Source organism: Peromyscus leucopus, chromosome 6, assembly GCF_004664715.2.
Source record: "Peromyscus leucopus breed LL Stock chromosome 6, UCI_PerLeu_2.1, whole genome shotgun sequence".
Lineage (NCBI taxonomy): Eukaryota > Metazoa > Chordata > Mammalia > Rodentia > Cricetidae > Peromyscus > Peromyscus leucopus.
In genome coordinates, this window is record NC_051068.1 from 30,763,654 (window position 1) to 30,896,633 (window position 132,980).

Genomic DNA, 132,980 nt, shown 5'->3' on the forward strand with positions numbered 1-132,980 from the left:
TGGTGAGCTGAAGTTCCCAGGAGAAAAAAAGAAAGGTATCCCTGCATTACGAAGTCAACATAACCATTCATTGCTCCTCTGTGCCTGACCCAACATCCATCCTTCAGGGTTTCTCTGTGTAGCAGCCCTGGATATCCTGGAACTCACTTTGTAAACCAAGTCTGGAACTCACAGAGATCTGCTTGCCTCTGCCTCCCGATTAGAGGCATGCGCCACCGCTGCCCGGCTAGCATCCATCCTTTTGACTATTAGGTAATCTTTCTGGAATGTACAAACAATAGCTCCCAATTTCCACCAACCTGAAGACTAAGAATATCATCTGATAACATCTGAGACCTGTAGCAGAGATTCCCACATTACACAACCCACCTTCCTGCCGTGTCCACCAGTGTGTTCGATTACTTACTTTTTAAATGTTTATATGTCAATGGATTTTTTGCCTACGTGTATGACTGTGTATCACATGTATGCCTGGTGCCTGAGGAGGCCAGAAGAAGGAACTGGAAATGAAAATTTCAAAACAGGGTCTCCTGTAGCCAGGCCACCCTTGAACTCACTTTGTAGAGGATGACCTTGAAGTTCATCCAGCTGGCCCAGCTGGCCCAGCTGCCCTGTGATAAGAGTGTACGCTCCACAAAGACCAGTTTTATGTGGTGCTGGGGATGGATCCCAGAGTTGGACTATGCTAGATAGGCACTACTAACTCAACTACATCCTAACAGTGTCTTAAATCCCAGCACTCGAGCAGAGGCAGGTGGATCTCTGAGTTGGAGGCCAGCCTGGTGTACAGAGAACTTTCCAAGACAGCCAGGGCCACACAGAGAAACCCTGTCTTTGGGGTGGGAGGTACCTTGATTCATGATTTTTCTTTTCTTTTGTTCTGTTTTTATTATAAAAGCTTTCATACCAAATTGGAACATGGTATTTGGGGCAACCTGAACTTATGTGCCCTGGCCATGGTCACTAACACATGGCTACAGAATGAACCTTTGTGATAAGAAACTATGTGTTTTGTATTTTTTTTTCCAACATTTTCCCCTTCCTTTCTTTTTCTTCTTTCAGTACTGATGGAAGCCATGGCCTTGGAATATGTGGTATGTAATAGCCAGTCTACCACTGAGCAACTTTTCTACCCATTGTTCTTTCTTTTCTTTATTCATATATACATTTTCGTTGCTCCTAGCATCTAACTTTTGATTCATGTGAATCACTCAAAGCAGGCATCCCAGGGGCATGGCACGAGAGGGTGGGAGGTGGCAGGGCAGAGGAGGAGGAAGGAGGCCTATTAGTAATTAAGCCCCAGGCTCATCCCATCATGGCTTTCATAGACTCCCAGAGTCATAGTCTCCCAGAGACTCATGGGCCTTCAAAATTGTATACCACTTCTTCAGAACACGTTTGTCCCAGTGGGTCCCAGTTTCTTCCTGTCCTCAATGATGTCACCCATGCTGCATTTTATGAGAACTTTCTTCCCCCACACTGTCACTGCAAACAACCTCCGGCATTCTGCCCGGGGCCAAGCCAACATAAAGTGCCAAATTCTCCAACGCAAAGTCCCCGCTGGAGAAAAGGCTGTAAACTGGAAGAGGAAGTTCACAACCGGTAGCATAGATGGATGCTGCTTAGGTCCGGGCAGCCTTCAGCCCATTTTTATTGTGTGGCTTTTGGAGACAAGGTTTTATGTAGCCTAGGCTGGCCTTAAACTTCATGTACAGTCAAGTATGGCCTTGAACTTTGGGCCTCTTGTCTCCGCCTCCTAAGTGCAGGGATTACAGTCAAGTATCACCACACCTGGTTTAAGAGGTGCCGGGGATAGAACCCAACACTCTGCGCATGTTAGGCAAGCATTCCAAATTTTAAATAACACATTCTTTCCAGATCTAATAGAGAGATGCATGAGATGGGTTTAAAAGGGAAGTATCTGTTAGCAGTGCAGGCTACTTAGAGTGGTGGAAGCTGGGCTAGGAGACCCAATAACAACCCACAGAACATGGGAGATTCCTTACTTCTAGAGACTTGAATGGGAAGGGGCATTTGAGTTTAGAAGGGAGGGGTGTCTGAGTGTAGCTGATTAGTGAAGGTACTAAAACTAGACAGGGTATAAAGCCACAGTTCAGAAGCGAATCCTGCTGCCCGCCCTACTCTGTGGCTGCTGCGGGCTTCAGCAGTTTAGGGAAGTTACTGCACAGGATGTTAGGTGTGTCCCTCGAAGGGCCAACACCAGCTGAGCCACATCTGAGCCTCTTTTCTGTTGTTTAATTTTAAGTTAGAGTCTTACAGGCTAGCCTCAAACTCAGATCATTCTGTCTGTGCCAGCACTTCAGGCTAAAGTTCACGGACACGGTGTTTTATAGCCCTGGATGACCTTGAACTGTTGGTGAAGAATCTCCTTGCACTTTTTTTTTTTTTCCCCCGAGACAGGGTTTCTTTGCGTAGCTTTGCGCCTTTCCAGGAGCTCACTTTGTAGACCAGGCTGGCCTCGAACCCATAGAGATCCGCCTGCCTCTGCCTCCCGAGTGCTGGGATTAAAGGTGTGCACCACCACCGCCGGCTCTCCTTGAGCTCTTAATTTTCCTGCCTCTGCTTCCTGAGTGAGGACCTCCCTAGGCCTGGGGGGCCTTTTTACCCAGAGGCCATCTCCTCTTCTGGGAACCCATCTGAACCTGGGGCAGCATCTCCTTCTTTCTAGATAAACTCTTTCATGTGGACAGGACGGGGCGGGGGCTTTACTGAGAACATCAGTGAAAAGCACAGATCACTAAAGGACTAGGCAACAGGTATGGTAGCATCTGCCTTTAACTGAGACATTTCAGAGGCAGAGACGGGGGATCCCTCTGCCTCCAAGGTCAACTTGGTCTACATAATAGTTCCAGGCCAGCCAAAACTACAGAGCAAGACCCTATCTCCACCCCACCCCACCCCCCAAAAACACACAGCAAACAAAAAATGTTAGACTAAGGGATGAAAGAAGGCAAAATAAATAAAAGATTAGAGAAAGATATGGAGGAGAGAGAAAAAAAAAAGCCTTCCTCATTTCACCTCCCAATTTTCCTCCAAAAGAGCCAACTGAGTAGGTTGCTCTGGACATTATTTCTGTACCCCCTGCCCCTATACACAGGGTCTCACTATGTAACTCCTGCTTATGTAGGAACTTATGTAGGTCATCGAAGCTCAAACACACGGCTGGTTAAAGGCACAGCAATTGTACCTTCCCATACCTGTGCCGGGTGGAACTCAGCCACACACTTGCTGCTGAGCTACACATCCAGCCTCCTACAGCTTGAGGTGTCTTCTACTAGTTACAAAGTTTCAGATCTCACTAGATGACGTTTCAAAAAAGGCAACCGTGACGTCTGGTGGCACTCGGGAAGCAGAGGCTGGCAGAGCTCTATGACTTGGAGGCTAGCCTGACATACATAGAGAGTTCCGGTCCAGCCACCCAGCAGCTCTGAACTCTGGAATTACAGCCTCTCTGTACTCCCCTCAAAGCCTTCATCTTCAGTCAATTTCACTTCTCAGGCTCTCCCACGCTCCTGCTGAAGGAGCCAAGGCTTTGTCCACACTAAACCTAGGCTCTACCGCCCAGCTACGGCTCCAACCCGCACACTTCTTACGCAGTTTTCACCTTCTGACCCTCCCCATGGACACTCTCTCCTCAAGTCTTATCAGTGTCAGGTACTCAGTCCTGAAACACCACGCCTGCCTTCCTCTGTTCTCTTTCTAGGAATACCCTCCCTGGTCCCTTCCACTTCAAATGCACACGAGACGCCTCTGTTGGCGTCTCCAGTCAATTAAGTACTTCCTCTTTTGCTCCTGAGATACTTTCTCCATAACGTGTGATTCCACATTTATCAGATAAATAAAACTATTTGTGATAAACTACAACAAAAATAAATACTGTATTTATATGTTTTTTCTTTTCTACTAAGCCATTAACAGATTTGTTCAATTCATTTTTCACATGCAGTAACATGGTATGTGGTGCATATTTATGGCCTGAGCAAATGATTTGTGTGTGAATGTGTGTGTGTGTTTTTATGGGTCAAACTTAGTCTTACAACATGTTAGAGAAGCAAGGAATCCATCATTCCTCTACTTCCCTGTCCCCAAATAAATTTTTGAAGTGTATAAGTTTTAATTTCTAGCTTTCTGATAACTTAAAGCACTCAGTGTTTAGGACTACTTTCAGGAGACCATCCTCTTTGAATTCCTTTGTTTGTGGGAGAGGGTGCTGGGGCATCAAACCTAGCGCCTTGTGCATGCTAAACATATGTTTTACATTTATGTATTTGTTTGTTTATTGAGACAGGGTCTCACTAGGTAGCCTTGGATGCTCTGGAACTTGCTTAGTAGGCCAGACTGCCTTGAACTCAAAGGACTCTACCTACCTCTGCCTCTCCAAGTACTGGCATTAAATTACTGGAAGTCAAGGCATGCACCACCACAGCACATCTAAATTCATTAAATTGTGACTCTTGTCAACCTAAAAACACAACTCTCATCTCAGAGGGGATAAGAGAGAGTTTATTCTGGAGCCAAATATAAGTGAACATATTTGGGACACAGATTTAGGTTACCCCACATTTTCCGTGTTCTAATGTGGTAACAGTCCCATGAAGTTTTATAGGAACGAATCAAGCAAAAGGAATTATAAATCAAGACATTTTTCAATGCAATGGTGGGAACATCAAGTAAATGGGTCACAGGAAGACCAGGAAGTCTCAGCCATTGGCCTCAGATGCTATCTGAACAGCATTCTTAGCCTTTTGGCTGGTGGAAGCTAGGAATGTGCCTGTACATGCCAAAGGACTTACTTAATGGTCCCAAAGATGTCAGGTCACAGAAGAGGGTACTAAATGACTACCAAAAAGGCTGAAAATGACCCAGGGTAATTTGGCCCTGGACTTGCATCATTCCACCTTGTCCACATCAGAGATGTTAATCAGGCTTGCAGAGGTTTACTGTAAATTCAGGTCCTCTCCAGGAACCTCTGTTCTCACTATGCATATTTTGGTGTGTGATGCCCAGGGTCTTGTTTATGTTTCAACAATACTCCTTTTTCAGAGCATTCCTCCCCCGATATTTAATTATGAACAATTATAAACACGTGGGAAAGGAAAGTCTAGGCAGCTGCCACTCAGCTCAGTCTCTCTTCGCTCCGGAGGCTGCATTTGCCATACAAGTTTTCCTTCCTTTTAAAAACCGCTTTTCTTACCATATATTACTAATATCATATATCATCTATATGCATGTATATGTTTGTTTGAGACAGGGTTTCTTTGTGTAGCCTTAGCTGATCTGTGTAGACAAGGCTGACCTCAAACTCATAGAGATCCACCTGCCTCTGCCTCCTGAGTGCTGGGATTAAAAGTGTGCGCCACCACCACCCGGCTATGATATTTTAATATCTGTGCACAATGTATTCCACCATGTCCACACACTCTTCTGTGACCCTCTGTTGTCTGCCTGCTTCCTAAGAGTCCGTCCCTCAGCCCTGCTACTTTCACGTCCCTGTGACTGTGCGTTCCGTTCCACCGAGTTTCAGTAGGGTGTTTATGGAGTGAGAGTTTGTTACCAGGAGCTACGCCTCTGCAGAAAATGTCTCCCCCTCCCCCATTAACAACTAACTGCCTATCAGTCCTCAAGGAGGAGTGGGGGGCCCCAAAGCCCCTGCTCCCTCCATGACAGTGCTGACTGGCCCTGTCTTCTGCAAATGTCAGTTCCCAAATGCAACAACAGCCCCTCCTCTTTCCTGTTGCTTTTTCTTTTTCTTTCTTCCTTTTCTTTCTTCCTTTCTTCCTTCCTTCCTTTCTTTCTTTTTTTCTTCCTTCCTTCCTTCCTTCCTTTCTTTTTTCTGTTTTGTTTTGTTTTGTTTTGATGTTGTTGTTTTGAGACAGAGTTTCTCTGTCTAAAGCCCTGGCTGTCCTGGAACTTGATTTGTAGACCTGGCAGGCCTCCGCGTGGGGATTAAAGGCATTCCCCATCGTGTCCTGCTCCTCTGGCTTTCTAGCCATCTTCTACAATGGTCCCTGAACCTTGGAGGGGATGGATGGCACAGATGTCGTCCTATTTATGACTGGGCAAGTCCTCTCTGTACTTTGACTAGCTGTGAGTCTCTGCACTCACCGCTGACTTCTGCCAAAAGAACCTTCTCGACCAAAGCTGACGGCAGCCGTAACGGGCAGGAACAGTCATTTAGAAGGCATTTTGAAAGGCATATAGTGTCCACTTATCAAAACCTCAGAAGTAGCTTTCCTACTAGGGTCTATGGCCTCTCCTACCTCAGGCTTTTGACCAGGTTTACGATACCAGAAGTAAATTTCCTCCCGTAGAGCAGGCCTCAACTAATGAGAACGTGGTTGGTTACCCCATAATAGAGCGGGCAGGACTGCACCAAGAGGCTGTTCCCTGGTGTTGTTGTACACAGGTTCCATGGCTGAGTCAGGCTGTTGATGACAATCCTCTCCCAGCAGCATAAGGCCTTGTGAGGGCTGAGAGGAAGCTTCCAGGCCAGTTCCAATTGGATTTCTCCATGTTCTGCAACCACAACACATGTGATGACTTGAGGGTCTTACTATAAACAGACATTTCCTGTCCCCACTGCCTGTTCCCAAACACCGGGCAGCCACTTCCCAAATTACCACACAGAGGCTTATATTAATTATAAAGGCTTGGCCAATTGCTTGGGCTTGTTACTAACTGGCTCTTACATTTTAAGTCAACTCATATTCCTTATTTATGTTCTGCCACATGGTGGTGGCAGTACCTTTATAGCATGGCACGTTCATCTGCTCCCTCTGCATCTGGCTGGTGACGCTCTGACTCCACCCACCTTTCTCTTTCCCATCATGCTTAGTTTGGTCACCTCCTATACTTCCTGCCTGGCTACTGGCCAATCAGCATTTTATTAAACCAATTTGAGTGACAAGTCTTTACAGGGTACAAGAGGATTATTCCACAAGAGGATTGTTTCTGGTAGGCAACCAATATCAGTGGCAATAGCTTGTACTGTTTTAGTGGCTTCAGGAGCCTCCCTAGCCAGCAATGTGTACAGTAGTTCACGGCTGGCACTGGAAGTTCTGATAACCTATGGCTTTGGGGGCAGCTTTATCTACCCACACAGGATAATTCCCCTCACTTTTCTTTTCAAACGTTGTATCTAATTTCCTTTGGCTCTTCATTCATTACTGGTTTTGGCTGGTTGACCCTCTCTGTTCCCTCCACATGCTTTCATTTTCTTGCCTATTAAAAAAAAATAATAATAAACTTTGCTTGTGGGAGTAAGGGAGGGAGGGAGAGAGGGTTGGGGGGAGGGAAGGGAGTCAACACTTAAATATCCATCACCTAAACTGTAAGCCAAGAGTTTTGTTGTATTTTGTTATATCTGCAAAACATCTGCTACCTTCTACATTGCCCTTTGCCTCGCCTAATGACTCAGGTGTGATCGCTGTATAGATAAGAACACCGAGACTCGGATTCCATGACCAGCCAAGGTGTTCCTCTCCTGGCTGCCGTCATCAGCTCGTCAGCTGATTCATCCACAGTCTGTGGGTGTTAGATTTATAATCCAGGTCTGAAAAACATTTTGAATCCTTGGTGATGATACTCCTCCAAAGTTTCCTTCCCATCCCTGGTTAGTCAATCCTTACACAATCTACCTGAGACGTTTCTTCAACTCATTCTTTTGAAGCTAACAGTCCCCTCTGTTCTCTCTCTTGCTCCCCTCCTTCTCCTCTCCCTTCCCCTCTCTTCCCACTCTCTCTTAGGTACTGGAGAGTGTACCCAGGGTCCCTCACGTGCTCTGTAAGTGCCCTGTCCCTGAGGAACACCCCCAGTCCTTCCCTTCCCTGCCTTTTCCTGAAACACAGGCTACCCAATTAAAACACAGCTCTGAATGTATCCTTGCACCCTTTCAACAGACCTGGCAGAAATACGGGTATTCTAGAGAGGTGTGTGTGTGTGAATCTGACTCTTAGATTATTGAAACAATAGGTGCCCTCCCCGCAAAGAAATGGGAATTTCCTGCAGGAAACTCCTGATGGGAAAAGGAGAAAGGCCTCAACTTGAGGAGGAATTTGTCTCCCAGATAGAGATTTCATACAGTTCTATCTAGTCAGGTCACCTTACAGAATTGAAGTCCAATCTGGGTGAATGGTGGGCAGGACCACACCTTAACCTGGACTGCTTAGATGTGCGTGCCCCTCTATTTAAACTTGAATCTCACTTCAGGACCCCAGAGAGCCTCATCTGATGAGCTTAACTGTGGTGGATTACCAGCACACGGTGTGTGTCACTGTGATTGGCTTAATAAAGAACCCAATGGCCAACAGCTAGGCACGAAAAGGCTAGGTGGGATTTCTGGGGACAGAGAGGATTCTGGGAAAAAGAAAGGTAGGGTTGCCAGCCAGACATGGAAACAGGCGGTACAAAATGGGAGAGAGATAAAAGCCACATGGTAGAACGTAGATTAATTTAAAAAAAAAAAAAAAGAGTTCATTTAAGTTATAGGCACTATTGGGACAAGCCTAAGCTAAGGCAAAGTTTTCAGAATTAATAAGTCTCTGTGTTGTTATGAGACAGAAGAAGACTCGCTAGAGTTAATTGTCTCTTTGTTCCTCTTCCCAATGTGGCCACATTAAGTAAATCTCCTTTTTCTCCTTTTCACCATGTTTTGTTTGTTTTTATTTTTTGAGACAGAGCTTCACTGAGGGATTTAGCTAGCAGACCTGGAACTCTCCATGTAGACAATGATGGAAATCCTCCTGCCTCTGCCTCCAGAGTGCTGCGATTAAAGGCGTGCGCCACTCCACCACCACCACACACTGCTTTCCACTTTTTTTTCAGTGGTTTACTGGATGGGTGAGCTGCCCTGGCTTGGGACACGAGTTGTGACCCCTCTGAATTCGGTTAACACTCATCTGGTCTAACCTGCCTTCGGAATGCGCCGGCCCAAGCAGTTTCTTCCTAATTCCCGAGCTTTCATTTCCTCTAACTAAGGAGCTGTTTCCCTAGGTGTGAATTCCAGCCCTCCAATCAGGGCTCATCTCCAATACCCAATTCTAGCAGACTTCCTGGCAGCCTCGTGGACTGACGCCCGCTGCCAGCGTCTGCATCTCGCGCCTTAGGATGCTCTCGCAGCCGCCACCGAAGTCAGGATGCAAGCGCTTTACCACGGTGACTCGGTGACTAATTTACACCCCTGCTTTGGGGAGCGTGCAGCAGACCGCCTTCGCCGGACGTTCTCACCAAAAAAACGCGCTCGCACACCCTCAGCCCGGGAACCAACCCGGGATTCCCTCCCTGCCTGTGGACGCTCCCATTGCAGCCAGCGGGAGGGGCGCGCCGGCTCCGCCTCTCGAACGAATTCCCGTGACCTCAGCCGTCCCGCCGGCCGTCTCCACCTTGGGACCGATCCGCTGTCTGTTTTTCTCTCTCTCTCTCCCTCGGTCCCGCGGCTCCATCCCCGGCACGAGCCGTCCCCACCCGGCTGCGCCCGGCTCGTGCGCCACGATCCCCCGCAGCCCGCCGCGTGGTAGCGCCCGCCCCGCCGCCGCTCGCCGGTTTGCCCGGCGGCTCTCGGCCCGCGCGCCCCAGTGAAGCCGCCGCCGCCGCTGCGTCCGCCGCGTCCGCCTCCCGGCTCCGCTCGCCGGCTCCGCGCACCGAGGGACGTGGAGGCAGGAGCGCCGCAGCGACCCCCGGCTCCCGCGCGCCCTCCGCACCCCACCCACCGCTCGTTCCCGCTCCGCTCGGCCCGGCTCGTCAGCAGCAGCAGCGGCGGCGGAGGCGGCGGCGGCGGCGCCCGGCATGTATCAGAGCCCGCGGCGGCTCTGCTCGGCCCTGCTGCTCAGGGACGCCCCCGGCCTGCGCCGCACGCTCGCGCCCGGCCCGCGCCGCACGCTCGCCCCGCCGCCGGCGCTCCGGCCCCGGCCCGCGTCCCCGCGACTGCAGGCGGCGGCGGCCTCGGGCGCCGCGAGGTCGCGTCCCCGAACAGGTGAGTGCGAGCGCGGAATGAATGGGCGGCCCGCGGCGGCGGGGGGAGGAAGCGGATCGCCGCTCGGGGTGCCGGCTTCGGTTTTCGCATCTGATCATCCTGAAGCCCCGGAGGCCACAGTGACCACCCCCCAGTGGTCACACGTTTTGCTTCGTGGTACCCACCCCGGATGCTGGGCGCTTACGCTTAGGTTGCCCGGACTGCTTTGTGGGTATCTTTATGAAAGGGGAAGGAAAAAAAATCTAAAAATGACGCTTGATCGTGGGTTTGCAGGTCCTAGGGGCTCTGAATCTTCCTCAAGCCGCGTTAGTACATGTTGACTCTCTTTACGTTTGGGTTTTTTTTTTTTTTTTTTTTTGGCAGGGGGTTGGGGGTGCTTCCACTTCGACTCTTAAATTCCTGGGTGAAGACATTGTAAATCAGCCTTTCACCAAGAGTCACCCCTCTACATCAGCCTTGTATTTTGAGTGTCCTCTTTCTGCCTAAGGACAGATTGCGACGGCCACAAACTACATACAAATTAAGTATGGTTTTGAAATTAATAGTTTCTCCGTCATATCAAAGCAGTTATTTCATGTAGTCCGTCCTTCAAAACTAGCAATTATTTTGTAATACTTTTCTAGAAAGTGTCATTTGGTTGTTACCTCAAACTAGGTTATTGCTGTCCAACACATTTGTATAACCATCCTTATTTTACTAGGGTACATTTTGGTAGAGTTTTGGATTAAAGGACAGATTGCACACTAGAAAATACAGGTTCATTGAGGCTTTCTTGTTTTTTCAAGACAGGTTCTCGACATGTGGCTCTGGCTGTCCTTGAACTGAATTATTGTAGACCAGGCTGGGCTCCAACTTGCAGCGATGTGCCTGCCTCTGCCTCCCTCGCAGTGGGATCAAAGGAGGGTGCCACCACCGCCCTGTTGATTGAAGTCAAAACTTTAAACCATAATCACATTATTGGCAGACATTTAGACTGCGCTGCTTTTTTAAATTGAGGTGTTAAAATGGGTGTGGTGGCATACACTTGTAATCCCAGCACTCAGCAGGAGGATCAGGATTTGGAGTGCCCTCCCACTCCAGTACAAAAGTAAAAATTAGAGTGTGAAACTGGTCACTAGAGAGTCTGTGTTGCTTTAGAAATGGTGAACTTTTGAAAATCCAGAGCCATGCTCCCACTTCTGGGTCTTTAGAGATTTGGCACGTCATGAACTAACTGTTGGGATGGATAGCACCTATAACTAACTGGTTTTCGTTGTTTTCCTGAGGATCATCGCTGAGTTTGAGGGTAGGAAGGTCTGGTACCAGCTCAAATTTTAAATACCCTCCAGCTCCTTCAGAAACCATTATTTGCCCTTCAGCACATCTTGTGAATACAGGTAGCTTGTGTACAGATCAAGTACAGCTGGGATAATGGAGGCAGTAGTTAAAGAGCATTTGCAGTGTGCGGCTTCTGACAGATGTCTAATGCACACTTTTAATCAGGAGGTAAAGGCAGGGGAGGCCAGCCTGGTCTACAGAGTGAGTTTTAGGACAGCCAGGGATACACAGAGAAACCGTGTGTGTCTGTGTCTGTGTGTTGGGGGGGGTGGGGGGGGGGTGGAAATCCCTCGGTTTTACGTGTCTTTACCCTTAGGTAAAAGGGGACATGGGTTAGGGGTAGGGCAGTGGTGGAGTGTGGGCTTTAACATGCACCAGGCCCTAAGTTCAATCTCTGGCAACAGAGAACGAACTTGTAGGGTTTTGTGGTACTTAACCTATTTTAGACAGTGCAGGGTGTAGGCAGCTTTCCTGTGTCTTACAGCTCTCCTCTCTAGGGGAGGATACAGTGGCTGATTCACTGCTCATTCAAGATCTTACACAATGTCACTCACCACAGGTGACATCACCACAGGTGACATTCTGTAATATGTAATACTGAAGAGTCTAAGCTTTAGGCTATTCAGAAGAGCTCTCTTTCCATGATGAGGTGAGAGTTGGGGCCAAGGAGATGGCCCAGATGGTAAAGGTGCTTGCCACCCACCAAGTCCAAAGACCCAAGTTCAATTCCAGGGATCCACATGATGGAAGAAGAGGGCTAACTCCTTCAAGGTGTCCTCTGACACCCACACATGCCTACACACATACCCACAGAGTCATTTTCAAACAGGTGAGATTGAAGTAGACGTGGGACTCAGGCAGGAGCATTTTTTTTGTTTTGTTTTTGTTTTTGAGACAGGGTCTCAATGTAGCCTTTACTGTCCTGGAACTCTGCATCCATGTGTTGGGACTAAAGGTGCTGCTTGGCCTGGAGCAGTTCTTGAATTCAAGGCCAGCCTGGGCTGCCAGTAATAAGCTCCAGTACTGTGTGTACTGTAAGTGATAACCCTTAAGGGAGCCGGTTTTCCGCAAAGGTTTGTTTAATTAAGTGAAACACCTTTTATTCTCACGGTTAAATTTGTAGTCAGAAGAGTAGGGACAAGTTCCTGGCACAGTAATGACAAGTCCTTGGTACTGTGAGGACTCAGAAGGTGGCAGGCGCTTGAGCAGGACTTTGAAAATGTGGCTAGGATTGAAAGGGTTGGATATGAAACATTTTGTGAGGAAAAGCAGAAAAAAAGAAAGGAAATTAAAGAAGGGTGAGAGGAGAAACACTTTGCAGAGTGTTTTCCAGTGTCTTAGAAACAACATTTGATTTTTAAGAACTCAGATTATTGAATTAGTCAACTGAATGGTGGTAACCAGGGTCCATGGTATTGAAGAGAAATAACAAGACCCAAAGTTCCTTTATTCCTTCCTCCTCACTTTTTAAATATTCTTTTTTAAATCTTTGTGTGGGTTTTTTTTTAATGCCACGTGTGTGGGAGTACCTGAGGAGACCAGAAGAGGGCATCAGATCCTGGGGCTGAGCTAGGGATGGTTGTGGTGTTCACCCGCCTGGCCCTGGTGGAAGATCCTGGAATAGCGTCTGTACTCGGGACTACTGAGCCGTCTCTAGCCCCTCCCTCAACCTCCCTTTTCTCTTAGGATTAAACCTAGACCCTTGCTTGTATTAAGCAGATTTTGTTTTTCTTTTTGAGAAGGGGTCTCATGTCTGGCTGATCTTAAACTTTCTTAATGTGGGTACAGATAACCTCAGATTCCTGATTATTCTTACTTTACCTACAAAATGCAAGGCATGGGCCGAGCAAGCAGATTGTCCCTAAACGCCCCAGGCTTGTTCCAAAGGCCTTGAAGGAGCTGAAAGCTACTCCCCCTCTTGTGAGGAGCCGTAGTTAAGGCCCCCAACACATTGAGAATCTAACTTGCATCCCGCAATTGGATGTACTCAGGGGCTGGGCACAGACCCTCCCAGTTATCACATACTGTATCGGGTGGGCTTAAAGGGGAGCCTTGGGGGTGATCTTAGCAGCTGTTCGGCTTTCCTCTCTAAAGCCAAGACAGCATCCCGCAATGAGGCAGCGGTTGCCACAGTTACTGTGCCGCAGACTCGTCTGTGGGCTTGGAAATGCTGTTCTCCAGATCCTTCCTCCCCAGTTCGCGAAGAGTTGGCTGTACCAGTGTTCCACCACTGGAACACGGTGCTTTTTTTCTTGGTTCATTTTAAAGGCAAATAGCAGCTCAGTTGAGAAGGCATCTTTATTTAGTAGGCCCCTTAGCTATGTGAGTAAGCTGTTTATGAGAAAGAAGAAATGGGAGAGCTTGTAATTATCAAGCTTCTACAGACAGAGTAAATGCTTTTCCTTATGGAGAACTGAGGTATCATTTTCCTGTAGTATTCAATGGTAAGTTTAAATACAGGCTGGGACTCTTAATAACCACGGCTCCAGAATCAAAAATCAAAATCAGTGCATGGACATTTGCAAATCCTTTTTGGTTTTTCGAGACAGGGTTTCTCTGTGTAGCTTTGGAGCCTGTCCTGGAACTCACTCTGTAGCCTAGGCTGGCCTCAAACTCACAGAGATCCGCCTGGCTCTGCCTCCTGAGTGCTGGGATTAAAGGAGTACACCACCACCGCCTGGCAGCTTGCTGTGTCTTAATGCCAGGTGCCATCTAGAAGAGATGAACACATCAGCTTATAGCACTATGTCCACAGTATACCTTCTGTTGCACATGCTAATCACAGCAGGAATCGAGAACAGTCGATGTGGCCGGATTTGTTAGGGAGAACTTGGAAGAGGAAGAAAAGCGTGTACACGGGGTAGTGGTGGTCCAGAGAGACCAGCTTCATGGAAATGCACAGTTACAGATTGATTTCTCAAAAGAGAAACCAACAGTTCTGTTCAGCGAGTGCCTCGGCCGCTTCTGCGGGGTTGGAAATAGTTTCTAAGCTTGACCCTGCCTTTCCAAAGGGGCTCCTTTTTTCCTCCCTAATTTCGTTTTATGTTTGTGGGTATCTTGCTCGAATATGTCTGTGCACCATATATGTGCCTGGGGCCTGAGGAGGTCAGAAGAAGATACTGGACTCTCTGGAATTGGAGTTACTGGGTGGCTTTAAGCCACTCTAGGCCCTGGGAGAGCAGCAAGTCCTCTTAACTGCTCGGCTTTATCTTCAGTCCCAGCTGCTCCTTAGAAGTTTGAGGTGTCATGGAGAAGGAAGGGTGCAGGAGAAGGCAGGCCGTTGTCCTGGTGCCTTGGAAAGAGGAGGAAGAAGGGGGACGGACAGCCACCTGTTGGGGTTACCTCTGCCTCAGAACTTCAGGGCTTCCGTAGCCTCTTAAATAGTGGTTATCATACTTCAGGAAACACTTAGAACTTGAGGCCGGCCTGGGAGGCGTAAGATCCTGTCTCCCAAAGTGTATAACACATTAAAGTCAGAGAATGGAGCCCGTTGGTACAGCTCTTCGTTCAGTCTTCAGAACCAGCCAGAAGTGCTGCAGTGACGTGTCTGGGAGCAGTGTTTCTCAGTCTCCCTGGGTCTCCCTTCTTACCTGCCCTTCCTACAACTCTGTTTAAACCCAGTGCTGGGCATTGAATGCTGTGCCCCTTGCATGTTAGGTGGGCCCTGCCACTCAGCGACATTCCCATTTTGCTTGGCTCTAAGTGGGAAGTGGCAGTTAGGCCTCCGTGTATAGAACGAGGGAGCTAGTAGAGCACTCCCTACACCAAAGGCAGGGAGGCTGTCTTCTGTGTCTTCTCCATCATAAGCCTTCATTTCCCTGCTCAGAAATACCCTTGAAAAGTGAGCTGGATGGTACAGTCTTGTGGTGCCAGCCCTCAAGAGGCTGAGGCCAGAGGATGTCAAGTTTGAAGCCTGTCTGGTCTGCATAATGAGGTCCTGTCTCCAAAACAACAGCAGCAACAAAAACGGGGTGGGGGGCGGATCTAAATAAACATGCCGGGGATGTTTGTTCATAGGCTGCTCCTGATGTGGTCTGCTTCACTTTGAGGACAGGCATGCTTGCAAGACCTAAGATGTGTCAGCCGCTTTTCTTTAGAGCTTTATCTGGTTCTGTCCTGCAAGCAAAGAGCTCACATCTGTGAGGAGGGCAGGTTGAACCTAGTGCAGCTGGTTACAATTTCTTTTTAAATGTATTGTTTTTTTCCTTATGTGTATGCGTCTGTAGACGTGTGTGCGTTCCTGAGGAGGTCATAAGAGGGTGTTGGGTCGCATGGAGCTGGAGTCACAGGAGGTTTGAGCAGCCCAATGTGGTGCCAAGAATGTGGCTTATTGATGGCATAACTTCTGGCTTTCTGATACTGATCCGTTCTTTTAATTTTGTAGATTTACTTATATGTGAATGGTTTGCCTGAATATATGTATGTGTAACACGTGTGCCTGCTACCCTGGGAAGTCAAAAGAGGGTGTCATCTGCTGGAGCTAGAGTTACAGATGCTTGTGAGTCATAATTGCTGTGAGCCAGGAGCCAAACCCAGGGCCTCTGCAAGAGCAGGAAGCACTCTTCACACAGAGACAGCTCTGCAGCCCTGAGTTGTTTGGAATGGAGGTGCTTCCTTTATTCTTGGAAGATCTTAGGAAGGAAAGAAAGTAATTATAAATAATATGTGTGTTTATAGGCCCAGTGACTTATCTGTGGTGTACCAGATAATGAGTTTCCATTAAAAAAAAAAAACAACAACTTACAATTTTACTTTAGCTGTGCTTTATTGTTTGTGACAGGTCTCATTGAATAGCCCAGTGGAACTCACTTGTGTGCCTAGGCTGGCTTCCCACTCACTATGTACTAAAGATTGGGTGTGAACCTCTTGTCATCGAGTTTAACCTCCCAAGTGATTACAGCCATCTGCTGCCACTCCCAGAAGGCTCTGGAAATTCTTGTATGAAAATGGTTTTTCCTTTTTCTTTAAGGGACAGAAAACTTAGCTGGTTTTATCCTATGTCTATAAACTCTGGGAATGGGGGAGTGAAGCAGGGGAAGAGACAGACAGACAGACAAGAGCTTGCTATGTATAATTCTGTCTGGCCTGTAACTTAGTAGCTAGAGCAGCCCAGCCTTGAACTCACAGAGCTCTATCTGCTCCACCAGGTTAAAGGTATGAGCATCCATTCCCAGCGACAGTTTCATTTTAATAAGAGTTCAAACATGAGCTGGCAAACTTTGTGTGAAGAGCCACCTGGTAAATGTGTCAGGCTTCTCTAAACCTTGCAGCTGCAATAGGTGAGAGTCCACAGATGGTCTGTAATATATACACCTAACCTGTGGACAGTGAAAGTTGAATTCCATGCCCTTTTCACATGTCCTGGTATATTACTGTTAGTTCTTTCTCAACTACTTACCACTATAGAAGAACGTAAAGGTGGTTCATAGATTATTAGCAGCCGCACGATGCCAGGGGAGCAGCAGATTCGGAGCAGAGTTTGTGGACCCCGCTGTAGAGAGCTCTGCTCTCAGCAGAACGTCCCTTCGAGTCATTCTTCAAAGCATCTCGGGTATTAATGTTAGGGGTGGGATGCTACCAGAGAATGTGTGCAACTGTATTTAAAAGGATTTCTTTAGAGATCTTTTCTAATAAGTCTGTCACGACTGAAAATATGGCTCAACCTTTTCTGGAACATGCTTTGGCTTTCTCATCTCCTCTCTGACTTGCTGCCTGCTGTTCTTGGATTGTGACACCATGTCTAGGTCGGGTATTTTTAGACACGTTGGATTGAGAGTTATGACCTTCACTGGATGTCTCTGGAAATGGCACTCAGGTCATGACACTGCTTTGTACACTTTGTGCTGTACCAGCGTGTGTGCCTTAATGGCAGTGACGTCTGCAGGTGGAGGGGGTGAAACCTGACCTCTGCTGACTCCTGGCACAGAACCTGGGCTCTGCGTGTGCCCGGCCCTCCCCGAAGGAGCCAGCACTGTTGGAAATGCTGAGGTTCACAGTCCAAGGTGCAGGTAACTTGCTCAAGGGCCCAGACTACAACCTGACGTGTCTCCACGTCTGGGGCGGTGGTTTCCAGGAGTGCCAGGAAGAGTCGTGGGGACACAGAAGGAAGCTGCACTTCTGACAGCCTGCTCTTTAAGTCCCAAAGTGTGTTTGCTTCCTTAAACATTAGAGAGTTGCTAACGGTAAGCCAGCCATTCAGATGAGCTGCACACCTCTGTTCACAGTCTTACAGAGCTGTAGTTGACCTATGGAAGCACACACAGTGCTAGAGATCGAACTCTGGGTCTTGCTCATCCTATACCCGACTTCGCCACTTTCCCCCCACACCACTCTTTTTATAATTAAAACTTAATTTTTTATTTTGCCATGCTGGGTAAATGCTCTGCCGCCCTATTAACATTTCCTAAAGCACCGTACTGTGTACTGCCCCTGCCTCATGATAGCTGTTCCCTGATGGTGTATACACTGCCTGCCTTAGCCCTTGGATTGTGAGAGGAAGAATGGTTCAGATATCCAAGGACAACTAAAGTTTAAAAAATCTGGTAGGAGCCGGTCAGTGGTGGCACACACCTTTAATCCCAGCATTCGGGAGGCAGAGGCAGGTGATCTCTGTGAGTTCAAGGCCAGCCTAGCCTATAGAGCAAGTTCCAGGGCAGCCAGGCTGTTATATAGAGAAACCTTGTCTCAGAAAATCAAAACCAAACAGAAAAGCCAATAATGTGTGGGCATAGACCTAGACATGGGTGCTTGAATATTGGAGTCCTTAAAAATACATTAAATATGCAGTATAGTCAACACCCCTGGAGGATAGTTTGTGTGAACTTTCACCTACTTGTCCTGAATGGTGGCCACATTTATTCTGGAACCTACTCTAATAAGCCTAATGAGAAAATTCCCTACCGAATTAGCTGTCTTAGCTTTTTGAGGTAGTTCGGCGCATGGCCAGCAGATGGCAGCATTGGGCTACTGGTATTTGTCGTTTATAATTACAGTGTTGTATTGTGTACTTCGCTGTTCCAGGTTTCCTTGGGCCCAATCTTGATCAGCTCCCAAATCCCCCTAGGTGTGTGCCTAAGACAATCCTGGATTTTGCTCATTCTTTACCTTTTTTAGTCTTTTTTTTTTTAGTTGGGTCACCCTGGAGATACTAAGCTCAAACTGAGAAACATTATCCACTGACTGGTCAGTTGGGCATGAAGAGTAGTTTCTGGATAACTAGAGTCTGGTGAGGAGGTATCTTCTGTTGATTTGCTCTTAGGACTGCTTGGGAACTAGGTAGGACCAGTCAGTTTGGGTCTCAACTATTGAGATGGCCTCCAAAGAGCTAGTTAGAAATGAAAAGCTTCTTATTTAAGTCACCATCATTTTAAACACAGCAGTGGCTGTTACAGCTTCGTCAGATACTTGCCTAGCAGATACAAAGTCCTGGAACAATCTATCTCTGAAGAGAAAGGACTAGATAAAGCTCGATACAGTCTTCTCTTGTAGCCAGGGCGGGTAACCCTGGCTGACCTGGGACAGTATGGCCAGGTTGACCTTAGACTTGAAGCGATCTTCTTACCCCTGGCTCAGGTGCTTAGGACCAAAGTCTGTACTAACATGCCCAGTGACGCAAACTTTATTAAATTCCCTTAGCAGGACAGAGTGGTGCATGCCTTTAATCCCAGAACTTGGAGGAGGTGGAGGCAGGAGTATTAGGAATTTGAGGCCAGACTCTGTTCAAAAACAAGCTTGAAACCAGTGTGGGCTACTAGAGACCCCAGGACTCCGTTTCAAACAACAAAGTTCACCTTTTATTCTCTGAGTATCTTTGAGACAGCCCAAGTTGTCTTTGAACTCATATCCAGGAATACAAAATGGGGTTGAACTTAAATGTCCACTGCTGGGAGTGCCACATCTTCTGAGGACTAATTAGATGGAGCACCAAGGCAACCTTGAATTCCATCCACCCTGCGCCCCCCACCCCAATAAAATATAAAGAAAATTTTAGGCAATGTTTTTGCAAAAATGGTTTCGATCTGTATCATTTTTTTTATCTTCCTAATCATCCTGAACTTATAAAGATGTCACGTGGAAAATGCAGTTAGATGGTAGTGTAAACTAAATTATCTGTTGACAGACAGCCGTTAGAAAAAGTCTATAAAATTGGTTGCCCTTGCCAGGTGGTAGCCCCACACCTTTAATCCCAGCACTCGAGAGGCAGAGGCAGGAGGATCTCTGTGAGTTCGAGGCCAGCCTGGTCTACAGAGCGAGTTCTAGAACAGGCTCCAAAGCTACACAGAGAAACCCTGACTCAAAAACAAAACAAAACAAAAATTGGTTGCCCTTAGCGAGTTGAGAAATCTCATCTTCAGTAGGAGAAAGGGCAGGATTTCTTCAGGTTCTTATGCATCGGTAGTTCTCAGCCTTTCCTGTACAGTGAAGAGTTCTAGATGCTCCCTGAGCGAGTCCACACTCGGGGTTGTAGCAGAAGTACAAGGACTAACAGCAGGGGATACTTTTGAAGCTCCCAGTGCTAGTGAGCCAGGCCGGGGAGTCATTCATTACCTCTGATCCTGGGTGCTTTGCTCGGGTGTGTTAGTGTGGGGTCTGGGGTGTGCTGCTTTAAGGTGTAAGGTGCTTAGATGCTTATTCATTGCAAGGAATGGTGCTGTTGGGTCGGTCACTCGTGTGCCGTTGGGCTCCTTCAAGTTAGGCTGGTTCTCCATTGTGCGAGTTCATGACTAAAAACCTAGCATTTTCCTTTCATGGTAAGCCAACCTTAGAGCTGAGCTGAAACTGTAAGATTTCCCTGTTGTTCACTTTTGACTGTCATAATTCCTGCAGTAGATGGCACATGGCTGCTAAAAGTGTTTATTTTTAATCCAAAGGAGAAATTGGCAGAGTGTGCTTCTCAGTTAAAATAAAAGCAATACCATCTACCTGCAGGCGGCCCTTCGCGTTCCTTGGGGTGGAGCTCAGTGGTAGAGCAGTGGTCTAGGGGTTCCACCCCGACCTATAAACAGAACAGTCTGCATTACATAACCCCGTGACATACTTACCCTGTATTCAGATGCTGAATCTGAGATACTGCTTTAATCCTGGAGTGTAGGTGAGTTTTCATTTCCCCTGAATACATGCTTGAAAGTAAAATTATCGTGCTAACCTAACTTTTTAAAATAACAACAGACTATTTTCAAAATAGCATTTTACATTTGCATCAAACAATATAAACATACTGTCCATAGGTATTGGCCCCAACTAGTCTCTCTTATGGCTCATGCTTCTGAGTGCTGTGCGTAAGAACTCGGTCTAACTTACAAGGTTTTCTCTGCACTCTTAGAAGTACGGTTTTTAGCTGAGCAGATGGCTCACACCTCTAACAGCGGCGGCGTTGGGAGACTACTTCTAGGCCGTGTGGGCTACAGTGGATACAGTGTACGCCTCTCCGTTGAGATGTTTGTGTTGTTGTACTGGGGGATTGAACCCGGGGCGTTGGACATGCATGCTAGATAAGTAGTCTACCACTGAGCTATGTTCCCAGCTTTGATTGAGTGATTGGTTTTATTGAGATAGATCTCACTAGATTGCCTAGGCTGGCCTTGAACTTACTTTATAGGCTACGCAAATATAGAACTCACTCTCCTCCTGCCTCAGCTTCTAGAGCGACTGGGATCATAGCGCCGGCAGGCCTGACTCCGGCCTTTGTTTTACTTGTTTATTTTTAATTTTTCATTAATGTGTGTGTGTGTATGAGTGTATACCACTTGTGTGCGGTGCCCAAGGAGGCCAGAAGATGGTGTCAGATCACTTGGACTGAGTTAGAGGCAGTAGTGAGCTGCCTGGTGTGGGCACTAGTACTGAACCTCTCTTCCAGCCCCAGTTACTTACTGTATTTTTTTTTAAGATGATTTATTTTATTCTGTGTGTATGGGTGCTTTGCCTGTATGTTGTATGTGCACCACATGCGTGCCTGGTGCCCATGGAGGTCAGAAGGGTGTCCGATCCCCTAGAACTGGAATCACCATATGGATGCTTGGGAACTGAACCCAGGTCCTTTCCAAGGGCAACAGCCAATCTTAACTGAAGAGCCATCTCTCCAACACTGCATACTCCACACCCCAGGTTGGTTGGATTTGGGGACTAACATTAGACACCAAGATATGGGTGCCAGAGTGCTATATGCCGATGCGTCTTAGCACTCAGGAGTGCATGTTTGCGTGTGTGTGTGTGCGCGCACACACACACACACACACACACACACACACACAGAGTTACATCCATGTCTGGACACGTACATCATAGGAAGGTAAGCATGAATTCCCACCCCCTCCTCCCTCCTCTCTCTCTCTCTCTCTCTCTCTCTCTCTCTCTCTCTCTCTCTCTCTTTCACACACACACACACACACACACACACACACACACACACACACTCACAGCATCCCTTTCCCTCTCTTCCTTTACCTAGAGTGCCCTCTAACCAGGGACACCTGCTTTCACCCACCTACCCATTTCTGGATTAGTAGGTTCTGCCCCAGGAGAAAGGACTTCACCAAGTGTAGCAGGTAACTAGTTCTTCTTAATTAATCCCTGTACTTTGCAGTTGAAACACATTGTTTTCCAAAGATACGAAGATCACAGCTTCTTTTTTTCTGGACTGCTTGTAGTCAGGTTCCTCTACTGAGGTGCTTTTGAAGTCTCCAACCTCCAGTTAATACTTAAATTTGCATGTATCAAATTCATTCTTTATGGCTATTCCTGTGGACTTTGACATGCATAACTCTTCCCTCCCTCCCTCCCAGTGATTCTTCGTGCAGTCCTTCCTGGGTCCTCTTCTGTTGCTGTGATACAACATCAGGACCAAAGCATCTTATAAAGGAGTGTTCATCTGGGTTTACAGTCTCAAAGGACTGGAATTCGTGGTCGAGGAGCAGAGGCATGGAGGCAGAACAGCTGAGAATTCAAAACCTCAAGCAAGAGACAGACACGGCACACTGGGATTTATTTTTTATTTTTTCCCAAGACAGGGTTTCTCTGTGTAGCTTTGTGCCTTTCCTGGATCTCGCTCTGTAGACCGGGCTGGCCTCAAACTCACAGAGATCCGCCTGCCTCTGCCTCCTGAGTGCTGGATTAAAGGCGTGCTCCACCTCTTCAGATTGTATAAATCTCTCGCCTTTTTTTTTTAACTTCAACCCCCCCCCCCCATGACACACCTCTTCCAGCAAGGCCATACTTCCCAATTCCACCCACTGGGAACCTAGTGTTCAAACATGGGAGGCTTTGCATGCCACTCTCCTTCAAAGCACAGCCATGTGCCCACCGCACGGAACTGTTCTAGGAGTTCCCTGTCCTGCCCCAGCAGCCACCACTCCTGCAAACTCTCGTCTCCTCTCCTCTCCTTTCCGGTGGTCCCTGAGGGGAATCCACAGTCTAACTTGTGGGAGCTGGCTTCTTTCACTTAGAGAGCGCATGAACGAGTCATTCCTCTCAGGAGTCAGCTCATGATCCTTTCCACCTAATGTTTTACTTTATTCAACGTGTTTAACTGTTCACATACTGTATTTTGTATGAAAGCAGTATTTTCAAATGAATTTAGTTTTAATTAAGTAAATACCTAGAGGTGTCGACTCCTGGCTCTATAGTGAGCCTGTATTTTATATATATGTATTTTTTTTTTTTTTATATATTATTATATATATACCCCACCAAGCTGCTTTGCAGAATAGCCAGCTCCACATAGAAATCATACAGTTCCCAGTGAAGCCTTCAGGACTGTTACGTGTGGGGACTTTATTAATTAGCTTTGCTGCCCTGTGAAGAATGCCCACCACTTTCCTCACCTGAACTTGAGTACCTCTCACGAATAAAAGCTCAGTTTATGATATGCTCTTCGTTGAGCATCACAATAACTGTTTCTCATGTTTGTTGAAGTTTTGGGGGTCTTGGAGAGAGAAGAGTGGAGCTCTGTAAGCTTCCTCGGCTGTCCTACCGGAAGCCAGAAAGAATACATTTCTTCGGTATATACTCTGGCTTCCCACCCTCAAACAGTCTACCTCAAAAACAAAATGCTCATACTACTTGTACATTTCTCTCCTTTTTAGGGAAAATTTTCTCAAAATAACTTCTCCGGTCTTATTCTCTCCCGCCTCCCGTCACACTGCCACCAGAAATAAGACCTGTCTGTTGTCCCCAGAGTTTCCTGTGTTGCTGAGTCCAGCTCTGCCCTCTTCGTTTTGTCTCAGCTGTCAGCGCACCGCCGAGTGCCATCCTGACCATCACAGACAAACAAGCCGTTCCCCTGCCACCCACAATCCCCAGCTCACCTTTCCCCCGCTTTGCTCCATAACACTTCTCGCCAAATACAAACCATGTGGTCTTCCCACTGCAGAATCCGCTGCTGCCTGAGAAAGGGTTTGGTCTGTTTGATCACTGGTGTCTGCGGGCAGCTAGAGTTGGTCTGGTCCACAGTGGGCATTGAGACGCTGGGTGAGAGGTGTTCGCGTGCAGACGTGGGTGTGCTCGAACGAGTCAGGCAGAGGTTGATGGTGGTTACTGTGGTGGGCTCACGGGGGGTGTATATATATTCACAAGGGAGTTTGTATCCGAGTCCTTCCTTGAAGTTGTTTTTGTTGTTGCGGTTTTGGGGGGAGGGTGGGTTTTGTTTTTTCAAGACAAGGTTTCTCTGTGTAACTGTCCTGGAACTCACTCTGTAGACCAGGCTGGCCTCAAACTCACAGAAGTCTGCCTGCCTCTGTCTCCTGAGTGCTGGCATTAAAGGCACGCGCCACCATCTTCCAGCTGTTTATTTTTGAGGTAGGGTCTCACTGTGTAGCTCTGGCTGGTCTGGAACTCACTGTGTAAATCAGGCTAGCCTGGAACTCACAGAACTCTGCCTCTGCCCTCTAACCCCGAGATTAAAGGCATGCTCAACCATGCTAGTCTCTTAAAGACCTTTTCTGGTTATTCTTGGCTTTCTGAGGTAGGGTCTCAGGTAACGCAGGCTGGCCTCAAACTCATCCTGTAACTAAGACTGCCCTTGACCTCCTGAGTTTCCTGCCTCCACCTCTTACTTGCTCTCATTCCGGGAGCTGCCATCATGCCTGGCTTTTTTCTGGCTCTTATCAACCCTCCCAGTGGTTTTAGTCTGTGCTGTACCTGGCTCCTCCTCAGTAGTTAGCATTTACCTTGTCTCTTTCAGGAAAGACTTGCTAACTTTTTGAAGGAAGAGATCATTACCTACTTTGTAATGTGCCTATCCCAAACCTCAAGGGAGAGGGGAATGGGATGTAAAAAAGTTAACCTACTACAAAAGACTGTCCTCCAGGACTTGGGGTCAGGTTAGAGGTACTTGACCTGTCCCGACAGGAAGCCGAGGCTAGACTCCGTCCTTCACGGTGGGTGCTCACAGCTGCCCGGTCTGCTCCTTCCCCGCAGGGAGTTCCATGGGCAACGGCACGGGTAGACTCTACAGTGCTCTCACCAAGACCCTCAACAGCAGCGCAGCCGCCCAGCACCCCGAGTATCTGGTGTCCGCTGACCCCGATCATCTGGAGCCCATCGATCCTAAGGAACTTCTGGAGGAGTGCAGGGCTGTTCTGCACACTCGGCCACCCCGCCACCAGAGGGACTTCGTGGACCTGAGGACAGACTGTCCTAGTAGCCACCCTCCCATCAGAGTTATGCAGTGGAACATCCTTGCCCAAGGTATGCCTGGGGAGGCCTGCTGTGTGGAGGAGGGGCAGAACTGGGGAGGGTGGGATAGCCTTAGACCTCCTGTGGCCAACAACTGCAGTCCTGAGCACTGTGACCACATTTACAGGGAACAAACTGAATGGGTAGTGTGGACGTGTGGAGCAGGAGTTGAGACTGGTCTCGGCTGGTCTTGGTGGCCCACAAGGACTTGCGGTCTCAGCACTCAAAAGGCTGAGGCCTGGGACTGCCCGAGTTGGTGCCAGCTTGAGCTGTGGAGTGAGGCCTTGTCTCAAAACAGTAAAACCAAACCCAGAGGTGCTGCTTGGCCAACTCGTAGCGTTTAAATAAAGTTACTTAAAGACAGTTGTGGCAGAAGAGGACCCCTTTACTATACTTGCTGGATTAAAAACTAGAGTTATCCATCATTCTTACGTGGTAATACCTTTTATGTGGTAGTTAAAGTTGTAAGGAAAGGCATCTTTGGGGAAGAAGAGATAGCTCAGTGGTTAAGAGCAGGTACTGCTCTTCCAGAGGACCCGAGTTTGATTCCCAGCACCCACACCACGTGGTTCCAGGGGACCCAGCACCTCCAGCCTCTGCAGGCACTGGCACTTACGTGCACACTCCCCTTACCCTGTAAACATAATTAAATATGGTAAAAATGTTAGGGCCGGGCAGTGGTGGTGCCACGCGGGAGGCAGAGGCAGGCGGATCTCTATAAGTTCGAGGCCAGCCTGGGCTACAGAGTGAGTTCCAGGAAAGGGGCAAAGCTACACAGAGAAACCCTGTCTCAAAAAAAAAAACAAAAACTATTTTTAACAAGAAAGGGCATTTTCATGTGTTTATTTTCATGTGTTTATGTATCTCTGACTTACCAATCTTAAAGGTATTTTTATTCGTTCTCGAACAGTTGCCTACATAGTTACCATGTATGTTGTTTATTTCCACCCACTTCCACCCTACCAACCCCGGCGCCTGTACAAACATATGGCCATCTTTGAGTCTGTTTCCAGTGTTCATTCATAAGGAGAAAAAGCTATTCATTTGTCCCATTCATTCTGAATAGTATCTATTTATCAGTTTACATGGCTATCTTATAGTGAGTGTTATAACTATTGTTTATTTAAATTGACACACTTTTATATCCCCAGGCCTACAACGTTTCTCTAAGCCTAAAGGCAAACATCTTAATTCTGGAATGCAGTTCGATGAAATAGCTTTAGTATGTATCTTGCTTTAGCAGATAGTATGAGGTTATTTTGTCTGGGTGGGTTAACACAGCTGAGAACCGCCCCAGCATGTGAGGCAGACGTGGACCTCCAGGCCCGCAGCCCTGAGCTTTGTGTATTCACGTATGAGACAGGGCTCACTGTGCAGCGTTAGCTGGGCTGGTGCTCAGTTATGTAGCCCACGATGACTCGAACTCACGGAGGTCTGCCTTCCCAGTACCGCATCACCGCATCACCGCACCAGGCTTCCCATTTTCTTTGAGGTCGTGGTTCTGTGGTGGCTGACAGATGCTTTTCTTTTCTTTTCAGCTCTTGGAGAAGGCAAAGACAACTTTGTACAGTGCCCTGTCGAAGCACTCAAGTGGGAAGAAAGGAAATGCCTTATCCTGGAGGAAATCTTGGCTTACCAACCAGACATCTTGTGCCTCCAAGAAGTGGACCACTATTTTGACACCTTCCAACCACTCCTCAGCAGACTGGGCTACCAAGGCACATTTTTCCCCAAGCCCTGGTCACCATGTCTCGATGTGGAACACAACAATGGACCAGACGGCTGTGCTTTATTTTTCCTCCAAAACCGTTTCAAGCTCATCAACAGCACCAACATCAGGCTGACAGCCATGACCCTGAAGACCAACCAGGTGGCCATTGCGCAGACGCTGGAGTGTAAGGAGTCCGGCAGGCAGTTCTGCATTGCGGTCACCCACTTAAAAGCACGCACTGGCTGGGAGCGCTTCCGGTCAGCTCAGGGCTGCGACCTTCTCCAGAACCTGCAGAACATCACCCAGGGAGCCAAGATCCCCCTGATTGTCTGTGGGGACTTCAACGCAGAGCCCACGGAGGAGGTCTACAAACACTTCGCCTCCTCCAGCCTCAATCTGAACAGCGCCTACAAGCTGCTGAGTCCTGATGGACAGTCGGAGCCTCCGTACACGACCTGGAAGATCCGGACCTCGGGGGGAGTGTCGCCACACCCTGGACTACATCTGGTACTCCAGACATGCTCTGAATGTCACTTCTGCTCTGGATCTACTCACTGAAGAACAGATTGGACCCAACCGGCTCCCATCCTTTCATTATCCTTCAGACCACCTGTCACTAGTGTGTGACTTCAGCTTCAGTGAGGGGCCTGATGAGCTTTTGTGAGCACTGGATCATTTCAATCATAAGAGTCTAAACCAGGGATGTTTGGGAAACTGAAATAGGACAAGAAGTTGCCTGAAAAAGGACACTAGTTTCTGCCACTGGACTCTCCATGTTTCCAGCATGCCCTTGGAAAAGAATTTGTTCACAAACCTTTCCAATTCAGACCTGCAACAAAAAGGTGTTTGCACTCCAGTTTGGGCTTGTAATGTTAATTTTCCATATCGTTCTCCACCATTTAAGGGCATTAAATCAGACTGTTTGTGTAAGCTGAGGGTGTTACAAAACTCAGTTTCGAAGCACCTCAGAACTAAAGTAAGATGTAGGAAGTTTTCTAGACAGCATTTCAAGTTATTTATTTGTGGGATTTTTAAATGTCAGCAAGAAATGCATGGCAATATTTATTTTTTTATATCTTCATGTAAAACTAAGTAGATTATATAGCATTGTAGATATTTTAGAACCTTGCAGGAATAGACATAATTTCCTTAAAACTTCCAATTGTTTTTATTTGGTGATTTACAGACTGCACACTAAGGAACTGTATTTAGCCCCGAGGGAGCTGGGACTTTGTAAGTGCATTCTTCACAGATAATCCCTGGTTTGCTTTGCCTTCAGCTTATCATTGTGTTTCTTGAAGGAATTCCAGTCTGTTTTCAGTGATGAATGTTCACTATTTAGTCATTGTTAAGTATTTGTACTTTTTTGTTGTGATGACATTGGTATACATGTGATGATTACTTCATCACTTCTAGAATGTGCTTTTTACAAGTAGCTTTAGGAATAGTCCCGGGACAGTGGCTGAGAATAGTAAGAATTCCTTTTGAGATGAGGACTCCAGAAATCCTATTGAGTGGTCAGGTGTGATCAAAATCTGTGTATTGGAGGACAGCTTGGGCTATATATCAAGACCCTTTCTCAAAAAAAAAAATCCCAAAGACAGCCAGATGACTGGGTTCAAAATTTCTCAAAGAATGTAAGAGTAGAAACGATAACCTGGAGTTCTCTTCCAATTGTTGAAGCCTCTTCCAAACAAAATAACCTACTGGTGGTAAATGGTAAATGTTTTAATATATGAGTTCTAAATATTATTTAAGATTAATAAATGGACTTCTAAAAATCTTGGTTTGTTTGTTTTGTGTGTGTGGTTTTTGTTCTCGTTTTTTTTTTTAATCCAAAAGGTATCTGGGAGTCAGTTTGTATCTTTTAGTATTATGTGGCTAACTATTCATTTCCACACTGAATTTTCCTGTTGACACTTAACAGACGTAATTCAAGCCTCTGGGTATATTGGTGCAAAGAGGGAGTCCTCCAAAATGGCTTCCCCGGCATTCCACCTCCAGATCCACAGTAAGTGATAGAGTAGCCAGGTTAGTCTCTCCATCGTACTAGAATGCTTCAGATGTTGGGAGGCTTGATGGAGACGCCAAGGGCCCACAGTACTTCACTACAAGGCCTGACTTCACTGTCTCTGAAGTTCTTATAGAATAGGCATTGGTTATGGGGGACACAGCCAAGTCACAACCATAGGGGACCTGGAGTACCTGAATAGTTCAAGGCAGTTGAGCTGGGGGTACCTCAGTGGTGGAGCACTGGTCTAGCATACAGAAGGCTCCAGGTTTATCGCCCGCACCAGGACAGAAACAACCACCAGCAGGACATGGTAGTGCCCTGGGGAAGTAGAGGTAGGAGGATCAGGAGTTCATAGTCATTTTCAGCTACAAAGCAAGTTCAAGGCCAGCCTAGGAAACTTGAAACTGTTTTAAAAGCCAAGGTAAATAGTTGTTGAACAGAGGTTCGTCCACTGGTGTTGTCCTTGTCCTGTGTGCTTTGTTCTCCTTCCCTTACCTCCATCTTTTCCTGAGACACTTGCTCAAGGCAGCCTCGTTTACAGCAGTGTTCTGCCTCGCTGTCCAGTGGAGTTCTTTCATCTCTCCTGAGTCTCTAAGGACACTGGTTCTTTCTAGCTCCCCTTCGCAGCATGCCTCAGTACTGTCCAGGCCTCAGCCTGTCAGAGGAGACCTTTCACCACCTGAATAAGGCTTCCAAGAGCCCACTTCAGGAATTTCTGTTTTGGTGTTTCTTAATTCCAGCCCAATAAGTAAGGAAACTAAAAACTAGGTGGAGGAGGCGGTGATGCTATGGATAGAATGGCTTAATGAGAAAATGTGTGCCTGGGGTAGTTCCAGCAAAGAACCGGGCGTGGGTAGGTGGCGTTTCAAGAAGATGCCATTGACTTTAATGACAATGGTGTAATGAAATGCACATTTTACCAACTTTGGCCCACATTAGCCTAGGCTGACCTCAACTCTAGCTTCCTGAAATCTCAGCATTCCAGAAGCAAGAAGATGATTAGTTTTCTGACAACCTGGACGCCATAGCTAGGCCTTATCAGAGGCAAGGCATACAGAAGACACCATCAATAGGACTTGGAGTACATCTAGATGTGAATGACAAGGTATCTGAGACAGCTACAGACCCCTGGGAGAAGCTATGGCCTATTCATACTAAAGGGGAGAGAAAAATACAGCACTCAGAAGAACTACGATGTGGCAATTCGAGTGATCTAAGATTTAGGGTGAAAATCTAGTCTAGACCGAGATTTGGTAGAAAAAAAACATGACAACTGAAGAACAGCTGTTACAATGAAATCACTTAATAAGCATTTGGTAGTGTCTGCTTGTACATCAGACTTAAACTTTTATTCCTCCAACTCTTAAAAGCCCTACAGAGAAAGCCTTTGTTGGAAGTCAAAACCAGATCAAGAGAGGAGCCGTTTAGGCATGTCATGGAAAACCAAATTACTTTGGGAAGCCAACTAAGGCACAGGATGAGATGGGGAAGAGGGCGCTGAAGTAAGGGGCTGAACAGAAGGCTCACAGGCTAAGAGCATTTGCTGCTCTTACGGGGGACCCAGGTTTGATCCCCAGAACCTACATGGCAGCTCACAACTGTAACTCGTTCCGGTCTCCACAGCCACTGCATACTGTGGCACACGTACATAGCTGTTGAGACGGCTTGATAAACAGGTAAAGGTGCTTAGGACTAAACCTCATGACTTGAGATCTATCCCAAGGACCCACATGGTGGAAGGAGTAACTGACTTCTGAAAGGTGTCCTCAGATCTTTCAAATAAATTGTTTGATTGGAAGCTGGGCTATTGGTGAACTTCAGTGAGCAACTGCAGGATCTCCACTGAAAAATAAATGGTCTGATGGCGAAATGGAACGATCAACTGTTAACTATTAGACCATTAGACCAAGGGTGTGTGAAGGGGAAGTGATGCTTATGAACAGGAGGCATCTCCTTCTTGGAACAGACAAGGATGTTTGCTGAAGTGAGATCCTGTAGCAAAGGGTCCAGCCCAGGTGTCTCTGGAGAGGTCTCTTGGTTATCTGGAGAAGGGTGGTGACTGAAGTCTGGAACTGCTCCTGGGAAGTGATCTAAGGAAAAACACAGGCTGTTCACCACAGTGCGAAGGCTGGAGTTTGGAGGATACAGTGGCATCAAGCTATGGTTTTGTGGCTTTTCTCCCAAGAGTGCCGGAGACCAGAGTGTGACCTCATTATATTGACTCATAGTCCAAAGACAGAGCTCAGAAGCTCTAGTTACATTTGCAAGTTTAGGTTTTAGATGTTTGAAACTTTTTCTGTTGCTTTATTCTAGAATAGAGTTCAAATCACAGAAGAAGTATCTGTTACAATTTAGCTGTTAAGATCTTCTTAGCACAGGTAACCAAAATCTGTATATGCTTTGTGTGGCTCAGGACTTGGGTCCAGTCACGTAAAGCCTTTTGAAAAATGAGTTTTATAGAAGATTTGACCAAAAGTTAACTGCATGGTATTGATTTTGAAAGATGAATATTTAGGAAATGTTTTAAGAAGTAGAGTTTGAGGTTAACTCTCAATGGGATAAGAAATTGACCTAGACTCCTTATTTTTAAAAGTACCATTAGGTAAGTGTGTGGATTCGAAAAGGGGGGATGTGGCCAGGCGAGACGGCTTAGCAGAAAGAGTGCTGGCTGCTCTTCCAGAGGACCAGGTTCAAAACCCAGAGGGCGGCTCACAAGCATCTGGAACTCCAGCTGCAGGGGGGTTGACACCTCCTCTGGCCTCCTGGGGCATCAGCACAGTGGAAAGTGTACACAGCCACACACATCAGACAAAACACTCATACACATAATTTTTTTAAATCAATTTAGTTTTTTTAAAAAAAGGTTAGAAAGGGAACTTTTATAAAAATCTTTGCTGATATAAGTAGCATCGTGTTAAATATACAATGGCCAAAAAATATTGAACAGTTCATCTAAATTTCTAAAAAGATAGACGACAACTTTCTATTTGTGGAAGAAAAACTAAGATGTCGAGGAGGTCCTAAGTATGTGTGACACTAAGTCATTTGTGTGAGCCTCAGCCTTTACCTGGAGAGGCTGGACCTCAGTTTCTACCCATAAAACGGTCTGATGGAAACAAACGGTATGACTGGAGGTGACTCAGTGTGTAGGTGAGGGGCCGGCACACGCCAGGCAAGCATTCTGCCACTCTGCTGAAAGGGCTTCACGCATAGAAACCCCTCAGCATGGCCAACTAAAACACTGCATTTGTTAAGGAGCCGATCATAGCCATAAAGGAAATGGGGATGTGCGGAGAGCCACCAACCCTTAGTACAGTGGGTCAAACCAGAGCAGCATTTCTTCATGTAGTGAATCAGAAAACACCCACTGCTTAGCTAAACCTTAGTACAATGGGACAGACCAGGACAGCATTTCTTCATGTAGTACTTCAGAAAACACCCACTGCTTAACTGAAACGACACCCTGTACCGGCCTGAGAGCACTGTGAGAAATATCACCAGAGACCGAAACCACCAGATAAATTTCACTTCTATATTTCAGAAAACCTACTTGAATACACTTTGAAACAAGAGTACAACAAAATAGAATATACTTCAAATGTTGAATATACAAACTATTATAGTTCAAATCTGAACACTGGTACTTTCCCTCTTACACGCCAACTAAAACAGAAAAAGGAGGAGGAGGAGGAAAGAAGGGAGAGAATGAGAAAGGAAACCAAGAGCAGGTAGGAGCGCTACCTGACGAGTTCATGCGGAGCCTGGAGTTCAGAATGACAGGGTTGATACTGCGGTGTCTGCAAGACGCCAGGGCCGAACTGAACGACGACGCGGTACGTTATAGTGAAGGGCCAGAGCCAACAGTCAATTTCCTCACAATTAAGAAACCAACAGACTTAAACTACCATATAAAATGTTACATGTAAATTCTATAACAATACTGTGCTAGGTACAAGATTTTTAAAATTTTTTCCTTTAATAAAAAAGCTTTACACAAACAAGCCATTAGCTTATTTCAAGAAAGAAAACTGAAAATTAGTCTAAGGCCTTTGTTTTAAAACAGCTTAAGCTATATGATATATATATTCAAAAACAAAAAATAAAACAAGAAAACGCACTAGATCTTTTTGCTATCCTCTCCTGGAGCTTTTGGATCCACTCAGTTCATATTCTAGAATAGCTATCTTAGCAGAGTCTTCACATAGCACCAGTTAAGTGAGCACTGTGCCAACACAGTGAATTTGCTGGTATGCATATAAAACGCATCGAGAATTGCTCTATGTAACAATGACATCCCCCATCCCAACCCGCCCCACTGAAAACTATGTAACCTCTTCCAGGTGTTAGTGTTCAACTCTTAGTGTGACTTGATAGTGTAGTGGGCTGCTTGGTCCCTTTCAGTCTTGTCTTATGGAGGGTTCAGTTGTTCCTATTTTAAGAGGCAGTTTTCTGTCAGCATCTCAACGTGTAGTTCACTTCCCACTGAAACATGGGATAGGTGACTATTTCCAGTAAGTCGAACTGCTTTCGTCTATGCACAATTGTTCACAGTCCTCCTCCGCTTCTCTCCGTGACTCCCTTCCGACACTCACAGTTCATTTGTCACAGGCCACCAGTCCTTCGGTTTTCATAGTCACAGGAAGGGCAATGGCAGAGGGCGCGCTGACGACCACGACGTGGGTTACTGTCTTATTCCCATCCGCGCCCTTTTCCTCCACCAGCTGCAAAGTTTTCACGTCATGCTCCTGCTTTTTGGCCACTGCTTCCGATTTCACCTCTGGCCCTTTTATGACCGCACTAATTACTCGAGGAGGAGTCTGGCCGGAAGCCTGTTGAGCAGGCACAGATAGTCTCATTACAGGAGTGCCATGGGCTATGGAGACGGGGGTAAGTGCTCTCACGGCCAAGGGGGCTCCGACAATGTTAATGCTTCCCGACCCGGTCAGATTGGACTTGGTCTGCAGTTGACACTGTGCAAGCTGGGTGGCGGGGATGGTGATAATTTTGGCAGGCTGCATGGTGATCTTGTCTCCACTTTCAGCAGAGGCTGGCATCACGGTCGGGATTGTCTGAATGACTACTTTTGGAGAGGTGGCTGTCGTTGGGCTGGTGCTGGTTATTAACGGTGTGCCGGCATTGACGGACTGAACTGCCACAGTGGAAATCTTCTGACCCAGTGATGTCATCACCACGGGAACCTGCATCGCCACACGGACTGTCCTGGTGGATGAAAACCAAACAAGTTGGTTATGTTCAATACTAAATTAAAAATGAGTCTCACGTTTAAAAGTAAATACAAATCAAGCCAGGCGGTGGTGGCACACGCCTTTAATTCCAGCACTCGGAGGCAGAGCCAGGCGGATCTCTGTGAGTTCGAGGCCAGCCTGGGCTACCAAGTGAGCTCCAGGAAAGGCGCAAAAAGCTACACAGAGAAACCCTGTCTCAAAAAACAAACAAAAAAAAAAGTAAATACAAATCCAAAGGCTTAAAACCAGTGCTTCCAACTTTGACAGTTGTAGTAAAGTTGAGGAAAAACTCTCCCAGCTCCCTACTGGGACTGGACCTGGCGTCTCCCGCATGCTAATCAAGTGGCGGACTACTGAGCTACAGCCCCAGCTTTTTGAGGCAAGGTCCTGCTGACTCACTGCCAGCTTAGAACTCACTCTGTAGCACAGGCAGGCCTTGAACTTGTGATTCTGCCTCAGCCTCACAGTACTTAGGACTATAGATGTGTTCCACTATGTATAGCTAAAAGTATATTTTAAAAAATCCAACACTTAAAAATTTTTTTTTTTAATTTTATGTGCATTGGTGTTTTGTCTACATTCATGTCTGTATGAGGGTGCTGGACCCCCTGGAACTGGAGTTACAGACTGTTGTGAGGTGCCTTGTGGGCGATGGGAAGCGAACCCAGGTCCTGGAAGAGCAACCAGTGCTCTTCCCACGGACCATATCTCCAGCCCTACGATGCTTGTTTTCCAGTGTTCACCCAGCCTTGGCTAACAGAGATTAAACAAGCACAGCTCCTCTGTCCCAAGGAGCATCCAAATACTGCTGCACTGTGTCAGAGTGAACCGCCTCCTCACCTGGGAGCTGCCGCCGCCACGGACGCTGTGCTGGGAGGAGACCTGGAGGAAGCGTCGTGAGCAGGGGAGGTGATATTCACAACTCGGGCCACCCCTTTCTCGGCTCTGGAGCAGTTCAGAGAGGAGCTTTTCCCGCCGCCGCCACCACCGCCTCGCACCGAAGTTGCCGCTTTCAGGAGACTCTCGGCAGACAGTGACACTCGTTCTAAGGACTTCTCATCAGCGGCTGCGGCCAGGTCTTCAGTGCAGGGCTCGCTTTTGTCGTCATCGATGACTACTATGTTTTTGGGCATATCCTTGAACTGATAGACCAGCCTCTGCCCTTCAACCTTGGCAAGGATCCCCCTTTGGTAGTAGTATCTGTGAGAGGAAAAACAGTCGATCGTACTACCGCCATCACGGGAAAGCCGGCACTGACAGACATTCTCCTCTGGAGATGAGCACTTCTAAGATTATTACAGAGCTGTGAGGAAATGAGTTGCTATGCCGTGCCACAGGCCCAGATGGTTAACACTGACTGTCCATCTGACCAGGTCTACAAGTACTTAAGAACTAACTCGTGGTTACAGTGTGGCATGGATGACCCACTGAAAAGCAGAGGCAAACTAAGTGCCCACCTCCATCTGTGTCTGGCTGCGGAGGTGACGCCCGTCCTCCCACGGTCAAGGTCCCGCTCTTCCTGAGCTGCTTTGGTCACATCAGACACGTGGCTGACGCAGCTCTGGAACCGTGATGTGGACAAAGACACTGTGGCACTGCGGACTGAAGGAGACTTGCTACTAAGAGGAAAGGGCTTCATCTCCAGCACCGCACCGCACTACCTGTTTACACAGAGCAGGCTAGCTTCCAACCCTAGACTGATCCTCCTGCCTCCACCTCCCAAGTGAGGAGATCGAAGTCTTGTCTCTCTTTAGAAAAGCTTAGCCCAAAAACAGGACACTATTGATACTACAAGGAACTGTTATAAAAACAATCCGACTTTATTCGGAATAATCACCTCAGCCATGTTTAGTAGAGATGCAATCTGTGGTATATGTGAACACTGTCACCAAAAAAAAAAAAAAAAAAAAAACCATGATGTGGAGTGGCTCCTGCCTCAAGTTAGGAGAACTGATGCAAGTTCAAAGCCAGGCTGATTACAAAGCCCAGCAGCTGGCTACATGCAAGCTGTTCAAAAAAATAAACGCAATAATGCATACACTGGGATTTAATGGATTTCTCATACTGCCCAACACAACAAAAATTTTTCGTTATCAAGATAAAGTCATTTACAACGTTTGCAGGAACTACAAGGGAATTAACTTTGAAAAGGCATTTCATTTAGGATTTCTTATAGGATCTCACTGTAGTCCAGGCTGGCTTCAAACTTACAATGTAAAGGAGAATGACTGAACTTCTTATCCTCCTGTCTTCAATTACCACAGTAGAGACTGCAAGGCGTATGCCACTACATCCAGTCTAGGTTGGATGTTTTAAAGACCTACAATGTAACAATTTCTATTCCAGAACCGTCCTAAATGCAGAATCCATTTTCAATAAATAGGAGTTTTCCAATACTGAAATTCTGCATGTAGACCAAACCTTTCTTTCTTCCATCTATTTCCAAATCTAAGAAATTCTTCTAAATTGTTCACCAAAATTAGAAGTTACATTAAGGGATTTTTTTTTTTAAGCTTTCCTTTAAACAACTTTAACAACTAACAGACAATCTAAACAGACATGTAAGTTCTATTTGAAAACCAGCCCATGTTCATTCTCACCTCAAAGCTCGTCCCATAGTTTCATAGTTCATATCTGGTTTGTTCTTATGCTTTCCCCAAAGCTTCGAGACAGCCTTTGAGTCCACAAGTTTGAATATGCCCTTTTCTCTCTGAGTCCATTTAATGTACCTGGGACAAGTATTTTTATCTTGAAGTAGATCTAAAAGAAACTCCCACAGATAGGTTGTGTTTCCTTTAAAAACAAATCAAAAACAATGACAGGCATTAATTTAAAAATCCATTAATATGATTAACTGTAAATAAAATATCCTGATTTACAATAAAAATCCTAAATATACTTATTTGCTGTTTCTTTTTGAGACAAGGTCAGCCAACCTGAAACTTGCTATGTAAACCAAGCTGACCTCGAACCAAGACCTCTGAGTAGCTAGAGTTTTCCTGCCTGGCCCACAGTCAGGACAAATCTTTGTCACCCACCAGTCCCACAGCCGCTCAGACCCAACCAAGTAAACACAGAGATTTATATTGCTTACAAACTGTATGACCGTGGCAGGCTTTCTTGCTAACTGTTCTTATAGCTTAAATTAATCCATTTCCATAAATCTATACCTTGCCACCGGCATTTTTACATGTTGCTTGTCCTGGCAGCGGCTGGCAGTGACTCCTTCTGCCTTCCTATTCTTTCTTTTCTCCTCTCTGTTAGTCCCGCCTATACTTCCTGCCTAGCCACTGGCCAATCAGTGTTTTATTTATTGACCAATCAGAGCAACACATCTGCCATACAGAACATTGCTGTGGGATGGTCTATATGTCAAATTGCTCTGATTGGTCAATAAATAAAACACTGATTGGCCAGTGGCCAGGCAAGAAGTAGGTGGGACAAGGAGAGAGGAGAGTTCTGGGAAGCAGAAGGCTGAGGCAGAGAAACTGCCAGCTGCTACCATGACAAGCCGCATGTGAAGACACCAGTAAGCCACAAGCCACGTGGCAAGGTATAGATTTATGGAAATGGACTAATTTAAGCTATAAGCACAGTTAGCAAGAAGCCTGCCACGGCCATACAGTTTGTAAGCAATATAAGTCTCTGTGTTTACTTGGTTGGGACTGGAGGGTGACAGAGATTTGTCCTAACTGTGGGCAAGGCAGGAAAACTCTAGCTACAGAACATCCCACAGCACCTCTGCTTCCTGAATGCTGGGATTAAAGGCCTGCACTATGCCCAGACTATGTGTCTGTTCTTAAAAATGTATGCACTTCCACAAGAAAGCTGATAGAGGCCCTAGATTCTATACTGTCATGTGTCCTGTATCCAAGGCTTCAGGCTCAGGAGAGGCAATAGCATAATGCTTAGTATAATACAATGCTAGGCTGAATGAAACAGAGTCTAATTTCTTACTTAACTTATACAGGTTTGAACTCTGAATATAATCATCTGTACTTGTTCTATATTCTATCCCAAGTCCCTTCAAACTCATTAGAAGCACTAACCAGTTTTGCTGTTACCAGTGCTCAGGGAGGGTCTCGGAGCCCAGATTTCCTATTTCTACACAGTGTACCCAGTACTGTGAATATAATAGATCACATCATTTCAGTATATGTAAACATGCCAGTTAGATGTGCTTACGCTCTAGTCCTAAGATACCTGTTCCTAAATACAAACAGGAGGAGGAGGATGGACCACTGAACTAGGCACATATTTATAAAATGTAACTCCAACATTTGTCGTGGATCACACTATCAGCAACATCAAAAATGAGGGAATACTAAAATATCTCTGCAAAACAAAATGTCTACACTTGAGGCTGGAGAAATGGCTCAGTGATTACAAGCTCATTCTGTTTCCAGAGGACCAAAGTTGGGATCCTAGCACCCTTATCAGACAGCTCAGAACTACCTACAAACTCCAGCTCTGAGACTCTGATGCCTCTGGCCTCCACGGGCACCCGCACTAATATGCACAGACCTACAGACATTACACACATGAATAGAAAATAAAAACAGCATCTTGCTGTGGATGACTGATTGATAAATAAAGTGCTGATTGGCCAGTAGCCAGGGAGGAAGTATAGGCAGGACAAGCAGAGAGGAAAATTCTGGGAAGTAGAAGGCTGAGGCAGAGAGACGCTGCCAGCCACCATGATGAGAAGCAGATGTTAAGATACCGGTAAGCCACGAGCCCCTTGGCAATTTACGGATTAATAGAGATGGGTTAATTTAAGCTATAAGAACAGTTAGCAAGAAGGCTGCCACAGCCATACAGTTTGTAAGTAATATAAGTGTGTTTACTTGGGGGGGGGCGCTAATGGGAGAGACTTGTCCTGACTGCCGGCAGACTGGACACAGGAAAACTTCAGCTACAGCATCTACACATATCTATCAACCCAAGTAGAGAAGATTGGATCTCTGCCTTGAGGAATTGACAATTTGGGGACGGGAGTAGAAGACAAGATAGACAACGACGCATCATCAGCTGGAAACAATGTAAGACAGATCACAAGGCAATGGTAACCAGGTCTCAAAGGAATCACAGGAAACAGTGATTAACATTTCAGGAATGGTAAGTCGTGGAAGACAGTTAAAACATGCATAAAAGGGGGATCTAGCAAGTACAATAAATAACTTAATCCCAAAAGGAAGAAAAGGACTTTTTTTGTTGTTGTTCTTCGAGACAGGATTTCTCTGGGTAGCTTTGCGCCTTTCCTGGAACTCACTCTGTAGCCCAGGCTGGCCTCAAACTCACAGAGATCCGCCTGGCTCTGCCTCCCTAGGGCTGGAATTAAAGGTGTGTGCCACCACCACCTGGCTAAGATTGTATTTATCCGTTTCCATTGGAAAGGGGGAGAGATCCAGCACTTTGCAGTCTGTTCTCCTCCTGCTTCCTGCAGCACCTCTAGGAGCGGGGTCCTTAGCCGATGAAAGAAGATGAGAAGGCAACGTCACACTTGCTCCTCCTATCCAGTCCAGGACGCCTCTCCTAACGATCCTTCACTATCCTGGGATGCAGACCTTCAGGAGAGGCTTCCAAACCAAACCTAACCCCTGCGGCCCCATCTCCAACCCAAACACTGGCACTTCATTTCCACTCAGAACTCCCTTCAAAGTCAACAAACTCGTTAACCGCTCACAGCTGATCACAGTATGCATCCCTTGGCCAAAAAAGGCCAGCCTCCTCAGCACCACCTCATCATCTCTGAAGCAGCACTGCATCCCCATCAGAACCTAGCAGCCCTGACCCATGCACATCATTCAACCACATCAAACATGCAGCTGGGCCACTCTTTTACAAGCAGGGGGTTATTAGATCCTATGACAGGACCAGGAAAAGTGAGCAGAGACTTTAACAAGAATTTAAATTATTCTGTTTGTTAAATTAAGTAGACTCATTAACATCTGTAAGGTTATCTTTACTCTGTCCAAGTTCCCATTCCCAACTTAGTAATTTTAAGGAAAGCAGAATTCAGACATGGAAGCTTTCACAGGACTACTGCCTATGACAGACACTTTATCTTGAGTTTGCAGAACAATGGCTAGAGTTTGAACACAGCTTTAACTGTAACTTTAACCATATCATAACATCTGCTTCAAGTTTAGACTAAATTTTAAGTGAAAGTGACGAGGAGTTGAGGATGTGGCTCAGAAACAGACCGCCTGCTTAGTGTGCAAGGCCTTCAGTTACAGCCCCACCACAAAGCAAACCCACCAGAAGTAATTCCTACTTACAGTCTGACTTTCCACTTACTAGTTACAGATTTACTGTGACAGTGTAACTTTAATGTTTGCAATATTGCAATTTGGGGGGAAGGTCTAATGGTAACCCAAACTGACCTCAAGCTCTCTAGGTAGTCAAGGATGACCCTGAATCTTTGATCCTCTTGTTGGGATTACAGGTGTGCACTACTGTGCTACTTCATGCTGGAGAACGTGTCTACTGGGTGTGTACCAGGCAAGTCTTCCTAACGGCTGCGATACATCACTTAGCTTCTCAGTATACATTGAAAAACAAAAACCTAACCCACTGGAAATGCACATGACTAGGGGCAGACAAGGAAGTGAACGTCAGAAACCTGTCCCAAACTAAGAAAGATCGATGAAATTGGAGTTTGTTCTTTCTTCCTCTTAGATATAACTAATACCAAATTTCCCTGTGGAGTTATTAGGCACAGTTTTCACTAGACTTACATAGTAAACCTATTAAAAATAGGACAAATTTAAACATATTAATGAAAGATTTAAGACTATCAATCTAAAGACATTGACTTATTAACCAGGGATAATTTTGTTTATGGGATCTTCAAACACACCAAATAAGAAAGCAGAAGATCTGAAGAGATGGTTGAATGGTTAAGAACTCTGACTGCTTTTGGAGAAGACCTGTGTTCAGTTCCAAGCACCCATAACTGCGTGTAACTCCAACTCCAGGAGATCTTTAAAAAAAAAAAAGAGAGAGAGAGAGAGAGTTGGGTGTGGTGATGCACACCTTTAATTTCAGCACTCAGGAGGCAGAGCCAGGTAATCTCTGAGTTCCAGGACAGCCAGGGCTACAACAGAGAAACCCTGTCTTGAAACAAAGAAAAGAAGTATGTATCAGAAGGCCACAGGTAGCTTAAATGTCAGAGCTTGTTGCCAAGACTGATGACCTAAGCTCAGTCACTAGGAGCACACAGTACAGAGCTGTTGGCTCACAGATTGTCACCCGACTCTTCTCTTCAAGTGGCTCAACATGAGGATAAGTGCTATGATAGGAACGTCCCCTAAACAATGGTCCCTAGAAACAATGTGGTTGGCACTGTCCTGTGGACACTGCCACTATTCATCTCTTTGAGACATAGCTATTTTGATAAGTTCCCCATAATGCTGACCCACACCTGATTAAGAAATACTGAGAGATGGGACTCCTATATGTACATCTACTAAAAATAATCCTTCTTACAACTGCAAAAAATGTCACCAAAACCAATCTTATTCCCCAAATGACCCTCCACAAATTACCTTTTCCTTCTCTGGCTTTCTTCTTGATTCCTAACTCAGGAGACCCATTGGAAACTGGTGACTGCTGGGTCTTTGGTTTGCGGCCAACTGGAAAAATAAGACAATGAAACCATAAACTAAAACAGAAATAATTACCAGACTCTATAAAAACACATTCCTCACTAAACTATACACTAATGTGCAGATTAAAACAGTCACTGCCAAGGAGGGGTGGCACACACTTATGAAAAGCTGAGAAGAAAGATTCTAAAATCAGCCTGGGTCACAGAGTGAGTTTAAAGGCCAGCCTACTCGGTGTAGCTCAGTGGTAGAGCACTGGCCCAGCAAGCATGAAGCCCTGGGTTCAATCCCTAGCACATTCCTCTCCCTCAAGAAGACTTGTGTGGGGCTGGAGAGATGGCTCAGACGTTAAGAGCACTGACTGCTCTTCCAGAGGTCCTGAGTTCAATTCCCAGCAACCACATGGTGGCTCACAACCATCTGTAATGAGATCTGGTGCCCTCTTCTGGCCTGCAGTCATACATGCTGTATACATAATAAATAAATCTTAAAAAAAAAAAAAAAAAAAAAAAAAAAAGACATGTGTATGAAAGCTACTTGTAAATGGAGCATTAAACACTCCTGCAATTTTAAGTAAAGCAGTGAGTAGAAACTTGACTGTACAAAGTCAGTAACTTCTCTAACTTCAATTATATGGTCAGAGACAGCCTCAATCGGCTACCTTTTTGGACTGCTGTCCTAGAGATCACTAAGTAGACCAGGCTGGCTTTGAGCTCAGAGATACTACTGCCTCTGCCTCCGAGGCCTGGGACCAAAGGGGTGCACCACCACACCCAGCTGTTAGAAAGTTATTCAGTATGGTTGGGTGGTTTATTTGTAGTATATTTATTTATACTCTTTAAGAGCTTCATACATGCATAGAAAGTATACTTTGATCACACTCTCCCTCGCTTCATGCAGTTAGAAACAATTTTACCTACTCACTGCAGAGGAGCTGATCATGGGAAGCCCTTGAGCTCAAACAGAACATTAACACCATTTATATCGTGAGCCAGACAGTTCACCAAAAATTTAAGCTGAAGTGTTAAAATTTCCCCATCAACTTGCAGATACACTGTAAATGTTGAAAAAAAGCAAACAACACACTCTTCCAAGTGATTATGTCCAATGAATGCATGTACCATTCACGTCTGTCCTTATTTCTGCCAGACAGCAAAGACAGATGAGCAAGGGCTCGACGTCAACACACTAAGGGCACATGGGAAATGTTCCATGGGTCCTTGGGAAAAGTAAGGTTAGGGTGCTAGCAAGGTGGCTCAGCCAGTCCATGGAGCCCAAAAACCTGAGCCCAATCCCCAGAATTCACATAAAGGTGAAAGGAGGACCAAAGCAGTTTCCTCTAAGTTCTGTATGTGCACCCCAGCACACACACATCACACACAATAAAATACCTTAAAAAACCTACAAAGACTATGTGTTCAAATGCACATAGTAACAAAAACACACAGATAATGGCCTTCTGACTGTCTCGCAGACAGCAATAAACACAGAATTGTGTGTATGTTTAATGTCTGATTAGTATATATGCACTGCACAGAGTAATGGGTTTCATTATCACATTCTCATACATACAGTATATACTGATCCACACTACTCTTTCGAGCCTCCTTCCAGGCCAGGTCCTTGTCCCTTTCCCCAAATTGTCCCCCTTCTATTTCCATGATCCAGCATGGCCTAAAACTGATTATCCCCCTGCCTGAGATTATAAGTATATGTCACCTCACACTGTTTTATCACATTTTGTTTTCTTCAGTCTTAGTTCCCTAAGAGAAGACAATGTTTGTTTCCCTAAGTCTAGTTAATTTTGCTTGCTCCACTCATTTTTCTGCAAACAAGATTCCCCTTTTTCATGGCAAAATATTCTGGTGAGTGTGTATAAATCTCATGTGCACATACATGTATACACACATATACACACACTGTGGTAGTATGAATGCAATTGGCCCCAATAAGCTCAAAGGTGTGGCTTTGTTGGAGGAAGTGTGTCACCATGGGGTCAAGCTTTTGAGGTTTCCTATGTAAAGATTCCACCCAATGTCTGAGATTACTTCTCGTTGCCTTCTGATCAAGATGTAGCCAGCACCACGTCTGCCTGCATGCCACCCCGCTGATAATGGACTAAGTGGAAGTGCCACCTCAGTGAATGTTTTCTTTTAAAAGAGTTGCTGTGGTCGGTGTCTCTTTGCTGTTATGGGATGGAATTCTTTGTTTAACTATGTGAAGATGTGTTGCTTGTGTTCATGCTGTACTTGTTTAACCACATAAAGACCTTGCCTGCCTAAGGCACCTGACTGGCATAATAAAAAGCTGAATGGCCAATAGCTAGACAAAGGACAGGTAGGCAGAGCTGTTGGGCAAAGAGAAAAGGGGAATGAAGTTGGGTTGGTAGGGAGGCAGGGAGGATCTGGAAGTCATTTCAGGAGGGGGAAAAATCAAAATATATTATATGAAAAAAATTTTAATAAAAAAGAAAAAATTACCTGCTGTGGGATGATCTGTATGTCAAATTACTCTGATTGTTCAATAAATAAAACACTGATTGGCCCGTGGCTATACTTCCTAGTATAGGCGGGACTAAACAGAGAGGAGAAAAGAAAGAACAGGAAGGCAGGAGGAGTCACTGCCAGCTGCCGCCATGACAAGCAGCATGTGAAGATGCTGGTAATCTTCACATGAGCCACATGGCAAAGTATAGATTTATGGAAATGGGTTAATTTAAGCTATAAGAACAGTTAGCAAGAAGCCTGCCACGGCCATACAGTTTATAAGCAATATAAGTCTCTGTGTTTACTTGGTTGGGTCTGAGCGGCTGTGGGACTGGCGGATGACAGAGATTTGTCCTGACTGTGGGCAAGGCAGGAAAACTCTAGCTACAATTACCCACTGGCATGTCACACCATGGCTAGCTTGGTTTACACTGTCCACAAAAGGAAGAAAACATACTATGTGTGTTACTTGGTAGTTCTGGGGTGTGTGTGAGTGTGTGTGAGTGTGTGTGTGTGTGTGTGTGTGTGTGTGTGTGTGTGTGTGTGTGTGTGTGTGTAATCATCTCAATACTGGGGAGGCCAAGGCAGGAAAATGATAAATTCAGAGACAGCCTGAACTATATATAAATAAGACCTAACCCAAAAATAATTCAAAAATCTAAAAAGCAAGTTTGAATGAAACAAGCAAGTTCCTCTAAAGAGTTTACAACCAGGAAGAGAGACAATTGAGGGACTTTGCTTCTTTTGGGGACCCAGCACCTGCACCTTTAGAGCTTAAATGCAAACATCTTTTTGAGGGTGTGTGTGGCAAGCAGTACCGGGGGTGGAACAGGCCAGGCAAGTGCCCTATCATCATGATATCGTCAGCAACTGGGAATTATTTTTATTTTAGATAAATACTAGACTTATTTGCCCACTGGCCTTCAATACTAGATCCTCCTGCTTCAGGCAGTATCACCAGGCCTGACTATAAACGTCTTTAAGCAATATGAATATTAAAGCCCAATCTCTTTTATTTTTTTTCAAGGCAGGGTTTCTCTGTGAAGCAGTCCTGGCTGTCCTGGAACTCAGAGACCTGGGTTTAAAGGCATGCACCAATGCTTGGCTTTAAAGCCCAATCTTTTTTTTACCTTGTGTCATTTTTTTATTAAGAAATTTTTTTTTTCATTTTACATACCAACTGCAGATCCCCCTCTCATCCCTAAAGCATAATCTTTACATCTCAATTTGCTGTATTTCTGAGTCTAGTTAAGATAACATCAATCCGCCAGGCAGTAGTACTCAGTACTAATCCCAGTACTCAGGATGCAGAGGCAGGCTTATCTCTGTGAGTTCTAGGACAACCAGGGCTACGCAGAGAAACCCTGTCTCAAAAAACAAAACAAACCAAAATAAAAGATAAGATGGGAAAGACTTCTCATATTTGATCAGTATCCCCGACCTTTTTTCTTTCTCATTGGTTCGTGGCTGTCTGGTGAGGTGGGAATAGGCGAGGCGTCCATTGGTTCAGACTCTTCCGTTGACACCTCCACTACAGTCTCCGTAATGACATCTGGCCGCATGGCCGCATGGATAAACTCTGGAGTTGACAGACAAGGAGGGACAAACACTTCCACTATAAAAAAGAAGTTGAAAAGTTACAATTTCCCACCCCTGTTATAGTTTCTTATGTGGACAGGCCAATATTTAGAAGAGGTGAGGTTTACAGAATTATCCAAAGCAAGATAAGAACTTGTGCCTGAAGAAGTCAAGTTACAGCATATCCAAAACTATCTAAAATAAAGGACAATCATTTTGACAGTTAGGAAGGCAACCTCTTTTCCACACTTTGAGGTCCTTTTTAAAGAAGGTTTTATTTTTACTTTTTGTGTGTGGAGGATTTGCCAACATGTTTATACACTTGTGTGCCTATTGCCTCCAGAAGCCAGAAGAGGGCATCAGCTCCTCTAGAATTGGAGCTACCATGTGGTGTGGAAACCAAACCCAGGTCCTCTGCAAGAGCACAGTGTTCTTAACTCCTGAGCCATCTCTCCACAACTCCCTTGAAACTTCTAGGTTAATTATAGCAACATTTTACATGATTTTGACAGAGAAAATTAAAAAATAATGGTCCTTTAATAATTATTTTCATTGCACATATCTATCATCCATTAACTTGAAAATACAAGGACATGATACAAAATTTAAAAACTTATAAGTTCAGTACAAAATACAAATTTTTTTCATTTTAAAATATGAGAAAGGGACTAACTGTTCATTTGAGGACAATAAATATCATTTTAAGTCACTAAAATAGTACATACAGATTGCTATCAATACATACATACAATAGATTACATACAATAATGTTGCTTCAACGTCCCTCACACATGCTTGAGTAACCAGGATAACACATTTCTATTTCAAATTAGTAGATCCAGATACTGTATCCTAACATGGATCAATATGCGACCCAATAATGCCACCGCTTATTTCTCATGTCCTTGAAGAATGCATTGGATCCTAATGCAATTAAAAAGATGGTTGCAGGAAAAATGAAAAATGGCTCAGTGTTTAAGAGCACTGATACCCTTTCAGGACCGAAATACAATTCCCAGCAACCACATGGCAGCTCACAACCATCTGTAACTCCAGTCCCAGAGGATCTGACCCCCTCTTCTGGCACCCATGGGTATCAGGCATGCATGCACACAGTGCAGAAATGCATGCAAGCAAACACCCACACATACAAAATAACCTTTTAAAAATGGCTGCTGTTAGCAACTAACTGTACTTCCTGTACAATGAGTTAAAATCAAGACAAAATCAAGTAAGTACAACACCACTATTAAAATCAATCTGCAAGGAAAAAAAAAAGAACCTTATTTCACAAGCTGAAAGGAATATGAAATAAATTCCTTTCCCTCTCCCATGGCCAGTTCCATGTAGTTAGTTACTGCCTGTTGATGAGTGAGTCAAGGATTGAAAGGCTACAGGAAGCAAATTGTCCAACTTGTCCTACTCTCAGGGACTACAACTACCTACAATTTACTCAGAATCAAGAAAATAAACATGACAACATACACAGCTGCTTAGTAAAAATTTGTGGGCATTTTCTGCATTACTTATTAGAACATTAAGCACAGTATTTAAGATTTTAGAGCCTTCGCTGGGCAGTGGTGGTGCACGCCTTTAATCCCAGCACCCAGGAGGCAGAGTCAGGTGTATCTCTGTGAGTTCAATCAAGAGAGGCACCAAAGCTACACAGAGAAACCCTGTCTCGAAAAACCAAAATTCTAGAGTCTTCCCCATCAATTACTGATATCAGTCTTCATTCTAATGGAAACAATGTATCATTTAGTATAAACTGGACAGATCACATACCAGGACTTCTGGAATCCCTCAAGCAGGTAGGAGATTCCATATGAAGCAGGGCTTCAGCAGCTTCAATTGTCTTGTCTGTACAGTGTGCATTACTGCCATGAACGGACGCTTCCACTGTGGAAAACAGACACAAACAACTTAACATCGTTACTGAATATCAACATCCTACACAAGCCAAGGGGTACTCATTAACTACTTACTAAGTAAGAAAGAATACCAAAGCTAACGTCTACGCTGTGTAAAGTGAGTGTTGATTTTAAAAGCAACCAATAAGCCAAGTAATAGTGTCACATTCTCCTAATCCCGGTACTTGGAAGGTTCCGGCAGGGAATGGGGTTTGAGGCTACCCTGGGCTATATATAGGCAGGCCCTATCTCAAAATCAAAAACCCAATGAAGCTAATTAGAAATTACTGAGAAGTTCCTGGATCTTAACCAAAAGAAAACAAAGAAAGAACCTTGAAATATGAAATTTGCATCCATTTTAGACCACAATCACCTGGGAGAATCGTCCACAGGGGCTGGGGAGCAGGGAGAGAACCACCACCCTGTAGGTCAATTATGTCATCCCACGCGCTGTCTCTAAGCTGGGGTAATATGATTGCCAACAGAAACCAGTTAGAAGCACTTCTGTTCTAAGCAGCCTAATGAATTGCCTCAATTTTTATATAGTCTCCTGTGAGTGGACAATCGCCAGGCAAGCCATTAATTTTACTGTCACAACACTTCCTAACTTTTTTCACAGTAACAAGTTCTTTTCAGAATGTCAGTGGGCTTCGCTGGGTTTTCCCTAAGAAACGGACATGTGTGGGTGGATGGATAGAGACAGATGATCTTACCCGGAAGCCGGTTCAATTCAACTGCTCTTCCTATCTCTCTTACATGTCTTTCATGCTCTCTATCAAATGACTGGTGAAACAATGAGGTACTCAGACAGAGGTTTGCACTTGCAGGTCTAACAGCAGGGTTCTTAGACTCTGCCACTAAGGCAATCCACTTACTCTCCAATGCCTAAGTTTCCGCTTTGACAGAGCAGGACAATTTCCACAAATAGCTGTGGAAACCACATACAGTGCCTGGCATGAAATGGGAATTCAGTATGATGACCTCTCATTCCTGTAAAAGGGTAAGCTTTGCATTCACAACTGGTTTTGTTTCGTTTTCAAATGTTGAGGATCAAACCTAGCACCTCCCACATTGCTAGACAAGTGCTCCACCTCTAAGCGGTATATCTAGCCCCAGATTTTCCATATAACACGTGGATTTCTTTTATGTATCAAGTTAAAAACAATCCCATAATCTTACAGGAGAATTGTCAAGAATTCATTATCTTAGTCGTACATTTATTTCATACTCTGACTTATTTATATACTGAATAATTTATGTGATTAGAGGTTTTGAAACATAAATAATAAATTTTCATCTGACTGTTTTTCTGAAGATGTTCTCCTAAGGAGCTGCTGTGACTGTCCCTAGTTTCATAAAGCCATGCCAAATTCACAAGTCCAGACACGAATCTTCTAAAGCCTGTCTCAAGAAACTTGAATCGTAAAAAGAAAATTTTTTAGAGCCTCCAAATTCACCAAATGCTAAAACCTCAGCCTTTAAAAAGGAAGTCATTTGGGGAGCATTTGTTTTAAAACTTCAGGCCTCTTTGAGCACCTGTTCCACACCGTCCACACGCTCAAGCTAGGTACTCGGGTCTCTCCAGCTGCTCTTTCCATTTATGGAAATCTGCTCCCAGCTAAATGGACTGGGAGAGGCAGCCAAACCTCTAAGTAAATCTATCTTTAGGTGACCCTGCTTACTCTTATCTGCAGCTTCTGTGAGGCAAAGGGTTCACTCCGCTACTAGTTCAGCTTTAAAAACTTGGTCTAGAAGACACGGCCAATCTTGAGGGTGTTCTTCACAGGGCCTCCTCTAAGACTCACAGACACTAACAACCCCCAGGAAGCGAACTCTCAGGGTTAAACATCAACCTGGGAGCCATCCTCTGTAAAGCAGGACTGGTGCTGTAATTTAGCTGGTGTCTTAGGAGCTATTAATAAACTATCCTGGGTAAGCTAATTCCTTATGTAATATTACGGAGATATACTCTACAAACTGCATGGTACTACAATTATAGCTTCAAGTATTTAATAATCAGAGGGCAATAAAACTACAGATTTTAAAAATTTAAGTTATAAATAACAACTACAAAAATACTTGTGTAACAGTTGTATATTGTGTGCCCTAAATTCTTAGGTAGCTTGGGGTGCATTTTCAAAATCATTAATTCATGTTAAGTTCATGTTACTACAAATTAATCTTGATTCTGTTCTGCTCTGGTTTGTTTCTTGAGATGGAGTGTCATGTAGCTTAGGCTGGCCTGGAACTCTAGACACGCAGAAATCTTGAACCCCCAATCCTCTCGCTTTTGCTCCCTAAGTGCTGAGATTACAAGGGTGTACTACCACACCCAATTCCAATTAGGTTTTTAAAGTGTATTTTCTTGTTTCTACTTCTGACCCCAAATTTCTCTTCCCCCTAAAATTTAACAAATTATAACCCAAAAATATTTGACTAGTACTTTAAATAGATAGCCCTAATTTATAAGTGCAGCCAGGCTGTATCACCTGTTTCTCAGGTGCTGAGTGCTGGGCTACAATCTGAGTTCTGTGTCTGAACAGAGCCTCTGCCTCCTGAAACTTCATGTTCAGAGTGCCGTCAAAACCCAAAACCAAATGTAAAACAATCTCATAGCTCTGTAACTGAACGGCCTCTCAAGAGAGTGGAGCAGAGTACTTTCTACTTTAGAAGCTTACCGTGTTCATCTGCAGCTCCATGCTAATAAAACCTAAAAGCCTGGTGTCGGATGAGAAGTTCCAGAATATTCACCCATTCTATAAAGGGAGGAGAATCTAGACTTTGTTGACCTAAGTCAACAGGTGACTTTCTAAAATAATCTTTCATAGCAGAAATTTAATATCTCTCTAATTCTGTACTTTTAAAAACTTCAATGCTGTTTTCTTCAGCTCAATAATTAAAAAATTAAAACTGCAGCCAGGCGGTGGTGGAGTGTGCCTTTAATCCTAGCACTCGGGAGGCAGAGCCAGACGGATCTCTGTGAGTTCAAGGCAGCCTGGTCTACAGAGCAAGATCCAGGACAGCCAGGGCTACACTGAGAAACCCTGTCTCAAAAATAAATAAATAAATAAATAAATAAATAAATAAATAAATAAATAAATAAATAAAATAAAACTGCATATTTCTAAAGATATAAGTATCAATTTAACAGTGCCTTGCAATAAAAGCAACATCTGTAAATAAAATTCCTTCTTACTACTTTCTAGACATGCATGAAATTTATGGCAGAAAAGAAGCTACTCAGTTTAAAAACAGGAACAAACTAGGAAGTAACTGGACAGGTCTCATTTTCTAGCAGTTGAACTCCCGGCCAAGCCTCCCTCAAGTAATGTATCAAATATATTTCAGAGCGATTTAATTCTGAGCACACAGCCATCAATAAGCATGGTTGTGCTGCCATTTACCGTGGGTAAATATGCCCGCTCCAGCTCCATCTCTAATCAGCTGGTGTTTGTAGTACACTGCTCCAGACTCTCAACAGCTGTTGTAAAACACCAAACTTGGTAATCAAGTCTGACAAGAGGCCTACCTCCCAGCTTTGCAGGAGAGAATGCTGGCAAGGGATCTAGTTCATAACAATGTTCTCGAGTCAGAAATAAACTTTACTAGCAGTGGAGTTTGAGAGCAATGGAAAAATGAGAAATACTTCATTAGGTGTTAGTGGTTTTCTCCTAAACACAGCACCATAAACTAGTATTTCCAAGGTCATCACTCAAGCTCTGCACTGACTGACCACATCCCCTAATACTCAGAGCTCCAGTAGGGACAGAGCAAACCACTGCAATGGAGAAGAGAGCTGAGATCGTTCCCCTTAACATCTGTCTCCCTTGACCTTCAATCAATATAGCTTTGTAAGTACAAAGACAATGAGAATTACTTTCTAAGCCAGTGTTAGCCAATTAAATTCAAGCCATAATTTAAAATTTTCTCATAGCCACATTTAAAAAAGTACAAAGGTGGTATTAATACCTTTTTAAGGGGGGAGGGGATGGTGTCAATCACTGAGCTACATCTCCAACTAAAAGTATTACCTTTTGTTTAACATAATACATCCAAAATACTGCTATGTCAGCATGTAATCAATATAAAGAACTTTCAAAATTGAATTTTCCAACCAGATCTCAAGTACTCTATACCCACAGGTGGATAGTGGCCATTACACCAAATGACAGCCTAAACCCATTCTTAAACTTAACTTTGGTCAGAAGACACTTCTGCATTCAAATTATTGAGAATCTCAAAAAGACTTTGGGTGAAAATAAGTCTTATCTACAGATAGTTATTGTAGAAAAATAAAACTTAGCCAGGCATCGTGACTTCATGCCTGAAAGCCCAACATTTAGGAGCTTTAGTATAACCAGCATGGGCTAGCACAATAAACAAAAAAGTAAACAAACCTTTAACTTCAAGAATATTTACTCATTTATAATCATATACATGCTACTTAAATATGAATATATGTTATGAAAAATAACTAAAATAACTCAGTGGCTTTATAAGTGTGTATATGTTATGTATACATGCATGTATGTATGCATGTATGTTTTGGGTATATATGTATGTGTTAGAGGTGGGGGTTCATGACAGACTGAACCCAGGGCCTCATCTATGCTGGGCAAGCAGTCTACTACTAAGCTATAAATGCTGTGGGATAATGCTTTTTCTACACTGGTTTAATAAAAATGCTGATTGGCCAGTAGCCAGGCAGGAAGTATAGGTGGGATAAGCAGACAAGGAGAATACTGGGAAGAGGAAGGCTGAGTCAGGAGACGCCAGCCATCCAGGGAGCAGCATGTACTGGCACACAGGTAAAGCCACGGAACACGTGGCGACATATAGATTAACAGAAATGGGCTGAGTTTAAGTGTAAGAGCTAGTCAGTAGTAAGCCTGAGCTAGTGGCCAAGTCGTTTTAATTAATATAAGCCTCTGTGCATTTACTTGCGGGACAGTGAGTGAGACATTTGTCCCAACCTTAGGCCAGGCGGGACACAGGAAAACTTCAGCTACACTATATCCTCAGCCCTCATTCATTCATTCATTCACTTTTGTTTCAGACAGGGTATCATTTAGTTTGCCCAGGCTAGCTTTGAATTCACTACATAGCTTATTTAAGACATGAGCTTGCAATAATCCTGCCTCAGTCTCCAGAGTAGCTGGGATTACAGACTTGTGCCACTAAGTCCAGCATGCTTTTTTTTCTGGGAATCTTTAAATTTTTTATATTTTTCCTGTATACTTGTAACACTGAAAGGCAAGTATTATCTTTCAATATCATGAAAAATATTTTGACTTTCTAGACCCCCAGACAGCCTCCCAGAATGTCTAGATCAGTGTGCTGTCTGCCTTTCTCTAACTTTTTTTGTTTCTTCCTTTTCCTTCCTGCCCCTGCCCCTTGGTTTTTCAAGACAGGGTTTCTCTACATAACCCTGGCTGCCCTGGAACTCGCTCTGTAGACCATGCTGGCCTCAAACTCATGAGATTCACTTGCCTCTGCATCCTGACTACTGGGATAAAAGGCGTGCAAGACCACCACCCTGCCCATTATTTGTTTCTAAAGAAAAGTGCTTTGTTAATTACTGGTTGACCGTATACCCTGACATTACAATTCTTTTCCTATACTGGAGATCATATCTAGGACCTTACTACTAAAAACCATACACTCCACCCCAGATGTTACTTTTAATGTGTGTGTACACAAATATACACACGTGCTGTGGTGTGTGTGGGTCAGAGGACAACTCTGGAGTCATTTATCTTCATCCATCTGCATCTGGTTCCTAGAGACTGAACTCAGTCTCCAGGCTTGCCTGGCAAGCACCTTCACCACTCAGTCATCTGGCCAACAGCAAGGTAAGTCTCTGGACAAAAAAACAAAAAACAAAAAACAAAACCAACTAATGCCATTCTTTTATTTTTATTTCAATACATGGTACCTACTTTTCCCTTCTCTCTCTCTCTCTCTCTCTCTCTCTCTCTCTCTCTCTCTCTCTCTCTCGTTTTTTTTTTTTTCAAGACAGGGTTTCTCTGTATAGCCTTGGCTATCCTGGCTATCACTCTCTCTGTAGACCAAGCTGGCCTTGAACTTAAAGACATCTGCCTGCCTCTACTTCCAGAAGCTAGGCGTAAAGACATATATGCCACCAACAGCTGGCCCTACTTTTTCATATAATGTTACTTTTAATGATTTTCCCCAAGACTGAGACAGTAATATCCAAATCTGAACTTCTGAAATGCTTTGGAGTTTGCATATGCTGACATCCCAAAATCTAGAAAGCTTGGTAAGTGAAATACTTCTGTCCGAAGTACTATGGGAAAGAGATAACCAACCTTTACTGGATATTCAGACATGAGATTTCTTCAGTTTTAAATTTCGTGGTGAACACTGACCAAATACATACACTGTTCTGTCCATGAGGTAACTAGTGCTGATGTGGTGTCGCAGTTGGTAAACTGCTTGCCACGAAAGCAGGAAGATCTCAAAGATACCCAGCACCCAAATAAAGAACTGGGTGCTCAATCCTCAGTACTTTGCCAGTGTTACAAGCAACTATAACCCCAGCAGGGAAGCAGAGACAGGAGGATCTCAGGACTTCCTGGACAGCCAGCCTGCAAGCTCAATGAGAAGTTTTGTCTCAAAAAAGTAAGGCAGGGTGACTAAGATGCCTCCTGTCAACCTCTGCTTTCCACATGTACATGAATTCACACACAGAGACCATCCTGTATGTCCATAGACAAATTTCCTCTTTGTCTAAGAACTGCACTGCAGCCAGGTGGTCACGGCGCGCGCCTTTAATCACAGCACTCAGATATCTAAGTTCAAGGTCAGCCTGGTCTACAGAGTGAGTTCCAGGACAGCCAGGACTACACAGAGAAACTCTGTCTTGGGGGACGGGGGGAGGGGGGACAGGGGGGGAGGAAGGGGGCACGGAACGGAGACTGGTAGAGTAAACTCTGATGACCTCCCTTCTCAAAAGAAAAAAGAAGTTAATATCAGCACTCAGGAAGCAAAGGCAAGTGGATCCCTGTTGAGTTTGAGGCCAGCCTTGTCTACATACTAAATTTAAGGACAGCCTCAGCTACACAGTGAGACCTTGCCTTAAAACAAAAAAAAGGAGGCAGGAAGGATGGAGAAAGAGGAGGAGGAGGAGGTGGTCAAGGATTGCACACTTCAGAAAAGAAAGCAGAATCTTTTCAACTGAAAATCTTCTCCCAAATCAAAACAGTGCATACATTATATGTTCACATAAATAATTAGGAAAGTAATACTGTCAGACAATTGTTTTTCCCTCATTAATCTATATACACATACACACTCACTCATACCAGTACTGAGCCTCGTGTATTAAACTACATCAAATACTGCTAAGTTTTCAAAGGTTGGCTAAAAGAAATTAACATCTATGACATACTCACATGGTGTATTTTCTAAAATTTCCTTTAAAAGCAAGTCCTACATCTTTACCTTTGCATTAAATGTGTTGGACCACTCATACTTTCAGAGCTTTAAAAGTCCTCAGAGGTCACTCACCTAGTCATGTGCTAAAGAGGGTAGGAGGTTAAGATTAAGGTTAACTAGGACATAGTTTTATTGATAGCTAACTAGAGAACCTCAATTCTCGATTCCATGGTTCCTGAAGCAAGTTTGTGAGTTTGTAGTCCTGGCTAGCCTGCCTACCTCTGCCTCCTCTGTGCTGGGATTAAAGAAGGTATCACCATGCCCCACCCAAATGCAAATTTAATAAGAATATTAAGTCTTGACTACAAAACATTTTTAATTTTAAAATGACACCAATGTGATACACGTTTATTTATTTCGTCCACTTAAACTCCTAATAGCATAAATATTAATAACTAAAGGACTGTATGTATAAAACTTAAGTTGTAAATAGGGAAGGTAAAGCAATATATCCTGTAGTGATATAGCAGTGATCTTATTAAGTGATCTATGGTTTCCTAGAAGCAAGTTATACTAACATCATTCAATTCCAAGCTTATTCTCTAAATTCTTCCCAAGTGTCAGTCATTTTACATAATCATCAGGAAATTACTGCAATCGTTATAGCTACTTTTCATTTGTGTATTATATAGATTTTCATCTGCTTGCCTATGTCTAATGACTTCTTTCAACGAGATAAAGAGATCAGTACATCCACTTACTCATAAAATGTGCAGACGTTGGGGTTGGGGATGTAGCTCTGTTGGCAGAGTACGTGCTGAGTCCCCGAGCACACAGCTCTACCACTAGCATTCAGCAGGTGGAGGCAAGGGATCAAGGCTAGCCTCAGCTACATGGAAAGTATGAGGTCAGTCTGAGGTACATGAGACTTTTGTCTCAAAAACAAAAACTAACAAAAAGTTGAAAGGTTATGCCATTAAAAACTGTCAGCAATAAAAAATTTAGAATCATAAATTTTTTAAACCCATATTTCCTTCTCCAGTTTTGAACTCACTGAAATAACTCTTGAGTATATCAGCAAATCCTCTTAAGTTTCCTTCTAAAAGCCTATAGGGACCAGATTATACGAACGTGAAAGGTGAAATAAAATAATTATGTATAAAGCAGTCTTTCATAGCACATTGTGATTTAAAAACCTTTAGTTGTAAGATTTCTGTAAGTAGTGCTCAAAAATCAAGAAGATCTGGAAAATGATGTCTAAAGTCTCAGAAAACCAGCATCAGAGGTTTTCCACGGTGAGCACTTGCCTAGGCCCTGGCTCAGACACCTGGCACCAGCATCAGAGGTTTTCCACGGTGAGCACTTGCCTAGGCCCTGGCTCAGACCCCTGGCACCACAAAACCAGACCGCCTATGAAAAGATAAAAACATTTATTTCCAAAGACTAAATGTAATGTGCACTCCTAGCAAAATACCTACAGGCCACATTCAGTTTTCCTGGTAATTCCAAAAGCTCACAGAAAGAAACCTTCCACTGGCAGAATTAGGTCCTCTATCTCGACACGGTTTCTCAGGGTTCTGAATGAAGAAACTGTGCTATGGTTCTCTCAAGTACTCACATGCACTGGAAATAACATCATTAGGTTTAGTTATTAAAATGTTGCCTGTATTTATACGCACCATATGTGTGCCTAGCGTCCATGAAGTTTAGAAGGGGGGTTGTATCCCCTGGAACTGGAGTTCCAGATGGTTGTGAACGTGCGTGCTGAAAACCAAACCCCGGTCCTGTGCAAGAGCAACAAGTGGTCTTCACCCGTGAGCACTTCTCTGGCCCAGAAATGTAACTATCTCTAGAATTGTACACATTCAACACACCCCTGAGCAGACATGAAAATGTACACTAATTCACACTGATCAATGGACTGAAGGATCCAAATTCTCAGTGTTCTGCCTCTCATTCAATACAAGTTTTTATCCAAAAAAGAGGTATTTAAACGCTGCTCAATACATTGTGCTTTCCACAGGGATTTTTGAAATGTGTAAAATATGCCACAGACCAAACACACTCACCGTTACGTGTTATATAGTACATATGCTTCTATTAGTCCAGATTTTATTTGAATTTAAAGTTTTGTTAAATTTAGGGATAAACATATGTTGATTTTTCTTCCCAATCGAATTGGGTCAGCTTTGTCAGCCAAACTACCGATCTCAAGATCCCTACCTAAAAACAATAGATGGACAAGACTGTTGAGATCTTTTACAGCAGGACTGTCTGGTGACTATTTCTCATCTTCCAATTCCACAAGGATGATATGAACCAGGACCAGAGAGAGGACGCGTGCGCTTATTATTTCAGTAAGCAACAGTGTTCAAGCAGTGCCACATCGACCCGGGGCCCTCGCTGCGCGGTCTGCTAGCAAGGAAAGCTGCTTTTTCTATGTAACTTAAGTCCGTGCCCTTCCGCTGCAGCAGTGGCGCAGCACATCCCCCACCCCCGCGGCCACTTCCGTGTTTACACTCCTCTTCCCTCCAATTCCATGCGTACATTGTCAGCTCCACTCCCGCCCAATCTTCATTGGCCCGGCTCGGGCCCATGGTCCCGCCCCCAGAAATCAACGTTCTTATTTGGAACATCTCGGAGCGCAGATTGGAACGGCGGGCCTGTCAATCGCGCGCGTTCTGTCCTCTCCCAGGCGCTTCCGCTATGGTGGGAGGTTTGGGGGGGAGGGGAAAGGGGGCAATTCCGAGCCGAGACTTCCCTGGGGCCAGGACGCCCGCCCGCCCGCCCTGCATCTCGCTTTCACCCACTGTTGACAAAAATAAACGTTCTCCCCCGCTGTCCCAAAGCCCCGGGTCGGCTGCACGGCATACACCCCGTGTCCTTCCCGTCCCCCTGAAACACCCGCCCCACGAGGGAAGGAAGGGCAGCAGCCTAGTTTCTGCACCGCCGCCGTTAGCCGGGGCCAGGGAGGCGCCGGGTCGGCGTCCCGCTCGGCCGGGGAAGTGGCCTCGAGACCGTTACTCCGGCGCTGCTCCGTGAGGGTTGAGGCAGGAGGCCGGCCGGGCGCGTTTTGGCGGGTAGCTCCCGGGGCCGCGGCGTCCATGCGGAAGTGGCGGCTGTGTGAAGTGTGAGGCGAGGGCGGCGGGCGGCCAGCGCCCCCAGCCGCGGGCAGGGGCGGCCTCTCGGCCGGACAGCGTGGCAGGCGGCGGGGACAACAGCCCCGCTCACTTCCTGGTTCCCCGGCAACTGGGGTGAAGCGCGCAACTCGCCCGCGCCGACTCCCCAACTTAGCCGCGGCTCCGTGCCCGGCCCCCGCCGCTGCCGCGCTGCCCGGGGCGACAGCCGGGATCCGAGGCAGGTTACTCTCCAAGGTGATCACTTCCTGATTTGTCGCCTCCATTACTTCATTCACTCCCCCCTCTCCGCGGCCGCCCCGCTGACGGAGGCGGACACCGGACCCGGGCGCTGACCGCCCCGGGGGACGCTGCCCGCCTGCCGGGCGCCCCCTCGCCCGCTGCACCGATGCACCGGAGAAAAGTTCCCCTGCGCTTACCGGCCCGGATGAGCAGATCCAGCTGGTTCGTGGGTCCCTCATGCAGAGACGTCGCCATGTTTATCCCGGGGCTGGAACTGCTGCTTCACATTGACTTACACCCTGAGCAGCGGCGACAGGGGAGAAGGCGGAACCCGCGGCCGGAGACACACGCCGTGCGGGCGGCACACACTCACGCACTCGCACACACTCCGACGCCCGGATCCTTGCGCGTCCTCCGACAGGAAGCGGCGGCCGGCCCGCCTCCCGCCGCCGGGCTGAGCAGCCCCACCACCTAACGGCAGGGGCGGCGGCGGCCCCGGCTGGCAACGCGATCCTTCCGCCCCGCGCCCAGACAGGAAGTCCCGGGCGCCGGCAGCTAGCGGCCGCACGGACACCTGAGGCTGGGGAGCCGCAGGCCGCCCTCGGGGACGCGGGCCTCGGCAGGAAGAGGCGCGCTTCACGTTCTGCGGAAGCGAAGTCTGCAAATGTCCCCTCTGGAAAAGAGCCATGAATCAAATTTTTCTTCCTAGAAGCGACCTAATACCTAGTCCCGCGGCTGTGCATGAAGGTGGCTTTTTAACTTGTTTTGGCCCCTCCAGAGCTTATGCAACATGCTATCGGTTCGGTTGAAAGGAGCTTTAAAAACTCGTACCTAGAAAATATTCTAAAAACATCCCTAGGGAAGTCAGGAGTCTCCAACTACTTCCAAAGACGACTTGGTCCTCTTCTCTACAGAAGTCAGAGTACACTAGACAGGTAATTAGTAAACAGCAGAGCAGCCGGCCAGCCTCAGGGAGACTGGATTAGAGCCACTCGGTTTACTGGTCAGGAAATTTGTGTACCCTCACTTTTATTTGGTTCACGTGGACAAATGAACAGATTCGTTCATATCTTAAGACATCTTTTAGAAAAATCTGTTTGTTAGAAACTGACCTTACAAACACATACTACAACAGGAAAGGGAATTATGTAGCCAATTAGTGGCTATAAATTAGTGGAAGTACAGGGGATCAGACCAAATAAAATGCCAAACAAGACCTAATCAAAATGCCTTGCTTGTTTCAGAATTTAACATAAAAACTGAAACAAAATACTACCCTGAAGTTGTTCACCACTCAATTTATGTAAAATGCATTTCCAGTAGATTGTGTTTGATAAAAATTTATTACATAATCATCTCTATTGTAGGATTACAAATTTTATCTGAGTGAGCTGTTTATAAAGTTATTTTCCACAGTAATATAACACAATATGGTTGTGTAAGTTTGCCCAGCACCACTACAGCATCAGATGGGTTTATTTAGGGCTGCTATGCAGAGGATAAAAGGAAGCAGCTAATGGATAGCTTTGACTTTCCATTGCTATCAGTTTGAAATGAGGGTCTCCCACTGATAGGCAGCATCTTTAACAGTTTTCTGTATCAGGAAAGATAAAGAATACTAAAGAGTAATTTGCTGACTTGAAGCAGATCATTGAAACTGGTAACAAATCAGAATTTCTACTCCAGTAACACATTTTCCATGTATTCTATTTAGTATGGAAATGGGAACCAAAGGTGTGTGTGTGTGTGTGTGTGTGTGTGTGTGTGTGTGTGTGTGTAGGTGACAAGTCAATGTGGCTTAAAAACAGTAAACTGGGATTCTTAATAAATGTTCAGTCTGAAGTCTGCCCCACTCTTACCTTACTGTATTTCAGATACATCTGCTTGTGTGTGTGTGCATGTGTGCGTGTGTGCATGTGTGTGCGTGTGTGTGTGTGCGCGCGTGTGTGTGTGTGTGTGTGTGTGTGTGTGTGTGTGTGTAAGCCATGTGTGTGCTTTGCGGGGTGGACATCCTCATATGCATCCATGTCTGGCTTACATTTGAAGCACCAAGAGAATAGAAGCTGTATACATCCTTGCATAATAATTTATACACTTAACACATACACAGAAAATAATGCAAAACATTTTCTGTGGAAAACACAACATTCCTATACATTTGGAATGTTTATAAAAGGAGAATTTCCAACTTTAGTGCATTTCTGCCTTGCTTTAAACAGACTTTCAAAAGCCATCAATACTTTACTGAGAATAATAAGTAGGATAGGCTGCTATTAGAATGTGTACAGGCACAAAGTGGCATATTAGGGTGTTTATCAAGCATCTGCTATGTATACCTGTGTGTTTATACAAACATTTATCTGCAGTTTTCAAGTCTCCAAGATCAAACAGTTATAAGCAGAATTTTAACTAAGTTTGAATACATAGGCTTTGATGGTAGATACCCTAAAATAAACTCAATTCTGCTAATAAAAATACAGAAAGACAATACTATATAAAAATTACTTATATGTCCCAGCAAAGGGGGGGGGGTGTAAATACCAGATCTTACTGCTTACTAAATAAAAGCCTGCATACTAATTACTTTACCTTCACTTCTCTCCGTGTATTATGTCCACATCTCTATTCAACAGATATTACTATTATGTTCATTTCATTGATGAAGGATCTAAGGGTCCTTGCTTAAAGTTATAGTTGGTTATAAAAGGGCCAGAATTTGAACCCAGTGCCCTTACTCTCCACCACTGGCCAGGAACAAAAGTAACATCCCTACTTATCTGTCACACCAATGTTCTCATTACCATTTCTTTCTTATAGCTCCTCCTTAAAGAGATGTAGCCTCGGCTTCCTCTCACTGGTCTCAATTCCTCCCTGCTAACAAACAGAATAAAGCTCAAGTGCCTAGGTCACAAACCCTCGAAGGAAGCCAAATACCAGTCATAAATAACCTCAACAAGCCTGTGAAGCCAGAGCAGTGGGCAGGACAATGGCATCCTACCAACCACTGTAAAATGAGCTATCAGGGAGGCACTCTCCAGCCCTAACCAAGTCTTGAGATGACTAACCCAATTGAAAAGACTGTAAGCAGCCTGATGAAAGAACCGGAGCCAGGACCATGCATCTAAGCCACACCCTAACCTTTAACCTCAACTATTATGTGGATGGTAGATATTTGGTATTTTAAAATTCTAAATTGGGGGGGAGTTAGTAAATTAATTAAAAATAGTAGAAGGAGGGGGCTGGAGAGAAGGCTCAGTGGTTAAGAGCACTGGCTGCTCTTCCAGAGGTCCTGAGTTCAATTCCCAACAACCACATGGTGGCTCACAACTATCTGTAATGAGATCTGGTGCCCTCTTCTGGCCTGCAGGCATACATGCAGGCAGAACACTGTATACATAATCAATAAATAAATCTTTGAAAAAAAAAATAGTGGAATAAGTGGGTTAAAACCATTATATTCATCAACTATGACACCTATCTTCAAATCAAGCCTTTATACTGTTGCATGAGTATATTTATGTGTTCATGTGAACATACTTGAGTGGCATATTTGTGGAATCCAGCTCTCACCTTTTGAAGGGTTCTTAGGTCGAGGAGAGAGGAATGAGGAAATATCTGATAGAAAGGGAAACCTAGATGATGAAAAGAAAGACAAACACACAGGACAGCTTCAGGAGGGCCTGGATCAATACCCAACAGCCCCTTCATTCATTGAAAAGGGCTTTTTATAACAATGCCAAGGGGCGGGGCAAAAGACCTCCTCCTTGCAAGATCAAAGCACACCACACAGCCAAGTGCAGACCATTCCAAACACCTGGGAACCACACCCGGGATCATCCCCTTATGCAGCCCCGGTGGGTAAAGCAAGCCCAGATTCTCTGACCCTGAGTAAGTTCTCACTAGGATACCTCTGTGGGTCTCCACACATATTGTTCGTATTCTCTTGTTAGATAAATGTCATTATATTACATATACTTTTTCATAAAGGAGCTACACGCAATCCCTGCTAATGTAAGTAAATATAGCCATATGCTTTGTAAATTCTACAAAATATTTCAGTACATGAATTTACCCAATTGTATTCATCAAATTCCTTCTTTGTTAGACAAAACTGTTCCTCCGTTAAATTTTTTTATTTCTTTTTATTATTTTAAATTATGTCTGTGTGTAGTATGTGCACATGACTGTAGGTGCTCAAACAGGCCAAAGAGGTCGGATTCCACAGGAACTGGAGTTACAGGTGGGTATAAACACCTGGCATGGTTTCTGGGAATTGAATTTGTAACCTCCAGAAGAACAGGACACACTCTTAACTATTGAGCCATCTCTCTAGTCCAGTTTCCTTTCTCAAAGAGGGTTTTTGCATTTGTTTTGGGTTTTTTTGTTTTTGTTTTTGTTTTTTCTTCATTTGTCTTTCAGTGTTGGTGAGTGAATCTGAAGCCTCACACATGCTAATAAAGCTCTCTGCCACTGAGCTTTATCCTGCTCTGAGGCCAGGTGGGGCGGGGCTAGCTACAAACTTGCTCTGTAGTGCAGGATGACCTTGAACTCCCTCTCCTGCCTCCACTTCTGAGCACTGGAATTACAGGCATAAGTGTAGGGGGCAGGGAGTCAATTTGAGGGCTTCTCCCTCAAGAGTCTCCCTTTTTTCTTTTGAGACAAGCCCTGTCAATGGCCCGGAGCTGGCTGGGTAGTCTATGCTGTCTTTTCTGGTCTGTAAAATGTTAACATAGTCTAGATTGCAACACACGTGTTTCAGATATCTTCTGTCAGCCTGCTGACTGATCTACAACTCAAACTGGTCGTCCTATAGAAGTTCAATTTTTGATGTCAAATTAGACCAATTTTCCCATAGAAGATACACTAAATAATATTTCAGATAAAAAGTAAATTACAGAAGAATTAAGAAATATTTAGAGGCTGACAAAAATTTGTTAAAGGCCAGAACTGAGTCAATACGCTGACCTGTGTGTTACGTGCACACGCAATTTAAAAACTTAAGAAATATTCACTAATGAATTACAAAATGTAAAATGTCAAGCTATGTGTGGCACAGCTGAAACTGTACTGAGCTGTTAGGAAACAGGCTTAAAAATAAATAAATGAGTAAGCTGCAGGGCCTTGTGGTGCACACAATTAACCCCAGCACCGCCGGCAGATCCTAGAGAGTTTGAGGTCAGCCTGGTCTACATAGTGAGCTTCAGGACAGCTAGAGCTATACGGAGAGACACTGTCTCAAAAAAACCAAGAATAAATAAACTAAGCATTCAATTCAGAAAGAAAGAAAAAAAAGGAGTAAATCAAAGAAAGAAAAGGAAATAACAGGAAAAATGAAATAATTCAACTTTGAACAGAATTTTTAAAAAGAGAAAATTCATAAAGCCAAAGGATGATTTTGGAAAGACTCAGCAAGGATCATAATAAGAGGTAAAAAATATAATATGTACTGATAGTGTGTGTGTGTATACATACATATGTGTATACAGAATACTGAACAGATACACACCAGTACAATAATATGTTTTTATGAAACTTTATGCTAATAAATGTGGCACCTCAGTAGTCTGTAAATCACTAGAAAATACACACATGGATAAACCTGAAATGGTAAATTTCAAAAACATAATTGGTGAAGACCCTAAAGTGTTGTCCAAAACCTTCTCATCTCAGAAAACTTCCAGACTTGAATACCTTTTTAGGTACTACAAAATTCTCAACAATTTTAATGACTAGAAAATTTGTTGCTGAAAATGGGAAAAATACATGAAAGCCACCTGTATTATTGTTGAGCCCAGTATAATCTTGATTCTAAAACTACTTAAGGACGATGTGAGAAAATAAAATCATATATGAATCCACGTGCAAACGTTAAAGACTTCCCTAAGACAGAACAAAGAACTATGCCAGAGACATTCAATTCAGATTGCAATGAGGTCAATATTTGACCATGTTCATAAAGGGGGAGGACATGACTTATCATAACAACCATATATGCAACAGCTTGAAGTAATTGATTAGATGTATGCTAAGTGTTTACTAAAATATATAGGAAACTGAGACACCTAATATTATTTACTCAGTGTATAAACGTAAATAATCAGGTGTAAACATAAAAAAATACACTAATCAAATTAAATTGGATGCTCACACGGGAGCTAGACACAAAGAACTGATATATACGAAAGATAATAAGGAATAAATCACCTTAAAGAAGCATAAAATAAATCCAACTTTATATTTCTGTCCCTATAATCGTGTGTGTGTGTGTGTGTGTGTGTGTGTGTGTGTGTGTGTGTGTAAACTTTAATAAACAGTCCATCTTCACTCCCGTCTTCAAATGCACGTCCACTCAACAGTGGGTATGGTACACACTGTGTCTAGACCCTCGCTCCATCTATCAGCTATCATTTCCCTGCAGTACACTTCATTTTTTTCTTCCGCCTTTTCTCCTCCTCTCTCTTCCTCTCACTTGTTTGGTTGGGTTTGAGTTTGGTTTTTTGGGACAGGGTTTCTGTGTAGCCCTGGCTGGCCTCGAACTCACAGAGTGGGCATTCAGTGCCACCCAGCCTCTTGTCTGTTTTAAATGCCTGACTGTATGGAGCTGTGTGGGTCTGTTTCTAGGCTCTCTACTCTGTTCTATGGATCTTTTCATGGTGATAACACTTCATCACTGCAGTTCTTTCAACTGATTTTTTAATTAAATAAATTAATAAAAATTTAATAAATTTCTAATTTATTTCTTAGTTTTTGGTTTTCCAAGATAGGGTTTCTCAGTGTAGCCCTGGCCATCCTGAAACTCAGTCTGTAAACCAGGCTGGCCTCGAACTCAGATCCACCTGCCTCTGCCTCCACCTTTGCCACCACCACCACCACCAGGCCTGATTTATTTTCTGAAAGAAAAAAAAAAGTTTCAATTACATTATTTTTAAATTTTATATATATAAGTGTTTTGTATACCACATGCATGCCTGGTATCCCCAGGCCCCAGAAGAGGGTGTTGGATCCCCTGGAAGTGGAGTTACAGATAATTGGGAACCACCATGTGAATGTTAGAATGGAGCCCGGGTCCTCTGGAAGAGCAGCCAGTGCTCTTGACTGCTGAGCCCTCTCTCCAGTCCCTCTCTTGTCTCTTCTTAGACAGAAACTCTATCAGCAGGTCTCAACCTATGGGACGCGGCCCCTTTAGGGGGATCAAGCAGCCCTTTCACTGGGGTCACGTACTAGATGTCCTACATAGCAGGTATTTACAGTTCATAACAGTAGCAAAACTGCAGTTATGAAGCAGTAACAAAAGGAATTTCATGGTTGGGGGCCACCCTAACATGAGAACTGTGTTAAAGGGTTGAGCTTTAGGAAGGTTGGGAACCACTGCTTGTTCTATTCATTTCTAAGTCTTGAACTTGCCTTGGCTTCCCCAGTACTGAAATTATCAGTATGCCCCACCATGCCTGTACTTTCTATTTTCTACAGCTGCAGATACTTTTCTCCCTGTCCCTTTCCTTCGAGGGGTTAAATCCAGGGCCTTGTGCATACTCAGCACACACCCTTCCTCCTGGCCAGGAATCATTCTTTGTGGGCAGGACAAGTACACGGCTCTTTGTTCTTTCACAGAATGGTCTAGAGCAGTGGTTCGAAGGCTGCGGCCCTTTAATACAGTTCCTCATGTCATGGTAACCCCAACCATAAAATTATTGTCGTTGCTATTTTATAACTGTCATTTTGCTACTGTTAAGAACTGTAATGCAAATATTTTGGCGGATAGAGGGTTGTTAGAGGGGTCGAGACCTATATGTTAAGAACCAGTGGCTTGGACTATATTGATGAGATCCATATTTTAAAAACTGTTTATCAAATTCAGCCAAAGCAAATCTGCAAGGATTCTGACTAGAAGGAAACTGGGTTTTCCATTAGCTGGAGAAAGAAGACTAGATTTATCATCCTCAGTTTTCTTATGTATTTTTGGATTAAAGATTAAAATAATAAATAACTGTGATCCACTTAGGTTTCCAATGGTAAACAGGTCACACATGCTGTCAGGTTTATTCCTAGGTACCTAATGAAGATTTTTCTATTCTGTTTGGATTTTACTGTGAGATTGTTTCATTTTCTTCCTGATTATTGTGGTTGTACACAGCAACCCTGATAAGTCCTTTTTCCTTTTTTGTATGATGAACCTCCACAGCAACTTTAATAGTCTATATGAGTAGTCTTTTAGATTTTAATTGCGGACCCATTTACAAAGAATGACAGTTTTGGTTTTTTTCTCAAAACCTTTTGATGCATCTATGTGGTACCAGGAATTGAACTCAGGGCTTTGTTCATGCGAAGCCAGCACTTTAGAGTTGAGCCATACCTCATCCCTACTTCTTCTCATCATTAAGACTTTCCTCCTTTGCTGGCTGGCTTTAGCATCAAGTTATTAACACAGGCCAGAGTCATCCAGGAAGAGAGATCGACTGAAAAAATGCCCTCACCAGACTGGCCTGCAGACAGGCCTGTAGGACATTTTCTTAATTAGTGACTGATGTGGGAGGGCCCAGCCCATTGCCTGCGTGCCGCCGGTGACAGGGGGTCCTGGGGGTGTATGAAAAGCAAGCTAAGTAAATTACAGGAAGCAGGCCAGAAAGCAGAGCTCCTCCATGGCCTCTGCTCCAGATCCTGCCTCCATGTTCCTGCCCAGCTTGAGTCCTTGCCCCCTCTTCCCTCAGTGACGGGTGTTACCCGGCAGTCTAAGTTGAGATCAGCCCTTTCCTACACAAGTTGCTTTTGGTTATGGTCACGGTGTTATATCACAGCAACAGAAAGCCACACTAAAGCACCCTCTCTATGTTCCTGCAGCAATGCTAGTGTGGGAAGATGGTAGCTGGCATCCTTTTTCTCCACTAAATGTGATTTACTGTAAGTTGGAGACCTGCTTCCTCAAGTGCTGAGATTACATTCATGAGCCACCATACCCAGTTTACAGTACATGTTTAATAATGTCCCTTATGAGGTTCCAACTAAGTCTTTATCCTTAGTACACATCAAATTTTAACAAATGAGTGTTGGATCTATCGGAATTGTTACATGGGCGGGTTTTCCTTCAACCTACGATCAAGGAAGTTTTCACCGGAAATTTTATGCTTCTTACCACATTTTAAAAATGTACTGTGGAGAGTCAGGCACATGCCACAGCACACGAGGAGAGGTCAGGGAATAACCAGTGGAACTGAGCGCCCTCCCCCTCTGCATGGGACTCCAGGAGTGAACGCAGGTGGCCAAGCTCCACCATGTTCAGGTTACCTGCTGAACATGCACTTCAGAAACTTCTAACAGGTATTTTATTTGTCAACATGTCATCCATGGATAGACTGCATTCTAATTACTCTCCCTGTTCACCCGTTATCCCCCTTCTCCCTAGGAACCCCTCTCTCACATTAATGTGTTTTGTTCTGTTTTGTGGCCCACTGAGTTTAACCAGGGCCATCTGTGTGATCGTGGGTTTGAACTGTCCACTGGATCTTGGTGGGGAACAACTCAGAGCAACGACCCCCCCTCCTACAATGTTTCAGCAGCCAGCAGTTCAACCTGGAGGGTGGGGACCCATGAGCCCACCCCCATCCACAACCTCCTGTTGATAAATCCAGTGACACGCAGCTCCTAACACAGGTAACTGCATCCTTCGTGAGCTCAGCATATCCATGGCTGTGTCCTGCCCAAGGTGGCATTCTGCACAAGGCCCTTCTCCTTATCTTCCAGCTCTGACATTCTTCCTACCTCAAATTCTGAGGTGTCTCCTGAGCCTGGAGGTGGTGATAGTAGTGTTTGCTGAAGACTCACCATCACTTATTCTCAGCACCTAGAGCAGCTGTGAGTCTACATTCACTACGACTCTCGGCAGAGAAGCTCCTCTCATTAAAAGGAAGGGTAACATTTGTCTACGGGTATAAGCCTAGACGCTCATAGGGGATTTAAAAAACAGTAATATGCTCCCTTCCCCAGCCATGTGTTTTTGATGAGGTTTAAAGTACCATGCACGGGTCCCCTCCTGTGTCACCAGCCTCAAATCCAAGCAGAGACAATGGACACACCTTGCCTAGCAGGTTGCTTTGGAAGTTCCTAGCGTTCATATCTATGTAAAACTATCGGTGCCTTTTCCCCAACAGCGGCCTGCACGGTGCTGTCCAGCACTGTGGGAGCTCGACGGCGGCGGCAGACAGGAAGTTCCTAACAGTCCCAGCTTTTCTCTAGTTCTTCTAACCACAGTATACAGTCTGCAGCAACAGGGTCTTATCACCTAGTTCAGGTGTGTGGGCAAGAGGAAGGGCAAGAGCCAGTTTTGTTTCCGGGGCTCTGGGGTCCGAACCTGCAGCTCACTCAGTATCCACACCTGACTAGTGACTTCGGTTTAGTGAACCAAGGCTCTGGGGGCAGCAGTCAGCCATGCAGGAGAGCTTCAGTCTTTTCTTTGATAATATTTAGGTCACAAGATAGTAGTTTACATACAGCTTTTTTTCATACACCTTTTGTTATGGTTAACCCTCCTTCCTGCCCCCACAATTTCATATATTTTTAGCATTATCTAATGAATTTTCAAATTCCTTAGCAGTAGCTTGTTCATAATGTTCTTCTGACTTATGATTTGTTACAAGAAAGAAAACAATTTACTAGAGGAGAAAGAAATGAACTTGAAATAACATCAGGCTAAACCACTGTGCCATTCCAAAAGGGAACCTGTGATTTTTTTTTTTTTTTAAGACTCCATCATAAACTTTTATTCCTACTGATTGTTTTTCCTTACATTTTATAGGGCTTCAACCAATTTTTTTTTCTGGTTTATTTTCTCTTTCATTAATTTTGATGTTGTTGCTTTTCTCTTTATTTGGTTTGAAGGTTTCACATATAAACATATTTTAGCCTTCATTTTGTAATCTCAGCACTTAAAAAAAAGATGGAAGGCAGGAAAGATCAGGAGCTCAAAGTCAGCCTCAATTACACAAGAAGCTTGAGGCCCAGCCTAGGCTACATGAGACCCCCATCTCAAAGAGAACAAAAGGGGGGAAAGGAGGGGGGAAAAACTGTAATTGGTTCCTTTATTTGGTTTTATTCTATTAGTTCTTTATTAGCATCTAAGTATGAACATATGCTCATTATACTAATCTTTATTTTCAAAAGATATTTTAGATATTTTATTTGTATGCGTATTATGTTTTGACTGCATGCATGTACATGAGCCACTGGCATGCCTGGGTCCCGCTGAGGTCAGAAGGGCATCAGATGCCCTGGAACAGGAGTCATGGATGGGTGCGTCTCCACCTGGGAGCCGGGGACTGAACCTTGCTCTTCTGCAAGAACAAGAAGTGCTTTTAAGGACGAACCATCTCCCTGACCCCAGACATGTATTCAGGGCTGCAGTGTTCTCCAGTACATTTGTCTTTTTATTATATTCATTTTATTGTGTTTGGATGTACTCATGTGACCATGCTCACGCCAATGTCCACTTGTGTCTCCTTCTACCATGTGGTCCTGGGGATCAAACCCATGTTACCAGGCTTGATGCCAAGCACCTTTACCAGTAACCATCTCAACAGCCCCAAATTCCTTTTTTGGTTTTGGTTTTGTGGGGGTTTTTTGTTTGTTTTTGTTTGTTTGTTATTGTTGTTTTGAGACACAGTTTCTCTGTGTAGCTTTGGATCCTGTCTTGGAACTCACTCTGTAGCCCAGGCTGGCCTTGAACTCACAGAGATCCACCTGCCTCTACCTCCCAAGTGCTGAGATTAAAGGTGTGCGCCACCACCGTCCAGACCCAATTCTTTTATTTTTTTTTTTTTTTCTCTTTCTCTCTCTCTCTTTTTTTTTTCCTCTTTTGGAGACTGGGTCCCTCTGTGTAACCCTGGCTGTCCTGGATTTGCTCTGTAGACCAGGCTGGCTTCAAACTCAGAGATCCACCTGCCTCTGTGTCCTGAGTGCTGGGAGTAAAGGTATGCACCACCACGCCTGGTCAGATTTTTCTCTAAATTTAAATTCCTCTGTCTGTGGGAGTGTGTGCTGTAGGAGTGTGGGTTTCTGTTGAGGCCAGAAGGTGACAGATCCCCTAGAGCAGGGGTTACAGGCAGCTGTGAGCCACCTGATGTGGACCCATGCTGGAAACCGAACTCAGGTTGTCTGGAGAAAGCAGTAAGTGTTCTAACCAGCAGTCCTAACCAGCTGGACGATCTCTCCAGCCCCCATAATCCTGTTAAAGCACCTTGCTTACAACTTGGTTTTGTTCTTTCTTCTTCATAGGTCTGTTGTTAGATGCATGTAAGCTAATGATTATATTTCAGAACTGTTCCTCTCCCCTCTTTAAAATCCCCTTTGTCCTAATTGAAGATATTCATGATGAATTATTTTTATTACTACCATTTTCTTCAGTTAATATTTTTCTGGTGAAATGTTTCTTCATTTAATAAACTTATTGTGGGCTTTTTTCCCCTGTTATCTGTCTCCTGTTTCTTCTATTTGGTCTATTTTTGTTGAATCTATTATAAATAGCAGATGTGGGGGCTGGAGAGAAGGCTCAGCGGTTAAGAGCACTGACTGACTGCTCTTCCAGAGGTCCTGAGTTCAACTCCCAGCAACCACATGGTGGCTCACAACCATCTGTAATAGGATCTGGTGCCCCCTTCTGGCATGTCGGCATACATTCAGACAGAACACTGTATACATAATAAATCTTTAAAAATAAATAAATAGATAAATAAATAAATAAATAAATAAATAGTGGGTGTGTTCAATTCATGTCATTAATTTGACATGTTTGGGACTTTTATTATCCTGATTTATGATTTTGATATCCATCATTTTCCACAGTGGTTAGGTTAGATGAAGTTTAATTTATTCCCTTATCAAACCCTCAACTTAGTATTTTAAAAGCTATGTTTCTTGGTTTATGTTTTCTTTAGACATGGTCTCGTGTTGTAGCCCACACTGGCTCAGCCTCCTGATGGAGAGGACCATAGGCGTGTGCTACCACCCTCGGGGTCACAGCTACGACTTCTGTCATACTCCCAGGGCATGATCTAAATCCCTTCCAGCCTTCTCACTAGCCACGCCTACTGCAGTGGCTGAAGTCCCGAACTGCAACTGTATGGCTTGTCCGTATCTGAATAACCACAGATTTCTTAGGGCTGTGTCTGGTTCACACTGTCTCCTCGAGAATTAAAATAGTCTACTGTGATTTTATGGAGCAGGTCATACAAGTTTAATCAAATAAATGCAAACATAATACACTGAGTAAACTTCATGAAAACATGAATTCTTCACGTAAGTCAACTGTCCCTTTGAATCCGAGTTCCACATCCTTGAATTCACCCACCTATCTGAAAATACTTGAGAAGGGCTGCACTGGCACTGACCATAGACAGTCCTTTTCCCGTGGAACACCTACTTACAGACCAGCTATGCTGTGCTGCGCATTAGAATGGCATGATCTATGGCACACAGAAGTGCATGCCACGGTTATTCAGAAACACTGCCTTTTGTGCAGGGAACTGAGTGGCAGTGAGGGCTGTTCTCCAAGACAAGCTCTCACTAGGTAGCCCAGGCTGGTCTTGAACTCACAATCCTTCTGCCTCAGCCTCCCAAGAACAGGCATTACAGCTTCACCTGGAGAAGTTGGTACTGAGGGAGAGAGGGTCCTAGAATCAATGCATCAAACAGTTAAGCAAGGTAGCACTTGCCTGTGATCCCACGCATGAGAAGGGAAAAGCCGGGAGAGTGAGGAGTTTAAATAATCCTCTACTACACTACAAGTCCAAGGTCAGCCCGAGCTACATGAGACTCTGTCTCAGAAAGAACAAAATGAGAAAAAACTGTTTCCCATCTGCTATTCTTGGCATCAAAGAACACCCATACAAGCACATAAGCACCACCAGATGGCACCAAACCACAGCCAGACTTTGAATCATTTTGGCTAACTTAGAGCAACTTGTAGAACCCATCACACATCCACACATTGCTCTCACTCGCTACTCCCATTCACCTTCTCTGCACTTTTCTTACTCTACACAAAGGACCCAAGTCAGTTCACCAATTTACATTAAAAACACATTTCCAAAAAGTCAAACCATTTCTCATGGTTGGAATTGTTGGAAAGTATTTACTGCCTCATGCATTATCCTAGTTATTCTCAAAGCTGTAGGTGCTAGCCTATGATAAAAATGCCGAAACAAAGTGAAAGATGAAAACAATTTGTTCCAGAAAGTAAACAGCATATGTCGGGCTGAATAAATGGCTCTGCCATTAAGGGCAATCCCTGCTCTTCCAAAGAACCCCCACGTTGGTTCCCCACATCAGGTAGCTCACAACCATCTGTACCTCCAGCTCCAGGAGATTCCATTCCATCTTCTGGCCTCCAAATTTAACATGCACACATGAAGCTTACACTCATACACAAAACAAAAATAAATACTTTTAAAAAGGAACTAGCTCCAGACAGTGGTGGCACATGCCTTTAATCCCAGCACTCAGGCAGAGGCCAGCCTGATCTACAGAGCGAGTTCCAGGACAGCCAGAAATACACAGAGAAACCCTGTCACAACAACAACAACAACAACAAAAAAACCTAGCATATGTCAAGACCCAACAAAAGTTTTTAAAAACTTGTGTGTGTGTGTGTGTGTGTGTGTGTAATATATAATTTCATGAGTGTGAGTGGTTTTGCCCACATGTATGTCTGTCTGTGCATCATCACTTCAAGCAGTGCCTGTGGAGGTCAGCAAAGGGTACTAGATGCCCTGGAACTGGTATTAAGCTGTTTGAACCACCATACAGGTGCTGAAAATCAAACCTGGGTCTCCTGGAAGAGCAGCCAGTGATCTTAACCACTGAGCCACCTCTCCAGCCCAACACCCAACAGGATTTGGGTTAACAGAAGCAGTTAAGAGTGTGTGTGTGTGTGTGTGTAGAGGAGGAATATGACACTATTTGTCAGTGTGATGCTTGAAGGTGTGCGCTTGAGCTACTGACTCTCCAAGTTTAAATACCTGCTTCTACACCTGGAAAATTATTTAGCCTGGTGTTCCTGTTATGTTCTTATGTTAATATATAAAACCCTCAGAACTATTCCTAGCAATATATTAATGAAACTTCGTGTGTTAGAAAGGGTTTGTTCTTTATTTCTGTTGTTGCTTTTGGTTTTGCTTGCCTTTACTACTTATAAGTATGTGAAAGGAGGTAAATTTCAGTGTCGGGAGCTCTCAAAGTCATCCCAGGCATAGTAACCCACGTCTATAATCCCAGCACTTGAAAGGCAGAAACCAAAGCAGGAGGGAATCTGCCCAAAAAGGGGGTGGGGGGGAGTGGCTCGGCTGCAGAATGCTCACACAGCATCTGCAAGGGCCTGAGTATGATTCCAGCACCGCAAAATAATAATAATAATAATAATAATAATAATAATAATAATAATAATCTATTGAACTTCATCCTGTGTGCAATAGAACTGACTTGAAAGATTTTTAAAGGCAGAAAAGGGAGAGGGAGGGAGAGAGACAGACAGAGAGAGAGAGAGAGAGACAGAGAGAGAGAAAGGATAGAAGAAAGAGAAAGATGCAGAGATAAATTGTTTCCAAAACACACACACACACACACACACACACACACACACAAACAAACAAAAAAAAAACCGACATTTAGGAATGTTTATTCCATGTGGCTTGCTAGTTCCTCTGCCCCTAAGACCGTTAACTGTCAACCATATTCTCAATGATGAAATTTATTCTTTTTTTTTCCTGAGACTCCCCCCCCCCCTCTTTTATGTAGCTCTAAATGTCCTGGAACTTGTTTTTAGACCAGGGTAACCTCTAACTCACAGATATCCACCTGACTCTGTCTTCCAAACGCTGGGATTAAAGGCATGCACCACCACCACACCTGGCTTTGATGATGAAATGTAAATACAGCCTACATTAAGAATACCAGCATCTCAACTGTAAGGGGAATGGGAAAGGACACCTGTGCCTCCCTCCACTGCCTGAGAAGACTGATCCTAGTTCACTTCAGTCTGTTTCTAGATGTTACCTCCAAAGATTTTCAGTTCCTTTTTTTTTGTTTGTTTATTTGTTTTGGTTTTTTTTTCAAGACAAGGTTTCTGCGTACTTTTGGAGCCTGTCCTGGAACTATCTCTGTAGACCAGGCTGGCCTCGAACTCACAGAGATCCCCCTGCCTCTGCCTCCCGAGTGCTAGGATTAAAGGCATGTGCCGCCGCCGCCTCCTCCACCACCACCCAGCTTCAGTTCTTATATGATCTGATTTATGACAAGAAGCTTTGAAGTATGATGAACACACACGTCCCAAGATGCAGACTGCTTATCTTGTCTGTCACTGTAGCCTATGCCTTAAATAGTACGTGACAAATTGTAGGTAATCCACAGATGTTTACTAATCACTTTACACATCTCTATTGTATGTTGGAAGGTGTGCCCATGCCACAGTGTGAATGTGGACGTCAGAAGACAACTTTCAGGGGCGTTTCTTTCCTTCCACCATGTGAGTCCAGGGAGCAAACTCCTAAACTTACATCTTCATCACTGAGCCCTGATTCAAGAACTAATTAAGGGTAATGATGCATCCTTTGAAGCACATTAGAGACTTTTACCCACCTCACCCAGTAACTATTGTAGTAATTAAAACAGTAAGAAACTACAGTGATCATTTGATTTTTAGCATAACAGCAGCTCTGGTTTCCCATAATGGTTCCCAGCAGTAAAGGGAGGCTATCAAAGAACATCCTGTGACCAACCACATTGGTATCACCTGCAGACTTATTAGACTGCAAACGGTCAAGTCAAACCACACACCCACTAAATTAAAAGCATGGACCACCAGGTATAGTGGTGAGCAGCTGTAGCCCTATGTATTAGGAAGGCTGAGGCAGGAGGCTCATTGGACCTCAAAAGTTAGAAACCCGCCTAAGTAACACACATAACAAGAGCTCATCTTGAAAAACAAATGAAACAAACTCTATCCCAGCAATCTGTATTTTTTTTTAAGATTTATAATAAATAAGTAGAATTTATTTTCAAATAAATTCTACTGTATGCTCAGATTTGAAAAGCAATTGAGATAAAAGATGTCTTGTCACACAGATAGAACGAATCTCAAAACAATAATAACATATTAAATGAAACTGAAGACGTGAAAAACTAGTACAAAAGTTTTGAGAGGTTGGTCCCTGCCCCATCTTAAAACAAAGTTGGCCTGGGAGCTGGGTGTTGTATGTAGGACTCTTCCTTAGATGCTTGAGACCCTCAGTGCAATTCTGTGCAAGTACTGCACGGAAAAAGAAAAAGGAGGGAGGGGTAAGGGGGAGGGGAGGGAGGGAAGGGGGAGGGAGGGAGGGAGGGAGGAAGGAAGGAAGGAAGGAAGGAAGGAAGGAAGGAAGGAAGGAAGGAAGGAAGGAAGGAGAAACAGGGGCCGGAAGATGGTTCAGTGGGTAAAAAGGACCTGCCATACAGGCAGGCATGCCTCTCTGAGTCTGATCCGCCCCCAGCACCCATAGTAGGAGAGAGCTGACTCCTGGACTTTGCACACTGGCATCACGGCACGTGTGTGCTCACACATACCTACCAGAGACACACAACAGTAATAAAGTACGGAAGGGCGGAGTGATGATGGCTTAGGTAGGGATAAAGGTACGTACCAGCAAGCCAGAGTTCGACCCTGGAACCCACATGGTGGAAGGAAAGAACTGATGCCTACAAGTTGTCCTCTATCCTTGACAATTAAACCATGGTGTGCACACATACACACACACACACACACTCATGCACACACGGTTGTGTGTAGACAAAAAACCTAGATCAGGCATCATAAAGCTGCATTTAATGTGTAATTAATATATGGCACATTTAAACTTAGTACATACTACATTTTCAGTGTTTATTTTTATTTTACATCTGACACATTTTTAATGATTATTTTATGTGTGTGGGTATTCTGCCTGCATGTATGTCTGTGCACCACATGTGTGCAGTGCCCATGGATGCCAGAAGACAGCATTGGATGCCCTGAAACTGGAGTTACAAATAGTTGTCAGCCACCAAGTGGGTGCTGGGAAGGGCAGCCAGTGCTCTTAACCGCTAGGCCATCTCTCCAGCCCCTACAGGCATATTTAAATGACTTTCAGATCCCTAGGGTATTATTAGGGGAAAGCAAATAGACACAGAGTGGAATACAGAGCAGTGGTTCTCAGCCTTCCTAATGCTGTGACCTTTAACACACTCCCTCTTGCTGTGCTGACCCCAACCATAACATTACTTTCTCTGCTACTTCATAGCTGTATTTTTGCTACTGTTCTGAGTTGTAATGTAAGTATGTTTTCCATGGTCTTAGGCTGAAAGGGTCATTCAACACCCTATGAGGGTCGTGACCCACAGTGGGAAGCACTGGTACAGAGGAAGAGGGCATGATGGAAAGGTGAGTGGCAGTTAAATAACCAATGGGGCCAGCAAGGTGGCTGGCAGCTAAAGCACCCAACACAAAGCCTGAGAACCTGAGTGGATCTCCACCCTGACCTACATGATGAAAAGAGTCCGCTGCCCTCCACATGTGTACACACCTATGAGCATATCAAAAAGAAATAAATGAAATAAAAAAATTAAATACATGGATGAGAACGACCTGGCTGCTGTGGGGTAATGATTTTGTACACTGGTTTAATAAAATACTGACTGGCCAGTAGCCAGGCAGGAAGTATAGGCAGGATAAGCAGACAAGGAGAATTCTGGGAGGAGGAAGGCTGAGTCAGGAGACACCAGCCCACCATCCGGGTTATGTAACGGCACACAGGTAAGGCCACGGAACATGTGGGCAACATATAGATTAACAGAATTGGGCTGAGTTTAAATGTATGAGCTAGTCAGTGGTAGGGCTGAGCTAATGGCAGAGCAGTTTTAATACAAGTTTCTGAGTGATTATTTTATAAGTGGCTACAGGGTCCATGGGGCTGGGCAGGACCAGAGAAAACTTCAGCTACACCTGGCTTCTAAATGAAGTTTACCATGTCAACTTTTAAACTCAAGCATAACTCACGGTAGTTTTACAGTATTTGTGACTTCTTGACCAATAATAAATGTACATTTTCACACTATGCTGCATTTGTTATTGATATCCCAACGCAGAAGTTACAGTCAGCATTACTTTGTAATGAGGGCAATAAAGCCGACCTTTCCAGGCTTGACTGTGCTAACAGAGAAGCGCATGCCCTGACACCACAATGGAGAAGGCCAGCAACTCACCTCAGCACATGGGCCACCTCTGTGATGCTAGGTATTTAGATTTGAAAACAATCTAAAAGAAGATTCAGAGGCTTCACCCTATGGCCAACAAGCTCCACACACAAGAAGACTGAACCCCTCACAGATGTTAAGCAGAGTGCCAATAGTCCCGGGAAGCGCCCCTTTACCAACCTGAAGAAACATTTGCACAGAGACACTCACAGATGCTCCCAACCCACCTCTTAGCAACCCGACCACCTTACAAGATACTGGGTTTTAAAAGAGTGTGTTAAAAACAAAACACAACATTAAGCATATTAGTAACTACCTGCTAGTTGACAGCTGTAAATGAAGAGAGAAACATTGTTACCATTCCACTGGGAGCTTTTACATTTTGGAGGATTTCAATAAAAGCATCTTTCAACAACGAAGCAGAGTTATGTAGTGGGTAGCTGTTCCAGCTTTGACCTGGAAATACTACCCCCATGAGGCTTCGGTAACTGTCACGCCTACAAGGCGGGGCTGAGACAGGAGCCCTTAAGACCTGAGATATGAATGTGCAGGTTCTCTTGGTTCCTGGATCCTGGAGGTAGATTGAGCAGAGTTCTCCAGAGAACACCGCCAGACTGCGCTTCACCTTTCCAGACCCTGTTACCTATCCCTTCACTTTTAAGTTACCCCACAAAATAAACCTCCCTTTTAACTACATGGAGTTACCTTAATACTACAACCAATAGAGTTCTAAGTTCCTTATTCTTCTTTTCAGAACCACTGTGTATTTTAAATTTAGAAATCTATGAATGTTAGAAAGTTAATATATACCATTATGATTTGGATCTGAAATGTCCCACACAGATTCTTATGCTGAATGCTTAGTCCACAGATGCTAAGTAGAACTGTTCCGGGAAAGTTCTGGAAACTTTAGCTTGGTAGTAATTTTTTCTTTCTTCTGAGGTCCCCTCCCCTTTTTTTTCCTTTTCTTTTCTGGTGCCTTGCTTAGTTTTATTAAGATACTCTTACTATGTAGCCCTGGCTAGCCTGGAACTCAAGAGACCTACCAGCTTCTGCCTCCCAAGTGCTGGTATTAAAGACATGTACCTCAACACCATCACTCTGTTTAGATTTTGAAGCAGGATCTTGCTCAGGCTGGCCTCAAACTTGCAATCCTCCTGCCTCAGCCTCTCAACTGGTGGGATTCCAGAAATGTACTATTATACAGTTCATTTTGGAAACTTTAGGAGGTGGACCTAGCTGGGGGAACTAAGTCACGAGGGATGGGATCTTTCTGGTATCTTGTTCCTGTCTCTGCTTCCTGTCATGATCCTTCCTCCACAATGTTTTGCCTCCATGGAGCCAAGCAACATGTCAGCTTAATGGCATTCAATTTTAAACTGTTTTATAGAAATCTACTGAAAAAGAATAAATGCTCAGGTCCCAAAGCAATGTTCTACAATAAACAGAAGTAGGCCATCACAGGGTCCAAAAACTCTAGTCTGGTGAGTCCTGTGATAGCCAGATTGAGCTATGTAGCCAAGACCCTGACTCAAAATTACATACATACATACAAACACACATATATAAAAAATAAAATTAAAATAATTCAAGGAATTCTAAAGACTAATAAGCATTCCCCAAAACATCAGGGCAAGGTCCGAGAGAGAAAAGAGGCAGAGCAAATACAGAGGGAACAGAGTGAAACAGGCCCTGTAAACAAGCTCGGGTTTATTAACAGTGAATGTCTATGGGCAGACAGGGAGAGACCACAGAAGTGAGACCTGCCTGCTTCAGGAAGGTCCCAAGACCCACCAATGAGTAGGATGGGCTATTCACACTCAATCTGAACATTTTAATAAACATAACCGGGTCAAACAGGTAGGCACGCCTCATGCCCCAGGACCTGCAGCCATTTCAGCAACGCTGACGTAATGGCTGAAGCGGGAAGCATCACAGCTACTCTTCTTTATTTAAAGACAAGCATGATGGGAAACATCTGCCATGGGCGCTGCTGCCCCACTGCAAAAGCCAACGGCATTTAGGGAAGTGCCTTAATCACTTTCCTACTGCTGTAATAAGACAGTGTGACCAAGGCAACTTATTAAAAAAGCATTTATTTGGGGTGTCTGGTTTCAGAGAGTTGGAGTTCATAGCCATCATGGTGGCAGGCAGGCAGGCATGGCACTAGAATAGCTGAGCACTCAAATCTTGAGACAGAACCACAAGGCAGACAGACTCAGAATGGTGGCAGTTCCTTTGAAACCTCAAAGCATCACCAGTGACACACCTCCAAGGCCACACCTCCTAACCCTTCCCAAGCAGTTCCACCAACTGGGTACCAAGTATTCAAATATATGAGCCTATGGGGGTCTTTTTCATTCAAACCACCACAGGAAGCATCCTAAACAAGCCTTGCACATACAGGCAAGAACACTACCACGGAGCTACATCTGCCACTAATACTGTTATTTTTTTCTAGTGAGCACTCATACTTCATTTGGAGGCCAGTATCTGTTATGAGCAAAGACAGACATATATAAGTCAGATACCATGACATCTGCATATGCCAGAAAATAAAACTAACATGAAGTGAAAGCCTGGATACTAGGATAATTGACCCTTCACAAACATAGAACAGTGTTCTAGCTGGGAGAAAAAACAAATACACACACAGCCATGCTTACTCAAACTTCTACAGTAGAGAGATGTCACAATTCCCTGTTCATTTTGGTCTGCCCTGCTTCAAGTCTATAATTTTTATCACATATATCTAAGTCCCTATAAAAAGAAGTTATACAATAAATGTACCACTTTCACATTAGCTGAGTAAGTGATACTAGGTGTCTCACTCAGTTTCCTATATTTTTTAGTAAACACTGTTCTTAATATGCATGTATGTTGCTTAGCATACATCTAATCAGTTACTTCAAGCTGATGCATATACGGTTATTTTAATAAATCATGGTTTTTCCACCACTAAGAAATTGCTGTTGAACTAAAAGCTTATTTCTTTTTGGCAACTAAAATGGCCATGTAAAATCTCACATTAGTGCTGAGACTCCACCCCACAGTTACCATGAGAACCACAGAACAAGAGTGGACGGGGGAGGGGGGTTCACCAGACTGGGCGGGTAACTCACAAGCATGCCAGGGTTTACTAATTCCACAGCAAGTCAGTGGGCACTTGTTGATAATTTTGCCCATGTTTAAGTATTGTATGTACATTTTTTAAAAACTCCACCCGATATTTTTGCATACATTTTATTGTACAGGCAGGCCCTTCAGCACAGCCTTTCCATATATAATTGTGCTTACTGCATGCAGTATGCCACAAGGTCCAGAACACCGACTCTCCATGATGAAGATGAAAGTCAGTGAAAATGTCAACGCGTGGTTATTTGTATAAAGTGCTAAAAAAAATATGAAAAGCATCTCAAGGTAACTTTTATTTACAGATATCAGAACCAAAAGATTAACTTAGGCTTCCTAGCCCAAATGATTAAAATAATGTTCCTATTATGTAACATAGAGGCCACCAGCCCTACATAGTCCTGCCAATTCAACAAACAGACTAGCATTCAATCAGGCCGGATGCTGTGTCTCCCCCAGGCCACAGGAAGACCACACTCAGCAGTGTGCAAGGAGAACCGATGAGGGGCAGTGGTTCAAACAGGCCGGATGCTGTGTCTCCCCCAGGCCACAGGAAGACCACACTCAGCAGTGTGCAAGGAGAACCGATGAGGGGCAGTGGTTCCTCCTCGGCATCAGCCCTGTACAGAGCCCTGCACCCACCTCCTTCACTCCAAAGACAAGGATACCTAGCCAAGCTCCATCTTAGCTGCTCCCACGCTCACGGACCTACAAGGGTAGCCCAAATCTGCAGAGGCGGAAGACTTAGGGAGGTGCTTCTTTGTCTTACTCTCTTTTCATTGATAGTACTCAAGATTTTGCAAAAACTCAATCTGTGTTGTTTAATTGGCTTAAAACTTACAGGCAGTTCTCTCTTTCCCTCTAGCGAAGCTCAGCACTTGGATACGAAGCTTTAAAAGCCCTCTACTCTCCTTTCTCCCCACACTGAATCGCCTTCTGCAACTCAGAGAAGGCACACCCCTCCAGACCTTGCCGTTTCTACCGGCTGCTACTCCAAACCCTTCACAAATCACTTTTCCGGGCAGGCGGTCTCTGACCTGCCTGCAGTTGCCACATTGTATATGGCCATGAGCCACACTAACTTGTTCAATCTTTTCTGCAGAGCTGAGGGCCCATGGAAAGTCGTTCTGAGCTGGCCCACAGCGAGTCCTCAGGCGTGTGGGCAAATGGCTAAATGGAGCTGCCTACAGGTATGTTTTGATAAAGTCTCCTTGGTCACCCAGTACACTGCAGCTGGTCTTCCTGGGCGTCGTCTAAGGCTGTGAGTTTGCTGGCCGCATGGAAGACGAAAGGGAAATACGGGCTCCAAAGTATGAACGATGCTAAGAACGAAAGTTCATAAAACTGCCTTGTATTAGGACTTCCGTGAAACAAGCAGATTTTGGCTTTGAGCTTTCCTTGTCACGAGAAGGCGTGTCTGAGACGACAGCTGTATTAGTCTACTCCAATACAGTAACCGTTTCCCAACCCACAGTGTATGGATTTCATAGCATCAGGCTGTAAACTCCAAACATAGACAATAAATTTTAGAGTGTAGATAATTCAGATTAAAGCCTCTCTTCAATCAAATGAATAAAATTTGTAATAAACAGCTATACTATTTTATAGTAAAATTTGAAGTGTTTTTAACAGTTTTATCTTTACTAACATCTTTGTGTATGATGTGTGTATGTTCCAATGTGTATGATATGATGTATGTACGTAGGCACATTCATGGGTGTGCATGTGTACCAGAGTGTGTGTGCAGTCAGAAGACAACTTCGGATGTGGTCCTCACCTTCCATCTTGTTTCTGAGACAGAATCTCGGCTGTTTTACTATCACATGAATCATCTCTCCAGACCCCTTAACTGGTTTCTTTTTTTAAAAAACTAAAAAAAAAAAATTCTTGAGTACAAAAGAATTAATATAGCTTCTGAAACAAACAACAAAAATTCTTTTCTAGTGACCTGTTTTCTAACATACTTTTCATTCTTCCTCTATATTACAGTTGTTTATATAAATAGTACTGAAAATAATTCCTTTTCACTTCTGCTCATCAGTTGGCGGAGCCAACACTTGGGCCGTTTTTCCCTTATGTGTATCTGTATGTGTATGCACTTGTACTTGGGTACCACACGGGCCAGAACTAAGGCTTTAGGCAATCTGGAGCTACAGTTACAGATGGTTGTGAGCACCGGGATGTGGGTGCTGGAAACCCAGTTGAGGTCCTTGACAAGAGCAGCAAGCGCTCTAACCACAGACCATTTCTCCAGCCCACCCGTATTGTTTCTAAGGTAGTGTCTGAGGACTCAACTCACGGTGGCCTTGAGCTAACAGTCCTCCCGCCTCAGCCTCACATATGCTGGGATCACAGGCATGAGCCATACACTCAGCAAATGTTTTGGGTTTTAGGATCCTGTCTTAAAAGACAGTGAAGAAGTCTGAAAGCTGAATGAGCACACTTAACGACCTCCACAGTGCAGCTGGCCCCTGTTGTTCATAAACTGGACATTTTAATGTCTAATTCCAAGTAAATGGGAATTGGGGGTTTAGGGAAGATTCATAATTATAACATATTATAATTTCATTAATTCTAAGATGCAGTTTTTCACATTCGACATCTCTGAAATTGGGATGTGTCTTATAATTGAAGATCTCTTACTGTGTGGAATTGGAAGCATCTTTCTCCTACCCTGGTATAAAAGTTATAGTTTTTAACCACTGATGGCCTCAGGCTAAATGAAACTTAGATATTAAAATATTAAAAGACATCCTCCAATAATGCTTTCTAGATCTTTTAGTCGCAGTACAATTATAATTCAGTTATTCCAGAAAGAAAACTCAATTAACTTTGACGTTCATGTTTTGCCATTTCTATGACCAACCCCAAGAAAACAGACAATGAAAAGAAAACATTTTTAAAAGGTTTGGGAAAACATCTGTATTGGAAGAGGGAACAGAAGGGTAAGGAGAAGATGTCGTGAGTGCAGCTTCAAGTCATCCCAGGCTCAGGCAACCCTGGAGCTTTCCCCGAAGACGGAGGAATTACCAGGGCAGGGTAGGGGGACAACTGCTTTGGTGAAGATACTACTTTATGATTTCTTCTTAAGGAGGAGTCTGTCATTCTTTAAATAAAAATATGACACAGGTAGATGAAAGAACTGGAACAAAATATAGCACCATAAACATTCTTAATAAATGAAAAGCCAACCTACCAGCACTGTCTTCTCCTGGCTCACTGTCACCTTCCGGTGATCATACGACTGGGCCTTTTCAGGTCCCCATTTCTCAAGTCGATCTTCTACCTCCCTGTGGCAACAATATTTTCTAATTAAAAGAGTTCTTTTGTGCCACAGGGAGGATTTCTGATGGTTTAACAAATACAGAAGTTATCACAGCTCATCAGAAAGTCAGACTCGTCCTGAGTCTTCAAGACACAAATCCAGCTTCTGATATCTCAATAAAAAAATCTGACTTTATTTTTTCAAACTGTGTTTAAAAATCTCAACTTTCATTTATTAAAAAGTAACCATCGCTCTCTTATTGAATTATATAACTTCCAACTAACCTTTCAATACAATTTTTTGTTGCTCACTAAAACAGTTTTAAACATTTTTTACATTTTTATTTATTGTCCATTGTGAGTGTGTATGTATTCGGGCACTCACGTGCCAGGACAAGTGACTGGAAATCAGAGGCTAGCCTTCCAGAGTTACTCTCTCAGCCCACCATGTGGGTCCCAAGGGTCAAATCAGGTCGTCAGGCCTGTGGTGGCAAGCACTTTTACCCACTGAGCCATGGTGGCAGCCATCACCACAGAAGTTTTACGTTGTCTTGGTAACTAAGTACAAGGATAAACTTTCGTGCTTCGGTGGCTGCAGTCATGCCATGACTCCTCAGCGGAGAGATGCGAGAATCTTAGGGACCGAAGACGGACACACCTATCTGTGACGCAGTCTAAGGACGACCAAAAGAAAATGACAAGACAGCTCCGGGAATGAGCATGGCAGCACAGGCCAGCTACCCAGCTGCTTGGAAGGCTGGGGCGGACAAACAGCTCGAGCCCATGGTTTAGGGCCAACCTGGGCAGCGTGTAAGGCTTGTGTCAAATAATAATACTAATTTTAAAAGATTAAAACATGTCAATACCAAACTTGTGTTATTTGGATTTTTAAAAGTAGAATCATGTCTCAGTGATAGTGATGACTTTCAGTTTGTTTATTCTTTATAATACTTCCCATCGTATATTGCTTTTATTGTTAGAAAAAAAATCAAACTTAAGTATAGTCAAAAATTATTAAAATCAACAGTCTATGAAATAACTTATCTACATGTGACATTACAGACTTTCTATAATCCTTTATATATGACCATGTTCAGGTATTTTTGAATGACTTTCAAAATTCTGAGTAATATTAGGTTATTCAATGAAGAAATGCTGAAGATTTCATATAAATGACATCCTTTCCTCTCTTCCTTTCTTTCCTTCATTTGTTCGTCTGAAACTGGGTCTGGCTCCGTGTAGCCCAGGCTGGACTCGCACCATCCTCCTGCCTCAGCTTCCCATGTACTGAGATTGCAGGCATGTGTCACCACACCTGAACATAAAATGGTTCTTGATTAACTAAAATAGTAACTTCAAATTCCATTGGTCTGGTTTGTATTTCCACCCTACCTATCTATCACACGTTCAACACAAAAGGAAACACACACTCAATTTTAAAGTTACTTTTATCCTCACTGCAAAGAAAAAGGGCACATGTGAGAACAACATAAGAAAGCAACTAAATTCAGACAGAAACTGGAAGATCAGAAGAGACTGCTGCTGGCCGTAATAGCTGGGGAAAGTCTCTGGTGCCTGGGCCTATAGCAAACAGTGCTGAGTACATTACAGATGAGGGATGGAGAGGAAGCTCAGGACATTTTGAAAAGTCCTTGTGAAAGGCAGGAAGGAAAAGAGCTGGGAGAGCAGTTCCCACAGGTAAGGCCAGGTCATGAAGGGCCTACTGCTGGACAGCTCAAACGCCACTGAGCTTGCCAGAAGAGTGGCCTTTGAAACCTGGCAACCAAAGAGCTGACAAGTACAGTGAGCAGTAGACTGACAGACACAGTGAGCTGTGGACTGACTGACAGACACAGTGACTGTGACTGACAGACACAGTGAGCTGTGGACTGACTGACAGACACAGTGAGCTGTGGACTGACTGACAGACACAGTGAGCTGTGGACTGACTGACAGACACAGTGAGCTGTGGACTGACTGACACAGTGAGCTGTGGACTGACTGACACAGTGAGCTGTGGACTGACAGACACAGTGAGCTGTGGACTGACTGACAGACACAGTGACTGTGACTGACTGACAGACACAGTGACTGTGACTGACTGACAGACACAGTGAGCTGTGGACTGACTGACAGACACAGTGAGCTGAGGAAGAAGGACAAGGAAAAAATGCTTGCTGTGTGTGTTTGCTGTGATTTGTTTTTTCCTTTTTTCACATGGAAAGGAAACGAAAACACAACAGACGTAAACAGATTTAAATGTTCTGACTCAATGCACTACAGACCTGTCAAACTTGGAAGACTACAGAAAGCTACTGATGAAGTCAAGGGAAGACTTGCTCAAGAACTGTACTTTAAGTATGTCTTTCATGATGTTCTGACAACCTTGGGTAAACACTGAAAAGTAAGTGCCATGGAGAACAAATGAAGGCAGACCCAGCCAAACGAAGGCAATCCTCTTTGCTGCCACACAAAGATACCTGAAAGGCTAAAAGGACAAAGTGAAACTCAGTCACCCAGGATGCTCTCTCAGATTTGCTTTTACAATTCTTCATGCTTTTCAAAATACAAACATTTCTAAAACTAACTGTAATTCTGTATCATTTTCTAACCCAGCACAAATGCAGCCATGAAAACCCGCCCCAAAGGGCCATTCTCCAGTATCTTTTCCCTAGGTCTGGGTGTAGCTTATTTCCACAGCATCAAATGAGGAAGACTCCCCGAGCTGCCTCTTCCCTGCTGGTACTGTGCTGCAGGTAGACCCAGCAGCTTCTATCTGGCCCTCACTCTTCCCGCCCTACTGTCCATCCCAGGAGAGTAGCCTCATCAGCAGGGCTCACATAGCTTCAGACCAGCCTGTTCAATAAAGAGGCTGGGCAGGGGACCAGAGGAGGAGAGAAGACCGGGGCCCGAATCCCTGGCTCCTTCACTATGGCACTGCCATCGCCAGGTGCATCCTTTGACCAAGGTCCCAGGTTTTCCCAAGGTGATTCCTTTTCCAGGGCAACTGCTTCACATCTGAGTAGCTGAGCAGTCCCTCCTCTGAGCTCTGGAGCCAAGAATAGAAACAGCTCTGTTGTAGAGTGCAGGAACACTGCCTCCACCCCCCCACACACACACTGTGCTTACTTTCCTTGACTACAACGTCCCACAAATTAGCCTAATTTGAGTATGCCATTTCCTTTGACGGAACCCCGATAACTCCTCTATGCATCTGTAAATACCTAAATATTCCTTCTTGGATACTTTATTTCAACTCACAATCAATGTGACTATTAATAAAACCATCGCTTCTCAAGACAGTCTTTCCTTCCACAAAGCTCTACGGGGTGTCACTGTCTCTTATTATCACAGGGTGACAGTTTTCATGAGCATGCCCCTGCCTTGTCTCCAGGTTAGACTGACGTGGGAAGATGCTTATGTACCCCTCTGTTCCTACGGCCATTACGTTAGTATTTCCTAAGTCACGGTTCAAGTCACAAAGCCAGTCTTCCGGCCCTCTTGTCCCCACCACTGCTATTTAGATTGCACTTGTTTATTTATGTGTTCTACTTGAGATTGAACATAAGCCTTGCATACTGGGTAAGCACTTTCTAGAACCCATCCTCTACCCAGAGATGCCTGGTTCACAGCAGTGCTTCCTCCAGGAAAGCCTCGAAGTCCTGTGCCTGTTTTATCTGCTTAATTACTAACTCTTGACATTCAATAACATTTATTTCCTATCTATATGTCTGATGTGAACATTAAGAACTGTACTGTCGAATCTCTGTCGAGAATCCACTAAACTCCTCGCTCTCATCACATCCACCTGTCAGCAGGCCCCATGCTGGGGAAGTGCTCGGCCTGTGAGTTATTTCAGGCCTCCAGAGACAAGATCAGCCTCCACAGCTTACTGCTGCTCTGAAAGGCGCTCTGGGATTACTAACCTGAAGCATCCTCACAGCAACTTCTTAGAGCGTTAGATGAATGCACCTCTTGAAAGTTTTACAGAATCTAGTGTTTCCCACAACATTTAAGAGGATGTTAGTTCACCCCTAAGCTCTGAGAGGAAACTGTAGATTCTAAAAGAAAGATAAGCAAAACAGACTGACGATAGTTACTGTCAAACTGAGAATCCTTGTACACTTAACAGCGAGGGTAGTGATTCTGGCATGGATGTGTGTGGGTATAGAGAACTAAAAGAAGAGAAACTTCAACGTGACCTCCAGAGCTCATAGAACAAGTTAGACTATTATTTTAGGCTGATAAAACAGTATAAGCCAGGTGTAGTAGCGCACACCTTAATCATAACACTCGGGAGGCAGAAGCAGGCAGATCTCTGACTTCAAGGCCAAGTGGTCTACATACCAAATTCCAGGACAGTCAAGGCTACACAGAAAGACCATCTCAAGAAAACAAAAAGCCTCTCCCTTACACACACACACACACACACACACACACACACACCATAGTTTAAAGGAAGTCTAGGAAATATTTCCTAAACTTCTACAAGGAAATCCTATTGTATATATTTTTTTTAATTTCATGTGTTCGTGATGTGTATGTGCATGCGTTAACATGCCAGAATGCACATCTGGAAGTCAGAGGACAACTGTGTGGAGCCAGTTTTTTCCTGCCAAAGCAACAGAGGTCCTGTTGCCAGGTTGCCAGGCTTGCAAGCAAGCCCCAATAACCACTGAGCCTTCTCAACAGCCCTTACTCAATAGTCTTCATTCCCTCAATGCACCAAAGAAAAACTGAGACCTTGTATTCCTTTCCGCTTCTTCTCAGTTTCCTTCTAAACCTCTTTTTAAACAAGTTTAGAATTTCAGTTACAAACTTTTAACATCACAAGGAATGACCTTCCCATTCTAACCCATTACAGAATGGAAACACAGACCCAGCTAAGCATTGGCAACCCTTACTCACCTATACATTCTAAATATCAGTAGGAAATCCACTTAAAGTGTGTGGTTCAATAAAAAAGAAACAAAATCAAGCTCAGATTTGTTCACATAACTATTTGGAGGAGTGTGGTGGGTGCATAAAACAAAAGCTAGCCTAAGGCTATCAATTATTCTTATAAAGTCATTAAATTCATGGCCAAGAATGGAACTAAACATGTAAAGTCCAGAGGTACTTTTTACCATTTTAGAATAATGTAAGTGATTTGTCTAACTACTGCTTAAGAAAAATCAGTCTGAAGAATAGTATTGAGAGTAGGTATGGTAGAGCATGTGGGTCATCCCAGCTCTCAGGAGGCAGAAGCAAGAAGGCAGTACCAAGTTCAAGGCCTGCCAAGGGTCCCAGAGAGACTCTCAAAATAAAATAGTATTAAATATTTAAAAAAAACCACTTGTCAAAAATAATTACAATATCTGATTATAATGGTATAACGGAATCATGACAATACAAAAGTAACTGGCTTTTCTCCGCATGGGTCATAGTAGGCCCGGGCTGGCCTCAAATGCACAGCCTCCGGAGGCTCAGGCTCTGGAGTAGCCCAGTTATACCTCTGCACCACACCCAGCTCCAGTACTCTTTTGTTTGTTTGTTTGTTTGTTTGTTTGTTTGTTTGTTTTTCGAGACAGAGTTTCTCTTGTATAGCTTTGTGCCTTTCCTGGAACTCACTTGGTAGCCCAGGCTGGCCTCGAACTCACAGAGATCCGCCTGCCTCTTCCTCCCAAGTGCTGGGATTAAAGGCATGCGCCACCACCGCCCGGCTCAGTCCTCCTTTTTAATATCACAATTCACATCTCTGTCCTGTGAATGGAATCACTCTCGATTCCTTAACTGGGTTACATTCATTTCTTATTCCAATTGTTCTACATGAGTTAATTGAAATTAGTGAAGAATTTCTCATCAATTAGACAACATCATTCGTCAACCTGCTCTGGTATTCTAATACACTATATACCCTAAAGTATCTACTTTTGCAAATCCCGCACTGCTGTTTTCATTTCTTTAAGTTTTCAACTTGATGCCAAAACCAATCATTTTTGGTTGTTTTTTGTTTTGTTCCATTTTGTTGTTTTTTCTTTTGAGACAGGATCTCTCTCTGTAGCCCTGGATGGCCTGCAATTTGATATGTAGTCCAGGCTGGCCTCAAACTCACAGATCCGCCTGCCTCTGCCCCCCAAGTGCTGGGATTAAAGGTGTGCACCACCATGCCTACCCCCAAACCCATCTAGAAATTTCAAACAAGTTCTCCTTCTGTGCTTTCAGCTTAAGCGATCATGGTTTTTAGGGTACAGTTGCTGTTTTATCTGGCTGTAGTGGCATAATCACTACGATATCTACTGCAAACTGTCATTGTATTTAGTACTTTACTTCTTTAACCTCAAGAGGAAAACTCAGGTCTAGAGAGATGACGGTGTTGCTGCTGCTCTTCCAGCAGACTCAGGGGAAGTCCCAACACTCACATAGCAGCTCACAACTATCTGTAACGTGGGCATCCATCAGACCCAAGGCATCCAATGCCCTCCTCTGGCCCCTGTGGGCACCAAGCGCACATGTGGTGCACAAACATACATTCAGGCAAAGCACCCCTACACATACAATTAAATAATAATAACTTTTTTTAAAAAAAAATGAAAGCCATCCCTGAACTTCCGCCTTCAGCCTAGAAAACTCACATGAAGGAACAGAGCTCCCGACTAGAAGAAGGCACCACTCCAGACCGCGGTCATGAAGTCAGACAAAGCAACGCGCTCTTCACCTGAGCTCTGCTGGCACATCATCTTGTTTGGAAAAGCAAGGCAGCTTCTAATCTCTAACTCAATAAAGAGATGAAACTGAAGAACCAAGTGAGTCTGGAAGCTAGCAACACTTAGAAGACGTCACTGGGCCTCGCAGAACCGAAAGACACCAAACCCCCCAAAACGCAGTTGGCAGAGTCTGCAAAATGTGTTTAAGATATTTCCAGCCGCTGAGATGGCTCAGTATGTAAAAGTGCCAACGACCAACTGAGTTCACCCCCGCCCCGCCCCCGAGACCCACACGGTGGAAGGAGAGAGCTGATTCCCACGAGTTGTCCTCTGACCTGCACACACACACACAAACACACACAAAAAAGAAAGAAATCTCACTAGGATTGCAAACCAATAATAAGATTTTTTTAAATATTAACAGATTATAATAAAATTTTTATTACTATGGAAGTCACTAAAATGATATAGGGACAATATTTCTTCATAGTCATAGCAAAAAAAAAAAAATTTCTCTAAGAATTGCATACACTAATTCCCAAATCCACATAGAGCTGACAGAATACAAACTGATGGAGACACCAGGATGTCAAAGACAGAAAAGAAGAGGAATCTGACAGGCAAAGATGCTTCAGATTGAAGAGGAAAAAATGATACTGCTCCAGCAATGCTGATTCCAAGGAGGGCTCAATCTATTACAGAGGGGGAATGCTTTTTTTTTTTAATTAGAAAATATCATTTTTGTCTACTAACTTGCTAACTTCTATAAGTGAATAATAACTAATGAGTATTTGTAGTCCCAGAAAAAATAATAAAACAACTTTTATGACGGCCATATACCAAAGAACTATAATGTAAGGAGTCTATTATATTTATATAAACTCTCTTAAACAAAGATTTGATACCAGTTTCCAACCTATGATAACATTTTAAAATAGGTTCTTCAGTATGAGTCACCAGCAATAGGAATACTGAAGCTTACAAAGTGAGTTCTGGGCTAGAGAAATGGCTCGGCAGTTAAGAGCACCGGATGCTCATCCAGAGGACCTGGGCTGGGTTCCCAGCACCCACTTGAGGGCTCACAACCACCTGTATCTCTGGTTCCAGAGGATCCGTCACCCTCTTCTGGCCGCCGTGGGCATTACACACACACAGTGCAGCTATATTTGCAGGTAAAACACCTTTACACATAAAATAATTTTTTAAAATAAGAGTTGTAGGCAAAATAAACCACTTTTGCGATGTCTACCTGTTTCCGAATTCTCGGTCTCAACTTCTTGTTCTTCCGCCACATCCTGCATCATGTAAGTCTCATCGTCATACACCAGAACCTGGGCAGCGTAGCCCTGCTCTAATCGAGCACTGGGGACTGGCTCCACAATCACTGCTGGATACTCAGGGACCTTGTCACCTCCCTACAAAAGCAAATTTAAAGAACAATCAAGCTTTTCGCTGGAAAATTCTAGATTTCGTTCTGAATCGCTGGGTTCACACAATCCGCTTCAGTCCAAACAGTGCCTCTCATGTGTTCTATATGAATGTAGACAGCAGGGGAACGGAAGGCTGGCTGTGATCATCTTCAAGTCTTCAGAGAAAGAGGACGGAGTCAGGGCTCGTGCATTAAAAACGTGCGAAAGCTCACTAAAACACAGGGAAGAGACTGTTCTATGTGTTATGCTAAGGACGACACTGCTCCAAACCAAAGAGACAAGACAGCACACCCTGAGAAGAACAGGGATTAGATGGGTTCGCAGACCTAAGAGAGCCAAATCACAGCCTAACAGCAAATATGCAAGAGTCCAAGAACAGCACACCGCACAGTGGGAGGCCACAGGCAGCACCAGACACTTCTGACAAGGAAGAGTTCAAACAAAAGATGCCGGAAAAGGCACTGTGAGTCAATCAAAGTCAGATGAGAAGTTTTTCTTTTGTTTTATTATAGTGCCAGGATCAAACTCACAGCCTTGGGCCATTAAAAAACCGAATGCATGCTTGGCAGTGGTGGTGCACACCTTTAAACTCAGCACTTGAGAGGCAGAAGCAGGCTGATCTCTGTGAGCTCAAAGCCAGCCTGGGCTACAGAGTGAGTTCCAAGACAGCCAGAGCGGTCACACAGAGAAGCCCTGTCTCAAAAAACCAAAACATTAACTTAAGGAAGAGGTACAGGAAGAAGTGAGATACAAGACAGAGAAGACAATCTCCAGGATGTCAGCTGTGTTCGGTCTTAAAAGTCAGCTGGTCAGGTTTGCATCAATGTGTGTGATTAATCTTAACAGTCAACTTGACTGGACTGGGAGACATGTAAAAGACTATTAGTAAAGCCTGGAGAGATGGCTCAGAGGTTAGGAGCACTGACTGCTCTTTCAGAGGTCTTCAGTTCAATTCCCAGCAACCACATGGTGGCTCACAACCATCTGTAAGAGGAATCTGATGCCCTCTTCTGGTGTAAAGGTGTACACGCAGCTAGAGCACTCACATAAAATAAGAAATCTTTTTTTAAAATTTTGTAAATAAATAAATAAAAGACTATTAATAAAGCTCATCCCTACTGTGTCTGTGAGAATGTTTCCAGAAACAGTTTGATCATGAGGGCTCTGGCAGAGTCGTTTTTTTTTCTTATATAAATTAGTTCTTTTTTATATAATTTATTTAACTTTATTTTATGTGCATTGGTGTGAAGGTGTCAGATCCCCTGGAATTGGAGTTACAGACAGTTGTGATCTGCCACGTGGGTGCTGGGAATTGAACCCGGGTCCTCAGAAAGAGCATCCAGTGCTCTTAACCTCTGAGCCTTCTCTGCAGCCCCTCTCTGGCACATTCTTAACCCTTTGGTGGATTCACACTTTGAACGGACTACAGAAGAACTGGAGGCTGGGCCTAGCAGAGGGAGAGTGTCACTGGAGGCACCTTAGTCCTGGCTCCTGTCTGAAACTCCTCTGCTTCCTGGCCCCTAAGAGACAAACAGCTCTGCTCTGTCATACCTTGCCACCCCACAGGATGCTCCTGTCAGTGACTGGAAAGGTGAACTATGTAAAATGTAAAGCATGTCCTGAGACAGGATGAGCTGTTAACACCAGTACAAACAGTGACGTTCTTCCTGAACACAACACCAGGGAACGCCTGTTCCAGACTGTTACCCACGTTTGCCTCCTCACCTTGACATTTGCCTCACCTTGACAAAGTACTCATCAACTTTTCTGGGCTGAGAAAACCACCATGATCCCACGCACAGAAACAGGCAGACAGAACCCGCTGACTGACCATGTGTCTACAGCACAGGCAACAGCAGGTCCATGCTGAAGCACTTCCCCAAGAACTCAGGATGACCCCACGACCTGAGCAGCTCTATAAACCACCCAGCCACTTCTCCCAGAAGCCCTGTGGTGACGTGACTCAGCCTGAAACTGAGTCACATTTTACAAGATAAATAATACACTGCTGAAGAGTATTTTCATAAATGATAAACTGTAAAGAAAGGTATAAAAATAACAACATATGTGAGGATGCAGCTCTGTTTTTTGAGACAAGGTTTCTCTGTGTGGCTCTGGCTGTCTCAAAGTCAAAGATCCACCTGCCTCTGCCTCCCAAGTGCTGGGATTAAAGGCGTGCACCACGACCGCCTGGCTTACTAATTATTCTTAAAATATGTATGTACTTTACATGTGCTTCATTGTCTATAAAACATTTCACCAAAAATTTAATTTGCAAAATACACTGTAAAATATTTTTTTTTGCTAACTATTTCTCTATTTCAGAGAAGACAAAGAGTCCAGCTTTTTAACATCTAAGTGTGGAGGGCAGACAGAGAAAACTGCCGCGGCACCACGGGGCAAACTCACAGCTGTATCTTCCGCACTGGAAGCTGTTCAGCCACAGCAGCACACCCTGTAAAGCCGCTGCTCCAGAGACGCAGCCAAGTGAAGGCCGAGCTCTCGTCCCCGGCACGGAGGAGCACTGCTAAGCAGCACTGAGCCCATGCTGACCCACGCTCTGGTTATTTACACCATGAGGTATAAATGACTTCCTTCCTCTACATTTTCACAACTTTTTTTTTCATTCAGGGAACAGTCTCACTATGTTGCTCAGGCTGATCTCAAACTCCTGGACTCAGGCAATCCTCCTTCAAGTAGTACTTGCCATGGTCTCAACTATACTGTATTTTAGAAGCAAATTTAGCACCAGATGGCTTTATACTGAAGGATTCCCATCAACCCATCCCAGAGAAGAGTTCATACTTGTCACAGTATAAAAACACTCATTCAAGGACTAGAATTCTACATAATGTAAAATCCCTCTATGAACACTCTCTTCCCACCAGTCAGGATCGAGTCTTACCGAGATTAGTGAATAGTACCTTGGACACAGTGGCATGCACCTTTAATCCCAGCACTTGGGAGTTCTAGGCTAGCCTGGTCTAGAGTGAGTTACAGGACAACTAGGGCTATTACACAAAAAAAAAAAAAAAAAAAAAAAAAAAAAAAAAAAAAAAAAAAACAGTCTCAGAAAGGCAAAAGAAATTTTAAACAAAACCTAAGCTTTAACTAATGTTTAATATATATATATATACACGTATATATAATTTATTTACATTTTATATACATTGGTGTTCTGCCTGCATATATGTTTGTGTGAAGAACAGGAGTTATAGACAGTTGTGAGTTGCCATGCGGGTACTGGGATTTGAACCTGAGTCCTCTGGGAGAGTAGCCAGCACTCCCAACCACTGAGCCATCTCTCCAGGCCCTGATCTTTACTTTTTATATTTCTCAAAAAGATACTCTAATGGGGTGTGCTGGTCCCCATTAATCCCAGCACTCAGAAGGCAGAGACAGGCAGGTCTTTCGGAGCTCCAGGCCATCCTGGTCTACATAGTTGAGTTCCAGGACAGTCAGGGCTACAAAGTGAGACCCTGTCTAAAACAAAAAACTCTTTAACTCCTGACTCATCTGGATTCCACAACCTTACAAAAACAACTTTCAAAATAAATAATGAACAATTTTTTGTTTGTTTTCATCATTCTGTACTGCCTCTCTGCACCACCACCCCTTTTTGGCAAAATTATATCTTATCTCAAGGCTTTTATACATTCTGCTCTGCCTATAAAAATCAAGTCGCCCCACCCTTTAAACAACTTTTTGCCTTCTCATTTTAATTATCTGTCTCCTCTAACCATACTCTGTCACACACTTGTCCCCCTAAATCATTCATTGCCTCTACAATCTGTGGTTACAATTTTTAATTTCTTTACTTTCTACTTTTTCTCATGAGTTTTATTGATCCTGTCCACCAAAACAGCTTTATAATGTTAGTTAGTATATAGTTTCATATACTATTTCGTTATTTCACAAAGCAGATTCCCGAGTATCTGTAGAATGAGACTCTGGAACATAATACCTCAACGGCACAAGCACAGTAAACACAGGTGAGCCCAGCTATTATGAAATCTCTTGCCAGTTCTCTGCTGTTCTCCTTTTGAGATAGGGCATCTCCGTGTGCCACAGGCTGGCCTTGAACTAACTATGTGACCCAGGATGACCTGTTAGGTCTCAGGATGCCTGCATGCCTAGAAATGAGCTCGAGATGGACTAGGGGAGGACCTCTGGTGGTTAGAGAAAAGCCAGCACTCCTCAAGAATTTGTGGAACTGGTTCCTATCTGCCAAAAGGAGTCAGCTCCCTTCCCTCTGGCAGATGGAACACATGGCTACTTGTGGCTGCACACCAAAGCCCACGCCAGCCTCCAGGCACCGCTGGCACCGGCGGGCAGTCCCTACTCATAATACTGTTCTGCATTTCAAAGCCCACAACAGTCTCCTGGCCCTTCCCTCCCTGAAGCTACTCACCCTCTTTATAATCTGCTGTTCTCTACTTCTGCCACACTCACTCCGTCTCTTGCTTTCCTCCCCTCCCCGTCTCTTGCTTTCCTCCCCTCCCTGTCTCTTGCTTTCCTCCCCTCCCCGTCTCTTGCTATCTCTCCCTCTGCTTCTCTGGCTATTCTGTTTCTTGCTATCTCCACTACTCTCCCACTTCCCCAGCCCTGGCCATGAAAAGACCGCTTCCTTTTCTCTCTGCTCTGGACTCTTTCCGTTGGCTCTGGATGTTCTCTCTTCTCTTCCCCCGATGCAGCCATGTCGGCAGTTTCCTTATTGGGCCCCTCACATGCCACTTCAACTTTGCAGCAATCCCACTGCCTCAGCACCTCAAGTGCTGGGATTGCAGATATGTTCCAGCATGTCTGCATTACAATTTTGAAATTTCAAATCTCAGACAAATAGTATTGAACGAGCTTGAATATGTCTACTGCACTGAATCAGGTCATTTTACCTCACACACAGAGACTCACACTTGCACACACAGACACTCACACTTATCTTTTCAGGCCCTCTTGGCAGAGCTGTGTTAAGAAATGTAGTCAAGAGAGCTGGAGAGATGAATCAGCAGGGATAACCTTCTTGCAGGGGACCCAAGTTCAGTTCCCAGCACCCACATCAGGCAGTTTATAACCAACCACCTGTAATCCAGCTCCAGAATCTGAATGATGTCTTCTTCCAACCTCACAGCACCTGCACAGGTTTCACAAACACGCACACGCACACACACACACACACACACACACACACACACACACACCATTTCTTTTCATTGAGAATGAATCTTTAATCGAGGCAAGCACACCATGTAAGAGGGCACCTAGTCTACCATGTGGCCCTGTCTGCGCTCTCAACCATCAGCCCGTACCTCCTCTTCTGCCCCCCTCCCCCCCTTCCTTACTACTCAGGCTCACCCTGACTCCCCCCTTCGCCACTACTGAATACAGTGTCCAGCTCAAAGCTGTCTTCTAGCGTCTTCGCTTTCCCAGCCTCCCCCCTTAGCAGGACCACCCTTTCTCGGTTCACTGGCACCTCTGTGCTGATGAGAGCTAAGTGCCTGTCCTTCATCAACCACACGCTCAACTTCAATTTTCAACTTACCACAAGATACAACACTAAAATTTTGAAATAAATTATCAATAGCTCTTCCAGTTCTCACATTTTGTTTTTCTCTAAACCTGTTCTTTCATATTTAGAAAATAAGTCATAGTACTGTCATAAATTAATTTTTTCTTTTTTTCTTTCTTTTTCTTTTTTTTTTTTTTTTTTTTTTTTTTGGTTTTTCGAGACAGGGTTTCTCTGTGAAGCTTTGCGCCTTTCCTGGAGCTCACTTGGTAGTCCAGGCTGGCCTCGAACTCACAGAGATCCGCCTGACTCTGCCTCCCAAGTGCCACCGCCGCCTGGCTCTATGTCATAAATTTCTTGGAAACCAAGCACGCACAAAGCACTTGGCACAGTGCGTACCACAGGAAGGGTCAGCTGCTGGCGACTGTCATCGTTCTACAACAGCGGGGCTGGTCTTCACGTCCACGCAGGGCACCTGGTCACATCACAGCTCTCAGAACTGGCTGTCACTCCTCCCTTTGCACAAAACCTTTACTGACCCTGTATTTGTCTAAAAGGTTAAAACACAAAACTATGGTTTCCACACTTGCTATGGGTCGGATCATGTCTTCTAAAGAGCTGATGTTTTTCACCCCACTGCCTGTGGCTGCGACCTCATTTAGAAATGGGTCTTTGGAGAGTTGAGATCTGATCAGTAGACGAGCGCTCACCCAATCTGTCTTTATAATAAGGACACCCGGACCCTCAGGTGGAGGTGGAGGGAAACCACTGAAGACGCGGGAGAATTCTACCTCCACGCCGAGCCGAGTATGAGGCTGCACGAGCTACCGGGGCATAAGGCAGATTCTCACAGCTCTCAGAAGACGGCCACACAGCCAATACCGTAGAACAGCAGAATTCTGGATTCTAGAACTGTGAGACTATGGTTTTGTTTTGAAACCACTCAGTTTATGGGATGTTTTAGAGCGCAGCCCCGCCCACCAAACTAACCCACCACCTTTACCAGCGTCTCTGCTACATCACTGCACACGAGCCGCGTGACTCAGTTCCTGGGTGTAAACCTGCCCTTGACTTCTACTCATGGCATTGTGCAGCCTCCGCGGCTGACCAAACCCTCTTCCTCTACTAGAGGCTTTTCATCCCATTCTAGGGAGTCTTTTATAATCCCCAACAGGTGTTTGTCTACTCCAAATCCTTCTGACACGAGTTGTTTGCCTGCATTAATGCCATTTATGGCATTCTATTATAAATACATATCCAAATCCTTGACTGGACAGTGAAATTATTAAACAGCAAAAATTACACTTAAGTCCTTGAAGACACACACATCATGTCACGCAGAATTTAAGTACTTGTCATGAGTTCAGAACACAGCATGATAGAGTCTGCCTTTGGCAGTTATTCACACACTGAACATAGTATCTGACCCAAGTAACCTCATGAGTTCTGTGCCACCAGATGATGGAGAACAGAGGTACCACATACAGATGATGGAGATCAGCGGTACCTCATACAGATATGCAGAAAGATGAGGAAGAGCAGTAATTAACACATCCACTATCTTCTTAGGATTAGTTTACTCAAGTCACTAAAGTATGCAAAATTAAAATAGATAAAATTCAAAATCAATGGGTCTTTATATGACCTACCTTATTCTCTATAGGCTAGGTTGCCAGATTTAGTAAAGGTTTTGTTGAGACATAGTCATACTGTGTGACCCACACTATCCCTGAACTAATGATTCTCTTGCCTCAGATTCCCAAGAGATTTAATAATAGTCATATATCATATCCATAAGTTTCTATTTTTATTGTTTTTACACATATTTATCTATTTATTATTTATTGAGTATCTGTGGCATATTTAATACCAATGAAATTAGGTTTAAAATATCATATTGTTCTTTGCTTACTGTCCTGAATATTTTAAGTTCCAATTTTATTGGTTCAGATACATATTTTTACTTAATTTCTTAGTGATTGCTTTACATTTTATACCATGCTTTTTAATTTTGTCAATCTATATTATATGGCTTTATGTTTAATATAAGGATCTTATAACAATATTATTTTAATTCTCTACTTCATTCTGCTATGATGCATTTACTTTACATTATAAACTGTACAATAATCTTTATTTCTGCTGAGTAACTTTTAAAATGATTTTACATGCTGGGTATAATAACACACACCTTTAATCCCAGCACTCCAGAGGCAGGTGGATCTTTGTGAGTTCAAGGCCAGCCAGGGATAGGCAGTTAGACCCTATCTCAAAAAATAAATAAATAAAATAATAAATATAATTTATTTACCTAAATATGTTACATATTGTTACAATAAGCTTTACTTTTAAAAAACAAAATTATATTTATCATACAGTAACCATTTCTCCAGGCCTCTTCACTCAGAACTAAGTTTCCAGATGGAACAATTAACTTTCTGCCTAAACAATGTATTTGTAATATTTCTTACAGTTCAGGCATATTGGTGATGAATTCTCTCAGCCTTTGTCTGGGGGAAAAACTCATTTTAAAGTTTTTATTATTACGACATTCCTGTGTGTGTGTGTGTGTGTGTGTGTGTGTGTGTGTGTGTGTGTGTGTGTGCACTCAGGGTGAAGATGCAGGGGTCACAGCACAGTCTGCAGAAGTTGGCTCTCTCTTTGCACACTGTGGGTCCCAGGACTGAACCCCGGCCATCAGGTTTGGTGACCCAATGAGCCACAGAGCCAACACGGGTTTTGTTTTTTTTTTTTTTTTTCTGGATGTGTAACTAAAAATTGAGACTTTCACCCTCTCGGCTTTTTTTCCTCTTTTCTTTCACAGGATTTCTCCGTGTAACCCTGGATGTCTTGGAACTCACTCTGTAGACCAGGCTGGCCTTGAACTCAGAGATCCTCCTGCCTCTGCCTCCTAAGTACTCATTTGAAGGTGTGTGCCACCACCGCCTGACATTTTTTTTAAAGATTTATTTTTACGGCCGGTGGTGGTGGTGCACTCTTTTAATCCCAGCATTCAGGAAGCAGAGCCAGGAGGATGTCTGTGAGTTCGAGACCAGCCTGGTCTACAGAGCAAGATCCAGGGCAGGCACCAAAACTACACAGAGAAACCCTGTCTTAAAAAACCAAATATATATATATTACTTTATGTGTATGTGAGTTTTGCCTGAATGTATGTTTTTGTACCAGGCATGCGCCTGGTGTCCAGGGACGTCAGAAGAGGGCACTAGATTCTGTGGGACTGTAGTTATGGATGCTAGTGAGCCACCACACAGGTGGCTAGGAACCACACCCAGGTCCTCTGCAGGAGCAGCCAGAGCTCTTAGCCGGAATGTTTCCCCAGCATTTTGAAGGCACTGTTGCCTTGACCAGGTTCCAACTGAAGCGTCTGCAATGCTAGTCTTCATTTTGTACTGACTGAGCTTCACCACTGGCTGCCCTTAAGAGTCTTCTTTCTACAGTTAGGTGGTGTTTAATCCCAGCACTCGGAAGGCAGAGACAAGCAGATCTCTGTGAGTTCAAGGCCATCCAGGACTACATAGTGAGACCCTGCCCCCAACACAAACACACAAACAAATGAATGAAAGTGAGTATGGTGAACAGTCACGTACAGACTGACTTTTTCAGGGAGGTGAGCAGTGTCAGGGATCCAGCATGGTCTTGTACTGGCTGGACAACTACACTGCTAGGCCCTGCAGCCAGTTTAAGACCTGTTTTTAAACCTTTTCATGGTACACCTCAACCATCCTTGATTCTAGAGCTAACTTGGTCCCACTATGTAAGACATGACGCTTACGGGGTTTTAATGAATGCTCTGGGCTTTCAATAAGGACTCTTGCACTTGGCTAACTGCGATGCCAGCATCTCCCAGCACAAGAACTGAGTTTGTGACTCCCTGGCCAGTCCTTTCACGGCTTCATGGAGTCTGCCATGCCTACACCATGGAATGTTCCAGCCAGAGACAGCGGGAGTCCCAGCAAGGCATGCAGCTCTTTCTTTGGGAAGGGTGCTTCTTTGGCTTTTGGATACTATATCCTTCATGGGTTCATTTGAACCTCCCCAAGATTTGTTTCCTTGATTCAAGGGGACAGCTACCTCACTTTCCGTTCCTTTTTCCTAAGTAAACCAGCTCCAAACAGCCAACCAGGGCAGTCTCAGAAATGCCCTCTGGTCTTTCAGGGAGCACAATGTCACCATATGCTCTGTTTGCCTGTTTGTTTATGCTGGCAGTCTGGTCTCCGCTGTTCCATCACATCCTACATGGAAAAACGCTCAAGTTGTTTCTCTAGAAGCAGATGTCATCTTAGAAAGTTGTAGTCACAGTTTGTAAAAAGGACTTAACCACATAAGCGTAACTACTTTCACCATGAACAACTGCAAACTACCAGCATGGCACCAGTGAAGGCAGACCTGGGAGGAAAAGCACAGTTGCTCTCAGCCAGGCCACCGTCAGCTGCAGGAAACTTGATTTCATTTTTTCCCCAGAATTTACCTGTCAACACTATAGAATGTGAACTAAATAGCACACATATTCCTTATAAAGGCTCTAATTTAAATTTTCAACACTCAGGGCTAAAGAGTTGGCTCAGTGGTTAAGATCCCTGTTTGCTCTTGCAAAGAACCCTGATTCAAATCCCAGCACCTACATGATAGCTCACAATTGTCTGTAACTCAGTCCTGGGGACTGGATGCCCTCTTCTGGTATCTGCATGTACATAGTGCATATACATACATGCAGACAAAACATGCATACACATAACATAAAAAACCTCAGATGCTGGAGCTGCGGACATGACTCAGTCGTCAGGTATGCAGTAAGCCCTCTGTTCAATACCCAGCTCCACGCAAGCGGTGGTGCATGCCTGTTATCTTCGCATGCAGGAAGTCGAGGCAGAAGAATCAGAAGCTCAAGATTATTCTTGGCTACATATCAAGATCAAGGCCAGACTGATCTACATGGGAACACTATGCTTTTAGTTTTCAGATTTTTAAATTACACTTATTTAGTTATATGTGGGGTGTGTGTAGGGGTGTATGTGTGTGTGATTACAAGATATCACATCTATAAAGTAATAGATTTTATCAAAAATAGATAGGGAATTTTATAAAATCCCATTTCACTAAGAATCTTCTCTCAGGACCAGAAAAATTGCTCAGTAGTTAAGATCACACGCTGGCCAGGCGGTGGTGGCACACACCTTTAATCCCAGTCCTTAGGAGGCAGAGGCAGGAGGATCTCTGTGAGTTCGAAGCCAGCCTGGTCTACAAAGTGAGTTCCAGGACAGCCAGTGTTACACAGAGAAACCCTGTTTTGTGGGGGTGGGGTGGGGCGGGGGAAGAAAGACAGAGGGGAAAAACACAGTATTTGATCCATATTAAGTAGTTGATTAACATTGGTTAAAAGGACAGATGAAAAGATGTGAAATTTGAACAAGAAATTGTTCCCACACTGGTACCACAGCACTTCAAATATCCACTAAGCACACTGGCTCTTCTGACCTCCTTCCATAGAATATAACTACAGTGGTATACCACATAAATCATCAGTCACTAACAACTTGATAAATTCATAATTTTTCCTCCATGCTAAGTTCTGACCAGGAATCCCTGGGATTCCATGTAAATGAGGAAAAACTAAAGAAGGCTTCCAGAAACAGACCTTGGTCCTCTTTTTCCCCATACTGTCATTTTTTAATCAGTAAAATGTAAATATACTCTGTAAATACACTGTTCATGGCAGCTCTCCTCACATGATAAAACACCAACACTACAAAGCTATAGAGCACAGAAAAAGTATTTGAAAAGAAGCAGCATTTGCCCAACCTGGGTCCAACCTGGATCTCTGGTGACTCATACCTGAAGGTGTTAAATGGAAAGTGAATTTTTTGGGGGTGGGGGTAGGGAGGTAGGTTTTTGTTGTGTTGTTGTTGTTGTTGTTTTGTTTTTGAGACGAGGTTTCCCTGTGCAATAGCCAGGGCTGTCCTGGAACTCCCTTTACACACTAGGCTGGCCTCAAACTCAGAGATCTGCCTTCCTCTGTCTCCCAAATGCTGGGATTAAAGGCGTGCATCATCATCACCACCACTCACTACCACCACCACCACCACCACCACCACCACCACCACCACCACCACCACCCAGCTCAGAAAGTGATCTTAAAGGAAGAAGTTAACCTGGACTTCTAATGGACTCTACATCCATTTTAGAAGCAGTCTTAAATACAAAGGGAACATGTAGGAATCAGCAAATCCACTGTCCCATAAGTCTGTCCACAGCAGATCTGGGACTTACAGACAGGGAAAAGAATCCAGACCACAGAACACACACCAGTGTGTCCTCACTGTCATCAGGCATGGCACTGTCCATTATCCTGACACCAACCCCTGTGACAGCAGCATCTTTCACAGAGAGAGGAGACTTTTATGATACTGAAAACTATCCATCTTCCCAAGGTGCCTCTAACCAAACATCTGCACGACGACACTGTTAGAATTCTGTTTTGTTTCCACACTCAGTCTCTAGCCAATGGTGGGAACAGGAGCCAGGACCAGAAGGAAAACCTGTTTCCTGCTCCCACCTCGTATTCTTCAGTGCTTTCTTTCTGTAACAGGAAAATGACCAAATACACTAAAGACTGAAAATCCTATGCATGAAATTCAAAACTTCATTTTCTAATTATAGAAATAACTGCACATAACAGAATAACTAAGAAATAAAGATGATACAGAAAGCAAAGATAAGCTTAACTTAAGATGACTGCAATTTAGGTATTTAGATACAATGTATTTCTCATTCTCCATGACCTAAGAAAGTGGATATTATCAGAAACTTTTTTTTTTTCCTTTTGTCTTTTTTCCAGACAGGGTTTCTTTGTGTAACCACCCTGGGTGTTCTGGAACTCTCTCTGTAGACCAGCCTGGCCTCAAAGTCACAGAGATCCACCTGCCTTTGCCTCCCAAATGCTAGGATTAAAGGCGTGTGTCACTACTGCCCAGCCAGAAACTTCAATTTTATCTAAACTAACGTAACATCATTCTTTCCAAATTCATCCTAACAGACACATCTTGCACCATTCAGGTGAGCGCCCTTTCCACCCTCTCACTAATTACATGAAAATACATGTACAATTTTACACACTGTCCATTTCTACTCTCAAATACCTGATTCTGTCACTGATTTCAAGATTAACTCATGTATTGATTTCTATAACAAAGCAGAGAGGAAGAATATCAAATGCCTAACCTCTCGATTGTCTACTCCATTGCTGGAAAGCTCCAGAACAGAACCTCCACTGTCAACCACAGCCGATGTCATTGCTTATTCCCTGAGCAAGTTTCAAATGCTATGAGTCAATGTGATTAGGGCTCACAGATGATGGCCAGTTATAGGTTTCATTTTCATGGTTTAATTCAGTAGCGATGGAGTAGTTTAGACATCCAGAAGTCCAGTCTTCTAAAGATGATTAACCAGAGGGTCTGAAAAAAGGAAGAATTGGAATTGGTAAAAATACATAGGAAAGATAGAAAGCAATTTAATATTTAACATTGTTTAATTAAAAAGGATATAGGCTTCTACATCTGTGTCAAAAGAAGGAAGTAAATACAGTACTCTATTTAAGAATTTAATATTCAAATTCATTAACTTATTGAACAATATTTTACCAAGCTATTGTATATGGATATTGTATTACAGAAGACATAATGCTAAAACTTCCTTGGACTGGAGATATTTCTCAGCAGTTAAGAGAACTGGCTGTTCTTCCATAGGACTCAGGTTCAGTTTCCAGCACCCACATGACAGCTCATAACCATCTACAACTACAGTTCCAGGGGATCCAGTGTCCTCTGGCCTCCACATCATGCACACACATGGTACTCAGATATACATGCAGGCAAAACACCTATACACATGTTAGTACTTCTTTCTTTTATAGAGATGCAACATTATACCTGGAGTATTTTTATAGATTTTGTTGTTGTTTTGTTTTTTTGAGACAAGGTTTCTCTGCATAGCCCTGGCTGTGCTGGAACTCTCTCTGTAGACTAGGCTGGCGTCGAACTCACTGAGATCGGAGATCTGCCTGCCCCTGCCACCTGAGTACTGAGATTAAAGTGCACCACCGCTGCCTGGCCAAATTTTCATTTTAATCTGGGTTGGAGATAGAGCTCATTGGTTAAAGTGATGAGTTCAGCCGGCAGTGGTGGTGCACACCTTTGATCCCAGCACTGGGAAGCAGATGCAATGCTGTCTCCCTCCTGCTAACACCTGTGACCACACCACATACTCACTCACACACACATAATTTTTTTTAAGACTTATTTATTTATTATGTATACAGTGTTCTATCTGCATGTATGCCTGCAGGCCAGAAAAGGGGACCAGATCTCATCACAGATGGTTGTGAACCACCGTATGGTTGCTGGAAATTGAACTCAGGACCTCTGGAAGAGCAACCAGTGCTCTTAACCCTCTGAGCCATCTCTCCAGCCCAAAAGGAGTCTTTTCTAAAAGACTTTTTAAACTCCTTTAAGCACTGAACACACTGAGGCTAAACTTGGACTGTTGGGCTTACTCAGCTTCTGCTTTTACAGACAGAGTCATCTCCCTAGAGGGGCGTCTTTTCCTCCTCCTCCTCCTCTCTTAAAATGTATTTATTTTTATTTTATGTTATTAGTGTTTAGCCTGCATGTATGTCTGTGTGAGGTGTCAGAATCCCTGGAACTAGAGCTACACACAGTTGTGAGCTGCCGTGTGGGTGCGGGGAATTGAACCGGCGTCCTTTGGAAGAGAAGCCAATGCTCTTAACCACTGAGCCATTTCTCCAACCCCTCTCTCTTCTTATAGAGACGAATATCAAAATGTGTCTTATCTGGATTTAATCCTTAAGTGTTTGTTTGTTTGTTTCGAGACAGGGTTTCTCTGTATAGTTTTGGGGCCTGTCCTAGATCTCACTCTGTAGACCAGGAGGCGTGCGCCACCACTGGCCGCCTCCCTTAAGTTACTTTTAATTTGATTTTGTATTATGTTTTTCATATAGAGAAAATATAAAGCTTTCGGACAAGATTTTTTTTTGTCAAAATTAAACAATGCAGAAAATTTAAACAGATTTAAATAAATCTGTTCTTTATTTGTACTTCATGTACATTGGTGTTTTGCCTGCATGTATGTCTGTGTGAGAGTGTCCGATCTCCTGGAACAGGAATTATAGACAATTCTGAGCTGCCATGTAGGCGCTGAGAATTGAACCTGGGTCCTCTGAAAGAACAGCCTGTGCTTTTAACCACTGAGTCATCTCTCCAGCTGGAAATCTATACTTCTAATAAATTATTCCATTAATCTTATGCTCATACTAATTTTGACTATTGCCTCATACTGAATAGGAATAAATAATAATGAGTTCCTATAAAGATTTACTATAAAATGAAGTACCTGAGCAGGGTGGTGGTGGTGCACACCTTTAATCCCAGCACTCAGGAGGCAGAGCCAGGCAGATCTCTGTGAGTTCGAGGCCAGCCTGGTCTACAGAGTGAGATCCAGGACAGGCACCAAAACTACACAGAGAAACCTGTCTCGAAAAACTTTAAAAAAAAAGTACCTGGAAAAAAAAAAGTAGAAACTTCATCTTACACATATTTGTTTATGATTTAATGTGCATGTATGTGCGCCTGAGAATGTGTATGAGTACCATGTATGTGCAAATGCATGCAGAGGCCAGAAGAAGGAGGCAGATCCCCTGGAACTGGAGTACAGGCTGCCAGAGGCCAGATGTGGGTGCTAAGAACTGAACCCAGGTCTTATGACAGAGCAGCAAGTGCTCTTAGCCACTGGACTATCTCTCCAGGACTTTGCACCTTAGACAGAAAGTTAAGTAAGAAATGTTTATATCTTAAGAATATTAAAGGGGCTGGAGAGATGGCTTAGAGGTTAAGAGCACTGGCTGCTCTTCCAGAGGTTCTGATTCAGTTCCCAGCACCAACATAATGGCTCACAACCATCTGTGATGAGACCTAGTACCCTCTTCTGCATGCAGATGTACATGCAGGCAGAAGAGTAGTGTACACATAATACATAAATAAATTTAAAAAAAGAAAACTGAAGAAAATCCACAATGCCATCACATTAAAGATCCCTGTTACTGTTTCTAAAATCTGTTTTCCAAACCTAAAAAACAGAAATAAACTTTACTTACAATTTGAATGTTAGGTAGTCTAAGCATCCTTCACTGTTTTCACAACTCGTCAAGAGCTAAAGTCTAAACCAGCAGTTCTCTGGAACTACTAGTGGAAAGGAAAAGAGAAAGTGTTAACACAACTCTAATTAAAACAAAACAAAAAAACACTTTGCCCTAAATAGGTATGACTCAGACAGTAAATAATAACACAAATCATCTCCAAATGATAATGGCACATATTTATGCAAATATAAAATCACTATTTCTAGATGACTAAGGAATCAGAAACTTTTTTAAATCAGTGCTACAACTTTAAGTTACCACTAAATGACAATTAAGCAAGGTCATATCCAACATACACACCACAGTCTATGCTCCATATTATGGAGTATATTACAATCAACCAAAAGGCTATTATTATTAATTATTATTATTATTATTAATAATAATAATAAAAAGGAGGGAGAGTGCCTCCCCCGAAACTGGAGTTAAAGAAGGCACATGTGAGGCGTCAAACACAGGTCATCCAGAAACAACTCTCCACTGCTTAACCGGTTGTCTCTGAAGCCCCAACCCAAGGGTTCTCAGAACGTGTTAGCAGTGCAGCTCCTTGTGCTGACTAGTTTTATGTCAACTTGACACAAGCTAGAGTCACTGGAGAGGCACAAGCCTCAACCGAGAAAATGCCTAAGATCTGGGCCGGCCTGTAGACAATTTCCTTAATGAGTGAGTGACTGGCGTGGGAAGGCACCGCCCATTGTGGGTGTGGCCACCCAGGAGAGGTGGTCGCCTGCAAGCCTTTAATCCTAGCACTCGGGAGACAGAGGCGGGTGGATATCTGTGAGTTCGAGACCTGGGCTACAGAGTGAGTTCCACGAAAGGAGCAAAGCTACACAGAGAAACCCTGTCTCGAAAAACCGGAAGAAAAAAAAAAAAGCAGGCGAAGCAAGCCAGTAAGCAGCATCCATTCATGTCTCTGCATCAGCTCCTGCCTTCAGGTTCCTGTCCTGACTTCCTTTCCCTCCCCAATTGCTTTTTCATGGTGTTTCATACACAGCAATAGAAACCCTAACTAAGACATCCTCCTTCAGAAGTAAATAAAATTTAAAAACATAAAACTAGGGAGCTGGACAGATAGCTCAGCTGTTTAAAGCACTGACTGCTCTTCTAGAGCACCTAAGTTCAAATCCCAGCATCCACATGACAGCTAACAACTGTCTGTAACTCCAAGATCTGACACCCTCATACAGACACATACATGCAGGCAAAACACCTACACACATAAAATAAATAATAGAATAGATAGATAAAGTGGGATGAATTATTAAAAAAAAAAAAAAAAAAAACCACCTAAGGCTCGGTGTGCTTGTGTACACCTTTACTCCTAAGGTCCAGCCAGAAGCAGGCAGATCTCTGAGTTTGAAGCGAGCCAGGACCATACTGTAGATGTAACATACTACTCAAACTCTAGGATAGATAGATAGATAGATAGATAGATAGATAGATAGATAGACAGACAGACAGACAGACACACAGACAGGAAATAAAGAATTTTTTTTTTTAAAAAAAGGGTGGGTATGGTGGCATTTTTTTTTTTTTTTTTTTTTTTTTTTTTTTTGGTTTTGATTTTGGAAGACAGAGTTTCTCTGTGTAGCCTTGGTTGTCCTGAAACTTGCTCTTAGACCAGGCTGGCCTAGAACTCTGACATCTGCCTACCTCTGCCTACGAGTGCTGGGATTAAAGGAGTGGGCTACCACCACTCTGCAGTGGCCCATGCCTCTAATCCCAGCATGCAGGAGCCAGCCTGGTCTATGTAGCTCGGACTGTTTCTCAGAAACAGAGAAAAAAAAATTCAATAAAGTCAATGAACCCCAAGTCAACTGAACTCAACAAGACCCACACAATGACACACAATCTAATAATCATCCTTTTAAAACTATGGAAAAAGAAAAAACAGAAAGGGAGTCCCATCCCCCACCCCCACAAAAAAAAAAAAAACAATAAAAGAGTTCTGTCTCAGGAGAGGAAGTAGAAATACAAGATGTGTGATGAGGAAAACCACATTTTGCTCAGAGTGTCAAAGAACTTCGTATCTTGACTCCAGACCACACTGGCAAGAGCCAGTTCCTAAGTTTTCAGGGTGCTTCTGTGTTGGTTATTAAACTGTTGCTAATGTAAAACAAACAAACAAACAAACAAACTATGGACAGGGCTGGAAAGATGGCTCAGAGGGTGAGAACTGTATAGGACCATCACCTCCATGGCAACTCACAAGAAGGTAGGTGTAATGTCATCTTCTGGCATTTATACATTTAAACCTAAAAATAATAAATATAAAACCCTAGCCTGGCTGGTGGCACACGCCTTTAATCCCAGCACTCGGAGGCAGAGGCAGGCGGATTTCTGTGAGTTCAAGGCCAGCCTGATCTACAAAAGTGTGTTCTAAGACAGCCAGAACTACACAGTGAAACCCTGTCTAAAAAAAAAAAAAAAAAAAAAAGAAAAAGAAAAAAATAATAAACCTTTAAAAATTAAGGACAAGGAAACTTGGAAACAAGAGAAATGATTTGTCACACATGAGGCCTCAAGAGATTACCAGGAAATATGTCATCAGATTTTGTGGTTTGAATTCTGACATATATATTCAAAGAACTAAAAGAAAATACACTGTCAACAAAGAACCCTGTATTCTTCAGAGCTGTCCTTCAGAGGCAGAGGTGTGAAGACATCGTCAGATCAGCCCAACAGCTCATCACTGGTAAGCCGGGCCCCACTTCAGGAACTGCTCCAATGAGCCAACCAGATAGAGGAGGGTCCTGGACCTCCGTGAAGAGTCAGGGCAGAGCACAGGGAGCAGAGCTGGACAGCAGTGAAGTGCAGCTGGAAATGGTTTTATTCACTTTTGTTTTTCTGTGTGCTTTAAGGAACTAACAAACTTGTTCAAGACATTGTTTTCTAAAAGCTAACATATTAATATAAATTTCATTTAACTACAGGCTTTCTTTTTTATTTAGTGAGAAAATTCATTTTCAACAGTAGTTTGTTTGGGGGGCACACATGCATGAAGGCACAGTCTGAGGACATCAAACAGAGATGGAGGGTCATAAAGGAGTTTTTGTTTTCTGCTGTTGGAGACTGAACACAGGACTCTATGCACAAGGCAAGTCTACCACTGAGCTAGCTGTATCACCAGCCCAGAAGGAGAGGGTTTGGGGTTTTGTTTTGTTTTTATTTTATGTACATTGGTGTTTTGACTGCATCTATGTCTGAGTAAGGGTGTCAGATCTTGGAGTTACAAACCAGTGTGAGCTGCCATGTGGGTGCTGGGAATTGAACCCGGGTCCTTGGAGGAACAGCCAGTGCTCTTAACAGCTGAGCCATCTCTCCAGCCCTGGAGAAGTAGAGTTTTTATATTACTAAAAAAATCACACTGCCAAAATTCAAATCAGTGTTCAAACAGTGTTACTGCAGGTTAGTAAATTTAATTCCAATAGCAAACACAAAGAAAATAGCTACAGGATATATAACAGGAAATAAGAAATTTAAAGACTCTACTAAAAAAGAAAAATCAATTACATGCAAAAGGAAACAATGATACAAAAAAAAAAAAAATGAGGGCCCAAAATCCTGGGGCTGTATAGAAAATACGTAGGAAAATTACAGAAGTGTCTCTTTATTTCTAACCACTACAGCCCTGTTGCTTACTTTAAAGACTTAATGAGCACAGAGACAAGGGGACATGGCAGCCAGCGTTGCCATCAGAGCACAAGATGACACTGCTCTGTGGCTCTCAGCCTCCCAGCCTTCCACACACGCTCACTCTGGGGCAGGGAGGCAAGAGTCAGAAAAATAATGGAGAAGGCACCTGTAACGTGACTGTATTAAAAGGTTTGCACTGGTTCGTTTGTTTTGGTTTTTTCTAGACAGGGTCTCTCTGTAACCTGACTGTCCTGGAATTCACTCCGTTGACCAGGCTGACCTAGAACTCAGGTTTGTCTGACTCTGTCTCCTGAGTGCTGGGATTAAAGGCCACCATCACCCAGAAAAACTAAAGTTTTATACATAGTGGTATTCGGTGTTTGGATAAACTTCAAGGAAGAAATTTCCAGGGAAAACTTATTTTTCCTGTTATTCCCTATACGACCAAACACCATTTACATGAAGTGTATATAACATTTACCCACCCTCTATTAAAAAGAAAAGGGGAAAGTCTGCTGTAAATTAATTCTCTAGCCTGGAATGAAAGTTGCTACACTACTTTTCCTGTGGCTTTCTCCCCACTTGGAAAAAAAAAACAAACGAACGTTCCTAGTGTGTGCTTCCAAGATCTTCCTCCTCCAGCGGCTGACCTCTGACCTCACACTTCTGTCCTACCTGGGCTGGGCACCCGGGCACTCACACAATACTCTACAAGCACTGGTCCTTGGAGCTCTTGCTCCCCAGCCTAGCAGTCCCTTCCACGTTGTCAACAGGATGGACAACATTCCTTCAGAGACATTCCTCCCCTTCTACCTTCTCCCAACGCCCCTCCCCCAATCACATTTCATTTGCCCACAGCCCTCTTATCATCCCCTATTTAAAATCATAGTACCCTGTTATATTCATTCGCTATGTATCACTCTCTAAAATGACCTTGTTTGAATGTTTAATGCCTGTCTCCCCTTCAAAAATATAAAACCCACGAGAACAGTAAAATAGCAGTTACTCTGTCTACTGTGTCTCCCAAAAAACTTAAAATGCTATTTTGTTTAAGGTTTGTTTTATTTTTAATTAGTTATGTGTATGTGCCACGAGCAGATATCTGAGCCGAGAAGGGGGTGATGGACCCCGACCCCCACCAGCCCTGCCCCATGTGGATGCTAGGTCCTCTGCAGCAGCCACAGCGAAGGCTGGGAAGATCTGACACTGCGGAACCACGCCCACTCACTGTGCTCCTGAGCTCCTCCCGTCTTACTATTCCTTTGGTTACCTTCCACGGGGGACTGGGCAACCGCAGGAAGTAACTAGCTATACTCACTTCCAGTTCAAAGACTGATGAGATTGCAAAATGACCTATCTTCTTGTTTGGATTTTCTTAATTTATTTTATGTGTAAGAGTGTTTTGCCTGAATGATGTTTGTGCACCACATACATGAATGCCTGGTGCCCACAGAGGTCAAAAGAGGTCATCAGATCCCTTAGAGTTAAGAATGACTCTGAGCCATCGTGTGGATGCTGAGAACTAAACCTGGGTCTATTTCAGAGCCACAAACACTCTTAACAGCTGAGCCATCTCTCCAGGTCCCTGACAAATCTTTTAAATCTATAATGATTCTTAGGACCAAGGACATGTCTCAGTGGGTAGAAGCTGGCTGCCAAGCCTGGCTTACTGAGTTCGATCTCCAGGAACTGCACAGTAGAAAGAGAGAAGCAATTCCTGCAAGTTGTTCTTTGGCCTCCACATCAATCAAAATAAAGAAATGCAACTAAAGCTCTAGTTAATGTTTTAAATATATAGGCTGCTCCTATCTATTAACAACCATTAGTAATTATATAAAAGTTGAAAACTGTTTAAAACTGTCACATGAGCCAGGCAGTGATGGCGCTTTAATCCCAGCATTCAGGGTGCAGAGGCAGGTGGATCTCTTGAGTTTGAGCCCAGCCTGACCCACAGAGCTACATCTGGGACGGGCAGAGATACAGAGAAACCCAGTCTCAAAAACAAAAAAGAAGAAAAGAAAATTCAGTCTCATTTCCAAATAAATAACACCTACATTTAAACAGTCAAAGCAGAGTAAGACGGCTATGCATCAATATTAGACAATCTCAATAGAGGTACTCAAGTTATAAAAATGCACCAAATGAAAATTATGACATTGAAAAGCAGTACACTAAAATTAAAAATTCATGCCAGGCGGTGGTGGCGGCGGCGCACGACTTTAATCCCAGCACTCAGGAGGCAGAAGCAGGCAGATCTCTGTGACTTTGAGGCCAGCCTGGTCTACAGAGCAAGTTCCAGGACAGCCAGAGCTATACAGAGAAAGTTTGTCTCAAAAATAGAAACAGAAGACAGAGAGACAGAGAGAGAAGAAAAGAAAAGAAATTTCTTCCAGCTGAACAACTCAAGTCCATGAACAGGCATGCGTACAGACAGATATAAAGCTACACAAAGAAATCAACATGCAGTAAGTACCAAATGCTCTCTGAGAGGACACACGACTGAAAAGAGAAAGCAGAAGTCCTGAGGAGGACGGAGCTGGGCCGTCCAACTGGAGGCTCAGCTGCGCAGGAGGAGCTTGAGCATCACCCGCAACTAACACGAGACCCCCAGCTCGGTCCCTCCAGCACGGTCCCATCTCCAGACAGCAGAGGGAAAATAAACACAGAAGTTGTTCTACTGGACACAACGATTGCTAACATCCAGACTGAAGCCAAGTTTCTATGTCACAATGAAGTCAGTCGTTCTTTTTTTTGTTTGTTTGTTTGTTTAAGATTTATTTATTTATTGTGTACACAGTGTTCTGCCTGCACGTATGCTTGCATGGTCAGAAGAGGGCACCAGATCTCACTACAGATGGTTGTGAGCCACCGTATGGTTGCTGGGAATTGAACTCAGGATCTCTGGAAGAGCAGCCAATGCTCTTAACCTCTGAGCCATCTCTCTAATCTCTGAAGTTGTTCTTGATCTAAAATAGATTATAATAGGGGGCTGGAGAGATGGCTCAGAGGTTAAGAGCATTGACTGCTCTTCCAGAGGTTCTGAATTCAATTCCCAGCAACCACATGGTGGCTCACAACCATCTGTAATGAGATCTGGCACCCTCTTCTGTGTTCATAATAAATAAATAAATCTTTAAAAAATAAATTATAATAAATTAGAGAATATACTGCTGCATATGGTGGCACATACTTGAAGTGTCAGCACTCAGCACATTGAGGCAGGAGGATTGTGCTGAATTCAAAGTCAGCCTGGGCTACATGGTGAGCAACGGGACAGTCTGGAGAACCTACCTTTAAAAAAGAAACAAACAACATAGGAAAAGGGAGTTCCAACAGCACGCTGGGAAGTCTGTTAGCCCTGTCACATGGGCTCTGCAGCAGAGGCGCACCTACACATGCACAGATACATGCCCACTGGGGGTGAAACAATTTCTCATGCAGGTAGTTCTAGAGAGCATAAAAAAAACTATCTGGAGCCAGGCAGGCCAATTCCAATGAGTTCGTGACCAGCCTGGTCTACAGAGAGAGTTCCAGGATAGCCAAGACTACACAGAGAAACCCTGTGTCGGGGGGGAAAAAAATAAATAAATAAAATAAAAAAGCTATCAAGGGGCTAGCAATAGCAAAGCAGTTAAGAGTCAAAACTGTTCTTGCCGGTCAGTGGTGCTACAGGCAGTGGTGGTACGGGCAGTGGTGGTACACACCTTTAATGCCAGCATTCAGGAGGCAGAGGCACTCTGATTCCCAGGCCAGCTAATCTACCGAGTGAATTCTAAGACAGCCAGAGATGCACAGAGAAACCCGTCTGCTGCACGTGTGTGCGGGGTGGGGGGGGTGCAGGGTCTCCTGTGGAGGACCTGAGTTCAGTCCCCAGCACCTATGTCAAGTGGCTTACGACAGCCTGTTAACACCAGCTCCAGAGCACTCACACGCGGCGGGGTGGGGGAGTGGACAACAACACAGAGCGGGGAGGCTTAAAAGAGAAAATAATAGTAACAACGGCGCTAGCTAGGAGACAGTCAGAGAACGGGCCTGTAAGCAGCATTCCTCTATGATTTCTGCTTCAGGCTCCTGCCTTGGCTTTCCTCCATGATGAACTGTAAGACCAGTCCTCAAATTAATTAATTCCCAAAGAGAAAAACCCAGGCCAGGCGCCTTCACTGATACAGTTTATCAAATGTATTCAAAGAATAATACCAATCCTTCACAAACCCTCACAGAAAACAAGAGGCAGAAATACTCAATACATCCCTCAAGGTTAGAGTTACTCTAGAACTAAACCAAAGGGGACATCACTTCTCCTTTTGGCTAAAATTAAATCAAAATATATATAATAATAAAAGTAACAAAAAATATATCTAACAAGAAAAGAAATATAAGCCAATATCCCTGATAAACACAGACATAAAAATAAGTCAAATATCACCAAATCAAAATCCAGCAACATATAATTGTCTGCATTGACCAAGAGAGATTTATCCTGGGAATCTGCTTCACACCTGAAATGTCAAGTGACATGACATAGTATATTGCTGGAATAAAGGACAAACCGTATTATCTTATTGTGGCCAATCACACTTATCTGTGTAGGACTGAAGGACGTCCCAAGATGTAGGACTTTCAACGATAAACAAGGGCAGTCCCAGGTAAACTGTCACAGCTAGGGATGCCAAATGACACGGAAAGATCCATGAACGGATCCAATGCCCATGCACATTTAAAAACAACCCAACAGATGGGCACCAGCTACAAAAACAGCGACAGCCAGCACTGTGCCCAGTGACAGAAAGGCTCACCCGACTCTTTCCTCCTGCCATGCAGGCTCCTGCCCCTTCTAATCAGCCTTGTGCTTCCTTGGTGGTTCTACCCAAAAGAAGAAAAGAGGGAACATGAGAGAAATGTATTCTGATTAGTACAACGCAAAGCTACCTTCACTCACAGGTTATGGTACTGAATGTGAAAAATACTGCAGAGCTCACCCAAAACACTGGAAGAATAATTATTTGAGAGAGAAAAGTATACAGGACCAATCTGCAAATAAATCAATGCAGCTTCTCTACACCAGCAACAAAACTGGCACACACTTTAAAAACAACTGCACCCACGGACCCACAAGACAGCTCAAGGGTAGAGGCGCTGGCTTCCAAACCTGACTCCCCTTGTTCCATCCCTAGCACCCACATGGGGCAAGGAGAGAAATGACTCCCAAAAGTTGTCCTCTGGCCTCCACACATACAGTGCATACACACTGAACAAAGAAACAAACGTAAAGAAAAAAATTAAGACAATTCCATTCACAGTATCATCAAAAAGAATAAAATACTCAGAAAATAAACTGAAAAAGAAAGAGGTATAAATTTGGTGTGTGTGTGTGTGTGTGTGTGTGTGTGTGTGTAATACTACTGAGTCTTTAAAAATAAGCAAATTCTGCTATTTGCAACACGGATGAACCTTAAGGACATTATGCTAAGTGAAATAAGGCAGACACAGGAAGGTAAGTACACTCACATGAGTTACCTAACATAGCCAAACTCAGAGAACAGGGGTCGCCAGGATGGCTTAAGAGGGCGATGCCTAACTAACATCAATGGACATAAAGTTTCAGCTGTACAAAATGAACAAATTTAGATCTGCTATGACACATTTTGACCACAGTAAACAATACTATATTACACACTTAAATACAGCTCCCCGCCCCTGCCCCGGTTTTTTGAGACAGGGAAGCCTATGTAGTCCTAGCTGTCCTGGAACTCACTCTGTAGACTAGGCTGGCCTCGAACTCAAGACATCGGCCTGTTTCTGCCTCCTGAGTGCTGGAAGTAAAGGTGTGTGCTACCACCGCCCAGCTTACAGCTTCTTTTTTAAAATTTAGGGTTTATTCACTGAAGAACATAAAATTCTAAGTGAATACTTGAAATCAGTAAATGAAATTCTCACGTTCAATGTGATAAGATAGGAATTCTCCCCAAATTGATGTAGATTCAAAACAATCTCTACCAAAACTCAAGTGGCCTTCAGATGCAGACAGTCCTAAAATTATTTATAAAAAATATAAAAATGGGCTGGGTGGTGGTGGCACACATCTTTAATCCCAGCACTCAGGAGGCAACGGCAGGCGGATCTCTGTTAGAGGCCAGCCTGGGCTACAGAGTGAGTTTCAGGACAGCCAGGGCTACACAGAGAAACACCCTGTCTCTAAATAAATAAATAAATAAATAAGTAAACAAACAAATAAATAAATGGGTGAGTGAGTAAATAAATAGATGAGCACATCCATACGTGAATGGATGGATAAATGAACAAATAAATAAATAAATAAATGAAGTGGATGTATGAATGAGCTGTAAACATAACTCGGTGGCTGAGTGCATGTTAATACCATGAGAAAGAAAGACAGTAGAGGACAATTATGGTTACTGACTACATGAAAAGAAAATAATGGGCTGGAGAGATGGCTCAGCGGTTAAGAGCACTGGCTGCTCTTCCAGAGGACCAGGTTCAAGTCCCAGCACCCACATGGCAGCTCACAACAGTCTGTTACTTCAGTTCTAGGAGATCTGACACCTTCACACCAATGCACATAAAATGAAGTTAAATAAAATTATTTTTAAAAAGAAAGGAATCATAAGGAAAACTCAAAACTTCAATGAGCTAGCCACTTCATATACACTAACATGACCATGTCATACTCATTTAACTGAAAAGGACAGACAGTAATAAGTGCTGACAGGAGGCTGGAGAGGTGGCTCAGCAGTTAAGAGCACTGACTGCTCTTCCAGAGGACCCTGGTCAATTCCCAGCAAATACATGGCAGCTCATACCTGACTGTAACTCTAGTTCCTGGGGACCCGACACATGGCAAAACATCAATGCACATAAAATAAAAATAAATTAAAAAAAAAAAGTGTTGAGCCAGGTGGTGATGGCACACGCCTTTAATCCCTGCAGAGCCAGGTGGATCTCTGGGAGTTCGAGGCCAGCCTGGTCTATAGAGTGAGTTCCAGGACAGGCTCCAAAGCTACACAGAGAAACCCTGTCTCGAAAATAATAATAATAATAGTAATAACAATAACATGCTGACAGGACCTGAAGAGAACTAGACTTCTCACGGACATGACTGATGAGCCTGCAACACAGAACTGCCACTTTGAGAAACAATTTGGAAGTTTCTCTGAAAGGTAAACAAGACACAGTAATTCTATTCCCTTGTGTGTGCTCATAAAAAGGAAACCAAACATCCACAGAAGGACCTGTAATCAAACATGCAAGGTGTATCCTTTTAAATAGTCTGAAACTGGAAACAGTCCAGATACCTATCAACTGGTTGACTGACAGACGTGGTCTATCCATAAAATATATAGTACTTATTAGCAATAAAAAGGAATAAAGTCCTCATACATGCTTCAGTTTAGAACAGTCTCAAAAGTGTGCTAAGAGAAAGATGTCAGGCCTAAGTATATACACAGGATTGATTCCATTATGCAAAATGGCCAGAGGAAGCAAACATGGGAGACAGAACAGACTGGCTGCCAAGGTAGGGCTGGGGACTTTGGGGACTGAAGACTAACCATAAACAGGCTGCAGAAAATATTGGGGGTGGGCATAAAAACTTATTCTAAAGAAAGCCTAGGATATTCTCAATCCTATACATTTATTAAGAAATACTGGGGGGGGAGAAATACTGGATTATACACTCAAAATGGATGAATTATTTTTGATATTGAGCCAAAAGACTGATTTCTTTAAAAATACCACTCCAAGGAGAAATGAAAGCAAGTCCACACAAAAGCTTGCACAAAAATATTACTCATAAGAGCCAAGAAATGGAAGTACCTATCAACGGATGAATGGATAAATAAAAGCAAGTGTATCCATGCAAAGGAGCATTACTCAGCACAATAACAACAAAAAGCACTGACACAGGTATAACATGCGCACATTCTAAACGTTATGCTGTGTGGAAGAGCCAATCACAAGCTTACATTCTGTACTGTGTACTTGCATGAAGTACTGACAAACGCACAGAGATACAAAGTAGATGAGTGGTTACCTAAGGCCAGAAGGATGGGGGCGAAATGAGTGACTGCTAATGCTTGTGATAGCTGGTCGGTTGATTCTTGATGGTGTTACTAGGGCGAACTCCATGGGGGGCCTCCCCATGCAAAGCAAACACTATACCACAGGGCTACATTAAAGACCCATATGATTTTTTTAGGGGTAAAGAACATACTTTAAATTTGAGTACAGTAATTGTGCAACTCTGAATATACCTTAAAAACTCCACTGAACTTGTACATTTATAATCAACTAAATGGTATGTGGTTACTATTTCAATAACGCTTCTACCTCTTCCCACCCCGACCCATTCACATTCACACACACACACAACCTGTGAACAGGCAAAACCATCAACCCTGATTTGGTAGGCCCATCACAACCACTGAAGAGACTTAGGACAGAAAAACCCCAAAGTTTCAAATTCTTTCCAAACATACTCTAGGTATTCTGTAACTATTTATGCCCTCTAAGTACAATGATTAATCCAAGTAATCAAGTTTAAAATTAGATAACATTGCACGCCTTTACTCCCAGCACTTAGGAGGCAGAGGCAAGCGGATCTCTGTGAGTTTGAGGCCAGCCTGGTCTACAGCGCAAATTCACAAACTACCAAGGCTACAGACAGACCCTATCCTGACTCGGGGAGACAGGGAGGAGGAAGAGGTAACATTAAATACTGAAATTTTAAATGTTGAAGACACTTCACATTTCTACTTCTCGTATTTACTGGATGTATCGACTACAGCCACATGAATGAACTCTGTAAACTGCACTGCATTCTATAAGCCTTATTCCTAAATCCCATTAAACATGAAATCCAACTGTTCCCAGTCTCACATGAAGTCATTCAACTCTCTGAAGAAACTGTAACCCATACAATCTTATCTCAGTAAGGCCCGGACGGACATTGTTCCGATCCTGGCACTTAGAGAAAGTGAGTAATTTGCCCATCTTAAAGAAACTCGGAGAAAAAGAAAAGCAAAAGAAAAAAAAAATCTAAAGATCAAAGGAGCGAACTCTAGTATAGTTTCTCACTGCCCGATTAAAACAGAAACCAGAGTGGTGTCATCAACACGGGAAAGATGTCCCAGGGTCACAGTGACGCGGCCCCCAGCTTACTCTCACTTGCTAGACTACTACGAACTTAAAGAAAGGCTATTCTGTTCGGAACGTGGCTCCTCTGCGGACAGCCCGGCAAGTTGGCCCACGAGGGGCATCGGAAACTGCACCGGGGCTGACTCTCGGCCCCGTGGGTTATTCTTCTGTCCTTTGCTGACAGAGAGAAAATGTCCCACTGGAGCCTTGAGCGGGTCCGGCCGCCGCGCGCGGAGCGCCGCCGGGGCAGAGTGGGTACCGAGGCGCGCGGAGCGCCCACGACACTCGCGGCGAGGTGCCCCCCACCCCCGGGCCAGCTCCGCGGGCAGGGGACCCGGGAGGCGGGCACCAGAGCAGGGCGCTCCGAAGAGCGCCGAGGTTTGTTGTTGTTGTTGTTTTGTTGCAAACACAGATTGCGATCGCAGCCCCGCTCCCCGGGGGGACCAGGCGGCGGCGGCGGCGGCAGAGGGCCCGCGGAGAGTGAGAATAAAAGAACAGCGGGATACAACCTGTCGTGCCCGCCCGCCCGCCCGCCCGGGCGGCGGGGAGCAGGCCCGACGGCGACGGAAACTGCCGCCCGGGACGCGCTTCCCCTGCAGCCCGGCCGCCCTGCGAGGACTGGCGCCGCGAGGTAAACAGCGCGCGCCGCGCGCGGTCCCTGGGCGCCACGACCGTTGCCCCGGGCCGCTCCGGTGCGGGCTCCCGCCCTGCCCCCCAGCTCCGCCGGTGTCACCGCCCCAAGCCTCCGGAAAGCCCCTCCGCGGCCGCCGGAGCAAACAACACAGGCGCGGGGCGGGGGCGCCCGGGAGGAGGCGACACTCGGGACGGCCGGGCTGGGTCGCCGCGCCCTCCCTCTCCCTCCCGCTCGCTCGCTCCCGCCGGCCTCGGCCGTCCCCCGCGCTCTTACCTGCTCTCCCTCCACGTCGCCGTGGCCCTTGCCCTTCCCTTCAGGGCCACAGACCGGGGCCGAGACGCCGCCGCTGGCCGCCGTTTGGCCGGGCGTCCTGCGGGAAGCCGAGGGGGCCTCCCCGGGCCACCGCGCGAGCCGCTCCGCACCCCAGGACGAGACAAAACCGCGCTGCGCCGCCCCGCGCTGCGCACCCACTCCCCTCCCTCTCCACCGCGCGCACCGCCCCACAGACCCCCCAACCGCCGAGGCGACGGAGGCGACACGGCCCGGCGCGGGGAAGCTGCGGCCGGCCCCCGCCCTCCGCACCCGCCTCGACTCCTCCCCCTCGGCCTCCTGCCGCCGCCACCAGGACACTGGAGTCCGCCTCCCCCACCCGGCCGCTCCGCGCGCTCCTCCCTCCCCGCGCGCCGCCGGGGAGGCGACACCGCCAGTCACCGCCGCAGCGCCTGTCAAACCGGGCCGGCTATTTATACTCCCCGCCGCCCTCGGGGCCCCCCAGCAGCCCGCCTCCTGCGCTCTCGAATCCCGCCCTCTCCTCCGCGCCCAACTTCGCCCGAACCCGCCTGCTCAGGTGGAGACAGACGCTCGCCACTCGTCCCGCTCCGCGTCCCCGGGGCTTCTCCCCACATTTCTCTCTCACCCCCCACCACCACGTCGCTCGCTGCGCTGCGGCCGCGGGACGGGCGCGTGGGGACGGCAGGGGCGCGCGTGCACCTGCAGCCCGGCCGGGACGACACGCGCAGCCCTCGGGCCACTCTCGGGTCCCCGCTGTCACCCCTCATTCCCCCTTCCCAACTCGGGGTTCCCCTCCCCAGGTCTCCGAGCGACCGCTCCGCACTAGGACAAGGCGTTAGAGAAGTGAGGGTTTGGAAAATGAAACTCTTGTCGGCGCGGGTGTTCAAGAGTCACCCGCGCGCGTCTCCGGGCTCGGTGGCTGGTGGTGGCGCGGGCGGGCGGCCGGGCGGGCGGGCAGAAGCGCGCGGCCGCCCCACCCGGCCACTGACGCACGTGGCGCCCCGCCCCGCCCGCTCGGCGACCGGGGGCGCCGCCCGCTCCGCCTCCCGCTCGTCCACAGCGGACCCCGCCCCGTTCCCAGAAATTACCACCGCCCAACGGCCGGGCTGCGCGGCGGTTGGTGCCCGCGGTGGCCGGCGGGCGGCGGCGGGCGGCCCAGCGCGCAGCTGCGGAGCGCGGCGGGCGGCCCCCGTTCGGGGGGGGGGGGCCCGGGAGCCGCGACCGCCCGCCCCAGCCTTTGTCGCTCCTCGCTCCGTCCGCCGCCGAGAAGTAACTCAAGTCCCGGGATCTTAGGGACCAGGGTGGAGGAGCGCGTGTGAGTGGAGCAAGAGTATCTTGTTCCAAGTGTCCGCGAATTGGGGGGCGGAAAAAAAAAAGGGAAACCAGCGGGAGCTGCAGGCTTCTGGTCTGCACACTTTCACACAAAGGGGAGCCTCTGAGCAGGGCACTCTCACGCGCCTTCCAGGGCACAAAAGCCAATGACACGGTGCCCGGGATGTCCTGCGTTTGCAGCGGCTCGCTAATGGTCTTTCTTAGGCGCAGTTATGCATGCAAACGCCCGGGTCTCTTCCCCCACCACCACCATTCCCCGCCGCCGCGGCTCGTATTCGTTTCTTTAACAAAGAGCATCGGCGGCTGTCCCGGTGCGCGCGGGGGCCGACCCTGCTGTGCTCAGACTCTCGCAGCCTCCCTGCGGGAGCCTCGGCTCTTGGAAACAGTATCCACCGGGTTAATTTCTGGGCTCCCACCGGCCCGTTTTTGATGCTCTACAATCAGTTTTTACGAAAAAAGAAATCCTGAGCGGTTTGATAGCTGTTTAAATGAACGTGGGAAACGTGGAAATGACCCTGGAATAGGGCTCAAATGTTGGAGACAAATGGGAGGCTGCTGTGTTTTAAGTCCCTGATGAACATAAGAATTTAACCTCATTTTTACAAGCTGTTATTGCGTGGTTGGAGGTGATTCTTTCATATCTTAAAAGGCAACTTTTTAAAACGACATTCTCACTCTGAAATGTGGTAGAAACCTGAATTAGCAGAGTGATTGATCAACTATCCTCTTAACTCAAAAGAAGTTTTCAGTCTTGAGTTCAAAGACTTAGTGACTATTGGCACCCCTCTGAACTACATGTATGAAGTATCAGTAACTTTCAGACCTTAATATATACTGCATTATATAAAGTATATAAAGATACTGCACACACAGCATCCTTTCTGGAGGACGATGTTTATCTCCTGTTTCTGATCAAATTATCACTTATGAGAACCACTGCCCACTTTGATACTTTCTGAGTAAGAATATTGCATCTCCCACATGGCAGGAGCTTGCTTGCTTTCATTAAAGACAAATCTTAAATGCAGGAACATCCTGTTCCTATTAGCTACTTTGAGAAGAAATGTTTCTCCCATTTCCCAACCAAACTAAGCTGGAAAGTCCCAGGCAAAAAAAACTTGCTACTCTCAGTTTTTTTTTTTTTTCTTTCTTTCTTTCACTGTTCCATGCATGCATACACTTTGAAATGTAGATCTGAGAGCTGAAGAGATGGCTCAGCAATACGTACTGATTTTCCAGAAGACCTGGGTTTGAGTCCCAGCACCCACATTATGACTCACAGCCATCTGTAACTCCAGTTCCAGGGTATACAATGCCATTTTTTTCTGGCCTCTGTGGGTAGCAGGCATGCACATGGTGCAAAGAAATATATGTAGGCAAATCAGTCACACACATAAAATAATAAAACAATGCTTTAAAAAATGAAATGTAGATCTTTCATAACTCAGAACATTCCTCCACCCTGTTGATGTTGAACTCAGATAATTTTATTTGCTTCTGGCCAAAGCAACAGGGACAGAAGTTACAGGGTAAAGACTCTGAAGGTCCTGGCCTCAAGAGGTACTGCATGTTTCTGCTCGCCTTCCTAGCACTCCTGGCTTACACAATTTGAAGAACATGTCTGGGGAGTCTGCTGGTCCAAGAAAGATATCTCTCTCTCTCTCTCTCTCTCTCTCTCTCTCTCTCTCTCTCTCTCTCTCACACACACACACACACACACACACACACACACACACACACACACACACTGGGAACAGGCAGGCCTGGAACTGTTCCTAACTTATAGCCAGGGACCTCCTGTATGTTGTGCAACAGTTTCTTCCAAGATTGAAAGATCCCATCCTGCAGGAAAGCTCCTGAAGCAGGAAGGGAAACAACTCAAAAGAGCTTCAAGAAGTCCCTAAAACTCACCAGATTCACTAGGCCCTCTCTTGTCAGAGTAAGCAATAAAAGCTGAGAGTCCCGGTCAGAAGAGCAAAGCCTAGCGGCAAAGAAGCCTCTGACACCAGAGCAGCTGCCTGGCAGAAGCAGAAATCGGCCTCGCTACCTGGAAGAGGTTTACACAACTGAGGCCCCTGGCGAGGACACCCGTCGACCTGCTGAGCTGCCTGCAGGCTGTGCAGTGTGCTCCGGCTTGGTGAGCTGTCGTCCCTGCTTGGAGGGGGCTTAGGTGATGCAGCTGTCTTTGAGTCATACCCCTGTAAGTAACCCCAATGAAACTCATTGGCTCACCAGGCTGGACTGTGGTGGTGTCTGGACTTTGGTCTGTGTGGGTTCTCTAGCAGGAGTGAATAGTCAGTGTGTTGAGTCTCCCCAGGAAAAGCTTTGTCACACCACACTCTAGAATATAAGACTGGGTGGCTTGGTTGGTGGCTTGGTTGGTTGGTTGCTTGGTTGGTTGCTTGGTTGCTTGGTTGGTTGCTTGGTTGGTTGGTGGGTTGGTTGGTTGCTTGGTTGGTTGGTGGGTTGGTTGCTTGGTTGGTTGGTGGGTTGGTTGGTTGGTTGGTTGGTGGGTTGGTTGCTTGGTTGGTTGCTTGGTTGCTTGGTTGGTTGGTTGGTTGGTTGATTTGACAGGGTCCTCCTGGCTGTGTTTCTTAGCCTGGCCTCCAACACAAAATTCCCCTGCCTCAACACTGAGGCCTAAGATTATAGGTATGCCCAGCAACATTATTGCTTTCTGTCCTGCATTTTGAGAATGTTTGCTTCCCATATGAAATGCTCTGCTCTCTTTGAATTTGCCCACATAGGGGAGAAGGAGGGTCTCTGACAGAGCTCCTTGGAAGCAGGGCTTCAGAAGACACATGCCTTATAGAAAGAAACCTAGTAAGAAACCAGAAAGGCTTACCACAAAGTGTCTTCAAGACCCAAGGGTCGGGAAGAAAGGTTGTCTGATGAAGCCGGAAATCCCAGCAACAAGCTAAGGATCATGCAACAGATATCTATGTTATAATTGCATTGATTTTAGTTTTTATATCACGTAATTCATTTCTTAATTCTACATGTGAGCCATTAATATATTGCCATCATCATTTTCCAAATACTGTAAAGTAAACATATTATGGAACCAAGTTCGAGCCTGGCACACTCCTTTAAACTGAGCACTCGGGAGGCAGAGGCAGGCAAATATTTGTGAGTTTGAGGCCAACCTGGTCTACAGATCGAGTTCCAGGACAACCAGGGCTACACAGAGAAACCTGTCTCAAAAAAAAAAAAAGAAAGAAAGAAAGAAAGGAAGGAAGAAAGAGAAAAAAAAAGGAATCCAAGTCTGAGGAGATACTTCACTTCTTAAAGTACTTGCCTTATAAGCCTGAGGAACTGAGTTTGAGCCCCAGAATCCATGTTGGTTTTTGTGTTTCTTCTTTAATTTTATTATCATTGGTGTTTTGCCTGCATGTATGGCAGAAGCCCTGGAACTGGAGTTACAGACAGGTGTGAGCTGCCATGTGGGTGCTGGGAATTGAACCCAGGTCCTCCGGAAGAGCAGCCAATGCTCTTAACTAATAAGCAGGCCATCACACCAGCCCCTGGAATCTAACTTCTTTTTTTTAAAAAAAGCCAGTCATGAACTAGGCATGGTGGCACATGCCTTTAATCCCAGGCTTTGGGCGGCTGAGGCAGTAAAATCTCTGTAAATTCAAGGCCAGCCTGTCTCCATATTAAACTGCAGGCCAGCCAAGGCTACATAGTGAGATGCTATCTCAAACCAACAAAACACAAATCAGGCATGGTGACTTGTAACTCCAGCACAGGTCAGGTCAAGACCTGGTCTAGGCCTCCTGAGGACAAACACCTGAGGTTGACCTCTGGCTGGCTGCACATGTGTACACACACACACACACACACACACACACACACACACACACACACTCACAAAGGTTGAATCCAAGTCCCTCTGTACTTAGCCATACTTTTCCAGCCATTCCACACTCCCCCTCTTTCTCAGGTACCCATAAAAATAGTTAGCATGTACCTGCGTCCTTTGCAAGGGCAGAAAGTACTCTTCACAGATGAGGCATCGCTGCAGCCCCACGTTTGAGATGTTTTATGTGCACATATATACATGTGCATATGTGAAGGCAAATTAAATATACACAGGGTTATATAATGTGTGTTGGTGGAATATTTTTATACATCTTTTCTCTGTGTTTATTTCCCCCTGTGTTCTCTTTAATTACACAGAAAGTCTTTTTAAATTTTAGCCTGTCTCCGGTAGGACAAGCTGAGCAAAGGCAGAGGCTTTCCTGCTTCGATATCAGCATGTGGAATGGGAGAGGGACTCTTTGGGGCCCATTCCAGGGGTGGTGGTGACAACAGTCATGGAAACACAAGAGGAAACTTGAGTTGGCCAATAAACTAGTTCCCTCTACTAACCAGGATAATTGCTTTAAGATGATTAGTTATTTCTTAATTAAATAAAGCCGTATTCCTTCATAATCTTGAAAGTCAGTCATCCAAGAACAAGGTACTCTGACCTTGCCTGGGAACTCACACACCATCACTCTGGCACATTCAGTTAGTGATCTAGTTGAGTGTGGGAAGCCACTACTCAAAGATATTAATACCAAAGAGCTGAGTGGTCAGGGACCATGCTCACAACAGTGGGTGAGTAACTAACCAGTACTTCAACTCAGGATTCTTTCATCCTGGCTGTCAATAACCATACACACTTCAGGAGATCAACCAGAAAAAACTTCCTCCCCCAACCCCCACTTAAACAAGTGGTTCTGAGCGACCAGGACCAGCCGTTTGAATTCTGGTGTTGACCTGCCTTGTCTATCTATGGACCAGGATCACTGCCCTTCCCGCCCTCCTTCCTGAGCTCCTGCAGAGAAGGTAATTCATACTGCTACTCTGGTGCTATAAAGGAACTCAGTCCACTTTTTGGTTTAGGTATCGTCTGACTGTTATGTTTTGTTTTTTAATGTGTAGGAGTGTTTTGCCTGCATGTATGCCTGTTGCCCAAGGAAGCCAGAGAATGAATGCATCAGATCCCCTGAGACTGGAGTTACAGACACTGTGTGCTACCATGTGGGTTCTGGGAATTGAACCCGGGTCCTCTAGAAGAGCAGCCAGTGCTCTTAACCTGCTGAGCCATCTCTCTAATCCTTTACAGTTTTAAAGCAGAATCTTTTAAAACCTGTGTAGGGGTCAAGTTACGAAAGAGCTGTCAGCAGGGTGGTGGTGGCACACACTTTTAATCCCAGCACTCAGGAGGCAGAGGCAGTCGGATATCTGAGTTCGAGGCCAGCCTGGTCTACAGAGTGAGTTCCAGGACAGCCAGGGTTACACGGAGAAACCCTGTCTCAAAAAAGCAAAACAAAACAAACAAACAGAAAACAACAACAAAAGAGTTGTCTTAGAAATAACAAAACAAAATTGCTTTTGAGAGGACATGTTAAATTTATTTCTTTCTTTCTTTCTTTCTTTCTTTTTGGTTTTTCAAGACAGGGTTTCTCTGTGTAACTTTACACCTTTCCTGGAACTCGCTTTGGAGACCAGGCTGGCCTCGAACTCACAGAGATCCACCTGTCTCTGCCTTCCAAGTGCTGGGATTAAAGGCATGCGCTACCACCGCCCAGCGACATGTTAAATTTCTAGACTACAAGGAAGAAAAATATTTTTTACATTTATTTATTGTGTGTGCCTGTCGTGTGCAAACAGATGCCAGGACACACTTGAGGAGACCAGAGGACAGCTTGAGAGAATCAGTTCTCTCCTTCCACCATGTGGGACCCTCAGATTGAACTCAAGTCATCAGACTTGACAGCTGAACCATCTCACTGACCTTAATGAAGGAATTTTTGTTTGTTCATAGCCTTGGCCAACCTGGAATTTCCTATGCAAACCAGGCTGGCCTCCTTCAATTCATAGAGATCCTCCTGCCTCTACCTCCCTAAGTGCAGGATTAAAGGCATGTGCCACCAGAGCTGGCTCCCAATGAAGTGATCTTTGAGAATGAAATTTGTACCATCAAATGGAATCAGATAAAATAAGCAGAAAGTATAAAGTTTTCAATGCACAAAAGAAGTCAGTTCCTCATGATTTTGTCCACATAATGTTTTCTACTAAAACAGGCTGTCTTTTCACAATTTGTGTTCTTGGGGTTCTTGATATATATTATAGATAATTTTATATAATATGCAATGTATATACATACATATGTACATATGTAAAATTTCCCCTTCCCCTTTGGTTTTTTTGTTTGTTTTGAGACAGGATTTCTCTGTATAACCTCCCTGGCTGTCCTGGAACTCACTCTGTAGACCAGGCTGGTCTCAAACTCACCGAAATCTACCTGTCTCTGCCTCCAGAATGCTGGGATTAAAGGCATGTGCCACCATTGCCTGGCCCCTTTGGTTTTTTGAAACATAATTTAGTCTACATCCCAGGTTGTCGTGAACTCACAATGCAGCCCAGGGTGGCTGGCCTCAGACTCCTGGCAATCTTCCTGCCCCGGCCTCCGTCCGGAGTCCTGGGATTACAGCCTTATTTTATCTGCTCGTGTCAACCACCAAGGACAAAAAGTACTGTCCTCTGCTCCAGCCTTGACGGCAGCACTGTATTCCACGCTCCCAAATTCATGAACGGTGCTGCCCGACTCTCTTCTGCCTTGCCTGCCTGCTCTGCCCGATAAACTGAGCTCTATCGCAGAGGCCAGGCTCCCTAGCTCCGGACATCTGTACACCATAGCTTGCCAACATTTCCCTCTGCCTCAGCCCGTGGCTTCAGCCTGCTCTTCCTTCCTCCCTTCCTGTCTGAGCACACTGTCTCTTTTCTGTAACTGCTGGCTAACTGTTACTAAGGGGGGTGGGGGAGTGGCGGGGAGGAGTGGAGGGGAGAGTCAAGATAAGCCCACCTGGAGGCTAAATGTGCTCCCAGGAGGCCCAGGATGAAACAGGAAGACCCACAAGAAACAGCTGGAAGAAATGGGAAGAGGGCCTGAGAGCTGTAAACTATAAAGAGGGCCAGTGAGACAGCTCAGCTGCACGGCTTTAATCCCAGCACTCAGGAGGCAGGGGCAGGTGGATCTCTGTGAGTTCGAGGCCAGCCTGAGCTAGAGAGTGAGTTCCAGGACAGCCAAGACTACACAGAGAAACCCTGTCTCGAAAAAATAAACAAAAAAAGATAGATGAATAGGTAGATAGACAGACAGACAGATAGATAGATGGACTGACAGATGGATGATCGATAGGTAGGTAGGTATAAATAGGTAGATAGACAGGCAGACAGATAGATAGACAGACAGGTGCATGTATGTACCTGGTACCCACAGAAGTCAGACGAGAGTGTCAGATTCTCTGGAATTGGAGCTACAGGTGGTTGTGAGTCACCATGTAGATGCTGGGAATTGAACTCAGGTCCTTTATCAAAGTAACAACTGCAGAGCCGTTTCTCAAGCCCCAAAATGTGATGATTGTGCAGCAGTATTTCCTAGACAGACTATTGCCTTTGGCATAAATTGAAATTTGTTTTCTGTTTTGTTGATCTAGAAAAGTTTGTATCAGCCTCACAATTTGTAATCAGTAATATCTTATGAACTCTTAGGTTTGCCTTTGATTTAAGGAAAACTCTGTCGCATTTCTTTCATATAGAAATATTTTTGGGGCTGGTGAAATGGCTCATGAAGATCACCGGCTTCTCTTCAAGAGGACCAGGGTTCGATTGCCAGAACCCAGAAGATGGCCTACACAACTATCTATAACTCCAGTTTTAAGACTCTGATGCCCTAATCTAGCCTTTAGGGCATCTGTGTGCACACACCATATCCCTACACAGACACAAATACACACACACACACACACACACACACACGTATTTTAAAAATATTTTTGCTGTTATTGTTTTTGTTTTTGAAGACAGAGTTTCTCTGTGTAGCCCTGGCTGTCTGGAACTCGCTCTGTAGACCAGGCTAGCCTCTAACTTAGAGATCCACCTGCCTTGCCTCCACAGTGCTGGGATTAAAGGCGTGCGCCACCAGCCAGAGTCCAACTTGGTGAACCATTGAGTTGTATTGGGGTAACTTACAGGAATATGGGTGAGGGGTGACTTACAGGAGCAGAAATGACTCAAAGACAGCTGCGTCCCCAAAGCCCACCCCAGCATGGGTGACAAAAGCTGGTAACCTGGAGCATGCTGTACAATCTGCACACGGCTCAACAGGTTGGAGGGTGTCCTTTCCGGTGCCTCAGTTGGTCTAACCTCTTCCAAGCTGCTCAACTGAGTTCTGCTTCTTCCAAGCAGCTGCTCTGGTGTCAAGAATCATCTCTGCAGTTTGGCTTTGTTCTCCTGAGAGAGACTATGGGCTTTTATTTCTTACTCTGACAGGGAGGGGCCTAGTGAATCTGGTGGGTTTCGGGGACTTCCTGAAGCTCTTTTGAGTTATTTACCTTCCTGCTAAGGGAACTTCCCTATAGGATGAAATGTTGCAGTCTAGAGGACACTGTTACACAACACTGGTGCAAAATACTGAAATAGCCCAAAACCTCAAACATTGTGGAAGCGGATTTTCTCACTTCTTCAAACTCCCTCCCAAGAGGAAAAAGAAAGAAAACTCTGTGTATGATGTTAAGCCTTCCTGGGAACGAGTCAACAAATAACTGTTAATACCAGTTAGGGAACCTGCTCAAAGTAATGATTCCACCAAAGTCCAACTTGGCAACCAATTAGTTTGTTGGGTTTACTTAATAAGCATGAGTAAGGGTTTACTTAGAGCCTCATGAGTGACCCCAGAGCAACTGTCACCATCGTAGTGGAGACCTCTGGGAAGTTGCATTACTAAGGACCCTTTCAGTTAACCTTCATCTTCCTTTATAAATGCTAGAGTCTCCCAGGATCCCTTGTAGTTGGCTGGAGGTGGGAGATCAGGAGGTGTCGGGAGGGGGTAGGGCTGTAAGGTTTGGAATTCCAGATTCCAAACCTGTGAACATTCCTCTCCCCTCCTAACCAAAGAATGTCAATAGCTCCTGAGCATTGTCACAGGTTTACCCATCTCTGTTGCTGTGTTTATTTCGCTGCTCAGATTACAAGGTAATCTTATGCTCCAGAATGGCAATGGGATGCCCATGTTATACCTACAAGAAAAAGCTATACTGCAGTGTACCATCTTGCACAGACTTCAGGAATGTGCAACTAGAGAGATGGAGATCGAAATCCACTGTGCTTACTTTACAGTTTATGAAAACACTTGGCCACTTGAGTAGATAGATTCCAAGAGCTCACCCATACGCCTTCCCTAATGCCATCCGTTTGAGAGGCCCTAATGTTCAAGTTCACTGGTCTGAGATTCACCTGTCCCCCAAGGGTTCTCTACATCACTTTCCTGTAATATTCTGTCATTTCCTCCTTGGTTTAGATGGTTCCCACCCCTCACAACCCAAAGCGTCTCATTCAAACCAGGATTAGATAGTGTTTGTAGATGCATTAGAACCTCTGACAGAATAGACTGGAAGCCTTCTGCCCCGTGCTTCATAGAACAAAGAGATGCTCAGCAAAGCCTGCATCCTACAACACCGGCGGAGGGGGTTGCTATGGAACGGTTTGTATCCGATTATGGGCCTCATGGCCAACTACTATTTAAGCTTTTCTTTTAGCTCACTAGCCAACTCCTGTTCTCAGTGCTTTCTGTTTCTCAATAAACAGTGACTCTTTGTTTGAGACAGGGTTTCCCTGCGTAACACTCCTGGCTGTCCTGGAGCTCATTTTATAGACCAGGCTGGCCTCGAACTCACAGAGATTCACCTGCCTCTGCCTCCACAGTGATGGGATTAAAGGCGTGTGCCATCATCCAGGCAATGACTCTTCCTTTTTCTAACTACCTGTCCCTGGCCCAACTCTTGCTGTGGTGCCCATACTCAGATGCACGCCCGTACATCTGGGTATGGATGTAACAGATGATATTATTCTCAGCATGAATGCAAAAACACAACTCTCACCTCAAAGGGGATAAAAGGTAGTGTATATTGGAGCCAAATATGAATGACCATGTCCATGGAATTTAAGTTACCCCAAATTCTATGTTTTAACATGGAAGCAATTTCAGGAAGGGTTTTGTTGTTGTTGTTGGTTTTTTGTTTGTTTGTTTGTTTTTAGTAACAAAACAAAGTTAGACATCAAGACACTTAAAAACAAACAAACAAAAACCCTGTTAAC

The 132,980-nt window shown here is 44.6% G+C and overlaps 2 protein-coding genes and 1 pseudogene across 12 annotated transcripts; 1 reads left to right on the forward strand and 2 right to left on the reverse strand.

Moving 5' to 3' along the window:
• Window positions 1–1,285: 1,285 nt before the first annotated feature.
• On the reverse strand, window positions 1,286–1,505 carry LOC114695887 (annotated as a pseudogene).
• An 8,111-nt stretch (window positions 1,506–9,616) lies between these two features.
• Window positions 9,617–28,475, forward strand: Noct (nocturnin). Its single transcript, XM_028873337.2, is given in 4 exon segments — window positions 9,617–9,991; window positions 24,722–24,991; window positions 26,518–27,164; window positions 27,166–28,475. Coding segments are annotated over 4 exon segments (1,293 nt in total). The 5' UTR covers window positions 9,617–9,804; the 3' UTR covers window positions 27,355–28,475.
• A 3,741-nt stretch (window positions 28,476–32,216) lies between these two features.
• On the reverse strand, window positions 32,217–121,659 carry Elf2 (E74 like ETS transcription factor 2). 11 transcript variants are annotated; one of them, XM_037206578.1, is made up of 10 exons: window positions 121,482–121,659; window positions 107,741–107,825; window positions 104,794–105,026; window positions 91,871–92,036; window positions 47,410–47,523; window positions 45,488–45,661; window positions 41,501–41,587; window positions 36,551–36,743; window positions 34,791–35,150; window positions 32,217–33,924 (listed from the first exon to the last, which is right to left on the reverse strand). In XM_037206578.1, the coding sequence occupies exons 3-10, from the start codon at window positions 104,863–104,865 to the stop codon at window positions 33,300–33,302; spliced, it is 1,791 nt and encodes a 596-aa protein (XP_037062473.1). In that variant the 5' UTR covers window positions 104,866–105,026; window positions 107,741–107,825; window positions 121,482–121,659; the 3' UTR covers window positions 32,217–33,299. The 11 variants fall into 11 exon arrangements, with proteins under 11 accessions (XP_037062473.1, XP_037062477.1, XP_028729162.1 ...); XM_037206582.1 differs by lacking the exon at window positions 91,871–92,036 and adding an exon at window positions 83,868–83,961 and having other exon boundaries at window positions 107,741–107,828; XM_028873329.2 differs by having other exon boundaries at window positions 45,488–45,625; window positions 107,741–107,828.
• Between the last annotated feature and the right edge of the window lie 11,321 nt (window positions 121,660–132,980).

What these genes read in the sequence shown, in the direction of transcription:
- Elf2 (XM_037206578.1), bottom strand. Translation starts at nt 104,865, where the DNA reads ATGACATCGGCTGTGGTTGACAGTGGAGGTTCTGTTCTGGAGCTTTCC. An exon ending in ATGGAGTAGACAATCGAGAG is followed by an intron (nt 92,037 to 104,793) that starts GTTAGGCATTTG and finishes TTGCTTTTGTAG; the next exon opens with GGAGGTGACAAGGTCCCTGA. An exon ending in GAGGGATTCCAGAAGTCCTG is followed by an intron (nt 45,662 to 47,409) that starts GTATGTGATCTG and finishes TCTTTTTTATAG; the next exon opens with TGGAAGTGTTTGTCCCTCCT.